Raw genomic sequence first — 144179 nt, 5'->3', positions numbered from 1 at the left:
CTTCCTTATTTGTGCCCAGGTCTCTAGCTGCACTATCTTCCCCTCCTATAAAATGAATACCCTCCCCCCCAATCCCTAGTTTAAACACTCCTCCAACCTTCTAACCATTTTCTCCCCCAGCACAGCTGCACCTTCCCCATTGAGGTGCAGCCCGTCCCTAGCGTAGAGCCTGTAGCCAACTGAGAAGTCGGCCCAGTTCTGCAGGAACCCAAACCCCTCCTTCCTACACCAATTCTTGAGCCACTTATTAACCTCCCTAATCTCCCGTTGCCTCTCTGGCGTGGCACGTGGTACAGGCAGTATTTCGGAAAATACCACGTTGGAGGTCCTTGCTTTCAGCTTGCAGCCTAATTCCCTGAAATCATCTTTAAGGACCTTCCACCTACCTCTAACTTTGTCATTTGTGCCAATGTGCACCATGACCGCTGGATCCTCACCAGCCCCTCCCAGTAATCTGTCCACCCGATCAGCGATGTGTCGGACTCGAGCACCAGGTAGGCAGCACACCGTTCGACGATCCCTGTCTTTGTGACAGATTGCCCTATCTGTTCCCCTAATAATTGAGTCCCCCACTACCAGCACCTGTCTGGCCTGCCCTGCTCTCCTATTTCCCTCCTTACTGGAGCAGTCACTCCTCCGGCTTTCAGAGCACATGCCTGGCTGCAGCAGTGCTACCCCTGTACTGGCACCCCCCTCATCTGCCAACTTAGCGAACTTATTGGGGTGAGCCAGATCAGGACTAGCCTCCCTGGTACTCTTCCCTCTACCTCGCTTCCTAACTGTCACCCAGCTAACTGCCTTACTGTCCTGCAGCTCCATCCTACCATCCCCCCCCCATCTGTCCCATTGAGCGTCTGCTCTGTGAGCAGAAGACTCCTCTCCATATTGTCTATGGATCTCAGTGTTGCCAGCTGCACATTTAGATCCAGAATCTGGGATTCCAAATGCACAACGTGCTCACATCTCGCACAGCAGTATGCACCCTCGACCGGCTGACCAAGGACTGCATACATGAGGCAAGATGTGCACTGGATGGCATTAACAATAGTGGAGCACATTTCCTAATGGGGAGTGCACCACAGAAACGTTATATAAAAAATAAATACAAAGTATTAATTAAAAACAGACAGCAATTCCTCCCTTGGAAACTACCTGATTCCAAAGTCACTGAATCACAAGTCACACTTACCGCCGTCCACACTTACGCTCAGGTCACACTCAGCTCGCTCACACTCGCTATGCTGAAGATTTATAGATTTTTTTTTTCTCTTTTTCCCTTCAACAAGCCACCTTTCTGTTCAAATGCACTTCCAAAAAGGAGATATATCTGTCACTCCAGAGAATCCAGCAAGACTGAGAAAATACTGACACAATCTAAGCTGGACAAGAAAACACAAAGAATAGCACTGAATTGTGAAGCACACAGCATGTGTGCCACAGGAAAAAAAAAGCAGACACTTATCTTTGCTGATTTGGCAGAAAGACAGGAGGAACCAGGCAGAGGTCCAACACCTCCCAACAACAATTTGCAACTGGCAAGGACTAATGAATCCTGCACACCTAAATACCCCAGTCAGAACTGCAATCAGCAGACACACCTGACCAGGACTGCAACCCAGGGACAAGTGCATTACCACCTACTACCACCGGAGGGAACCCAAAAGCAGAATTCACAACAGTACCCTCCCCTTGAGGAGGGGTCACCGAACCCTCACCAGCGCCCCCAGGCCGATCAGGACGAGCCAGATGAAAGGCACGGGCCAGATCAGCAGCATGGACATCAGAAGCAAAAACCCAAGAATTATCCTCCTGGCCATAACCCTTCCATTTGACAAGGTACTGAAGCCTCTGCCTCGAAAAACGAGAATCCAAAATCTTCTCAACCACATACTCCAACTCCCCATCAACCAAAACAGGGGCTGGAGGATCAACAGAGGGAACAACGGGCACCACATATTTCCGCAATAAAGATCTATGAAAGACATTATGGATAGCAAAAGAGGCCGGAAGCACCAATCGAAAAGACACCGGATTAATAATCTCAGAAATCCTATAAGGACCAATAAACCGAGGCTTAAACTTAGGGGAAGAGACCTTCATAGGAACATGACGGGAAGACAACCAGACCAAATCCCCAACCCGAAGCCGGGAACCAACACACCGACGACGGTTAGCAAAACGTTGAGCCTCCTCCTGAGACAATACCAAATTGTCCACCACATGAGCCCAAATCTGCTGCAACCTGTCAACCACAGAATCCACACCAGGACAGTCAGAAGGCTCAACCTGCCCAGAAGAAAAACGAGGATGAAAACCAAAATTACAAAAAAAAGGTGAAACCAAAGTAGCCGAACTAGCCCGATTATTAAGGGCAAACTCGGCCAATGGCAAAAAGGCCACCCAATCATCCTGATCGGCAGACACAAAGCATCTCAAATAAGTCTCCAAAGTCTGATTAGTTCGCTCGGTCTGGCCATTTGTCTGAGGATGAAATGCAGAAGAAAAAGACAAATCAATGCCCAGCCTTGCACAAAAGGCCCGCCAAAACCTAGAAACAAACTGGGAACCTCTGTCGGACACAATATTCTCCGGAATACCATACAAATGAACCACATGCTGAAAAAACAACGGAACCAACTCTGAAGAGGAAGGCAATTTAGGCAAAGGCACCAAATTTACCATCTTAGAAAACCAGTCACAAACAACCCAGATAACCGACATCCTCTGGGAAACCGGAAGATCAGAAATAAAATTCATAGAAATATGCGTCCAGGGCCTCTCAGGGACCGGCAATGGCAAAAGTAACCCACTAGCACAGGAACAACAAGGCTTGGCCTGCACACAAGTCCCACAGGACTGCACAAAAGAACGCACATCACGTGACAACGAAGGCCACCAAAAGGACCTACCAACCAAATCTCTGGTACCAAAAATACCAGGATGACCAGCCAACACAGAACAGTGAACCTCAGAAATCACTCTACTAGTCCATCTGTCAGGAACAAACAGTTTCCCCACAGGACAGCGGTCAGGTCTATCAGCCTGAAATTCCTGAAGAACCTGCCATAAATCAGGGGAAATGGCAGAAAGGACCACCCCTTCTTTCAGAATGCCGACCGGTTCAAGGACCTCAGGAGAATCAGGCAAAAAACTCCTAGAAAGGGCATCAGCCTTAATATTCTTAGAACCCGGAAGATACGAAACCACTAAATCAAAACGGGAAAAAAACAAGGACCATCGAGCCTGTCTAGGACTCAGCCGTTTGGCAGACTCGAGGTAAATCAGATTCTTATGATCGGTCAGGACCACAATACGGTGCTTAGCTCCCTCAAGCCAATGTCGCCACTCCTCAAACGCCCACTTCATAGCCAACAACTCCCGATTGCCGACATCATAATTGAGTTCAGCAGGCAAAAACTTGCGGGAGAAGAAGGCACACGGTTTCATCAAAGAACCAACAGATTCCCTCTGAGACAAATCTTCCAATCATCGGAAAAAATCAAAATATCGTCCAAATATACAATCAAGAATTTATCAATATAAGTCCGGAAGATATCATGCATGAAGGATTGAAAAACAGATGGAGTGTTAGTGAGCCCGAATGGCATCACAAGGTATTCAAAATGGCCTTCGGGCATATTAAACGCAGTTTTCCATTCATCACCCTGCTTAATACGAACAAGATTATATGCCCCCCGAAGGTCAACCTTCGTAAACCAACTAGCCCCCTTAATCCTAGCAAACAAATCGGAAAGCAAAGGTAAAGGGTATTGAAACTTGACCGTGATCTTATTCAAGAGGCGATAATCAATACAAGGTCTCAAGGAGCCATCCTTCTTAGCAACAAAAAAAAACCTGCTCCCAACGGTGAAGAAGATGGCCGAATATGCCCTTTCTCCAAAGACTCCTTAACATAACTCTGCATGGCGGTATGTTCAGGCACAGACAGGTTGAAAAGTCGGCCCTTAGGAAACTTACAGCCTGGAATCAAGTAAATCGCACAATCACAGTCCCTGTGCGGTGGAATGGAACTGGACTTGGGCTCATCAAATACATCCTGAAAATCAGACAAAAACTCTGGAATTTCAGAAGAGGAAGAAGAGGAGATTGACATCAAAGGAACATCATTATGAACCCCCTGACAACCCCAACTAGTCACAGACATAGATTTCCAATCCAACACAGGATTATGTACCTGCAACCACGGGAAACCCAGCACGATAACATCATGCAAAATATGCAACACCAGAAAACGACAATCTTCCTGATGGGCTGGCGCCATGCACATGGTCACCTGTGTCCAAAACTGTGGCTTATTTTTAGCCAAAGGTGTAGCATCAATCCCCCTTAAAGGAATAGGGTTCTGCAAAGGCTGCAAGGGAAAACCACAACGCCTGGCAAACTCAAAATCCATTAAGTTCAAGGCGACGTCTGAAACCACAAACGCCATGACAGAAAATGATGACAATGAGCAGATCAAGGTCACAGATAACAGAAATTTAGGTTGTACAGTACTGATAGTAAATGAATTAGCGATCCTTTTTGTCCGCTTAGGGCAGACTGAAATGACATGAGAAGCGTCGCCACAATAATAACACAACCTATTCTGACGTCTGAATCCTTGTTGTTCCATTGTAGACAAAATCCTATCACACTGCCTGGGCTCAGGACTTTGCTCTAAGGATGACGCCACAGCGCGCACAGTTTGACGCTCCCGCAAACGCCGATCAATCTGAATGGCCAGAGACATAGAATCACTCAGACCGGAAGGTGTGGGAAACCCCACCATAACATCTTTAACGGATTCAGAAAGACCCTTTCTGAAAATTGCCGCCAAAGCATCATCATTCCATTTAGTCAACACAGACCATTTTCTAAATTTCTGACAATACAATTCTGCCGCCTCTTGACCCTGAGACAGGGCCAACAAGGTTTTCTCCGCTTGATCCACAGAATTTGGTTCATCATTTAATAATCCTAAAGCCTGAAAAAAGGAATCTACATTAAGCAAGGCCGGATTCCCAGATTCCAGGGAAAATGCCCAATCCTGTGGATCGCCACGCAGCAGGGAGATGACAATTTTAACCTGCTGAATGGAATCACCGGAGGATCGCGGTATCAGAGCAAAAAACAGTTTACAATTGTTTTTAAAACACCAAAATTTGGACCTATCACCAAAAAACAAATCAGGAGTAGGAATCTTCGGCTCTAAAGCAGGAGTCTGAACAATATAATCAGAAATATCCTGTACCCTAGCAGCAAGCTGGTCTACACGAGAAGCTAATTCCTGAACATCCATGCTGGCACAAGACTCCTCAGCCACCCATAAATAAAGAGGGAAGAGAAGACAAAACAGACTGCAGAAAAAACAATGGCTCAACACCTTTCTTCCCTTCTTCTGAGATGCATTTAACTCATTATTGGCCAGTTGTACTGTTATGATCCGGTGACCTTGGAGCCGCATGAAAACTTTCTCTGGAGTCGGTGGAACCTGTACTGACCGCAAATCCTGAACTAACACCGCAACTAGAAATAGCCTTGGGGTGTGCCTAACAAACCCTAGACACCTCGACACAGCCGGAGGACTAAATACCCCTATAGATGGAAATAGGAATGCTATCTTGCCTCAGAGCAGACCCCCAAAGGATAGGCAGCCCCCCACGAATAATGACTGTGAGTAGGAGAAGAATAGACACACGCAGATAGAAAACAGGATTTAGCAAAAGAGGCCACTCTAGCTAAATAGGAAAGGATAGGACAGATTACTAGGTGGTCAGTATTAAAACCCTTCCAAAAATATCCACAACAGATAATACAAAAAGTTCCACAATCTAACTAAAGACATGGAATGTATATCTGCCACTCCAGAGAATCCAGCAAGACTGAGAAAATACTGACACAATCTAAGCTGGACAAGAAAACACAAAGAATAGCACTGAATTGTGAAGCACACAGCATGTGTGCCACAGGAAAAAAAAACAGACACTTATGTTTCTGATTTGGCAGAAAGACAGGAGGAACCAGGCAGAGGTCCAACACCTCCCAACAACAATTGACAACTGGCAAGGACTAATGAATCCTGCACACCTAAATACCCCAGTCAGAACTGCAATCAACAGACACACCTGACCAGGACTGCAACCCAGGGACAACTGCATTACCACCTACTACCACCGGAGGAACCCAAAAGCAGAATTCACAACAGTCCTCCATGTTATTCTCTCCCTCACAGACTGTCCTCCATGTTATTCTCTCCCTCACAGACTGTCCTCCATGTTGTTCTCTCCCTCACAGACTGTCCTCCATGTTATTTCTCAATTACACACTGTCCTCCATGTTATTCTCTCCCTCACAGACTGTCCTCCATGTTATTGTCTCCCTCACAGACTGTCCTCCATGTTATTCTCTCCCTCACAGACTGTCCTCCATGTTATTCTCTCCCTCACAGACTGTCCTCCATGTTGTTCTCTCCCTCACAGACTGTCCTCCATGTTATTTCTCCCTCACACACTGTCCTCCATATTATTCTCTCCCTCACACACTGTCCTACATGTTATTCCCTCCCTCACACACTGTCCTCCATGTTATTCTCTCCCTCACAGACTGTTCTCCATGTTATTCTCTCCCTCACAGACTGTCCTCCATGTTATTCTCTCCCTCGCAGACTGTCCTCCATGTTGTTCTCTCCCTCACAGACTGTCCTCCATGTTATTTCTCCCTTACACACTGTCCTCCATGTTATTCTCTCCCTCACACACTGTCCTCCATGTTATTGTCTCCCTCACACACTGTCCTCCATGTTATTCTCTCCCTCACATACTGTTCTCCATGTTATTCTCTCTCACAGACTGTCCTCCATGTTATTCTCTCCCTCACAGACTGTCCTCCATGTTATTCTCTCCCTCACAGACTGTCCTTCATGTTATTCTCTCTCTCACAGACTGTCCTCCATGTTATTCTCTCCCTCACGCACTGTCCTCCATGTTATTCTCTCTCTCACAGACTGTCCTCCATGTTATTCTCTCCCTCACACACTGTCCTCCATGTTATTCTCTCCCTCACAGACTGTCCATGTTATTCTCTCCCTCACAGACTGTTCTCCATGTTATTCTCTCCCTCACAGACTGTCCTCCATGTTATTCTCTCTCTCACAGACTGTCCTCCATGTTATTCTCTCCCTCACAGACTGTCCTCCATGTTATTCTCTCCCTCATAGACTGTCCTTCATGTTATTCTCATTCTAGTATATGTATGTAGTTTATTTATGAACGCTGATTGGTAGAGGCCGGCCGGGCATGACCAATCAGCAACACAAAATTTCGGTTACAGACAAACAGACCCTTAGACAATTATATATATAGATGATATTATGACCTTGAAGTATACTACTATATCTCACTATATTAATGGTGCCATTTCTCTTGCTGAGCCATTTTTACAGGTCTTAATTATGTTTCAGGGGTTGGGGAAGCCCCCTCATAGAATATAATGTAGCCCTATCATAGAATATAATGTAGCCCCTCATAGAATATAAAGTAGCCATCTCATGTAGTATAATGTAGCCCCCTCATAGAATATAATGTAGCCCCATTATAGAATATAATGTAGCCCCTCATGGTATATAAAGTAGCCATCTCATGTAGTATAATGTAGCCCCCTCATAGAATATAATGCAGCACTCATATAGTATAATGCAGCCCCCCTCATAAAATATAATGTAGCCCCCTCATAGAATATAATGTAGCTAACCATAGAATATTATGCAGCCCCCCATAGAATATAATGTAGCCCCCTCATATGGTATAATGCAGCCCTCTCATATAGTATAATGCAGCCCCTTCATAGAATATAATGTAGCCCCCATAGAACATAATGTAGCCCCATTATAGAATATAATGTAGCCCCTCATGGAATATAAAGTAGCCATCTCATGTAGTTTAATGTAGCCCCCTCATAGAATATAATGCAGCACTCATATAGTATAATGCAGCCCCCCTCATAAAATATAATGTAGCCCCCTCATAGAATATAATGTAGCTACCCATAGAATATTATGCAGCCCCCCATAGAATATAATGTAGCCCCCTCATATGGTATAATGCAGCCCTCTCATATAGTATAATGCAGCCCCTTCATAGAATATAATGTAGCCCCCATAGAACATAATGCAGCCCCCACCAGAATATATTGCAGCCCCCCCGAATATAATGTAGCCCCCTCAGGGTATAATGCAACCCCCTCATAAGGTATAATGCAGCCCCCATAGAATATAATACAGCCCCCTTTCAGAGTATAATTCAGCCTCCTCATAGGGTATAATATAGCCCCCCTTATAGGGTATAAAGCAGCCCCCTCATAGGGTATAATGCAGCTTCCCCCCACACACACAGAATATAATGCAGCCTCCCATCATATGGTATGATGCAGCCTCACCCCCACAGAATATAATGCAGCTTACCCTCATAGGGTATAATGCAGTTCCCCCCATAGGATATAATGCAGCCTCCCCTCACAGAATATAATGCAGCCTCCCCTCATAGGGTATAATGCAGCCTCCCCCTACAGAATATAATGCAGCCTCCCTTCATAGGGTACAATGCTGCCACCCCCACATAATACAATGCAGCCTTCCATCATAAGGTATAATGCAGCCTCCCCGCGCAGAATATAATGCAGCCAGCACACATTGATATACAGTGGGTACGGAAAGAATTCAGACCCCTTTAAATTTTGTACTCTTTGTTTCATTTCAGCCATTTGGTAAATTCAAAAAAGTTAATTTTTTTCTCCTTAACCCCTTTACCCCCATGGGTGGTTTGCATGTTAAAGGGAACCTGTCACCCCCCCAGGCATTTTTAACTAAAAGAGCCACCTGTGCGGCCGCCCTGCCTGTGAATCCCAGCCCCGCAATGTGAATAAGTCAGAAGACACTGCGGGGCTGGGATTCACAGGCAGGGCGGCCGCACAGGCGCAGTCAGCTGGACTGCATGTGAGGAAAGACGGGCAGCGCACACTGCGCCTGCCCAAGGCAGGAGAAAAGAGCGCAGGCGCCGGCTCATTTCAAAACAGCGCTGAGGAGGCGGCACCAAGAAGATTTGAGTGACGGCTGTGTGGCGTCTGAAGCAGGGGGGAAAGGCCGGCCTCCAGGACTGAAGAAAGGTATTTAGGACTAATTACAAAACGGATTATTTCTGCAGTTACAGCACCCAGAACTAAAAGAGCCACCTTGTCAGAATGCAGCATTACTACTGCACAAGGTGGCTCTTTTAGTTAAAAACGCCTGGGGGGGGGGGGGTGACAGGTTCCCTTTAATGACCAGGCCAAGTTTTACAATTCAACCACCGTCCCTTTATGAGGTTATAACTTTGGAACACTTCAACGGATCCCAGTGATTCTGACATTATTTTCTCATGACATATTGTACTTCATGATAGTGGTCAAATTTATTTGATGTTACCTGCGTTTATTTGTGAAAAAAATGGAAATTTGGCAAAAAGTCTGAAAATTTTGCAATTTTCCAACTTTGAAATTTTATGCCCTTAAATCACAGATATGTCACACAAAATACTTACAGTAGGTCTAAGGGGTATCGTTTCTCCTTATGGAGAGTGACATACCATCTCTGGCTTGTCAAGGTAAAGAGGCTTATTTGCCGTACAATGCTCCTCTGGGAAATTAAATATGCAAATTGTCTCTTCTGAGAAAAAGAGGACTTAACTCTATAGTTAATAACAGGTGGCGCTATAGAGTTAAGTCCTCTTTTTCTCAGAAGAGGCAATTTGCATATTTAATTTCTCAGAGGAGCATTGTACGGCAAATAAGCCTCCTTACCTTGACAAGCCAGCCGGTATGTCACTCTCCATAAGGAGAAACGTTACCCCTTAGACCCCAGTCCAGAGCCTCTCACCTAGCCAAATCAGTTCTCATGCTTCGCACTGACGAGGGCCAACAGCCCGAAACACCGTGTCTGCAAATTGAGATACTGATTTGGCTTTTATCCTAAGTCATATTGCACGACTCGTTACAGGGTTGATTGTGACTTGTAGGATCGCTACTTCCAACAGGTGGCGCTATAGAGTTAAGTCCTCTTTTTCTCAGAAGAGGCAATTTGCATACAAAATACTTAATAAGTAACATTTCCCACATGTCTACTTTACATCAGCCCAATTTTGGAACCAAATTTTTTTTGTCAGGGAGTTATAAGGGTTAAAAGTTGACCAGCAATTTCTCATTTTTACAACACCATTTTTTTTAAAGACCACATCACATTTGAAGTCATTTTGAGGGGTCTATATGATGGAAAATACCCGAGTGTGACACCATTCTAAAAACTGCACCCCCTCAAGGTGTTCAAAACCACATTCAAGAAGTTTATTAACCCTTCAGGTGCTTCACAGGAATTTTTGGAATGTTTTAAAAAAAGGTGAACATTTAACTTTTTTTACGCATTTTTTGGGCGCATGGCAGAGCTCGGAAGGGAAGGAGCGTCGTTTGACTTTTCAATGCAAAATTGGCTGGAATTGAGATCAGATGCCATGTCATGTTTGGAGAGCCACTAATGTGCCTAAACAGTGGAAACCCCCAACAAGTGACACCATTTTAGAAAATAGACCCCCTAAGGAACTTATCTAGATGTGTGGTGAGGACTTTGAACCCCCAAGTGCTTCACAGAAGTTTATAATATACAGTATATAGACGTAAAAAAAATAAAAAATCATATTTTTTTCACAAAAATTGCCTTTTCCCCCCAATTTTTTATTTTCCCAAGAGTAACAGGAGAAATTGGACCCCAAAAGATGTTGGGCAATTTGTCCTTAGTATGCTAATACCTCATATGTGGGGGTAAAACACTGTTTGGACGCATGGCAGAGCTCAGAAGGGAAAGAGCGGTGTTTGACTTTTCAATGCAAAATTGGCTGGAACTGAGATCGAATGCCATGTCGCATTTGGAGAACTCCAGATGTGCTTAAACAGTGGAAACCCCCCACAATTGACACCATTTTGGAATGTAGACCCCCTAAGGAATTTATTTAGATGTGTTATGAGCACTTTGAACCCCCAATTGTTTCACAGAAGTATATAATGTAGAGCCCTGAAAATAAAAACATCATTTTTTTTCCACAAAAATTATCTTTTAGCGCAGTTTTTTATTTTCCCAAGGGTATCCGGAGAAATTGGACCCCAAAAGTTGTTGAGCAATTTGCCCTGAGTATGCTGATACCCCATATGTGGGGAGGAACCACCATTTGGGCGCATGGCAGAGCTCGGAAGGGAAATAGTGTCGTTTGGAATGCAGACTTTGATGGAATGGTCTGCGGGCGTCATGCTGCATTTGCAGAGCCCCTACATTTATAATGCGCAGATCCGTGAAAATAAAAAGCCCAAATTTTTGTATTTTCACAAGGGTAACAGGAGAATTTGGACCCCAAAAGTTGTTCTGCAATTTGTCCTGAGTATGCTGTGTTACGATCCGGTGGTAGGATCACCAAACTGACCTGATAGGTAAACCTGAATAGTAGGACAAGCTCCGGGGATGTGGGAACTATACCGACCGCAATCCTGATCCTATCCATACACACTAAAGGCAGCCGTGGAGCGTTACCTAAAAACCTAGACGCCTCTTCACAGCCTGAGAAACTGGCTACCCCTAGAGAGAAAGCAAAGCCTCACTTGCCTCAGAGAAATAACCCCAAAGTTTAGACAGCCCCCCACAAATAATAACGGTGAGTTAAGGGGAAAATACAAACGTAGGAATGAAAAACAGGTTTAAGGAAATGAGGCCCGCTAACACTAAATAGACAGAAGAGAGCAAGGGATCTGTGCGGTCGGTACAAAAACTATCAAAAACTATCCACGCAGAAAGTACAAGAACCCCCACACCGACTCACGATGTGAGGGGCGCACTCTGCACCCCAGAGCTACCAGCAAGCGAAAAATCACATATAAGCAAGCTGGACTGAACACATCATATACTGAGAAACATTTTCAAGGAAACAATGAGCAAAAAGAACTAGCAAAACTTAGCTTCTCAGAAAGAAACAGGTCACCAGGGAAATCCAGGAGAGGTCAGAACCAGTACTTAATACAACGACAGCAGGCAACAAGTAAAGGTCCAGGTGGAGTTAAATAGGAACCAGCATAGCAGGAAATGAGGCAGCTGAGCCCAGATCCAGACCCGCAGTATCGCTAAAGGCCACCAGAGGGAGCCCAGACGGAATTCACAACAGTACCCCCCCCTTGAGGAGAGGTCACCGAACCCTCACCAGAGCCCCCAGGCTGATCAGGACGAGCCGAATGAAAGGCACGAACCAAATCGGCCACATGGACATCAGAGGCGACAACCCAGGAATTATCCTCCTGACCATAGCCCTTCCATTTAACTAAGTACTGAAGCTTCCGTCTCGAAACACGAGAGTCCAAGATCTTCTCCACCACATACTCCAATTCTCCCTCGACCAAGACCGGAGCAGGAGGATCAACAGAAGGAACCACAGGCACCACATATCTCCGCAACAATGACCTATGGAACACATTGTGAATGGCAAATGATGCTGGGAGGTCCAAACGAAATGACACAGGGTTGAGGATTTCCAAAATCTTATAAGGACCGATGAAACGAGGCTTGAACTTAGGAGAGGAAACCTTCATCGGAACATAACGAGAAGACAACCATACCAATTCCCCCACACGAAGTCGGGGACCCACACAGCGACGGCGGTTAGCAAAGCGCTGAGCCTTCTCTTGTGACAACGTCAAATTGTCCACCACGTGGTTCCAAATCTGCTGCAACCTATCCACCACAGAATCCACCCCAGGACAGTCAGAAGGCTCAACCTGACCTGAGGAAAAACGAGGATGAAAACCAGAATTGCAAAAAAAGGCGAAACCAAAGTAGCAGAAGTAGCCCGATTATTGAGGGCGAACTCAGCCAATGGCAAAAAAGTCACCCAATCATCCTGATCAGCAGAAACAAAACACCTCAGATAAGTCTCCAAGGTCTGATTAGTTCGTTCGGTTTGGCCATTCGTCTGAGGATGGAAGGCCGATGAAAAAGATAATTCAATGCCCATCTTAGCACAAAAGGACCGCCAAAATCTGGACACAAACTGGGATCCTCTGTCAGACACAATATTCTCAGGAATACCATGCAAACGAACCACATTCTGAAAAAACAGTGGAACCAAATCGGAGGAGGAAGGCAGCTTAGGCAAGGGCACCAAATGGACCATTTTAGAAAAACGATCACAAACCACCCAGATAACAGACATCTTCTGAGAGACTGGAAGATCCAAAATAAAGTCCTTGGAAATATGCGTCCAGGGCCTCTTCGGGACAGGCAAAGGCAAAAGCAACCCACTGGCACGACAACAGCAAGGCTTGGCCCGAGTACAAATCCCACAGGACTGCACAAAGGAACGCACATCCCGCGACAAGGAAGGCCACCAAAAGGACCTAGCCACCAATTCCCTGGTACCAAAAATCCCAGGATGACCCACCAACACTGAAGAATGAACCTCGGAAATGACTCTACTGGTCCATCTATCCGGGACAAACAGTCTCTCCGGTGGACAACGGTCAGGTCTATTGGCCTGAAATTCCTGCAGTACCCGTCGTAAATCAGGGGAGATGGCAGACAAAATCACCCCCTCTCTGAGGACACCAGCCGGTTTAGAAACTCCCGGAGAGTCAGGCACAAAGCTCCTAGAAAGAGCATCAGCCTTCACGTTCTTCGAACCCGGAAGGTATGAAACCACGAAATCGAAATGGGAGAAAAACAGCGACCATCGAGCCTGTCTAGGATTTAGCCGTTTAGCAGACTCGAGATAAGTCAAATTCTTGTGATCAGTCAAGACCACCACACGATGTTTGGCTCCCTCAAGCCAATGTCGCCACTCCTCAAATGCCCACTTCATTGCCAACAACTCCCGATTACCAACATCATAATTCCGCTCGGCAGACGAAAACTTTCTTGAAAAGAAAGCACATGGCCTCATCACAGAGCCATCAGAGCTTCTCTGAGACAAGACAGCCCCTGCTCCAATCTCAGAAGCATCAACCTCGACCTGGAAGGGCAGAGAGACATCCGGCTGACGCAAGACAGGAGCCGAAGAGAACCGACGTTTGAGCTCCTGAAAGGCCTCCACGGCCGCAGGAGACCAATTCGTCACATCAGAACCCTTCTTGGTCAAATCCGTCAAAGGCTTGACCTCACTGGAAAAATTAGTGATGAAGCGACGGTAAAAATTAGCAAAACCCAAGAACTTCTGAAGACTCTTTACCGATGTAGGTTGAGTCCAGTCATGAATAGCCTGGACCTTGACTGGATCCATCTCAATGGTAGAAGGAGAAAAAATAAAGCCCAAAAAGGAAACCTTCTGGACTCCGAAGAGACATTTAGAGCCCTTCACAAACAAGGCATTGGCTCGCAGGACCTGAAATACCATCCTGACCTGCTTCACATGAGATTCCCAATCATCAGAAAAGACCAAAATATCATCCAGGTATACAATCATAAACCTATCCAGATACTCTCGGAAGATGTCGTGCATGAAGGACTGGAACACAGAAGGGGCATTAGAAAGCCCAAAAGGCATCACCAAGTACTCAAAATGGCCTTCGGGCGTATTAAATGCTGTTTTCCATTCATCGCCCTGCTTTATACACACAAGATTATACGCTCCACGAAGATCTATCTTGGTGTACCAACTGGCCCCCCTAATCCGAGCAAACAGATCGGACAACAGTGGCAAAGGATACTGAAATTTGACCGTGATGTTATTTAGAAGGCGATAATCTATACAGGGTCTCAGAGAACCATCCTTCTTGGCCACAAAAAAGAACCCCGCACCCAAAGGGGACGAGGACGGGCGAATATGCCCCTTCTCCAAAGACTCCTTGATATAACTCCGCATAGCGGCATGTTCTGGTACAGACAAATTAAAAAGTCGTCCCTTAGGGAACTTGCTACCAGGAATCAAATTTATGGCGCAATCACAATCCCTATGAGGAGGTAGGGCACTGGACTTAGGCTCATCAAATACACTCACCGGCCACTTTATTAGGTACACCTGTCCAACTTCTTGTTAACACTTAATTTCTAATCAGCCAATCACATGGCGGCAACTCAGTGCATTTAGGCATGTAGACATGGTCAAGACAATCTCCTGCAGTTCAAACTGAGCATCAGTATGGGGAAGAAAGGTGATTTGAGTGCCTTTGAACGTGGCATGGTTGTTGGTGCCAGAAGGGCTGGTCTGAGTATTTCAGAAACTGCTGATCTACTGGGATTTTCACGCACAACCATCTCTAGGGTTTACAGAGAATGGTCTGAAAAAGAAAAAAAATCCAGTGAGCGGCAGTTCTGTGGGCGGAAATGCCTTGTTGATGCCAGAGGTCAGAGGAGAATGGGCAGACTGGTTCGAGCTGATAGAAAGGCAACAGTGACTCAAATCGCCACCCGTTACAACCAAGGTAGGCCTAAGAGCATCTCTGAACGCACAGTGCGTCGAACTTTGAGGCAGATAGGCTACAGCAGCAGAAGACCACACCGGGTACCACTCCTTTCAGCTAAGAACAGGAAACTGAGGCTACAATTTGTACAAGCTCATCGAAATTGGACAGTAGAAGATTGGAAAAACGTTGCTTGGTCTGATGAGTCTCGATTTCTGCTGCGACATTCGGATGGTAGGGTCAGAATTTGGCGTAAACAACATGAAAGCATGGATCCATCCTGCCTTGTCTGGAGCATCTTTGGGATGTGCAGCCGACAAATCTGCGGCAACTGTGTGATGCCATCATGTCAATATGGACCAAAATCTCTGAGGAATGCTTCCAGCACCTTGTTGAATCTATGCCACGAAGAATTGAGGCAGTTCTGACGGCAAAAGGGGGTCCAACCCGTTACTAGCATGGTGTACCTAATAAAGTGGCCGGTGAGTGTACATCCTGGTAGTCCGACAAAAATTCAGGGACTTCAGAAGGAGTAGAAGAAGCAATTGACACCAAAGGAGCATCGCCATGAATCCCCTGGCAACCCCAACTTGACACAGACATTGCTTTCCAATCCAGTACTGGATTATGAGCCTGCAGCCATGGCAGACCTAACACGACAACATCATGCAAATTATGTAACACAAGAAAGCGAATCACCTCCTGATGTGCAGGAGTCATGCACATGGTCACTTGAACCCAGTACTGAGGTTTATTCTTGGCCAATGGCGTGGCATCAATTCCCTTTAGTGGAATAGGGAATTGCAAAGGCTCCAAGATAAAACCACAGCGCCTGGCAAAAGACAAATCCATCAAATTCAGGGCAGCACCTGAATCCACAAAAACCATAACTGAGTAGGACGACAGAGAGCAAATCAAAGTAACAGACAAAATGAATTTAGGCTGTACAGTACCAATGGTGACAGACTTAGCGAAGTTTTTTATGCGCTTAGAACAATCTGAGATAACATGAGCAGAATCACCACAGTAAAAGCACAACCCATTCTGACTTCTGTGATTTTGCCGTTCAATTCTGGTCAGAATCCTGTCACATTGCATAGACTCAGGCTTCTGCTCAGAAAATACAGCCAGATGGTGCACTGGTTTGCGCTCCCGCAAACGCCGATCAATCTGAATGGCCAAAGACATTGACTCATTCAGACCCGCAGGCGTGGGGAACCCCACCATAACATCCTTAATGGCCTCAGAAAGACCCTTTCTGAAAATCGGTGCCAGGGCACACTCATTCCATTGAGTGAGAACAGACCATATCCTAAATTTCTGACAGTAAACCTCTGCTTCATCCTGACCCTGGGAGAGAGCCAGCAAAACCTTTTCTGCTTGGTCTACCAGATTAGGTTCCTCATAAAGCACTCCAAGCGCCAGAAAAAATGCATCCACATTTTGCAATGCAGGATCTCCTGGCACCAGAGAGAATGCCCAATCTTGAGGGTCACCACGCAACAAAGAAATAATAATTTTAACTTGCTGAACCGGATCACCAGAGGAACGAGGTCTCAGAGAAAGGAATAATTTGCAATTATTTTTAAAGTTCAAAAACCTAGATCTGTCTCCGGAGAACAGCTCAGGAATAGGTATCTTAGGCTCTGACATAGGACTGTGGACTACATAATCCTGAATGCCTTGTACCCTAGCAGTGAGATGATCCACACTAAAAGACAGACTCAGAAGGTCCATAGCTGCAGCTGAATTCTGAACCACCCAGAGATTAAGGGGAGGAGAGAGGCTAGACACACTGCAGAGGAAAAAAAAATAAATAAAATGAACTCAGGATTTCTCTTATCCCTCTTTTGCGATGCATTAACTCTTTACTGGCCTGCTGTACTGTTATGATCCGGTGGTAGGATCACCAAACTGACCTGATAGATAAACCTGAATAGTAGGACAAGCTCCGGGGATGTGGGAACTATACCGACCGCAATCCTGATCCTATCCACACACACTAAAGGCAGCCATGGAGCGTTACCTAAAAACCTAGACGCCTCTTCACAGCCTGAGAAACTAGCTACCCCTAGAGAGAAAGCAAAGCCTCACTTGCCTCAGAGAAATAACTCCAAAGTTTAGACAGCCCCCCACAAATAATAACGGTGAGTTAAGGGGAAAATACAAAAGTAGGAATGAAAAACAGGTTTAAGCAAATGAGGCCCGCTAACACTAAATAGACAGAAGATAGCAGGGACCTGTGCGGTCGGTACAAAAACTATCAAAAACTATCCACGCAGAAAGTACAAGAACCCCCACACCGACTCACGATGTGAGGGGCGCACTCTGCACCCCAGAGCTACCAGCAAGCGAAAAATCACATATAAGCAAGCTGGACTGAACACATCATATACTGAGAAACATTTTCAAGGAAACAATGAGCAAAAAGAACTAGCAAAACTTAGCTTCTCAGAAAGAAACAGGTCACCAGGGAAATCCAGGAGAGGTCAGAACCAGTACTGAATACAACGACAGCAGGCAACAAGTAAAGGTCCAGGTGGAGTTAAATAGGAACCAGCATAGCAGGAAATGAGGCAGCTGAGCCCAGCTCCAGACCCGCAGTATCGCTAAAGGCCACCAGAGGGAGCCCAGACGGAATTCACAACAGTACCCCCCCTTGAGGAGAGGTCACCGAACCCTCACCAGAGCCCCCAGGCCAATCAGGACGAGCCGAATGAAAGGCACGAACCAAATCGGCCACATGGACATCAGAGGCGACAACCCAGGAATTATCCTCCTGACCATAGCCCTTCCATTTAACTAAGTACTGAAGCTTCCGTCTCGAAACACGAGAATCCAAGATCTTCTCCACCACATACTCTAATTCTCCCTCGACCAAGATCGGAGCAGGAGGGTCAACAGAAGGAACCACAGGCACCACATATCTCTGCAACAATGACCTATGGAACACATTGTGAATGGCAAATGATGCTGGGAGGTCCAAACGAAATGACACAGGGTTGAGGATTTCCAAAATCTTATAAGGACCGATGAAACGAGGCTTGAACTTAGGAGAGGAAACCTTCATCGGAACATAACGAGAAGACAACCATACCAAATCCCCCACACGAAGTTGGGGACCCACACAGCGACGGCGGTTAGCAAAGCGCTGAGCCTTCTCTTGAGACAATGTCAAATTGTCCACCACGTGGTTCCAAATCTGCTGCAACCTATCCACCACAGAATCCACCCCAGGACAGTCAGAAGGCTCAACCTGACCTGAGGAAAAATGAGGATGAAAACCAGAATTGCAATAAAAAGGCGAAACCAAAGTAGCAGAAGTAGCCCGATTATTGAGGGCGAACTCAGCCAATGGCAAAAAAGTCACCCAATCATCCTGATCCGCAAAAACAAAACATCTCAGATAAGTCTCCAAGGTCTGATTAGTTCGTTCGGTTTGGCCATTCGTCTGAGGATGGAAGGCCGATGAAAAAGATAATTCAATGCCCATCTTAGCACAAAAGGACCGCCAAAATCTGGACACAAACTGGGATCCTCTGTCAGACACAGTATTCTCAGGAATACCATGCAAACGAACCACATTCTGAAAAAACAGTGGAACCAAATCGGAGGAGGAAGGCAGCTTAGGCAAGGGCACCAAATGGACCATTTTAGAAAAACTATCACAAACCACCCAGATAACAGACATCTTCTGAGAGTCCGGAAGATCTGAAATAAAATCCATGGAAATATGCGTCCAGGGCCTCTTTGGGACAGGTAAAGGCAAAAGCAATCCACTGGCACGAGAACAGCAAGGCTTGGCCCGAGCACAAATCCCACAGGACTGCACAAAGGAACGCACATCCCGCGACAAGGAAGGCCACCAAAAGGACCTAGCCACCAAATCCCTGGTACCAAAAATCCCAGGATGACCCGCCAACACTGAAGAATGAACCTCGGAAATGACTCTACTGGTCCATCTATCCGGGACAAACAGTCTCTCCGGTGGACAACGGTCAGGTCTATTGGCCTGAAATTCCTGCAGTACCCGTCGTAAATCAGGGGAGATGGCAGACAAAATCACCCCCTCTCTGAGGACACCAGCCGGTTCAGAAACTCCCGGAGAGTCAGGCACAAAGCTCCTAGAAAGAGCATCAGCCTTCACGTTCTTCGAACCCGGAAGGTATGAAACCACGAAATCGAAATGGGAGAAAAACAGCGACCATCGAGCCTGTCTAGGATTTAGCCGTTTAGCAGACTCGAGATAAGTCAAATTCTTGTGATCAGTCAAGACCACCACACGATGTTTGGCTCCCTCAAGCCAATGTCGCCACTCCTCAAATGCCCATTTCATTGCCAACAACTCCCGATTACCAACATCATAATTCTGCTCGGCAGGCGAAAACTTTCTTGAAAAGAAAGCACATGGCCTCATCACAGAGCCATCAGAGCTTCTCTGTGACAAGACAGCCCCAGCTCCAATCTCAGAAGCATCAACCTCGACCTGGAAGGGCAGAGAGAGATATCCGGCTGACGCAAGACAGGAGCCGAACAGAACCGACGTTTGAGCTCCTGAAAGGCCTCCACGGCCGCAGGAGACCAATTCGTCACATCAGAACCCTTCTTGGTCAAATCCATCAAAGGCTTAACCACACTGGAAAAATTAGTGATGAAGCGACGGTAAAAATTAGCAAAACCCAAGAACTTCTGAAGACTCTTTACCGATGTAGGTTGAGTCCAGTCATAAATAGCCTGGACCTTGACTGGATCCATCTCAATGGTAGAAGGAGAAAAAATAAAGCCCAAAAAGGAAACCTTCTGGACTCCGAAGAGACATTTAGAGCCCTTCACAAACAAGGCATTGGCTCGCAGGACCTGAAATACCATCCTGACCTGCTTCACATGAGATTCCCAATCATCAGAAAAGACCAAAATATCATCCAGGTACACAATCATAAACCTATCCAGATATTCTCGGAAGATGTCGTGCATGAAGGACTGGAACACAGAAGGGGCATTAGAAAGCCCAAAAGGCATCACCACGTACTCAAAATGGCCTTCGGGCGTATTGAATGCTGTTTTCCATTCATCGCCCTGCTTTATACGCACAAGATTATACGCTCCACGAAGATCTATCTTGGTGAACCAACTGGCCCCCCTAATCCGAGCAAACAGATCGGACAACAGTGGCAAAGGATACTGAAATTTGACCGTGATGTTATTTAGAAGGCGATAATCTATACAGGGTCTCAGAGAACCATCCTTCTTGGCCACAAAAAAGAACCCCGCACCCAAAGGGGACGAGGACGGGCGAATATGCCCCTTCTCCAAAGACTCCTTGATATAACTCCGCATAGCGGCATGTTCTGGTACAGACAAATTAAAAAGTCGTCCCTTAGGGAACTTACTACCACTACCAGGAATCAAATTTATGGCGCAATCACAATCCCTATGAGGAGGTAGGGCACTGGACTTGGGCTCATCAAATGCATCCTGGTAGTCCGACAAAAATTCAGGGACCTCAGAAGGAGTAGAAGAAGCAATAGACACCAAAGGAGCATCGCCATGAATCCCCTGGCAACCCCAACTTGACACAGACATTGCTTTCCAATCCAGGACTGGATTATGAGCCTGCAGCCATGGCAGACCTAACACGACAACATCATGCAAATTATGTAACACAAGAAAGCAAATCACCTCCTGATGTGCAGGAGTCATGCACATGGTCACTTGAGCCCAGTACTGAGGTTTATTCTTGGCCAATGGCGTGGCATCAATTCCCTTTAGTGGAATAGGGAATTGCAAAGGCTCCAAGATAAAACCACAGCGCCTGGCAAAAGACAAATCCATCAAATTCAGGGCAGCACCTGAATCCACAAAAGCCATAACTAAGTAGGATGACAGAGAGCAAATCAAAGTAACAGACAAAATGAATTTAGGCTGTACAGTACCAATGGTGACAGACTTAGGCTGGTTTCACACTTGCGTTTTTGTCTGCATGCGTTTTTAAAAAAAAACGCATGTGTGAAAAACGCATGTAAACGCGGTAAAACGCATGCGTTTTTTAGACGCATGCGTTTTTATAGAAAAACACAAGAAAACACAAGAAAACACAAGAAAAAACAAGAAAACCCTAACCCTACCCCTACCCCTAACCCTAACCCTAAACGTGACTGAAATACGTGGCACTGAAATACGTGCAACTGAAATACGTGGTACTTAAATACGTGGCACTCAAATACGTGGCACGTGGCACTTAAATACGTGGCATGTGGCACTTAAATATGTGCCACGTGGCACTTAAATACGTGGCACGTGGCACTTAAATACGTGGCACGTGACACTTAAATACGTGGCACGTGGCACTTAAATACGTGGCACGTGGCACTTTAATACGTGGCACGTGGCACTTAAATATGTGGCACGTGGCACTTAAATACGGGGCACGTGGCATACGTGGCACTGAAATACGTGATACGTGGCACTTAAATATGTGGCATGTGCCACTTAAATACGTGGCACGTGGCATACGTGGCACTGAAATACGTGGCACATGGCACTTAAATACGTGGCACGTGGCACTTAAATATGTGCCACGTGGCACTTAAATACGTGGCACGTGGCACTTAAATACGTGGCACGTGGCACTTAAATACGTGGCACATGGCATACGTGGCACTGAAATACGTGATACGTGGCACTTAAATACGTGGCAATATGACTGTCAGAAAATGTTCATCAAACGGTTAGGGGTGAGGTTAGGGGTAGAGTTAGGGTTAGGGTTTGGATCCCTTTATCACCTTGATGGTGGTGGGTGGCTTTTCAGTGTGTTTTCTGGTTTTTTTCTATAAAAACGCATGCGTTTTTAGCGCAAACAAACGCATGTGCTTAAAAACGCATGCGTTTACATAGACAGCAATGCATTTTTTTGCCGCGAAAAAACGCATGCGTTTTTTCGCGGCAAAAAACCGCGCAAGAAAATACTGCAGGTAGCATTTTTGAAAATGAACGCATGCAGACAAAAAACGCATGCGTTTGAAAACGCGACCAAACGCATGTGCAAAAAAACGCATGCGTTTTCAATGTTAAATATAGGGAAAAAAAACGCATGCGTTTTTTGTGCAAAAAACGCTGCAGACAAAAACGCAAGTGTGAAACCAGCCTTAGCGAAGTTTTTTATGCGCTTAGAACAATCTGAGATAACATGAGCAGAATCACCACAGTAAAAGCACAACCCATTCTGACGTCTGTGATTTTGCATTTCAATTCTGGTCAGAATCCTGTCACATTGCATAGACTCAGGCTTCTGCTCAGAAAATACAGCCAGATGGTGCACTGGTTTGCGCTCCCGTAAGCGCCGATCAATCTGAATGGCCAAAGACATTGACTCATTCAGACCCGCAGGCGTGGGGAACCCCACCATAACATCCTTAATGGCTTCAGAAAGACCCTTTCTGAAAATCGTTGCCAGGGCACACTCATTCCATTGAGTGAGCACAGACCATTTCCTAAACTTCTGACAGAAAACCTCTGCTTCATCCTGACCCTGGGAGAGAGCCAGCAAAACCTTTTCTGCTTGGTCTACCAGATTAGGTTCCTCATAAAGCACTCCAAGCGCCAGAAAAAAACGCATCCACATTTTGCAATGCAGGATCTCCCGGCGCCAGAGAGAATGCCCAATCTTGAGGGTCACCACGCAACAAAGAAATAATAATTTTAACTTGCTGAACCGGATCACGAGAGGAACGAGGTCTCAGAGAAAGGAATAATTTGCAATTATTTTTAAAGTTCAAAAACCTAGATCTGTCTCCGGAGAACAGCTCAGGAATAGGTATCTTAGGCTCTGACATAGGACTGCGGACTACATAATCCTGAATGCCTTGTACCCTAGCATTGAGATGATCCACACTAGAAGACAGACTCTGAAGGTCCATAGCTGCAGCTGAATTCTGAACCACCCAGAGATTAAGGGGAGGAGAGAGGCTAGACACACTGCAGAGGAAAAAAAAAAATGAACTCAGGATTTCTCTTATCCCTCTTTTGCGATGCATTAACTCTTTACTGGCCTGCTGTACTGTTATGATCCGGTGGTAGGATCACCAAACTGACCTGATAGGTAAACCTGAATAGTAGGACAAGCTCTGGGGATGTGGGAACTATACCGACCGCAATCCTGATCCTATCCACACACACTAAAGGCAGCCGTGGAGCGTTACCTAAAAACCTAGACGCCTCTTCACAGCCTGAGAAACTAGCTACCCCTAGAGAGAAAGCAAAGCCTCACTTGCCTCAGAGAAATAACCCCAAAGTTTAGACAGCCCCCCACAAATAATAACAGTGAGTTAAGGGGAAAATACAAACGTAGGAATGAAAAACAGGTTTAAGCAAATGAGGCCCGCTAACACTAAATAGACAGAAGATAGCAGGGATCTGTGCGGTCGGTACAAAAACTATCCACACAGAAAGTACAAGAACCCCCACACCGACTCACGATGTGAGGGGCGCACTCTGCTCCCCAGACCTACCAGCAAGCGAAAAATCACATATAAGCAAACTGGACTGAACACATCATATACTGAGAAACATTTTCAAGGAAACAATGAGCAAAAAGAACAAGCAAGACTTAGCTTCTCAGAAATAGACAGGTCACCAGGAAAATCCAGGAGAGGTCAGAACCAGTACTGAATACAACGACAGCAGGCAACAAGTAAAGGTCCAGGTGGAGTTAAATAGGAACCAGCATAGCAGGAAATGAGGCAGCTGAGCCCAGCTCCAGACCCGCAGTATCGGTAAAGGCCACCAGAGGGAGCCCAGACGGAATTCACAACACCCCTAACCCTAATCCCAACCCTAACCCTAATCCCAACCGCACACGTAATCCTAATCCTAATCCAAACTCTAACCCTAACTTTAGCTCCAATCCTAACCCTAACTTTACCCCAACCCTAACCCTAACTTAACCTTAACCTTAACCCTAATGGGGAAATGGAAATAAATATATATTTTTTATTTTATTATTTTTCCCTAACTAAGGGGGTGATAAAGGGGGGTTTGATTTACCATTTATAGCTCCAAACCTAACCCTAACTTTAGCCCCAACCCCCAACCCTAACATAAGCCCCAACAATAACCCTATTTATTTTTTTATTTTATTATTTTTCCCTACCTAAGGGGGTGATAAAGGGGTGTTTGATTTACCATTTATAGCTGGTTTTTATATCAGGATTTTTATTTTTGGCAGCTGTCACACGCTAAAAGATCGCTTTTTATTGCAAAAAATAGTTTTTCATCACCACATTTTGAGAGCTATAATTTTTCATATTTTGGCCCACAGAGTCATGTGAGGTCTTGTTTTTTGTGGGACAAGTTGACATTTTTATTGGTACCATTTTCGGGCACATGACTTTTTTTATCGCTTTTTTTCTGATTTTTGGGAGGCACAATGAACAAAAACCAGCAATTCATGAATTTCTTTTGGGTGGGGTGTTTATACCGTTCCGCGTGTGGTAAAATTGATAAGGCAGTTTTATTCCTCGGGTCAGTACGATGACAGCGATACCTCATTTTTTTTTAATGTTTTGGCGCTTTTATACAATAAAAACTATTTTATATAAAAAATAATTGTTTTTCCACACTTTATTCTGAGAGCTATAACTTAATTTTTTTGTTGATGATGCTGCATCACGGCACGTTTTTTGAGGGACAAGATGACGTTTTGAGCGGTGCCATGTTTATTTATATCTGTCTTTTTGATCGCGGGTTATTCCACTTTTTGTTTGGCAGTATGATAATTGTTATGATCCTGGTGGTTAGAACACATGAACTGACCTGATAAGAAAGCCAAAAATAAGGACAAGCTCTGGGAATGTGGGAACTCTACTGACCGCAATCACGATCCCATCAACACACACTATAGGCAGCCGTGGAGCATTCCTAACTCGGCCTAGACGCCTCGTTCACAGCCTGAGAAACTAGCTACCCCTAGAGAGAAACAAAGCCTCACTTGCCTCAGAGAAATTTTCCCCAAAGTGTAGGCAGCCCCCCACAAATAATAACGGTGAGTAAAGGGGAAAACACAAACATAGAAATGAAAACAGATTTTAGCAAATGAGGCCCGCTAATAACTAAATAGTCAGAAGATAGCAAGGAATCTGTGCGGTCAGTATAAAATACTACAAAAGTTATCCACGCAGAGAATACAAAAAGACCCCCACACCGACTCACGATGTGAGGGGCGCAACTTCGCACCCCAGAGCTTCCAGCTAGCAATCAAATAGCATATAAGCAAGCTGGACTGAACTCATCATATACTGAGAAACATTTTCAAATAGCAATGAGAAAAAATGGACTAGCATGAACTTAGCTTCTCCACGAGGAGACAGGTCACAAGGGAAGTCCCAGAGAGATCTGAACCAGTACTGAATACAACGACAGCAGGCAACAAGTAAAGGTCCAGATGGAGTTAAATAGGCAGCAAGCCTAGCAGGAAACGAGGCAGCTGGAGTCCAGCCGTAACACTCAAAGCCACCAGAGGGAGCCCATGAACAGAACTCACAAAGTACCACTCATGACCACAGGAGGGAGCCCGAGAACGGAATTCACAACAGTACCCCCCCCTTGAGGAGGGGTCACCGAACCCTCACCAGAGCCCCCAGGCCGATCAGGACGAGCCAAATGAAAGGCACGAACCAAATCGGCAGCATGGACATCAGAGGCAGCAACCCAGGAATTATCCTCCTGACCATAGCCCTTCCATTTAACCAAGTACTGAAGCTTCCGTCTCGAAATACGAGAATCCAAGATCTTCTCCACCACATACTCCAATTCTCCCTCGACCAACACCGGGGCAGGAGGATCAACAGAAGGAACCACAGGCGCCACATATCTCCGCAACAATGACCTATGGAACACATTATGAATGGTAAAAGATGCTGGGAGGTCCAAACGAAATGACACAGGATTGAGGATTTCTGAAATCTTATATGGACCGATGAAACGAGGTTTGAACTTAGGAGAGGAAACCTTCATCGGAACATAACGAGATGACAACCAAACCAGATCCCCCACACGAAGTCGGGGACCCACACAGCGACGGCGATTAGCAAAGCGCTGAGCCTTCTCCTGTGACAATGTCAAATTGTCCACCACGTGGTTCCAAATCTGCTGCAACCTGTCCACCACAGAATCCACCCCAGGACAGTCAGAAGGCTCAACCTGACCTGAGGAAAAACGAGGATGAAAACCAGAATTACAAAAAAAAGGCGAAACCAAATTAGCGGAACTAGCCCGATTATTGAGGGCGAACTCAGCCAATGGCAAAAAAGTCACCCAATCATCCTGATCAGCAGAAACAAAACATCTCAGATAAGTTTCCAAGGTCTGATTAGTACGTTCGGTTTGGCCATTCGTCTGAGGATGGAAGGCCGAAGAAAAGACAAATCAATGCCCATCTTAGCACAAAAGGACCGCCAAAATCTGGACACAAACTGGGACCCTCTGTCAGACACAATGTTCTCCGGAATACCATGCAAACAAACCACATTCTGAAAAAACAGCGGAACCAAATCAGAGGAGGAGGGCAACTTAGGCAAGGGCACCAAATGGACCATTTTAGAAAAACGATCACAAACCACCCAGGTGACAGACATCCTCTGAGAGACTGGAATATCCGAAATAAAATCCATGGAAATATGCGTCCAAGGCCTCTTTGGGACAGGCAAAGGCAAAAGCAATCCACTGGCACGAGAACAGCAAGGCTTGGCCCGAGCACAAATCCCCCAGGACTGCACAAAGGAACGCACATCCCGCGACAAAGAAGGCCACCAAAAGGACCTAGCCACCAAATCCCTGGTACCAAAAATCCCAGGATGACCCGCTAACACTGATGAATGAACCTCGGAAATAACTCTACTGGTCCATCTATCCGGGACAAACAGTCTCTCCGGTGGACAACGGTCAGGTCTATCGGCCTGAAATTCCTGCAACACCCGCCGCAAATCAGGGGAGATGGCAGACAAGATCACCCCCTCTCTGAGGATACCAGCCGGTTGAGAAACCCCCGGAGAGTCAGGCACAAAACTCCTAGAAAGGGCATCAGCCTTCACATTCTTTGAGCCCGGAAAGTACGAAACCACGAAATCAAAATGGGAGAAAAACAGCGACCATCGAGCCTGTCTAGGATTTAACCGCTTGGCAGACTCGAGATAAATCAAATTCTTGTGATCCGTCAAGACCACCCGCGATGCTTGGCTCCCTCAAGCCAATGTCGCCACTCCTCGAATGCCCACTTCTGTCATGGTTCCCAATAGCAAGGGAACGTAAGAAACATATAAGTAACGAACGAGCTCTCGGGTGATGGAAACTCGAGTTGACCGTGAGCTAAATCTACCACACAACTAACAGTAGCCAGGGAGCATACCTAGGGCTTCCTATATGCCACGCGCCAGCCGGAGGACTAACTACGCCTGGTAGAGGAAGAAACAGACCTGGCTTACCTCTAGGGAAATACTCCAAAAGATGATAGCAGCCCCCCACATGTAATAACGGTGAATTAAGAGGAAAAGACATACACAGTATGAAAGTAGATTTAGCAAAGAGAGGTCCACTTACTAGATAGCAGAAGGATACAAAAGAGGACTTCACGGTCAACTGAAAACCCTTTCAAAAACCATCCTGAAATTACTTTAAGACTCCTTTGTCAACTCATGACACAGGAGTGGCAATTTCAGCCCGCAAGAGCTTCCAGCTACAGAGAATTACAAAAACTGCAAACTGGACAAAAGGTACAAAACAAAAGGACAAAGTCCACTTAGCTGATCAGCAGACTAGTAGCAGGAACATGCAACCGAAGGCTCTGGTTACAATGATGACCGGCAAGGAAATGACTGGAGAGCAAGGCTAAATAGGAAACTCCCAAACACTGATGGAAGCAGGTGAACAGAAGAAGCAAAGTGCAAACAAGTCACCAGTACCACCAGCAACCACCAGGGGAGCCCAAAAAGTGGATAAACAACAGTACCCTCCCCTTAAGGAGGGGGCACCGAACCCTCACAAGAACCGCCAGGGCGATCTGGATGAGCCCTATGAAAGGCACGAACCAAATCCGAAGCATGAACATCAGAGGCAGTTACCCAAGAATTATCTTCCTGACCATAGCCTTTCCATTTAACCAGATATTGAAGTCTCCGTCTGGAAATACGGGAGTCCAAGATCTTCTCTACGACGTACTCCAATTCACCCTCCACCAGCACAGGAGCAGGAGGTTCAGTAGAAGGAACCACCGGTACCTCATATCTCCGCAACAACGACCGATGGAACACATTATGGATAGCGAAAGATGCCGGGAGGTCCAAACGAAAGGAAACAGGGTTAAGAATCTCCAAAATCCTATAAGGACCGATGAACCGAGGCTTAAATTTGGGAGAAGAAACCCTCATAGGGACAAAACGGGAAGACAACCACACCAAGTCCCCAACGCGAAGGTGGGGACCTGTCATGAATCCCAATGGCTAGGGATAGCACAGGACAAGCAAAGTACAAATATATTACGGACGAGCTCTAGGGTGATGGAACCTGGGCTGACCGCTGCCCTACGCCTGACAAACGCAACTAGAGATAGCCAGGGAGCGTGCCTACGTTGGTTCTAGACGCCACGCACCAGCCTAAGAGCTAACTAGCACTGCAGAGAAAATAAAGACCTCACTTGCCTCCAGCGGAATGAACCCCAAAAGATATAGTTGCCCCCCACATGTATTGACGGTGAAATGAGAGGAAGGCACACACATAGAGATGATATATATAGTTTTAGCAAATTGAGGCCCGCTGTAAACTAGAAAGCAGAACGATACAAAAGGGGACTGAGCGGTCAGCAAAAAACCCTAATCAAAAAAACCATCCTGAGATTACAAGAACCCATGTGCCAACTCATGGCACATGGGGAGAACCTCAGTCCACTAGAGCTACCAGCTAGCATAGAGACATAATAAGCAAGCTGGACAAAAAAACCAAACAACTGAAAATCAGCACTTAGCTTATCCTGAAAGATCTGGGAGCAGGTAGGCAGGAACCAAACAGAGCACATCTGAATACATTGATAGCCGGCAAGGGAAATGACAGAAAGGCCAGGTAAAATAGGAAACACCCAGCCACTGATGGACAGGTGGAAACCAAAGGCCGCAACCCACCAAAGTCACCCAGTACCAGCAGTAACCACCAGAGGGAGCCCACAAACAGAATCCACAACAGTACCCCCCCCTTGAGGAGGGGTCACCGAACCCTCACGAGAACCCCCAGGGCGATCAGGGTGAGCTCTATGGAAGGCGCGGACCAAATCAGTCGCATGAACATCGGAGGCGACCACCCAGGAATTATTCTCCTGACCATAACCCTTCCACTTAACCAAATACTGGAGTTTGCGTCTGGAAACACGAGAATCCAAGATCTTCTCAACAACATACTCCAATTCTCCCTCCACCAGCACCGGAGCAGGAGGCTCAACCGAAGGAACAACGGGCACCTCATACCTCCGCAACAACGACCGATGGAACACATTATGAATAGCAAACGATGCTGGGAGATCCAAACGAAAAGATACAGGGTTAAGAATCTCCGAGATCCTATAAGGACCGATGAACCGAGGCTTGAACTTAGGAGAAGAGACCTTCATAGGGACAAAACGAGAAGACAACCACACCAAATCCCCAACAAGAAGTCGGGGACCCACGCGGCGACGGCGATTAGCAAACTGCTGAGTCTTCTCCTGAGATAACTTCAAATTGTCCACCACCTGATTCCAAATCTGATGTAGCCTGTCCACCACCACGTCCACTCCAGGACAATCCGAAGGCTCCACCTGACCAGAGGAAAAACGAGGATGAAACCCCGAATTACAAAAAAAAGGAGAGACCAACGTGGCCGAACTAGCCCGATTATTAAGAGCAAATTCGGCCAGTGGCAAAAAAGCAACCCAGTCATCTTGATCAGCAGAAACAAAACACCTCAAATAAGTTTCCAAGGTCTGATTAGTTCGCTCCGTCTGGCCATTCGTCTGAGGATGAAATGCAGACGAGAAAGACAAATCAATGCCCATCTTGGCACAAAACGTCCGCCAAAATCTAGACACAAACTGGGATCCCCTGTCAGAAACGATATTCTCCGGAATCCCATGCAAACGAACCACGTTCTGAAAAAATAAAGGGACCAACTCAGAGGAGGAAGGCAACTTAGGCAAGGGCACCAAATGAACCATCTTAGAAAAGCGGTCACACACAACCCAGATAACGGACATTTTCTGTGAAACCGGGAGATCAGAAATAAAATCCATGGAAATGTGCGTCCAAGGCCTCTTCGGGATGGGCAAGGATAACAACAACCCACTGGCCCGAGAACAGCAAGGCTTAGCTCGAGCACACACTTCACAAGACTGCACAAAGGTACGCACATCCCTAGACAAGGAAGGCCACCAAAAAGACCTGGCCACCAAGTCCAGTACCAAATATTCCAGGATGACCAGCCAACACAGAAGAATGGACCTCGGAGATGACTCTACTGGTCCAATCATCCGGAACAAACAGTCTTTCTGGTGGACAACGATCCGGTTTATCCACCTGAAACTCCTGCAATGCACGTCGCAAGTCTGGGGATACGGCGGACAATATTACCCCATCCCTAAGGATACCAGTAGGCCCAGAGTCTCCAGGAGAGTCAGGCACAAAACTCCTGGAAAGAGCATCTGCCTTCACATTCTTTGAACCTGGCAGGTATGAAACCACGAAATTGAAACGAGAAAAAAACAACGACCAACGAGCCTGTCTAGGATTCAAACGCCTGGCAGACTCAAGGTAAATGAGATTCTTGTGATCAGTCAAGACCACCACACGATGTTTAGCACCCTCAAGCCAATGACGCCACTCCTCAAATGCCCACTTCATGGCCAAAAGCTCCCGATTACCCACATCATAATTGCGCTCGGCGGGCGAGAATTTTCTAGAGAAGAAAGCACATGGCTTCATCACCGAGCCATTAGAACTTCTCTGTGACAAAACCGCCCCCGCTCCAATCTCGGAAGCATCAACCTCAACCTGAAAAGGAAGTGAAACATCTGGTTGACACAACACAGGAGCAGAAGAAAACCGGCGCTTAAGTTCCTGAAAGGCCTCCACGGCCGCAGGAGACCAATCAGCAACATCAGCACCCTTTTTAGTCAAATCAGTCAAAGGTTTAACAATACTGGAAAAATTAGCAATGAACCGACGATAAAAATTAGCAAACCCCAAGAACTTCTGAAGGCTCTTAACAGATGTAGGTTGTGTCCAGTCACAAATCGCCTGAACCTTGACGGGATCCATCTCAATAGTAGAAGGAGAAAAAATGTACCCCAAAAAAGAAATCTTCTGGACTCCGAAGAGACACTTTGAGCCCTTCACAAACAGAGAATTGGCCCGCAGAACCTGAAACACCTTCCTGACCTGTAGAACATGAGACTCCCAGTCATCAGAAAACACCAAAATATCATCCAAATACACAATCATAAACTTATCCAGATATTCACGGAAAATATTGTGCATAAAGGACTGAAAGACTGACGGAGCATTGGAGAGTCCAAAAGGCATTACCAAATACTCAAAATGGCCCTCAGGCGTATTAAATGCGGTTTTCCACTCATCACCCTGTTTTATCCGCACCAGATTATACGCACCGCGAAGATCTATCTTAGTGAACCACCTAGCCCCCTTAATGCGAGCAAACAAATCAGTCAATAATGGCAATGGATACTGATACTTGACTGTAATCTTATTCAGAAGGCGATAATCTATACAAGGCCTCAGGGAACCATCTTTTTTTGCCACAAAAAAAAAACCTGCTCCCAGAGGGGACGAAGATGGACGAATATGTCCCTTTTCCAAGGACTCCTTAATATAATTCCGCATAGCAGTATGCTCTGGCAGTGACAGATTAAATAAACGACCCTTAGGGAACTTACTGCCAGGAATCAATTCTATAGCACAGTCACAATCTCTATGCGGAGGGAGCGAATTGAGCTTAGGCTCCTCAAAAACATCCCTATAATCCGACAAAAACGCAGGGATCTCCGAAGGAGTAGATGAAGCGATAGAAATCGGAGGTGCATCATCATGAACCCCCTGACATCCCCAGCTTAACACAGACATTGTTTTCCAGTCCAGGACAGGATTATGAGTTTGTAACCATGGCAGACCAAGCACTAGTACATGTAAATTATAAAGTACAAGGAAGCGACTCACCTCCTGATGAACGGGAGTCATGCGCATGGTCACTTGTGTCCAGGGGCGTAACAACAGTCCTGCGGGCCCCGGTGCGAACTTTTGAATGGGGCCCCCCCCCCCCCAAAAAAAAAAAAAAAAAAAATGATATACAGACACACGCATACAATGTTAAACTAAGAAGTAAATATCTATTGCAAAAAAAACACCCCCCCCCTAGCTGACCAATAGCACTATGCAGGGCACCCCCCCCCAGCTAAACGATAATGGCACCGGCTCCTGCCGCCCGGACATACCTGGGCCCGGCGATCGGCATCGCCAGGCAGCCCGGGACCTGGGAAGAGCATGGCGCACCCACATGTCGCACCCCCCACATGTCCCACATGTTGCTGCACGTACCTTCACCGCTCGAAGTCCCCCAGGCAGCGCGCGCGCGCCTGGCAGCCCCGCGAAAAGGAGGAGGAGGAGCCGAGGAACGTGACGCCGCACGGCCTGCCCCCACAGTCAGGGCCGTATTTAGAGTTTCTGCTGCCCTAGTCCATACTGTATAATGACCGCACATGATGCTCCATACACTGTATAATGACCGCACATGATGCTCCACACTGTATAATGACCGCACATGATGCTCCATACTGTATAATGACCGCACATGATGCTCCATACTGTATAATGACCGCACATGATGCTCCATACTGTATAATGACCGCACATGATGCTCCACACTGTATAATGACCGCACATGATGCTCCATACTGTATAATGACCGCACATGATGCTCCACACTGTATAATGACCGCACATGATGCTCCATACTGTATAATGACCGCACATGATGCTCCATACTGTATAATGACCGCACATGATGCTCCATACTGTATATTGGCCACAAATGATGCTCCATACTGTATAATGACCCCATATGATGCTCAATAGTGTATAATGACCCCCTCCCATCTTGTATGCATGGCTCATATCCCCCCGCGTATGCATGGCTCATAATTCCCCCCCCCCCGTATGCATGGCTCATATCCCCATATGCATGGCTCATTTCCCCCCCACCTCCTGTATGCATGGCTCATAATTCCCCCCCTGTATGCATGGCTCATATCCACCCCCCCCCACCCCCCACGCCCCCTGTATGCATGGCTCATATCCCCCCACCTCTTGTATGCATGACTCATATTCCCCCTATGCATGGCTCATCACTCCCCACTACCCCCCCCATGCATGGCTCATCACTCTCCCCCCCATGCATGGCTCATCACTCCACCACCCCCCTCCGCTCCCCGCTCCTTCTCCCATGGCACGGGCGGCTTACCGTCCTCCTTCAATCCCCCCTGTCCTCTGTCCCTCATACTCACCTGTCAGCTGACAGTCTCACACCAAGCGGGCGCGCCGACGGCGACATCCCTCCGGCTCTCTGTCCCGACTCCCGGCGCACAGGCGCAGGCTCGCAGCTCCTGCTTCCTGCGTGAGCGGTCACGTGATACCGCTCTCATTAAGGCTCATGAATATGCGCATATTCATGAGCCTTAATGAGCGGTACCACATGACCGCTCACTCAGGACGCGCTACAGCTGAGCTAAGCTGAGCTTAGCTGAGACCAGGCATGAGTGACCGGCCGCTCAGCCTGCAATTCATCCTGGCGGCGGCCCGGTAAGCTGCGCCCACGGCGGACTACCGAGGTCGCAGAGGTCGCGGCGGCACCGGGCCCTCTTTTGGGCCCGGGCCCTGGTGCAGCCGCGACCTCTGCGACCCCGGTAGTTCCGCCCCTGCTTGTGTCCAATACTGCGGTTTATTCATAGCCAATGGTGTAGAGTCAATTCCCTTCAGAGGAATAGGAACTTCCAGAGGTTCCAGACTAAAACCGCAGCGTTTAGCAAATGACCAATCCATAAGACTCAGGGCAGCGCCCGAATCCACATAGGCATCGACGGAAATGGAAGACAGTGAAAAAATCAGAGTCACAGACAAAATGAACTTAGGCTGCAGAGTACCAATGGCAAAAGATTTATCAACCCTTTTTGTGCGTTTAGAGCATGCTGATATAACATGAGCTGAATCACCACAATAGAAACACAATCCATTTGTCCGCCTATAATTTTGCCGTTCACTTCTGGACTTAATTCTATCACATTGCATAGTCTCAGGTGCCTGTTCAGAAGACACCGCCAACTGGTGCACGGGTTTGCGCTCCCGTAAACGCCGATCAATCTGAATGGCCATAGCCATAGACTCATTCAGACCTGTAGGCGTAGGGAACCCCACCATAATATCCTTAATGGCCTCAGAAAGACCATTTCTGAAGTTTGCAGCCAGGGCGCACTCATTCCACTGAGTAAGCACCGACCATTTCCGAAACTTCTGACAATATATCTCCGCTTCATCATGCCCCTGAGAGAGGGCTAATAAAGCCTTTTCAGCCTGAATTTCCAGGTTAGGTTCCTCATAGAGCAATCCCAATGCCAGAAAAAACGCATCCACACTGAGCAATGCAGGATCCCCTGGTGCCAATGCAAATGCCCAATTCTGAGGGTCGCCCCGCAGGAAAGATATTACAATCTTGACCTGTTGAGCAGGGTCTCCAGAGGAGCGAGTTTTTAAAGAAAGAAACAATTTACAATTGTTCCTGAAATTCAGGAAGGTAGATCTATCTCCAGAAAAGAACTCTGGAATAGGAATTCTAGGTTCAGACATGGGAGTGTGAACAACAAAATCCTGTATGTTTTGAACTTTTGCCGCGAGATTACTCAGGCTGGAAGCCAAACTCTGGACATCCATGTTAAACAGCTAAGATCAGAGCCATTCAAGGGTTAAGAGGAGGTAAGAAGCAGCTAGACAGCAATTAAGGGCTAGGCAGCAAAACTCTGAAGGGAAAAAAAAAAAAAAAAAATTTCCCTTAAACACATCTATTTCTCCTGCTTCAGCCCAAACAATTAACACTTTGTGGGCCGGCTATACTGTCATGAATCCCAATGGCTAGGGATAGCACAGGACAAGCAAAGTACAAATATATTACGGACGAGCTCTAGGGTGATGGAACCTGGGCTGACCGCTGCCCTACGCCTGACAAACGCAACTAGAGATAGCCAGGGAGCGTGCCTACGTTGGTTCTAGACGCCACGCACCAGCCTAAGAGCTAACTAGCACTGCAGAGAAAATAAAGACCTCACTTGCCTCCAGCGGAATGAACCCCAAAAGATATAGTTGCCCCCCACATGTATTGACGGTGAAATGAGAGGAAGGCACACACATAGAGATGATATATATAGTTTTAGCAAATTGAGGCCCGCTGTAAACTAGAAAGCAGAACGATACAAAAGGGGACTGAGCGGTCAGCAAAAAACCCTAATCAAAAAAACCATCCTGAGATTACAAGAACCCATGTGCCAACTCATGGCACATGGGGAGAACCTCAGTCCACTAGAGCTACCAGCTAGCATAGAGACATAATAAGCAAGCTGGACAAAAAACCAAACAACTGAAAATCAGCACTTAGCTTATCCTGAAAGATCTGGGAGCAGGTAGGCAGGAACCAAACAGAGCACATCTGAATACATTGATAGCCGGCAAGGGAAATGACAGAAAGGCCAGGTAAAATAGGAAACACCCAGCCACTGATGGACAGGTGGAAACCAAAGGCCGCAACCCACCAAAGTCACCCAGTACCAGCAGTAACCACCAGAGGGAGCCCACAAACAGAATCCACAACAGGGACCAACACGACGACGACGGTTAGCAAACTGCTGAGTCCTCTCCTGGGACAATTCCAAATTATCCACCACTTGTCCCCAAATCCGATGCAACCGATCCACCACCGCATCCACTCCAGGACAATCCGAAGATTCAACCTGACCAGATGAAAAACGCGGATGAAACCCTGAATTGCAAAAGAAAGGAGAAACCAAAGTGGCAGAACTAGCCCGATTATTAAGAGCAAACTCCGCCAACGGCAGAAAGGCAACCCAATCATCCTGATCCGCAGACACAAAACACCTCAAATAAGTCTCCAAAGTTTGATTAGTTCGCTCCGTCTGGCCATTGGTCTGAGGATGGAATGCAGACGAAAAGGACAAATCAATGCCCAACCTGGCACAGACTGCCCGCCAAAATCTAGACACGAACTGGGTACCCCTGTCAGAAACGATGTTTTCCGGAATACCATGCAAGCGAACCACATTTTGAAAAAACAGAGGGACCAACTCAGATGAGGAAGGCAACTTAGGCAATGGCACCAAATGAACCATTTTAGAAAACCGGTCACACACCACCCAGATGACAGACATCTTCTGAGAAACAGGGAGATCCGAGATAAAGTCCATAGAGATGTGCGTCCAAGGCCTCTTCGGAATAGGCAAGGGCAACAACAACCCACTAGCCCTAGAACAACAAGGCTTGGCCCGAGCACACACATCGCAAGACTGCACAAAAACACGCACATCTCGAGACAGGGAAGGCCACCAGAAGGATCTAGCCACCAAATCTCTGGTGCCAAAAATTCCCGGATGACCTGCCAGAGTAGAAGAATGAACTTCCGAGATGACTCTAGTGGTCCACTCGTCAGGAACAAACAGTCTACCAGACGGACAACGATCAGGTCTATCCGCCTGAAATTCTTGCAAAGCACGTCGCAAATCTGGAGAGACAGCAGACAAAACCACTCCATCCTTAAGGACACCAGCAGGTTCAGAATTCCCAGGAGAGTCAGGCTCAAAACTCCTAGAAAGAGCATCTGCTTTCACATTCCTAGAACCCGGTAAGTACGAGACCACAAAATTAAACCGGGAAAAGAACAACGACCAACGTGCCTGTCTAGGATTCAGGCGCCTGGCAGACTCCAAATAAATTAAATTCTTGTGATCAGTCAAAACTACCACCTGATGTCTGGCACCCTCAAGCCAATGACGCCACTCCTCAAATGCCCACTTCATGGCCAAAAGCTCCCGATTGCCAACATCATAGTTTCGCTCGGCGGCCGAAAATTTTCGCGAAAAGAACGCACAAGGTCTCATCACTGAGCAGTCGGAACTTTTCTGCGACAAAACCGCCCCCGCTCCGATCTCGGAAGCATCGACCTCAACCTGAAAGGGAAGAGAAACATCAGGCTGGCGCAACACAGGGGCAGACAAAAAGCGGCGCTTAAGCTCCCGAAAGGCCTCCACGGCAGCAGGGGACCAATTGGCAACATCAGCACCCTTTTTAGTCAAATCCGTCAGAGGTTTAGCAACGCCAGAAAAATCAGCTATAAATCGACGATAAAAATTAGCAAAGCCCAAGAATTTCTGGAGACTCTTCAGAGAAGTAGGCTGCGTCCAGTCGTAAATAGCCCGAACCTTGACAGGGTCCATCTCAATAGAAGAAGGGGAAAAAATATACCCCAAAAATGAAATTTTTTGAACCCCAAAAACACACTTTGAACCCTTTACACACAAAGAATTCTCCCGCAAAACCTGAAAAACCCTCCTGACCTGCTGAACATGAGACTCCCAGTCATCAGAAAAAATCAAAATATCATCCAAGTACACAATCATAAATTTATCCAAATATTCACGGAAAATATCATGCATTAAAGGACTGAAAGACAGAAGGTGCATTAGAAAGGCCGAAAGGCATTACCAAATACTCAAAATGGCCCTCAGGCGTATTAAATGCGGTCTTCCACTCATCCCCCTGCTTAATTCGCACCAAATTATACGCCCCACGAAGATCAATCTTAGAGAACCACTTAGCCCCCCTTATGCGAGCAAACAAATCAGTCAACAAAGGCAACGGATACTGATATTTGACTGTAATTTTATTCAGGAGACGATAATCAATACAAGGCCTCAGAGAGCCATCCTTTTTAGAGACAAAGAAAAAACCGGCTCCTAAAGGTGATGAAGAAGGACGAATATGTCCCTTTTCCAGGGACTCCTTAATATACTCGCGCATAGCAGCATGTTCAGGTACGGATAGGTTAAACAAATGACCCTTTGGAAATTTACTGCCAGGAATCAGATCTATGGCGCAATCACAATCCCTGTGAGGAGGGAGTGAACCAATCTTAGGCTCTTCAAAAATATCACGATAATCAGACAAAAATGCCGGAATCTCAGATGGAATAGATGACGAAATGGACACCATAGGAGTGTCCCCATGAGCCCCCCGACATCCCCAGCTTAACACAGACATAGCCTTCCAGTCAAGGACTGGGTTATGAGACTGTAACCATGGTAATCCAAGCACCAAAACATCATGTAAATTGTACAACACAAGGAAGCGAATCACCTCCTGATGGTCTGGAGTCATACGCATAGTCACTTGCGTCCAGAACTGTGGTTTATTACAAGCCAAAGGTGTAGAATCAATACCCTTCAGAGGTATAGGGACTTCCAGAGGCTCTAAATCAAACCCACAGCGCCTGGCAAAGGACCAGTCCATAAGACTCAGAGCGGCGCCAGAGTCCACATAGGCATCCACGGTAATAACTGATAATGAACAAATCAAGGTTACAGACAAAATAAATTTGGACTGTAAAGTGCCAATTGAAATGGACTTGTCAACCTTCCTAGTATGCTTAGAGCATGCCGATATAACATGAGCAGAATCACCACAATAGAAGCATAACCCATTTTTACGCCTATAATTCTGCCGCTCGCTTCTGGACATAACTCTGTCACATTGCATTTTCTCTGGCGTCTCTTCAGAAGATACCGCCAAATGGTGCACGGGTTTGCGCTCCCGCAAACGCCGATCAATCTGAATTGCCATTGTCATGGACTCATTCAGACCTGTAGGCGCAGGGAACCCGATCATAACATCTTTAACGGCATCAGAAAGGCCCTCTCTGAAATTTGCCGCTAAGGCGCACTCATTCCACTGAGTAAGCACAGACCACCTACGAAATTTTTGGCAGTATATCTCCGCTTCATCTTGCCCTTGAGATAGGGCTATCAAAGCTTTTTCAGCTTGAATCTCCAAATTAGGTTCCTCATAAAGCAACCCTAACGCCAGGAAAAACGCATCCACATTGAGCAACGCGGGATCCCCTGGTGCCAATGAAAATGCCCAATTTTGAGGGTCACCTCGCAGCAAAGAGATTACAATCTTAACCTGCTGGACAGGATCTCCTGAGGAGTGAGGTCTGAGAGAAAGGAATAATTTACAATTATATTTGAAATTCAAAAACCGAGATCTATCTCCGGAAAACACCTCTGGTGTAGGGATTTTAGGTTCAGAAATAGGAGCATGTATAACAAAATCTTGTAAATTTTGAACCTTCGTAGCAAGATTATTTAAACCTGCAGCCAAACTCTGAGGATCCATCTTTAAACAGGTGAGCTCAGAGCCATTCAAGGATTATAAGGAGAGAAAGGCAAAGGCTGTAATTAAAGCTGAAATACAACAGATCCAACTATGGAGCAAGCATAGAGAAAAAAGGGGAAAAAAAAAAAAAAATTACAGACTTCTTTTTTCTCTCCTTTCTTCTGCCAATAAGTTTAACACATGGCCGGTCATACTGTCATGGTTCCCAATGGCAAGGGAACGTAAGAAACATATAAGTAACGAACAAGCTCTCGGGTGATGGAAACTCGAGTTGACCGTGAGCTAAATCTACCACACAACTAACAGTAGCCAGGGAGCATACCTACGGCTTCCTATATGCCACGCGCCAGCCGGAGGACTAACTACACCTGGTAGAGGAAGAAACAGACCTGGCTTACCTCTAGGGAAATACCCCAAAAGATGATAGCAGCCCCCCACATGTAATAACGGTGAATTAAGAGGAAAAGACATACACAGTATGAAAGTAGATTTAGCAAAGAGAGGTCCACTTACTAGATAGCAGAAGGATACAAAAGAGGACTTCACGGTCAACTGAAAACCCTTTCAAAAACCATCCTGAAATTACTTTAAGACTCCTTTGTCAACTCATGACACAGGAGTGGCAATTTCAGCCCGCAAGAGCTTCCAGCTACAGAGAATTACAAAAACTGCAAACTGGACAAAAGGTACAAAACAAAAGGACAAAGTCCACTTAGCTGATCAGCAGACTAGTAGCAGGAACATGCAACCGAAGGCTCTGGTTACAATGATGACCGGCAAGGAAATGACTGGAGAGCAAGGCTAAATAGGAAACTCCCAAACACTGATGGAAGCAGGTGAACAGAAGAAGCAAAGTGCAAACAAGTCACCAGTACCACCAGCAACCACCAGGGGAGCCCAAAAAGCGGATACACAACACACTTCATTGCCAACAACTCCCGATAACCAACATCATAATTCCGCTCGGCAGGCGAAAACTTTCTAGAAAAGAAAGCACATGGTCTCATCACCGAGCCATCAGAGCTTCTCTGTGACAAGACAGCCCCTGCTCCAATCTCAGAAGCATCAACCTCGACCTGAAAGGGAAGAGAGACATCAGGCTGACTCAAGACAGGAGCCGAAGAAAACCGACGTTTCAGCTCCTGAAAGGCCTCAACAGCCGCAGAAAACCAATTCGTCACATCAGCACCCTTTCTAGTCAAATCCGTCAAAGGCTTAACCACACTAGAAAAATTAGTGATGAAGCGACGGTAAAAATTAGCAAAGCCCAAGAACTTCTGAAGACTCTTCACCGATGTAGGTTGAGTCCAGTCATAGATGGCCTGGACTTTAACTGGATCCATCTCGATAGTAGAAGGGGAAAAAATAAAGCCCAAAAAGGAAACCTTCTGGACTCCAAAGAGACATTTAGAGCCCTTCACAAACAAGGCATTGGCACGCAGGACCTGAAACACCATCCTGACCTGCTTCACATGAGACTCCCAATCATCAGAAAAGACCAAAATATCATCCAGGTACACAATCATAAATCTATCCAGATACTCTCGGAAGATGTCGTGCATGAAGGACTGAAACACGGAAGGGGCATTAGAAAGCCCAAAAGGCATCACCAAGTACTCAAAATGACCTTCGGGCGTATTAAATGCTGTTTTCCATTCATCACCCTGCTTTATACGCACAAGATTATAAGCTCCTCGAAGATCTATCTTGGTGAACCAACTAGCCCCCCTAATCCGAGCAAACAGATCGGACAGCAGAGGCAAAGGGTACTGAAATTTGACTGTGATTTTATTTAGAAGGCGATAATCTATACAGGGTCTTAGAGAACCATCCTTCTTGGCCACAAAAAAGAACCCCGCACCCAAAGGGGACGAGGACGGGCGAATATGTCCCTTCTCCAAAGACTCCTTGATATAACTCCGCATAGCGGCATGCTCTGGTACAGACAAATTAAAAAGTCGACCCTTAGGGAACTTACTACCAGGAATCAAATTTATGGCACAATCACAATCCCTAGGAGGAGGTAGGGCACTGGATCTGGGCTCATAAAATACATCCTGGTAATCCGACAAAAATTCAGGGACTTCAGAAGGAGTAGAAGAAGCAATTGACACCAAAGGAACATCGCCATGTACCCCTTGACAACCCCAACTTGACACAGACATTGCTTTCCAATCCAGGACTGGATTATGAACCTGCAGCCATGGCAGACCCAACACGACAACATCATGCAAATTATGTTACACCAGAAAGCGAATAACCTCCTGATGTGCAGGAGTCATGCACATAGTCACTTGAGTCCAGTACTGAGGCTTATTCTTGGCCAATGGCGTAGCATCAATTCCCTTTAGTTGAATAGGGAATTGCAATGGCTCCAAGATAAAACCACAGCGCCTGGCAAATGACAAATCCATCAAATTCAGGGCAGCGCCTGAATCCACAAAAGCCATAACAGAGTAGGATGACAGAGAGCAAATCAAAGTAACAGGCAAAATGAATTTAGGCTGTACAGTGCCAATGGTGACAGACCTAGCGAACCTCTCTGTGCGCTTAGAACAATCAGAGATAACATGAGTGGAGTCACCACAGTAAAAGCACAACCCATTCTGACGTCTGTGATTTTGCCGTTCAATTCTGGTCAGAATCCTGTCACATTGCATAGACTCAGGCTTCTGTTCAGAAAACACAGATGGTGCACAGGTTTGCGCTCCCGCAAACGCCGATCAATCTGAATGGCCAAAGACATTGACTCATTCAGACCCGCAGGCGTGGGGAACCCCACCATAACATCCTTAAGGGCTTCAGAAAGACCCTTTCTGAAAATCGCTGCCAGGGCACACTCATTCCATTGAGTGAGCACAGACCACTTCCTAAACTTCTGACAGTAAACCTCTGCTTCATCCTGACCCTGAGAGAGAGCCAGCAAAATCTTTTCTGCCTGGTCTACTAGATTAGGTTCCTCATAAAGCAATCCAAGCGCCAGAAAAAACGCATCCACATTTAGCAATACAGGATCTCCTGGCGCCAGGGAGAATGCCCAATCTTGAGGGTCACCACGTAACAAAGAAATAATAATTTTAACTTGCTGAGCAGGGTCACCAGAGGAATGAGGTCTCAGAGAAAGAAACAATTTGCAATTATTTTTGAAATTCAAAAACCTAGATCTATCTCCAGAGAACAGCTCAGGAATTGGTATTTTAGGTTCTGACATAGGACTGCGAACTACATAATCCTGAATGCTTTGTATCCTTGTAGCGAGCTGATCCACACAAGAGGACAGACCTTGAATGTCCATATCTGCAGCTGAGTCCTGAACCACTCAGAGATTAAGGGGAGGAGAGAGGCTAAACACACTGCAGAGGAAAAAAAAAAAACCTCAGAGCTTCTCTTATCCCTCTTTTGCGATGCATTAACACTTTACGGGCCTGCTGTACTGTTATGATCCTGGTGGTTAGAACACATGAACTGACCTGATAAGAAAGCCAAAAATAAGGACAAGCTCTGGGAATGTAGGAACTCTACTGACCGCAATCCCGATCCCATCAACACACACTATAGGCAGCAGTGGAGCGTTCCTAACTCGGCCTAGACGCCTCGTTCACAGCCTGAGAAACTAGCTACCCCTAGAGAGAAACAAAGCCTCACTTGCCTCAGAGAAATTTTCCCCAAAGTGTAGGCAGCCCCCCACAAATAATAACGGTGAGTAAAGGGGAAAACACAAACATAGAAATGAAAACAGGTTTTAGCAAATGAGGCCCGCTAATAACTAAATAGTCAGAAGATAGCAAGGAATCTGTGCGGTCAGTATAAAATACTACAAAAGTTATCCACGCAGAGAATACAAAAAGACCCCCACACCGACTCACGATGTGAGGGGCGCAACTCCGCACCCCAGAGCTTCCAGCTAGCAATCAAATAGCATATAAGCAAGCTGGACTGAACTCATCATATACTGAGAAACATTTTCAAATAGCAATGAGAAAAAATGGACTAGCATGAACTTAGCTTCTCCACGAGGAGACAGGTCACAAGGGAAGTCCCAGAGAGATCTGAACCAGTACTGAATACAACGACAGCAGGCAACAAGTAAAGGTCCAGATGGAGTTAAATAGGCAGCAAGCCTAGCAGGAAACGAGGCAGCTGGAGTCCAGCTACAGACCAGCCGTAACACTCAAAGCCACCAGAGGGAGCCCATGAACAGAACTCACAAAGTGCCACTCATGACCACTGGAGGGAGCCCGAGAACGGAATTCACAACAGATAATAAAGTGTTGTTTTGTGCCTCGTTTTTTATTTTATCTTTTTACGGTGTTCACTGAAGGGGTTAACTAGTGGGACAGTTTTATAGGCTGGGTCACGGCGATACTAAATATGTGTACTTTTATTGTTTTTAATTTACATAAATAAATGTATTTATTGGAACAAAAAACAGTATAATATTTTTTTTAACTTTTTTACATTGTCCTAGGGTGGGAAATCACTGTATAAAGTCAGATCACTGATCTGACACTTTGCACAGCACTGTGCCAGATCAGCGATCTGACAGGCAGTGAAGGAGGCTTGCCGATGCCTGCTCTCAGCAGGCAGTGAGAAGCCACCTCCCTGCAGGACCCGGGAGGACACCCGCAGCTGTCTTGGATCCGGAGGTCTGCAGGCAAGGAGAACCTCAGAACAATGCGATCACATCGCATTGTTCTGAGGGTCTGAGGAAAGCACGCAGGGAGCCCCTCCCTGCGCGATGCTTCTCTATGCCACTTGAACGCTGCAATCTTGTTTGATCGCAGTGTTCCGGGGGTTAAAATGCCGGAAGTCCTTGACTGCTCCTGGCACTTAGTGCAGGGTGTCAGCTGTGAGAATCAGTGGCCGATCGGCTTCGAGGTACTATCCCGTCCATTGTCATATGGGCCCATCTCACATGGATGGGATAGTACATCGGATGTCAGAAAGGGGTTAATGAACACTCTGCACCCCATCTTGGCTGAAAAAAAACTGAAATGTAGAAATTTTTGCATATTTATTAAAAAAGAGAAACTGAAATATCACATGATCATAAGTAGTGTTGAGCATTCCGATGCTGCAAGTATCGGGTATCGGCCGATACTTGCTGTATCGGAATTCCGATACCGGGATTCCGATACTCTTGTGGTATCGGGTATCGGGTATCGGAACAACATTAATGTTAAAATGTGTAAAATAGAGAATTAAAATAAAAAATATCGCTATACTCACCTGTCCGACGCAGCCGGGACCTCAGCGCAGGAACCGGCAGCGTTGTTTGTTTAAAATTCCCGCTTTTACATGGTTACGCGAAGTCCCGGCTTGTGATTGGTCAGGGCGGCCATGTTGCCGGGCCGCGGACCAATCACAGCAAGCCGTGACGAAAATACGTCACGGCTTGCTGTGATTGGTCCGCGTCCCGGCAACATGGCCGCCATTAACCAATCACAAGCCGTGACGTCACGGGAGGCTGGAAACGCGCTCATTTTAAAAAGGGCGCGTGTCCAGCCTCCCGTGACGTCACGGCTTGTGATTGGTTGCGTCGCGGTCAACCAATCACAAGCCGGGAGGCTGGACACGCGCCCATTTCAAAATGAGCGCGTCCAGCCTCCCGGCTTGTGATTGGTTGATCGCGGCGCAACCAATCACAAGCCGTGACGTCACGGGAGGCTGGACACGCGCCCATTTCAAAATGAGCGCGTCCAGCCTCCCGGCTTGTGATTGGTTGATCGCGGCGCAACCAATCACAAGCCGTGACGTCACGGGAGGCTGGACACGCGCCCATTTTAAAATGAGCGCGTGTCCAGCCTCCCGTGACGTCCCGGCTTGTGATTGGTCAGGGCGGCCATATTGCCGGGACGCGGACCAATCACAGCAAGCCGTGACGTAATTTCGTCACGGCTTGCTGTGATTGGTCCGCGTCCCGGCAACATGGCCGACCTGACCAATCACAAGCCGGGAATTCACGTAACCAAGTAATAGCGCGATTTTTAAACAAACAACGCTGCCGGTTCCCTCGCTGAAGTCCCGGCTGCGTCGGACAGGTGAGTATAGCGATATTTTTTATTTTAATTCTTTCTTTTACACATTTATATGGTTCCCAGGGCCTGAAGGAGAGTTTCCTCTCCTTCAGACCCTGGGAACCATCAGGAATACCGTCCGATACATGAGTCCCATTGACTTGTATTGGTATCGGGTATCAGTATCGGATTGGATTCCGATACTGTGACGGTATCGGCCGATACTTTCCGATACCGATACTTTCAAGTATCGGACGGTATCGCTCAACACTAATCATAAGTCTTCAGCCCCTTTGCGCAGACACTCATATATAAGTCACATGCTGTCCATTTCCTTGTTATCCTCCTTGAGATGGTTCTACTCCTTCATCGGAGGCCAGCTGTGTGTAATTAAACTAATCGGACTTGATTTGGAAAGGCGCACACCTGTCTATATAAGACCTCACAGCTCACAGTGCATGTCAGACCAAATGAGAATCATGAGGTCAAAGAAACTGTCCAAGGAGCTCAGAGACAGAATTGTGACAAGGTGAAGAAATGGCCCGGGGACCACCACGGTGCAGGAAGACTACCGTACACAAGATGAGGTGCAAACAACAAAGGGTAGATTTATTGGAAGGCAAGGAATGAAGTGGATGAGGAACATGCAAACAGGGGTATACAATGGCAAAAGATAATTTACAAGAGTGATATTCTTTAGCGTGTCCGTAAAATAGCACGGTGCTCCAATCTGTTACAGACTCAATATATGTCACACAAGCAAATGCAAACAATAAACAAAGAATAATGCTACTCTACGTATAACCTCCCTGGCCTTTACTAAGCAGGCCTCACGGCTGCCGTGTTCTGACTATTGAAGCCTACACTAGGCCCTGACATGTGCACAAAACAGGAACAAACTCACGGTGATGTTGGGGACTCAGATCCAGTCACCGGGGACCCCCAACAGTTTAGTATGGTGGTGTGCACGACTTTCTGACAGCTCCGTGAAACGTGGTCTTCTCCTTGCTTCGGGGTCCTGGAGGTGCTCCTGGAAACTGTAAATCCTTTTCTCGGTATCTTCGTGGCTTCTCAAACTCACACAGGACAGCCACTCTTGCTGCACCCGGAAAAGTCTGTCAAATTTCACAAGTCCACTCCGTTACAGGCTGTGGGACATTTCTTGCAGCAAACAGCACAAAGTTCTCTCTGCAGTAACTTCAGTTCTCACATGCTGTTCAGGCTCCACCCCCACCCTCTGCTCAGTCCAGTTCATTCACACAGTCTATTGCAGGGGAGAAGCAGAACATTCCATCATGCCAGACAAGGGGGTGCAGTCTCTTAAAGTGACAGCATGTTCCTTACTGTCCAAAGCAGCACCACCCTCTTACAAAGGCACAGATCTGGCCAAGGTTACAACAGAATTTCTGCACTACTCAAGGTTTCTGAGAGCCCAGTGGCCTCCAGTATCCTTAAATGGAAGAAGTTTGGGACCACCAGAAGTCTTCCTAGACCTTGCCGTCCAGCCAAACTGAGCAATCATGGGAGAAGAGCCTTGGTGAGAGAGGTAAAGAAGAACCCCAAGATCACTGTGGGTGAGCTCCAGAGATGCAGAAGGGAGATGGGAGAAAGTTCCACAAAGTCAACTATCACTGCAGCCCTCCACCAGCCAGGCCTTTATGGCAGAGTGGCCCGATGGAAGCCTCTCCTCAGTGCAAGACATATGAAAGCCCACATAGAGTTTGCTAAAAAACACATGAAGGACTCCCAGACTATGAGAAATAAGATTCTCTAGTCTGATGAGATGAAGATAGACCTTTTTGGTGATAATTCTAAGCGGTATGTGTGGAGAAAACCAGGCACTGCTCATCACCTGCCCAATACAATACCAACAGTGAAACATGGTGGTGTTTTACAGCTGCAGGGACAGGACGACTGGATGCCATTGAAGGATACATGAATGTGGCCAAGTACAGAGATATTCTGGATGGAAACCTGTTCCAGAGTGCTCTGGACCTCAGACTTGGCCGAAGGTTCACCTTCCAACGAGACAATGTGTTATGATCTGGTGACCTTGGAGCCGCATGAAACTTTCTCTGGAGTCAGTGGAACCTGTACTGACCGCAAATCCTGAACTCACACCGCAACTAGAAGTAGCCGTGGGGTGTGCCTAACATACCCTAGACACCTCGACACAGCCGGAGGACTTAATACCCCTATAGATGGAAATAGGATTGCTACCTTGCCTCAGAGCAGACCCCCAAAGGATAGGCAGCCCCCCCACGAATAATGACTGTGAGTAGGAGAAGAATAGACACACGCAGATAGAAAACAGGATTTAGCAAAAGAAGCCACTCTAGCTAAATAGGAAAGGATAGGACAGATTACTAGGCAGTCAGTATTAAAACCCTTCCAAAAATATCCACAGCAGATAATACAAAAAGTTCCACAATCTAACTAAAGACATGGAATGTATATCTGCCACTCCAGAGAATCCAACAAGACTGAGAAAATACTGAGACAATCTAAGCTGGACAAGAAAACACAAAGAATAGCACTGAATTGTGAAGCACATAGCATGTGTGCCACAGGAAAAAAAAACCAGACACTTATCTTTGCTGATTTGGCAGAAAGGCAGGAGGAACCAAGCAGAGGTCCAACACCTCCCAACAACAATTGACAACTGGCAAGGACTAATGAATCCTGCACGCCTAAATACCCCAGTCAGAACTGCAATCAGCAGATACACCTGACCAGGACTGCAACTCAGGGGCAACTGCATTACCACCTACAACCACCGGAGGGAGCCCAAAAGCAGAATTCACAACAACAATGACCCTAAGCACACAGCTAACATAACAAAGGAGTGGCTTCAGAGCAACTCTGTGAACATTCTTGACTGGCCAAGCCAGAACGCTGACCTAAACCCAATTGAGCATCACTGAAGAGACCTGAAAATGGCTGTCAACCAGCGTTCAACATCCAACATGAGAGAACTGGAGAGGATCTGCAAGGAAGAATGGCAGAGAATCCCAAATCCAGGTGTGAAAAACTTGTTGCATCATTCCCAAGAAGACTCAAGGCTGTACTAGCTCAAAAGGGTGCTGTCATGAACCAAGGGTGTTGGTTGCCCCAGTTCTTCGTCAGGGATTTATTTTTATCCCACTTCCCGGTTCTGGTTTGGGAACTGCAGCTAGGATAATTAGTCACCAGAATCGCTGCCTGTTATGTGCTGGCTATTGGGCATACACTGCAATGAGGGGGATATAATTACTCCCGCTCAGGCAGGAATTATAATTATCAAACGCCATCCGTTGCTGCCAGTTTCCCCCAAAAGCTCAGGATGCTCCGCTGCCACCAGCCCCCATTCCTATGATTAATAGCGGATCAGGAGCCAACCCAATCAGTAGCGTGATTTACTTCAGAGGACACTGGGGGTACGTTTTAGAGCAAGGAAAATGAAGCTAGTAGATATAACTTTTACTCCAAAAAAATAGGCAGTGTTTACAAAAGTATATAAAAAGATATTGCCAAAATGAGACAATTATAGTATGTACAGATCGATTACAAAATAAAAGGGATTAAAGAAGAAAATACACTTACAGTTCTCTCATATCATGGCTGACCATGCGGCATGGGGGAGGAGTGACATCAAAATGCATAAAAGAGCATCTCTTAGCTGGCTCCCTGGGCAAAGACGTGTGCAAAATGAGGTCCCACTATCTTATACCCCCCTGGTCGTGACATCACTGAGTGGGCTGCACCATAGACTTCACTCCCCTTTCCAAAGAGACTCAGAAATTTATTAAAACTCATAACCGTCATAGCGTACTGTCACGGTTCACACCATGCTGCCAAAAATATGTCACGGATCCCAACAATATATCAGGGATCCCGTGAAGGATATCTTTATCATCCCCACTAATCACACCAATTTGTCACAAACCGGGGTGGTTTGGTTGCCCCTGGTTCCTTCTGAAGGGAATTTATCTACAGTATATCCCACTTCCCAGTTCCGGTTTGGAACTTGCAGCTCTCTGGTGCCCCCTTTACCCTCAGGTCAGATTAAGTACTGCACCTAGGGTAATTAGTCGCCAGAAGGCTGCCTGCTTTTGGGCACGCTACAGCGACGGTGATTTAACTACTCCCACTCAGGCGGGAACAATAATTAACAATGCCGCCGTCACTGCAAAGCTTCCCAATCCCACCGAACAAAGTATGCTGCCACGAGCTTCAATTTTCACAAGGATTAACGGGTCCAGAACCAACCCAAATCAGTAGCGCAATTCACCTCAGAGGAGGCGACAGTTTGTTCATAGAGTAGGAAGAGATAGCTAGTAAATTTTATAGTTTACTCCCAAAAGGTAGGCAGTGTTTACAAAAGGTATAAAAAGATTTTACACTATGAGACAATCAAAATATGTACAAAGGGATTACAAATAAAAAGGAGGATTAAAACAGAAATGAACACTCACATATTGCTTAGATCATTCCAGGCTAATCATGCTGGTGGAAGGAGCCAGATGTCACAATGCATTGAGGGTCTTCTTGCAGCGGGCTTCCCAGGTAAGAAGGAAGGCTGGGCTTACAGTAAGTTATACTTCTGGGCTTGTGACATCACTAAAGGGGTTGGTTTACCTGCACCCTCCCTTAGCTGCCAGGGTGCACATTTTGGTAAAAAAAACATATAATAATCATAACTGGGCTTGAGAACCTAGCAGAATAACCGTACACACATCACTCATCTCATATTGAAATTAGCTTTCTAAGGATTCCAAACTCAGACTAGCTATTCCACTCGGTTCAGGAGAAATCCATTTCTCGGGTACTTTTGGTGCTAGAATTTAGCAAAAGGCACAGTAGCGAAGCTCTATCAAAGCACGTTCCAAATATGTGTCTGTCATATTTCTATCATACCCTGGCTTCGCATTATGGCTTCTTTAATATCTCCCCCACAAACAGCAAGCACATGGGTTTTTAGACAAAGACATACTACACACTCCTGCCTTTGAGAAGGAGGAGGGGGACAGAGTCCCACACTGAAGTTTCAAGTTACACAGTGTATCTGCCATAGGGCTTTGTTGTATTCAGGGGGGAGGGAGATGCCTGCAGGGTTTCTTTGCTCAGCTTTAAGGGACATAGCAGAGCTCAGCGTGCATGATCATTGAGAGCCAAATACCTCATGTTCCTGACATGTATGCTGTAAACCTCGTAGAGTGATGATGACAGTATTACATGTCTTCTCACGAGGTTAGCTTCCATTTAAGTCTACACATGGCTTGGCTATGTGACTCGGGTAAGCAGTAATGCGTTTCTCACATCATGCCAGGCACTGAGCTTTGAAAAGCCAGTGTGTGATGGCACCATTAATCCTCATTTCAAATATGTAACTTTCACACCTATGTCACTACTTGGGGTCGAGTTATTTCATCCTGAATAACTAAATCCTACAACAAAGAGAGCACATGGCTAGTATAACTGCTTTCAATCAGTTTCTCAGCTGCACAGGAGGGAGGGGGAATGAGTGGTTTAGAATTACAGAGGCAGACTGAGGGGGCTATGCAGCTGTGCGTTTGGACCAGCAAACCTAAAAGATGTAGCAGAGCTCTGTATGAGTCAAGGCACAATGAGGCTTACGTCATATTTCATGACACCGTTCAATACATGTAACTGTCACCATTCCCCTCTCGTGTCCCCCTCTATTTATTACATTGATGGACGGACAATACAGTACTTGTAACTGTCACCATCCCCCCTCATGTCCCCCCTATTTATTACATTGATGTTCGTACCGTACAGTACATGTAACCGTCACATCACCCTCTCGTGTCCCCTCTATTTATTACATTGATGGATGGACCGTACAGTACATATAACTGTCACCATTCCCTGTGTTCCCTCTGTTTATTACATTGAAAGACGGACCATACAGTACAAGTAACTGTCACCATCCCCCTCTCGTTTCCCCTTCATTTATTACATTGATGTCCGTTCAGTACATGTAACTGTCACCATCCCCCTCTCGTGTCCTCTCTATTTACTACATTGATGGCCAGACCGTACAGTACATGTAACTGTCACCATCCCCCCTCGTTTTCCCCCCTATTTATTACATTGATGGACGGACCGTACAGTACATGTATCTGTCACCATCCCCTCCCTTGTGTCCCCCCTATTTATTACATTGATGGTCGGACCGTTCAGTGTCATGATCTCAATGGCAAGAGAACATAGCATAAGCATATATAGGAACTAGCTCTTGGAAGATGGGAACTGAGCTGACCATGAACTAAACCTAACGCACAACTAGCAGTGGCCGGGTAGCATGCCTACGTTGATTCTAGATGCCCAGCCCAGCCGGAGGACTAAATAAAGCTAGCAGAGGAAAATATTAGTCCTAGCTCACCTCTAGAGAAATACCCCGAAAGGAGACAGAGGCCCCCCACATGTATTGGCGGTGAGTTGAGATGAAATAACAAACGTAGTATGAAAATAGGTTTAGCAAATTTGAGGTCCACTTACTACATAGCAGAAGACAGAAAGGACACTTTCATGGTCAGCTGAAAACCCTATCAAAAAACACCATCCAGAAATTACTTTAAAACTCTGGCATTAACTCATAACACCAGAGTGGCAATTCCCGTTCACAAGAGCTTTCCAGACACAGTAACGAAACTACAGCTGTGAACTGGAACAAAATGCAAAAACAAACATGGACAAGAGTCCAACTTATCTAGTAGTTGTCTAGGAGCAGGAACAAGCACAGAGAGGCTTCTGATAACATTGTTGACCGGCAAGCAACTAACAGAGCAGCAAGGTTATATAGCGACTCCCACATCTTGATGGGAACAGGTGAACAGAGAAGATGAAGACACCAGTTCAATTCCACCAGTAGCCACCGGGGGAGCCCAGAATCCAAATTCACAACAGTACCCCCCCCTCAAGGAGGGGGCACCGAACCCTCACCAGAACCACCAGGGCGATCAGGATGGGCCCTATGAAAGGCACGAACCAGATCGGAGGCATGAACATCAGATGCATTCACCCAAGAATTATCCTCCTGGCCGTATCCCTTCCACTTGACCAGATACTGGAGTCTCCGTCTGGAAACACGAGAGTCCAAGATTTTCTCCACAACGTACTCCAACTCACCCTCAACCAACACCGGAGCAGGAGGCTCAACGGAAGGCACAACCGGTACCTCATACCTGCGCAATAATGACCGATGAAAAACGTTATGAATAGAAAAGGATGCAGGGAGGTCCAAACGGAAGGAAACAGGGTTAAGAATCTCCAATATCTTATACGGGCCGATAAACCGAGGCTTAAACTTAGGAGAAGAGACCCTCATAGGGACAAAACGAGAAGACAACCACACCAAATCCCCAACAGAAAGCCGAGGACCAACACGACGGTGGCGGTTGGCAAAAAGCTGAGTCTTCTCCTGGGACAACCTCAAATTGTCCACCACCTGCCCCCAGATCTGATGCAATCTCTCCACCACAGCATCCACTCCAGGACAATCCGAAGATTCCACCTGACCAGAGGAAAATCGAGGATGAAACCCCGAATTACAGAAAAACGGAGACACCAAAGTGGCAGAGCTGGCCCGATTATTGAGAGCGAACTCCGCCAATGGCAAAAAAGCAACCCAATCATCCTGGTCAGCAGACACAAAACACCTCAGATATGTCTCCAGGGTCTGATTAATCCGCTCGGTCTGGCCATTCGTCTGAGGATGGAAAGCGGACGAAAAAGATAAATCTATGCCCATCCTAGCACAGAATGCCCGCCAAAATCTAGACACGAATTGGGTCCCTCTGTCAGAAACGATATTCTCAGGAATACCATGCAAACGAACAACATTTTGAAAAAACAGAGGAACCAACTCGGAAGAAGAAGGTAACTTGGGCAGAGGAACCAAATGGACCATCTTAGAAAAACGGTCACACACCACCCAGATGACAGACATCTTCTGAGAAACAGGCAGATCTGAAATAAAATCCATCGAGATGTGCGTCCAAGGCCTCTTAGGAATAGGCAAGGGCAACAATAATCCACTAGCCCGAGAACAACAAGGCTTGGCCCGAGCACAAACGTCACAAGACTGCACAAAGCCTCGCACATCTCGTGACAGGGAAGGCCACCAGAAGGACCTTGCCACCAAATCCCTGGTACCAAAAATGCCAGGATGACCTGCCAACGCAGAAGAATGAACCTCAGAGATGACTCTACTGGTCCAATCATCAGGAACAAACAGTTTATCAGGTGGGCAACGATCAGGTCTCTCCGCCTGAAACTCCTGCAAGGCCCGCCGCAGGTCTGGAGAAACGGCTGACAATACCACTCCATCCTTAAGGATACCTGTGGGCTCAGAGTTACCAGGCGAGTCAGGCTCAAAACTCCTAGAAAGGGCATCCGCCTTAACATTCTTAGAACCCGGTAGGTATGACACCACAAAATTAAACCGAGAGAAAAATAATGACCAGCGCGCCTGTCTAGGATTCAGGCGCCTGGCGGTCTCAAGATAAATCAAATTTTTGTGGTCAGTCAATACCACCACCTGATGTCTGGCCCCCTCAAGCCAATGGCGCCACTCCTCAAAAGCCCACTTCATGGCCAAAAGCTCCCGATTCCCAACATCATAATTCCGCTCAGCGGGCGAAAATTTACGGGAAAAGAAGGCACAAGGCCTCATCACGGAGCAGTCAGAACTTTTCTGCGACAACACTGCCCCAGCTCCGATCTCAGAAGCGTCGACCTCAACCTGAAAAGGTAGAGCAACATCAGGCTGACGCAACACAGGGGCAGAGGAAAAACGGCGCTTAAGCTCCCGAAAGGCCTCCACAGCATCAGGGGACCAATCAGCAACATCAGCACCCTTCTTAGTCAAATCGGTCAATGGCTTAGCAATATCCGAAAAACCAGCAATAAATCGACGATAAAAGTTAGCAAAGCCCAAAAATTTCTGAAGACTCTTAAGAGAAGAGGGCTGCGTCCAATCACAAATAGCTTGAACCTTGACAGGATCCATTTCAATGGAAGAGGGGGAAAAAATATATCCCAAAAAGGAAATCCTCTGTACCCCAAAAACACACTTAGAACCCTTCACACACAAAGAATTAGACCGCAAAACCTGAAAAACCCTCCTGACTTGCTGGACATGAGAGTCCCAGTCATCCGAAAAAATCAGAATATCATCCAGATACACAATCATAAATTTATCCAAATAATCGCGAAAAATATCATGCATAAAGGACTGGAAAACTGACGGAGCATTTGAAAGACCAAAAGGCATCACTAAATACTCAAAGTGGCCCTCGGGCGTATTAAATGCGGTTTTCCACTCATCCCCCTGCCTGATTCGCACCAAATTATACGCCCCACGAAGGTCAATCTTGGAGAACCACTTGGCCCCCTTTATGCGAGCAAACAAATCAGTCAGCAACGGCAATGGGTATTGATATTTAACAGTGATTTTATTCAAAAGCCGATAATCAATACATGGTCTCAAAGAGCCGTCTTTTTTTGACACAAAGAAAAAACCGGCTCCTAAGGGAGATGACGATGGACGAATATGTCCCTTTTCCAAGGACTCCTTTATATATTCTCGCATAGCAGCATGTTCAGGCACAGACAGATTAAATAAACGACCCTTTGGGTATTTACTACCCGGGATTAAATCTATGGCACAATCGCACTCTCGGTGCGGAGGTAACGAACCAAGCTTGGATTCTTCAAAGACGTCACGATAGTCAGACAGGAACTCAGGAATTTCAGAGGGAATGGATGATGAAATGGAAACCACAGGTACATCCCCATGAGCCCCCTTACATCCCCAGCTCAACACAGACATAGCTCTCCAGTCAAGGACTGGGTTGTGAGATTGCAGCCAAGGCAATCCTAGCACCAAATCATCATGTAGATTATACAGCACCAGAAAGCGAATAATCTCCTGGTGATCCGGATTAATACGCATAGTTACTTGTGTCCAGTATTGTGGTTTATTATTAGCCAATGGGGTGGAGTCAATCCCCTTCAGAGGAATAGAAGTCTCCAAAGGCTCTAAATCATACCCACAGCGTTTGGCAAAGGACCAATCCATAAGACTCAAAGCGGCGCCAGAGTCGACATAGGCGTCCGTGGTAATAGATGACAAAGAGCAAATCAGGGTCACAGATAGAATAAATTTAGACGGTAAGGTGCAAATGGAAACAGATTTACCAAGCTTTTTAGTGCGCTTAGAGCACGCTGATATAACATGAGTAGAATCACCACAATAGAAACACAACCCATTTTTCCGTCTAAAATTCTGCCGCTCGCTTCGGGACAGAATTCTATCACACTGCATACTCTCTGGCGACTTCTCAGTGGACACCGCCAGATGGTGCACTGGTTTGCGCTCCCGCAAACGCCTATCGATCTGAATAGCCATTGTCATGGACTCATTCAGACCCGCAGGCACAGGGAACCCCACCATAACATCCTTAATGGCATCAGAGAGACCCTCTCTGAAAGTCGCCGCCAGGGCGCACTCATTCCACTGAGTAAGCACAGACCATTTACGGAATCTTTGGCAGTAAATTTCCGCTTCATCTTGCCCCTGAGATAGGGACATCAAAGTTTTTTCTGCCTGAAGCTCCAAATGAGGTTCGTCATAAAGCAACCCCAAGGCCAGAAAAAACGCATCCACATTGAGCAACGCAGGATCCCCTGGTGTCAATGAAAAAGCCCAGTCTTGAGGGTCGCCCCGGAGCAAGGAAATCACAATCCTGACCTGCTGTGCAGGGTCTCCGGCAGAGCGAGATTTCAGAGAAAAAAATAATTTGCAATTATTTCGAAAATTCTGAAACCCGGATCTATTCCCCGAGAAAAATTCCGGCAAAGGAATTCTCGGCTCAGATACAGGTGCATGACAAACAAAATCTTGCAAATTTTGTACCTTCGTGGCGAGATTATTCAAACCTGCAGTTACACTCTGAAGATCCATTAAAAACAGGTGGACACAGAGCCATTCAAGGGTTAAGAGGAGGTAAGAAGCAGCTAGACAGCAATTAAGGGCTAGGCAGCAAAACTCTGAGGGGAAAAAAAAAAAAATTTCCCTTCAACACTTCTTTTTCTCCTGCTTCAGCCCAAACAATTAACACTTTGCGGGCCGGTCAAACTGTCATGATCTCAATGGCAAGAGAACATAGCATAAGCATATATAGGAACTAGCTCTTGGAAGATGGGAACTGAGCTGACCATGAACTAAACCTAACGCACAACTAGCAGTGGCCGGGTAGCATGCCTACGTTGATTCTAGATGCCCAGCCCAGCCGGAGGACTAAATAAAGCTAGCAGAGGAAAATATTAGTCCTAGCTCACCTCTAGAGAAATACCCCGAAAGGAGACAGAGGCCCCCCACATGTATTGGCGGTGAGTTGAGATGAAATAACAAACGTAGTATGAAAATAGGTTTAGCAAATTTGAGGTCCACTTACTACATAGCAGAAGACAGAAAGGACACTTTCATGGTCAGCTGAAAACCCTATCAAAAAACACCATCCAGAAATTACTTTAAAACTCTGGCATTAACTCATAACACCAGAGTGGCAATTCCCGTTCACAAGAGCTTTCCAGACACAGTAACGAAACTACAGCTGTGAACTGGAACAAAATGCAAAAACAAACATGGACAAGAGTCCAACTTATCTAGTAGTTGTCTAGGAGCAGGAACAAGCACAGAGAGGCTTCTGATAACATTGTTGACCGGCAAGCAACTAACAGAGCAGCAAGGTTATATAGCGACTCCCACATCTTGATGGGAACAGGTGAACAGAGAAGATGAAGACACCAGTTCAATTCCACCAGTAGCCACCGGGGGAGCCCAGAATCCAAATTCACAACAGTTCAGTACATGTAATTGTCACTATCCCCTCTCGTGTCCCCCCTATTTATTGCATTGATGGTCGGACTGTAAAATGCATGTAACTGTCACCATCCCCCCTCGTGTTCCCTCTATTTATTACATTGATGGTCGGACCGTACAGTACGTGTAACTGCCACCATCCCCCCTCGTGTCCCCCCTATTTATTACATTGATGGTCGGACCGTACAGTACGTATAACTGTCACCATCCTCCGTGTCTCCTCTATTTATTACATTGATGGTCGGACCGTACAGTACATGTAACTGTCACCATCCCCCCTCGTGTCCCCTCTATTTATTACATTGATGGTCGAACCGTACAGTACATGTATCTGTTACCATCCCCCCTCGTGTCCCCCCTATTTATTACATTGATGGACGGACCGTACAGTACATGTAACTGTCACCATCCCCCTTTGTGTCCCCTCTATTTATTGCATTTATGTTCGGACCGTACAGTATATGTAACTGTCACCATCCCCCCCTCATGTCCCCCCTATTTATTACATTGATGGACGGACCGTACAGTACATGTAACTGTCACCATCCCCCCTTCGCGTCCCCTCTATTTATTGCAATTATGGGCGGACCATACAGTACATGTAACTGTCACCATCCCCCTTCTTGTCCCCTCTATTTATTACATTGATGGGCGGACTGTACAGTACATGTAACTGTCACCATCCCCCTCTCGTGTCCCCTCTATTTATTACATTGATGGTTGCACCGTACAGTACATGTAGCTGTCACCATCCCCCCCTCGTGTCCCTTCTATTTATTACATTGATGGTCAGACCGTACAGTACATGTAACGGTCACCATCCCCCCTCGTGTCCCCTCTATTTATTACATTGATGGTCAGACCGTACAGTACATGTAGCTGTCACCATCCCCCCCTTGTGTCCCCTCTATTTATTACATTGATGGTCGGACCATACAGTACATGTAACTGTCACCATCCCCCCCTTGTGTCCCCTCTATTTATTACATTGATGGTCGGACCATACAGTACATGTAACTGTCACCATCCCCCCCTCGTGTCCCCTCTATTTATTACATTGATGGTCGGACCGTACAGTATATGTAACTGTCACCATCCCCCCTCGTGTCCCCCCTATTTATTACATTGATGGTCGGACCATACAGTACATGTAACTGTCACAATCCCCCCCTCGTGTCCCCTCTATTTATTACATTGATGGTCGGACCATACAGTACATGTAACTGTAAGCTTCCCCCCCTCATGTCCCCTCTATTTATTACATTGATGGTCGGACCATACAGTACATGTAACTGTCGCCATCCCCCCCTCGTGTCCCCTCTATTTATTACACTGATGGTCGGACCGTACAGTACATGTAACTGTCAGCTTCCCCCCTCGTGTCCCCTCTATTCATTACATTGATGGTCGGACCATACAGTACATGTAACTGTCACCATCCCCCCCTCGTGTCGCCTCTATTTATTACATTGATGGTCGGACCATACAGTACATGTAACTGTCACCATCCCCCCTCGTGTCCCCTCTATTTATTACATTGATGGTGAGACCGTACAGTACATGTAACTGTCACCATCCCCCCCTCGTGTCCCCTCTATTTATTACATTGATGGTCGGACCATACAGTACATGTAACTGTCACCATCCCCCCCTCGTGTCCCCTCTATTTATTACATTGATGGTCGGACCGTACACTACATGTAACTGTCACCATCCCCCCCTCGTGTCCCCTCTATTTATTACATTGATGGTCGGACCATACAGTACATGTAACTGTCACCATCCCCCCCTCGTGTCCCCTCTATTTATTACATTGATGGTCGGACCATACAGTACATGTAACTGTCAGCTTCCCCCCCTCGTGTCCCATCTATTTATTACATTGATGGTCGGACCATACAGTACATGTAACTGTCACCATCCCCCCCCTCGTGTCGCCTCTATTTATTACATTGATGGTCGGACCATACAGTACATGTAACTGTCACCATCCCCCCCTTGTGTCCCCTCTATTTATTACATTGATGGTCGGACCGTACATTACATGTAACTGTTACCATCCCCCCTCGTGTCCCCTCTATTTATTACATTGATGGTGAGACCGTACAGTACATGTAACTGTCACCATCCCCCCTCGTGTCCCCTCTATTTATTACATTGATGGTCAGACCATACAGTACATGTAACTGTCACCATCCCCCCCTTGTGTCCCCTCTATTTATTACATTGATGGTCGGACCGTACATTACATGTAACTGTCACCATCCCCCCCCTCGTGTCCCCTCTATTTATTACATTGATGGTCGGAGCGTACAGTACATGTAACTGTCACCATCCCCCCCTCGTGTCCCTTCTATTTATTACATTGATGGTCGGACCATACAGTACATGTAACTGTCACCATCCCCCCCCTCGTGTCGCCTCTATTTATTACATTGATGGTCGGACCATACAGTACATGTAACTGTCACCATCCCCCCTCGTGTCCCCTCTATTTATTACATTGATGGTGAGACCGTACAGTACATGTAACTGTCACCATCCCCCCTCGTGTCCCCTCTATTTATTACATTGATGGTCGGACCGTACATTACATGTAACTGTCACCATCCCCCCCCTCGTGTCCCCTCTATTTATTACATTGATGGTCGGACCATACAGTACATGTAACTGTCACCATCCCCCCCTCGTGTCCCTTCTATTTATTACATTGATGGTCGGACGGTACAGTACATGTAACTGTCACCATCCCCCCGTCGTGTCCCCTCTACTTATTACATTGATGGTCAGACCGTACAGTACATGTAACTGTCAACATCCCCCCTCGTGTCCGCTCTATTTATTACATTGATGGTCGGACCGTACATTACATGTAACTGTTACCATCCCCCTCTCGTGTCCCCTCTATTTATTTCATTGATGGTTGCACCGTTCAGTACATGTAACTGTCACCATCCCCCCTCATGTCCCCTCTATTTATTACATTGATGGTCGGACCGTACATTACATGTAACTGTCACCATCCCCCTCTCGTGTCCCCCCTATTTATTTCATTGATGGTTACACCGTTCAGTACATGTAACTGTCACCATCCCCCCTCATGTCCCCTCTATTAATTACATTGATGGTCGGACCGTACATTACATGTAACTGTCACCATCCCCCTCTCGTGTCCCCCCTATTTATTTCATTGATGGTTGCACCGTTCAGTACATGTAACTGTCACCATCCCCCCTCGTGTCCCCTCTATTTATTACATTGATGGTCGGACCGTACAGTACATGTAACTGTCACCATCCCCCTCTCGTGTCCCCCCTATTTATTTCATTGATGGTCGGACCACACAGTACATGTAACTGTCACCATCCCCCCCTCATGTCCCCGCTATTTATTACATTGATGGTCGGACCATACAGTACATGTAACTGTCACCATCCCCTCTCGTGTCCCCTCTATTTATTACATTGATGGTCGGACCATACAGTACATGTAACTGTCACCATCCCCCCTCGTATCCCCTCTATTTATTACATTGATGGTCGGACCATACAGTACATGTAACTGTCACCATCCCCCCTCGTGTCCCCTCTATTTATTACATTGATGGTCGGACCATACAGTACATGTAACTGTCACCATCCCCTCTCGTGTCCCCTCTATTTATTACATTGAAGGTCGGACCGTACAGTACATGTAACTGTCACCATCCCCCCTCGTATCCCCTCTATTTATTACATTGATGGTCGGACCATACAGTACATGTAACTGTCACCATCCCCCCTCGTGTCCCCTCTAATTATTACATTGACGGTCGGACCGTACAGTACATGTAACTGTCACCATCCCCCCCTCGTGTCCCCTCTATTTATTACATTGATGGTCGGACCATACAGTACATGTAACTGTCACCATCCCCTCTCGTGTCCCCTCTATTTATTACATTGATGGTCGGACCGTACAGTACATGTAACTGTCACCATACCCTCTCGTGTCCCCTCTATTTATTACATTGATGGTCGGACCGTAGAGTACATGTAACTGTCACCATCCCCCCTCATGTCCCCTCTATTTATTATGCGGCGCCCCAGTGTCCTGGTCGTCGCAGTGATGTCATTATCCTTTCAGGGGAAAAGTGATGTCATGCCTGAAGGCAATGAAAGATAACCACATTCAGGTATTACACACATGCAACATGTTCACACTCCAGACCAGAAGGGGGAGCTCTAAGCCTGTTTAGGGTGAACTCCCCTATTTAAATCCTGATTTGGAGAAAAAGAGTTCAGTTCCTGTCAGGCAGAGAGACGGAGAGGAGCTCTGCTGGCATGACGTGCTGCAACTCCTGGGAAAAGACACTAAAAGGTGAATATACTGCAGAGAGTGTGCAGGAAAGCGGAGCATAGGAGAGAAATACCAGAGGGAGAACAGCTAGGAACAAGCTGCTCCTTTCTGAGGCGCAGAAGCCGGTTGCCAGAAACACCGAGGGAGTAACTGTCTCCAAGCCTTGCTCCAGAGACCGGCAGGACAGTCAATTCCAAGTTGGCTGCCCGACCTTAATACCTAAGAAGACACGGAGGCAAATTGTGGGAGAAGGGCATCTCTAGGGTCCCTATAAATAAGCTCCAGGCCTACCCAGTCATATGGGTTGTCCTATCCATACCATCTGGGGGACAGAGAGAGAACATCAGAAACATCCACGAAAGTTGTGAGGACTATCCCGTGGTGCTCAGCGGGGAGGTACTACAACACACAGGCACTAGTAGGAAGGCTACTGATTTCCACCTGGACAAGGGGACTCTGGAATTGCCTTCAGACTGACCGGACTCTGCCTGCCCTGTCATCTGGCGCTCCGGGCTGAGGATACCATCTGAAGTCTTCAGTAAACAAAGTAAAAGACTGCAAACCTGTCTCCTTGTTCTTTATTGCACCTTGCCCATATATAAACTTTGTTACTGGACACCCCTGAGGGCCATGGACTGGGTCAGCTACCGTGACATTCCCCGAACCGCAGGACCCGGTGCCGAGTACCCCATTGCCCTACACTGGGGGTGATCCATTTTGGCGTCACTAACAGGATCTACTTAAGCCTGGAAAAATCGGGTCATGTGCGCCTAAGAACTGTGCCAAAACTGTATGTGAACTATGATTTGCTTAAAGACTGTGTGTTGCAAATTGCCACCAAAATCCGCCATTGCCACGCCGTGTGGAGCGCGAGGGGAGGAGCCATAGCTTCGTGGGCAGCTCCAGCCGATAAGAGCGCGAAGCAAGAAGACCGGTGCCCTGCTGCTGCCTGGGAAAGCCGGAAGTGGAGATGCCGTGCAGCAGAGCCGCCAGAAGAGACGCTGCAAAGTGCCGATTCCAGAGAGGAGCCCCGACTTCCACCAGGTTAGCAGAGGGGAGGAACGGCCATGTCCGATCCGGGAAGGGAAGTAGCGGCGGTCGCAGCCGCAGACCTGGAAGTGCCTCCAGGCCCCGCAATAGGCGCAGCCGCAGGTCTTGTAACACCGCTGGGTTCCGCAGAGCTTGCCGCTTCCCTCAGCCAGTCGGGCACCACCACGGCTACAGCGGCCATAATGCCCTTCTCCATGCCATACATACCTGGAGCAGCCTGGCTCCCACGATACTCTGGAGAATTGCATACATTAACTGACTTTAAGGAAGGGATCTGCAGCCTGCTTGAGTTTTATCCCCTGACAGAGCCTCAGAAAGTTCACATGGTAACGGGCCAACTGTTTGGAGCGGCTCTGAGAGAAGTGAAGTCCTGGCCCGCTGCGGATAAGAGAACTGCGCAGCAGGTCTTTGCAAAGCTTAAAGCCACCTTTGACACCCACACCGCCACAGAGATTAAATTGACGTTCTATGGGTGCAAGCAGAGGCCGCAGGATAGCTTACGGGACTATGCCCTTAATCTCCAGGAGGCACTGCGGGCAATCAAGCAGGATGATCCAAACAGCATGCAAGATGAGGATAAACTCTTAAAGGAGCGGTTCATCGAGGGTCTCCTGTGCAGTCACCAAAGGGCCCAAGTGCACCTCCTGGCCATGCAGAATCCTGACCTGACCTTTGCGCAATTTAAGGACAAGGCCATCCAAGTGCTACAGGAGTGACAGCCCAGCCGTGCAGTACTTCCCAGGCGTCAAGCCCTCATGTACCACCAGGAGGTGGCGCCAGATGCTCAAGTTTCTGCCGAGGCCGATGCCCAGATCCTGGAAGACGACTCCACTGCAGGACTACGCCTCCAGATGCAGGAGCTGACCAAGAGCGTTGCTGCCTTAGCTCGGACCGTGCAGTCCCTACAGGAGGCCCCCAAGGAGAAGATCAAGCTGGCTTCCAGACTGGGGGATGTTCCCTGGCGACGACAGAAGAGGATCCCGCCGACCAGAGGCAGAGACGACGATCGCTTTCATCAGGACAGTGACCCGCGGTCTGTCGGGTGAAAGAGCTCCTGACGCAAGCAGGTTCGCACCCTGGTCCAGAGGATCCACAAGAGACGCAACAGCTGTGGAAGGGGAGAGGCAAGCTGTTTATCTACGATGGTAAGCTGTGCTTAAGAAGCATCGACCCACGCACCCATGAGGTGGTATGGCAGATAGTAGTCCCAAAGCAAGATGCGTCAATGGTTCTGGAAGTGTACCACTATGGAGCAGGACACTTCAGATGGAGGAAGTTGGAGAGTCTGCTTCGTGGAAGTTTCTACTGGATTGGCATGAAGAAAGCCATTGAAAAGTGGTGCCAAGAGTGTGGCCCATGTAGCCTACGCAGGAAGGACCATGACAGCCAAAGGGCTCCACTCCAGCCCATTATCACCAAACGACCGCTCGAACTGGTCGCGCTAGATCAAGTGAAGCTAACACCCAGCCAGTCAGGCTATGTCTACACCCTAACCATCGTAGATCACTACTCTAGATTCCTGGTAGTTGTGCCTGTCAAAGATCTGACAGCAAGGACAGCAGCCAAAGTCTTCCAGCAGTACTTCTGTAGACCACACGGGTACCTGGAAAAGGTACTGACTGATCAAGGACCAGCCTTTGAAGCGGAAGTGTTCCAGGAATTCTGCAACTTATACGGGTGTAAAAAGATCAGGATGACACCGTATCACCCCCAAAGATGAAAAGATGTGAAAAGATGAACCAAGTGGTAATTGACTTACTGAAGACTTTGCCTGTGGAAGAACGAAACTTATGGCCAGCAAAGTTGCCCGACTTGGTAGACATATGCAACCACATCCCAGTGAATTCCACCAAATGTACCCCAGCATACCTGATGAGAGGAAGATCCAGCAAGTTACCTGTTGATCTAGACATGGGGGTCTTAACCCCAGAAGATACCTCCCGAGATGCAGATTGGGATAAAGAAAGGCAGCAAAGGTACTGCAAAGTACAGGAATGTGTGGAAAGAAGTCTAGCTCAAGCCAGACAAAAACAAGAAAGGGACTACAACCAGCATGCTCCTGCAATTCCCTTGTCGCCAGGTGAACAAGTACTCAAATGGAAGAGGAGACTACACAAACTTGACGACCAGTGGGAAGCGGAACCATATACCATCCTGCCATCCGACTTTGACAATACAAAGGTCTGTCTCATCAGCAAAGATGGAGGAGAAACTTCGACAGCAATATCCAGGGACCACCTCAAAGTATGCCCTGACAAGCTGAGAGATAGAGAAACAGATCCAAGAACATCGCCACCTGTGGAAGAGGAGAAGGTGATACACACTGTTCTTGGGGACTTTCCCCAGTCTTGGACTCAAATAAATCAGGCCATCGTGGTACCTGTTTTGACGTTTCATCAGCCGAAACCGCCGGAACCAAATGTGATACCAGATCATCTGGAGCCAAGCGAGACTCTGCACCAACAGTTTCCAACAGCCGACGCGATCCCAGCCATAACTCACCAACAGCAGACTCCAACAGAGAACGCCATGCCATCAGTTGAATCGGCAAGTCCACCCTCTGCTGTCTGTGAATCTGCCATGCCTACAAGTAGTAGAAGCAGTCCTGAGAGCTCCAGCATACCAGTGCTACCTAGACTCACTAGAAGTGTAGCCAAAAGACAGTGCACTACACCAGCGATAGCAAGCACAGTGGACCCTGTTAGGTCACTAGCAACCCCTGCATTGTGGAGGTCTACACGTAGCACTAAAAATCAGACCCCAATTCGCTACAAAACTTGGAAATATTAACGGTTGCTGCTGTTTGGTTGAAAATGTTTGTATATATATCTTTGTTGCAGATTTAAAATGGACAATGGAGTAATGGACAGTGAATTGCTCCAAAATTTTCATTATACTTTTAAAAGGGATACCTTTGTTTACCCGGGATCCCTGCTGTTTCAAGTTTGCACTCACTGAACTGGGAGTCATGAACTGTGCATGACCGAGACTTTCGCAACGTTCAAGTGTCCTCACCTCCCACAAAGGGAAGCACTGTTAAATTAATTTGTTTTAAAGCATTTGAAAATTTTGTATGTCTTTTTGCTAATGTATTGTTGTTCTTCTGTTCCCAGTCCTGGAGTACTGGATTTAACAGGGGGGAGTGCGGTGCCCCAGTGTCCTGGTCATCGCAGTGATGTCATTATCCTTTCAGGGGAGAAGTGATGTTATGTCTGAAGGCAATGAAAGACAACCACATTCAGGTATTACACACATGCAACATGTTCACACTCCAGACCAGAAGGGGGAGCTCTAAGCCTGTTTAGGGTGAACTCCCCTATTTACATCCTGATTTGGAGAAAAAGAGTTCAGTTCCTGTCAGGCAGAGAGAAGGAGAGGAGCTCTGCTGGCATGACGTGCTGCAACTCCTGGGAAAAGACACTAAAAGGTGAATATACTGCAGAGAGTGTGCAGGAAAGCGGAGCATAGGAGAGAAATACCAGAGGGAGAACAGCTAGGAACAAGCTGCTCCTTTCTGGGGCGCAGAAGCCGGTAGCCAGAAACACCGAGGGAGTAACTTTCTCCAAGCCTTGCTCCAGAGACCGGCAGGACAGTCAATTCCAAGTTGGCTGCCCGACCTTAATACCTAAGAAGACACGGAGGCAAATTATGGGAGAGGGGCATCTCTAGGGTCCCTATAAATAAGCTCCAGGCCTACCCAGTCATACGGGTTGTCCTATCCATACCATCTGGGGGACAGAGAGAGAGGGAACATCAGAAACATCCATGAAAGTTGTGAGGACTATCCCGTGGTGCTCAGCGGGGAGGTACTACAACACACAGGCGCTAGTAGGAAGGCTACTGATTTCCACCTGGATAAGGGAACTCTGGAATTGCCTTCAGACCGACTGGACCCTGCCTGCCCTGCGCTCTGGGCTGAGGATACCATCTGAAGTCTTCAGTAAACAAAGTAAAAAACTGCAAACCTGTCTCCTCGTTCTTTGTTGCACCTTGCCCATATATAAACTCTTTTACTGGACACCCCTGAGGGCCACGGACCGGGTCAGCCACCAGGACATTCCCCGAACCGCAGGACCCGGTGCCGAGTACCCCATTGCTTTACATTGGGGGTGATCCATTTACATTGATGGTCGGAACGTACAGTACATGTAACTGTCACCTTCCCCCGTCGTGTCCCCTCTATTTATTCCATTTATGGTCGGACCATACAGTACATGTAACTGTCACCTTCCCCCCTCGTGTCCCCTCTATTTATTCCATTGATGGTCGGACCATACAGTACATGTAACTGTCACCATCCCCCCCTCGTGCCCCCTCTATTTATTACATTGGACGGACCGTACAGTACATGTAACTGTCACCTTCCCCCCTCGTGTCCCCTCTATTTATTCCACTGATGGTCGGACCATACAGTACATGTAACTGTCACCATCCCCCTCTCGTGTCCCCTCTATTTATTACATTAATGGACGGACCGTACAGTACATGTAACTGTCACCATCCCCCCCTCGTGTCCCCTCTATTTATTACATTGATGTTCGGACCGTACAGTACATGTAACTGTCACCATCCCCCCTCATGTCCCCTCTATTTATTACATTGATGGACGGACCGTACAGTACATGTAACTGTCACCATCCCCCACTCGTGTCCCCTCTATTTATTACATTGCTGTTTGGACCGTACAGTACATGTAACTGTCACCTTCCCCCCTCGTGTCCCCTCTATTTATTCCATTTATGGTCGGACCATACAGTACATGTAACTGTTACCATCCCCCCTCGTGTCCCCTCTATTTATTACATTGATGGTCGGACCGTACAGTACATGTAACTGTCACCATCCCCCCTCATGTCCCCTCTATTTATTACATTGATGGTCGGACCGTACAGTACATGTAACTGTCACCATCCCCCCTCATGTCCCCTCTATTTATTACATTTATGGTCGGACCATACAGTACATGTAACTGTCACCATCCCCCTCTCATGTCCCTGCTATTTATTACATTGATGGTTGGACCATACAGTACATGTAACTGTCACGATCCCCCCTCGTGTCCCCTCTATTTATTACATTGATGGTCGGACCATACAGTACATGTAACTGTCACGATCCCCCCTCGTGTCCCCTCTATTTATTACATTGATGGTCGGACCATACAGTACATGTAACTGTCACCATCCCCCTCTCATGTCCCTGCTATTTATTACATTGATGGTCGGACCATACAGTACATGTAACTGTCACGATCCCCCCCTCGTGTCCCCTCTATTTATTACATTGATGGTCGGACTATACAGTCCATGTGCAGTGCCCCAGAGTCCTGGTCGTTGCAGTATTGTCGCTCTTCCACCAGGGGGAGTGATGGTACGTCTGATGGTACTAAAAGAGTTCACCTGACCAGGTATCACAGTCACACATTACACTTCACACTCCGGCCACTAGGGGGAGCAAAAGGTCCTATCTATTAGGCCACTCTTCACAGTCGGGTAAAACTGGGGATTGGATAGGAAGTTAGAGGAAAAGCTGCCTGGGTGAGACCCAGAGAAGACCTGTCAGGCAGACAGGGGGAGAAGGAGGAACATCTGAGCTGCAGACAGAGGTCTGTTATGATCTGGTGACCTTGGAGCCGCATGAGAGACTTTCTCAGGAGTAGGTGGTACCTGTACTGACCGCAAACCCTAATCTAACACCGCAACTAGAAGTAGCCGTGGGATGTACCTAACACGTCCTAGACATCTCGACACAGCCGGAGGACTAAATACCCCTATAGATGGAAATGGGAATTCTATCTTGCCTCAGAGCAGAACCCCAAAGGATAGGCAGCCCCCCACAAATATTGACTGTGAGTATAAGAGGAAAGACACACACAGGCAGAAAAACAGGATTTAGCAAAAGAGGCACTTCTAGCTAAATAGAAAAGGATAGGACAGAATTCTAAGCGGTCAGTATTGAAATCCTAAAAACATCCACAGCAGATAATACAAATATTCCACATCTAACTAAAGACATAGAAAGTATATCTGCATCTCCTGAGAATCCAGCATGACAAAAAAATCCAAACAATGTCTAAGCTGTACAAAAACACAATAAATTGCACTGAATTGCAAAGCACACTGCATGTGTGCACAGAGACAAAAAAACAGACACTTATCTTAGCTGAATTTGCAGCAGGGCATGAGGAGCCAGAGAGAGATGCAATCCCTCCAAGTACAATGGACAACTGGCACAGACTCATGGATCCTGCACACCTAAATACCTAATAGAGCTGCAATCAGCAGAAACACCTGCCCGGATTACAACCCCAAGACAACTGAACTACCACCAACAACCACCGGAGGGAGCCCAAGAGCAGAATTCACAACAGTACCCCCCCTTGAAGAGGGGTCACCGAACCCTCACCAGAGCCCCCAGGCCGATCAGGACGAGCCAGATGAAAGGCACGGACCAAATCAGCAGCATGGACATCAGAGGCAAAAACCCAAGAATTATCCTCCTGGCCATAACCCTTCCATTTGACAAGGTACTGAAGCCTCCGCCTCGAAAAGCGAGAATCCAAAATCTTCTCAACCACATACTCCAACTCCCCATCAACCAACACAGGAGCAGGAGGATCAACAGTGGGAACAACGGGCACCACATATTTCCGCAATAAAGATCTATGGAAAACATCATGGATGGCAAAAGAGGCCGGAAGGGCCAAACGAAAAGACACCGGATTGATAATCTCAGAAATCCTATAAGGACCAATAAACTGAGGCTTAAACTTAGGGGAAGAAACCTTCATAGGAACATGACGGGAAGACAACCAGACCAAATTCCCAACCCGAAGCCAGGAACCAACACACCGACGACGGTTAGCAAAACGCTGAGCCTCCTCCTGAGACAACACCAAATTGTCCACCACATGAGCCCAAATCTGCTGCAACCTGTCAACCACAGAATCCACACCAGGACAATCAGAAGGCTCAACTTGCCCCGAAGAAAAACGAGGATGAAAACCAAAATTACAAAAGAAGGGCGAAACCAAGGTAGCCGAACTAGCCCGATTATTAAGGGCAAACTCGGCCAATGGCAAGAAAGCCACCCAATCATACTGATCAGCAGACACAAAGCATCTCAAATAAGTTTCCAAAGTCTGATTAGTTCGCTCGGTCTGGCCATTTGTCTGAGGATGAAATGCGGAAGAAAAAGACAAATCAATGCCCAGCCTAGCACAAAAGGCCTGCCAAAATCTAGAAACAAACTGGGGACCTCTGTCAGACACAATATTCTCCGGAATACCATGCAAACGAACCACATGCTGAAAAAACAACGGAACCAAATCAGAAGAGGAAGGCAATTTAGGCAAAGGCACCAAATGAACCATCTTAGAAAACCGGTCACAAACCACCCAGATAACCGACATCCTCTGGGAAACCGGAAGATCTGAAATAAAATCCATAGAAATATGCGTCCAGGGCCTCTCAGGGACCGGCAAAGGCAAAAGCAACCCACTAGCATGGGAACAACAAGGCTTGGCCCGCGCACAAGTCCCACAGGACTGCACAAAAGAACGCACATCACGAGACAAAGAAGGCCACCAAAAGGACCTACCAACCAAATCTCTGGTACCAAAAATACCAGGATGGCCAGCCAACACAGAACAATGAACCTCAGAAATGACTCTACTAGTCCATCTATCGGGAACAAACAGTTTCCCCACTGGACAGCGGTCAGGTTTGTCAGCCTGAAATTCCTGCAGAACCCGTTGCAAATCAGGGGAAATGGCAGAAAGGACCACCCCTTCCTTCAGAATGCCGACCGGCTCAAGTACCTCAAGAGAATCAGGCAAAAAACTCCTAGAGAGGGCATCAGCCTTAAAATTCTTAGAACCCGGAAGATACGAAACCACAAAATCAAAACGGGAGAAAAACAGGGACCATCGAGCCTGTCTAGGATTCAGCCGTTTGGCAGATTCGAGGTAAATCAGATTTTTATGATCGGTCAAGACCACAATACGGTGCTTGGCTCCCTCAAGCCAATGTCGCCATTCCTCAAACGCCCACTTCATAGCCAACAACTCCCGATTGCCGACATCATAATTGCGTTCAGCAGGCGAAAACTTACGGGAAAAGAAGGCACACGGTCTCATCAAGGAACCATCAGAATTCCTCTGAGACAAAACGGCCCCTGTCATGGTTCTCAATGGCAAGAGAACGTAGTAAAGCATACAAAAAGGACTAGCTCTTGGAAGATGGGAACTCGAGCTGACTGTGAGCTAAACCTACCGCACAACTAACAGTGGCCGGGTAGCGTGCCTACGTTTTATCCCTAGACGCCCAGCGCCAGCCGGAGAACTGACTGACCCTAGCAGAGGAAAATACAGACCTGGCTTACCTCTAGAGAAATTTTCCCCAAAAGGCAGACAGTAGCCCCCACATATATTGTCGGTGATTTCAGAGGAAATTGACATACGAAGTATGAAGATAGGTTTAGCAAATTGAGGTCCGCTTACTAGATAGTAGGAAGACAGAAAAGGGAACTTCACAGTCAGCTGAAAACCCTTTCAAAACACCATCCTGGAATTACTTTAAGACTCTAATATCATCTCATGACACCAGAGTGGCAATTCCAGCTCACAAGAGCTTCCAGCCTCAGAAATAAACAATCACAGAGAACTGGAACAAAAATGCAAAACAAACTTAGGACTACAAGTCCAACTTAGCTGATAGTAGTCTAGGAGCAGGAACATGCAACAGAAAGGCTTCTGGTAACATTGTTGGCCGGCATAGAAATGACTGAGGAGCAAGGCTAAATAGACAACTCCCACATCCTGATGGAAACAGGTGAACAGAGGCGATGAAGCACACAAGTTCAGTACCACCAGTGACCACCGGGGGAGCCCAGAAACCAAATTCACAACAGTACCCCCCCCTCAAGGAGGGGGCACCGAACCCTCACCAGAACCACCAGGGCGATCAGGATGAGCCCTATGAAAGGCACGGACCAAATCGGAGGCATGAACATCAGAGGCTGTCACCCAAGAATTATCCTCCTGACCGTAGCCCTTCCACTTGACCAGATACTGAAGTCTCCGTCTGGAAACACGGGAGTCCAAGATCTTCTCGACAACGTACTCCAACTCACCCTCAACCAACACCGGAGCAGGAGGCTCAACGGAAGGCACAACCGGTACCTCATACCTGCGCAACAATGACCGATGGAAGACATTATGAATAGAAAAAGATGCAGGGAGGTCCAAACGAAAGGACACAGGGTTAAGAATCTCCAATATCTTGTACGGGCCGATGAACCGAGGCTTAAACTTAGGAGAAGAAACCTTCATAGGGACAAAACGAGAAGACAACCACACCAAGTCCCCAACACAAAGACGAGGACCAACACAACGACGGCGGTTGGCAAAATGCTGAGTCTTCTCCTGGGACAACTTCAAATTGTCCACCACATGCCCCCAAATCTGATGCAACCTCTCCACCACAGCATCCACTCCAGGACAATCCGAAGACTCCACCTGACCGGAAGAGAAACGAGGATGAAACCCCGAATTACAGAAGAAAGGAGAAACCAAGGTGGCAGAACTAGCCCGATTATTGAGGGCAAACTCCGCCAAGGGCAAAAAGGCAACCCAATCATCCTGATCCGCAGACACAAAACACCTCAAATAAGTCTCCAAGGTCTGATTAGTTCGCTCGGTCTGGCCATTAGTCTGAGGATGGAAAGCAGACGAAAAAGACAAATCAATGCCCATCCTAGCACAGAACGCTCGCCAAAATCTAGACACGAATTGGGTTCCCCTGTCAGACACGATATTCTCCGGAATACCATGCAAGCGAACCACATTTTGAAAAAACAGAGGAACCAACTCGGATGAGGAAGGCAATTTAGGCAAGGGAACCAAATGGACCATCTTAGAGAAACGGTCACACACCACCCAGATGACAGACATCTTCTGAGAAACAGGGAGATCAGAAATAAAATCCATGGAGATGTGAGTCCAAGGCCTCTTCGGAATAGGCAAAGATAACAACAATCCACTAGCCCGAGAACAACAAGGCTTGGCCCGAGCACAAACATCACAAGACTGCACAAAACCTCGCACATCTCGCGACAGGGAAGGCCACCAGAAGGACCTAGCCACCAAATCCCTGGTACCAAAGATTCCAGGATGACCAGCTAACGCAGAAGAATGGACCTCCGATATGACTCTACTGGTCCAATCATCAGGAACAAACATTCTACCAGGCGGGCAACGATCAGGTCTATCCGCCTGAAACTCCTGCAAGACCCGACGCAAGTCTGGGGAAACAGCAGACAATATCACTCCATCCTTAAGGATACCTGTAGGTTCAGAATTACCAGGGGAATCAGGCTCAAAACTCCTAGAAAGGGCATCCGCCTTCACATTTTTAGAACCCGGTAGGTAAGAAACCACAAAATTAAACCGAGAGAAAAATAACGACCAGCGCGCCTGTCTAGGATTCAGGCGCCTGGCAGACTCAAGATAAATCAAATTCTTGTGGTCAGTCAATACCACCACCTGATGTCTAGCCCCCTCAAGCCAATGACGCCACTCCTCAAAAGCCCACTTCATAGCCAAGAGCTCCCGATTACCAATATCATAATTTCGCTCAGCGGGCGAAAATTTACGAGAAAAGAACGCGCAAGGTCTCATCACGGAGCAGTCGGAACTTTTCTGCGACAAAACCGCCCCAGCTCCGATTTCTGAAGCGTCGACCTCAACCTGAAAAGGAAGAGTAACATCAGGCTGACGCAATACAGGGGCGGAAGAAAAGCGGCGCTTAAGCTCCCGAAAGGCCTCCACAGCAGCAGGGGACCAATCAGCAACATCAGCACCCTTCTTAGTCAAATCTGTTGTGAAATTGGATTTTGGGCTCCCTCGGTGGCCACTGGTGGAATTGAACTGGTGTGCATCATCCCCTCTGTTCACCTGTTTCCATCAGGATGTGGGAGTCGCTATTTAACCTTGCTCCTCTGTCACTTCCATGCCGGTCAACATTGTAATCAGAAGCCTTTCTGTGCATGTTCCTGCTGCTAGACAACTCCCAGCTAAGTTGGACTTTAGTCCTCGTTTGTTTTTGCATTTTGTTCCAGTTCACAGCTGTAGTTTCGTTTCTGTGTCTGGAAAGCTCTTGTGATCTGAAATTGCCACTCTGATGTTATGAGTTAATACTAGAGTCTTAAAGTAATTTCAGGATGGTATTTTGATAGGGTTTTCAGCTGACCATGAAAGTGCCCTTTCTGTCTTCCTGCTATCTAGTAAGCGGACCTCAATTTTGCTAAACCTATTTTCATACTACGTTTGTCATTTCATCTAAAATCACCGCCAATATATGTGGGGGCCTCTGTCTGCCTATCGGGGAAATTTCTCTAGAGGTGAGCCAGGACTATATTTTCCTCTGCCAGGATTAGTTAGTCCTCCGGCCGGCGCTGGGCGTCTAGGGATAAAAAACGTAGGCAACGCTACCCGGCTACTGTTAGTTGTGCGGCAGGTTTAGTTCATGGTCAGTTTAGTTTCCATCCTTCCAAGAGCTAGTACTTATGTTTGCTGGGCTATGTTCTCTTGCCATTGAGAACCATAACAGTTTGACCGGCCAAAAAGGGTTAAATTAATTGACAGAGAAAGGAGAGAAAAGAGAAGTCTGCTGAAGATTTTTTTTTTTTTTTTTCCCCTTCCCTTCAGTTCTGAGTGTGCTTGTAATTGAATCTCTTGCAAGTCTGCCTATATTGCAGCCTTTCTCTCTCTCTCTCTCCTTCTAATCCTGGAATGGCTCTGTGTTCACCTGTTTAAAATGGATATTCAGAGTTTAGCTGGAGGTTTGAATAATCTCACCACGAAAGTTCAAAATTTACAAGATTTTGTTGTTCATGTTCCTATATCTGAACCTAGAATTCCTTTGCCTGAATTTTTCTCGGGGAATAGATCTTGCTTTCAAAATTTTAAAAATAATTGCAAGTTGTTTTTGTCCCTGAAATCTCGCTCTGCTGGAGATCCTGCTCAGCAGGTCAGGATTGTGATTTCCTTGCTCCGGGGCGACCCTCAGGATTGGGCTTTTGCATTGGCTCCAGGGGATCCTGCGTTGCTCAATGTGGATGCGTTTTTTCTGGCCTTGGGGTTGCTTTATGAGGAACCTCAGTTAGAGCTTCAGGCGGAAAAGGCCTTGATGTCCCTATCTCAGGGGCAAGACGAAGCTGAAATATACTGCCAGAAATTCCGTAAATGGGCTGTGCTTACTCAGTGGAATGAGTGCGCCCTGGTGGCGAATTTCAGAGAGGGTCTCTCTGATGCCATTAAGGATGTTATGGTGGGGTTCCCTGTGCCTGCGGGTCTGAATGAGTCCATGACAATGGCTATCCAGATCGATAGGCGTCTGCGGGAGCGCAAACCTGTGCACCATTTGGCGGTGTCTACTGAGAAGATGCCAGAGAATATGCAATGTGATAGAATTCTGTCCAGAAGTGAACGGCAGAATTTAAGACGAAAAAATGGGTTGTGCTTCTATTGCGGTGATTCAACTCATGTTATATCAGCATGCTCTAAGCGTACTAAGAAGCTTGATAAGTCTGTTTCAATTGGCACTTTACAGTCTAAGTTTATTCTATCTGTGACCCTGATTTGTTCTTTATCATCTATTACCGCGGATGCCTATGTCGACTCTGGCGCCGCTTTGATTCTTACGGATTGGTCCTTTGCCAAACGCTGTGGGTATGATTTGGAGCCTCTTGAAACTCCTATACCCCTGAAGGGGATTGACTCCACCCCATTGGCTAGTAATAAACCACAATACTGGACACAAGTAACTATGCGGATTAATCCGGATCATCAGGAGATTATTCGCTTTCTTGTGCTGTATAACCTACATGATGTGTTGGTGCTTGGATTGCCATGGCTGCAATCTCATAACCCAGTCCTTGACTGGAAAGCTATGTCTGTGTTAAGCTGGGGATGTAAGGGGACGCATGGGGACGTACCTGTGGTTTCCATTTCATCATCTATTCCCTCTGAGATTCCTGAATTCTTGACTGAATTTCGTGACGTTTTTGAAGAACCTAAGCTTGGTTCATTACCTCCGCACCGGGAGTGCGATTGTGCCATAGATTTGATTCCGGGTAGTAAATACCCTAAGGGTCGTTTATTTAATCTGTCTGTGCCTGAACATGCTGCTATGCGAGAATATATAAAGGAGTCCTTGGAAAAGGGACATATTCGTCCTTCGTCATCTCCCTTAGGAGCCGGTTTTTTCTTTGTGGCTAAGAAAGATGGCTCTTTGAGACCGTGTATTGATTATCGGCTTTTGAATAAAATCACGGTTAAATATCAATATCCGTTGCCACTGCTGACTGATTTGTTTGCTCGCATAAAGGGGGCCAAGTGGTTCTCTAAGATAGATCTCCGTGGGGCGTATAATTTGGTGCGAATTAAGCAGGGGGATGAGTGGAAGACCGCATTTAATACGCCCGAGGGCCACTTTGAGTATTTGGTGATGCCTTTTGGTCTTTCAAATGCCCCTTCAGTCTTTCAGTCCTTTATGCATGACATTTTCCGTGATTATTTGGATAAATTTATGATTGTGTATCTAGATGATATTTTGATTTTTTCGGATGACTGGGACTCTCATGTCCAGCAGGTCAGGAGGGTTTTTCAGGTTTTGCGGTCTAATTCCTTGTGTGTGAAGGGTTCTAAGTGCGTTTTTGGGGTTCAAAAGATTTCCTTTTTGGGATATATTTTTTCCCCCTCTTCCATCGAGATGGATCCTGTCAAGGTTCAGGCTATTTGTGATTGGACGCAACCCTCTTCTCTTAAGAGTCTTCAGAAATTTTTGGGCTTTGCTAACTTTTATCGTCGATTTATTGCTGGTTTTTCTGATGTTGTTAAACCATTGACTGATTTGACTAAGAAGGGTGCTGATGTTGCTGATTGGTCCCCTGCTGCTGTGGAGGCCTTTCGGGAGCTTAAGCGCCGCTTTTCTTCCGCCCCTGTGTTGCGTCAGCCTGATGTTGCTCTTCCTTTTCAGGTTGAGGTCGACGCTTCTGAAATCGGAGCTGGGGCAGTTTTGTCGCAGAGAAGTTCCGATTGTTCCGTGATGAGACCTTGTGCCTTTTTCTCGCGTAAATTTTCGCCCGCCGAGCGGAATTATGATGTTGGGAATCGGGAGCTTTTGGCCATGAAGTGGGCTTTTGAGGAGTGGCGTCATTGGCTTGAGGGGGCTAGACATCAGGTGGTGGTATTGACTGACCACAAAAATCTAATTTATCTTGAGTCCGCCAGACGCCTGAATCCTAGACAGGCGCGCTGGTCGTTGTTTTTCTCTCGGTTTAATTTTGTGGTGTCCTACCTGCCGGGTTCTAAGAATGTTAAGGCGGATGCCCTTTCTAGGAGTTTTGAGCCTGACTCCCCTGGTAACTCTGAACCTACAGGTATCCTTAAGGATGGAGTGATATTGTCTGCCGTTTCTCCAGACCTGCGGCGGGCCTTGCAGGAGTTTCAGGCGGATAGACCTGATCGTTGCCCACCTGGTAGACTGTTTGTTCCTGATGATTGGACCAGTAAAGTCATTTCTGAGGTTCATTCTTCTGCGTTGACAGGTCATCCTGGAATCTTTGGTACCAGGGATTTGGTGGCAAGGTCCTTCTGGTGGCCTTCCCTGTCTCGAGATGTGAGAGGCTTTGTGCAGTCTTGTGACGTTTGTGCTCGGGCCAAGCCTTGTTGTTCTCGGGCTAGTGGATTGTTGTTGCCCTTGCCTATCCCGAAGAGGCCCTGGACGCACATCTCGATGGATTTTATTTCGGATCTTCCTGTTTCTCAGAAGATGTCTGTCATCTGGGTGGTGTGTGACCGTTTCTCTAAGATGGTCCATTTGGTTCCCCTGCCTAAGTTGCCTTCTTCTTCCGAGTTGGTTCCTCTGTTTTTTCAAAATGTGGTCCGTTTGCATGGTATTCCGGAGAATATCGTTTCTGACAGAGGAACCCAGTTCGTGTCTAGATTTTGGCGAGCATTCTGTGCTAGGATGGGCATAGATTTGTCTTTCTCGTCTGCTTTCCATCCTCAGACTAATGGCCAGACCGAGCGGACGAATCAGACCTTGGAGACATATTTGAGGTGTTTTGTGTCTGCAGATCAGGATGATTGGGTTGCTTTTTTGCCTTTAGCGGAGTTTGCCCTCAATAATCGGGCCAGCTCTGCCACCTTGGTGTCTCCTTTTTTCTGTAATTCGGGGTTTCATCCTCGATTTTCTTCTGGTCAGGTGGAATCTTCGGATTGTCCTGGAGTGGATGCTGTGGTGGAGAGGTTGCATCAGATTTGGGGGCAGGTAGTGGACAATTTGAAGTTGTCCCAGGAGAAGACTCAGCTTTTTGCCAACCGCCGGCGTCGGGTTGGTCCTCGGCTTTGTGTTGGGGACTTGGTGTGGTTGTCTTCTCGTTTTGTCCCTATGAGGGTTTCTTCTCCTAAGTTTAAGCCTCGGTTCATCGGCCCGTACAAGATATTGGAGATTCTTAACCCTGTGTCCTTCCGTTTGGACCTCCCTGCATCTTTTTCTATTCATAATGTTTTTCATCGGTCATTGTTGCGCAGGTATGAGGTACCGGTTGTGCCTTCCGTTGAGCCTCCTGCTCCGGTGTTGGTTGAGGGCGAGTTGGAGTACGTTGTGGAAAAAATCTTGGACTCCCGTGTTTCCAGACAGAAACTCCAGTATCTGGTCAAATGGAAGGGATACGGTCAGGAGGATAATTCTTGGGTGACTGCCTCTGATGTTCATGCCTCCGATCTGGTCCGTGCCTTTCATAGGGCTCATCCTGATCGCCCTGGTGGTTCTGGTGAGGGTTCGGTGCCCCCTCCTTGAGGGGGGGGTACTGTTGTGAAATTGGATTTTGGGCTCCCCCGGTGGCCACTGGTGGAATTGAACTGGTGTGCATCATCCCCTCTGTTCACCTGTTTCCATCAGGATGTGGGAGTCGCTATTTAACCTTGCTCCTCTGTCACTTCCATGCCGGTCAACATTGTAATCAGAAGCCTTTCTGTGCATGTTCCTGCTGCTAGACAACTCCCAGCTAAGTTGGACTTTAGTCCTCGTTTGTTTTTGCATTTTGTTCCAGTTCACAGCTGTAGTTTCGTTTCTGTGTCTGGAAAGCTCTTGTGATCTGAAATTGCCACTCTGATGTTGAGTTAATACTAGAGTCTTAAAGTAATTTCAGGATGGTATTTTGATAGGGTTTTCAGCTGACCATGAAAGTGCCCTTTCTGTCTTCCTGCTATCTAGTAAGCGGACCTCAATTTTGCTAAACCTATTTTCATACTACGTTTGTCATTTCATCTAAAATCACCGCCAATATATGTGGGGGCCTCTGTCTGCCTATCGGGGAAATTTCTCTAGAGGTGAGCCAGGACTATATTTTCCTCTGCCAGGATTAGTTAGTCCTCCGGCCGGCGCTGGGCGTCTAGGGATAAAAAACGTAGGCAACGCTACCCGGCTACTGTTAGTTGTGCGGCAGGTTTAGTTCATGGTCAGTTTAGTTTCCATCCTTCCAAGAGCTAGTACTTATGTTTGCTGGGCTATGTTCTCTTGCCATTGAGAACCATAACACAAATCAGTCAACGGTTTAGCAACATCAGAAAAACCAGTTATAAATCGACGATAAAAATTAGCAAAGCCCAAAAACTTCTGAAGGCTCTTAAGAGAAGAGGGCTGCGTCCAATCACAAATAGCCTGAACCTTGACAGGGTCCATCTCAATGGAAGAGGGGGAAAAAATGTACCCCAAAAACGAAATCTTTTGAACCCCAAAAACGCACTTAGAACCCTTTACACACAAGGAATTAGAGCACAAAACCTGAAAAACCCTCCTGACCTGTTGGACATGAGAGTCCCAGTCGTCCGAAAAAATCAAAATATCATCCAGATACACAATCATAAATTTATCCAAATATTCACGGAAAATGTCATGCATAAAAGACTGAAAGACTGAAGGGGCATTTGAAAGACCAAAAGGCATTACTAAATACTCAAAATGGCCCTCAGGCGTATTAAATGCGGTTTTCCACTCATCCCCCTGCTTAATTCGCACTAAATTATACGCCCCACGAAGATCAATCTTAGAGAACCACTTGGCCCCCTTTAATCGAGCAACAAATCAGTAAGCAGTGGCAAAGGATACTGATATTTAACCGTGATTTTATTCAAAAGCCGATAATCAATACACGGCCTCAAAGAGCCATCTTTTTTAGATACAAAGAAAAAAACGGCTCCTAAGGGAGATGACGAAGGACGAATATGTCCCTTTTCCAAGGACTCCTTAATATATTCCCGCATAGCAGCGTGTTCAGGCACAGATAGATTAAATAAACGACCCTTTGGAAACTTACTGCCCGGAATCAGATCTATTGTACAATCGCAATCTCTGTGCGGAGGTAGTGAACCAAGTTTAGGCTCCTCAAAAACGTCACGATAATCAGATAAAAATTCCGGAATCTCAGAGGGAATAGATGACGAAATGGAAACCAAAGGTACGTCCCCATGAGTCCCCTGACATCCCCAGCTTAACACAGACATAGCTTTCCAGTCGAGGACTGGGTTATGAGATTGCAGCCATGGCAATCCAAGCACCAACACATCATGTAGATTATACAACACAAGGAAGCGAATAATCTCCTGGTGATCCGGATTAATACGCATAGTTACTTGTGTCCAGTATTGTGGTTTATTACTAGCCAATGGCGTGGAGTCAATACCCTTCAGAGGTATAGGAACTTCCAGAGGCTCTAAATTAAACCCACAGCGTTTGGCAAAGGACCAATCCATAAGACTCAAAGCGGCGCCAGAGTCGACATAGGCGTCCGCGGTAATAGACGATAAAGAGCAAATCAGGGTCACAGATAGAATAAACTTGGACTGTAAAGTACCAATTGAAACAGACTTATCAACCTTCTTAGTACGTTTAGAGCATGCTGATATAACATGAGTTGAATCGCCACAATAGAAGCATAACCCATTTTTTCGCCTAAAATTCTGTCGTTCGCTTCTGGACAGAATTCTATCACATTGCATAATCTCTGGCGCCCTCTCAGTAGACACCGCCAAATGGTGCACAGGTTTGCGCTCCCGCAAACGCCGATCAATCTGAATAGCCATAGTCATGGACTCATTCAGACCTGCAGGCACAGGGAACCCCACCATAACATCTTTAATGGCATCAGAGAGACCCTCTCTGAAATTCGCCGCCAGGGCGCACTCATTCCACTGAGTAAGCACAGACCACTTACGAAATTTTTGGCAGTATATTTCAGCCTCATCTTGCCCTTGAGACAGGGCCATCAAGGCTTTTTCAGCCTGAATCTCTAAATGAGGTTCCTCATAAAGCAACCCCAAAGCCAGGAAAAACGCATCCACATTGAGCAACGCAGGATCCCCTGGTGCCAAAGCAAATGCCCAATCCTGAGGGTCGCCCCGGAGCAAGGATATTACAATCCTGACCTGCTGTGCAGGATCTCCAGCGGAGCGAGATCTCAGAGACAAAAATAATTTACAATTATGTTTGAAATTCTGGAAGCGAGATCTATCCCCGGAGAAAAATTCAGGCAAAGGTACTCTAGGTTCAGATATAGGAGCATGAATTACAAAATCCTGTAAACTTTGAACCTTCATAGCGAGATTGTTCAGACCTGTAGCTAAACCCTGAGGATTCATTTTCATCAGGTGAAGTCAGAACCATTCAAGGATTAGAAGGAGAGAGAGACGAAGGCTGCAGTAAGCAGAGAAGCAAGTAAATCAACTAATGAGCAAACTCAGAAAAAAAAAAAAAAAAATTCTCTGCAGACTTCTTTTCTCTCCTTTCTTCTGCCAATAATTTTAACCCTTGGCCGGCCAAACTGTCATGGTTCTCAATGGCAAGAGAACGTAGTAAAGCATACAAAAAGGACTAGCTCTTGGAAGATGGGAACTCGAGCTGACTGTGAGCTAAACCTACCGCACAAATAACAGTGGCCGGGTAGCGTGCCTACGTTTTATCCCTAGACGCCCAGCGCCAGCCGGAGAACTGACTGACCCTAGCAGAGGAAAATACAGACCTGGCTTACCTCTAGAGAAATTTTCCCCAAAAGGCAGACAGTAGCCCCCACATATATTGTCGGTGATTTCAGAGGAAATTGACATACGAAGTATGAAGATAGGTTTAGCAAATTGAGGTCCGCTTACTAGATAGTAGGAAGACAGAAAAGGGAACTTCACAGTCAGCTGAAAACCCTTTCAAAACACCATCCTGGAATTACTTTAAGACTCTAATATCAACTCATGACACCAGAGTGGCAATTCCAGCTCACAAGAGCTTCCAGCCTCAGAAATAAACAATCACAGAGAACTGGAACAAAAATGCAAAACAAACTTAGGACTGCAAGTCCAACTTAGCTGATAGTAGTCTAGGAGCAGGAACATGCAACAGAAAGGCTTCTGGTAACATTGTTGGCCGGCATAGAAATGACTGAGGAGCAAGGCTAAATAGACAACTCCCACATCCTGATGGAAACAGGTGAACAGAGGCGATGAAGCACACAAGTTCAGTACCACCAGTGACCACCGGGGGAGCCCAGAAACCAAATTCACAACAGGCCCCTGCCCCAATCTCAGAAGCGTCAACCTCAACCTGAAACGGAAGAGAAACATCTGGCTGATGCAACACCGGGGCAGAAGTAAATCGGCGTTTAAGCTCCTGAAAGGCAGAGACAGCCGCAGAGGACCAATTCGCCATATCAGCGCCTTTCTTCATCAAATCGGTCAGGGGTTTAACCACACTGGAGAAGTTAGCAATGAAACGGCGATAAAAATTAGCAAAGCCGAAAAATTTCTGAAGGCTCTTCACGGATGTGGGCTGAATCCAATCATGAATGGCCTGAACCTTAACCGGATCCATCTCTATAGATGAGGGAGAAAAAATGAAGCCCAAAAAAGAAACCTTCTGCACTCCAAAGAGACATTTAGACCCCTTCACAAACAAAGCATTGTCACGAAGGATCTGAATTACCATCCTGACCTGTTTCACATGAGACTCCCAATCATCGGAAAAAATCAAGATGTCATCCAAATATACAATCATGAATTTATCAAGATAATTCCGGAAGATATCATGCATGAAGGACTGAAAAACAGATGGAGCATTAGAGAGCCCGAATGGCATCACAAGGTATTCAAAATGGCCTTCGGGCATATTAAACGTAGTTTTCCATTCGTCACCCTGCTTAATACGAACAAGATTATATGCCCCCCGAAGGTCAATTTTAGTAAACCAACTAGCCCCCTTAATCCTGGCAAACAAATCGGAAAGCAAAGGTAAAGGGTATTGAAACTTGACCGTGATCTTATTCAAGAGGCGATAATCAAAACAGGGTCTCAAGGGCCATCCTTCTTAGCAACAAAAAAAAATCCCGCTCCCAACGGTGAAGAAGATGGCCGAATATGCCCTTTCTCCAAAGACTCCTTAACATAACTCTGCATGGCGGTATGTTCCGGCACAGACAGGTTGAAAAGTCGGCAATTAGGAAACTTACAGCCTGGAATCAAGTCAATAGCACAATCACAGTCCCTATGCGGTGGAAGGGAACTGGACTTGGGCTCATCGAATACATCCTGAAAATCAGACAAAAACTCTGGAACTTCAGAAGAGGAGGAAGAGGAGATTGACATCACAGGAACGTCATTATGAACCCCCTGACAACCCCAACTAGTCACAGACATAGACTTCCAATCCAACACAGGATTATGTATCTGCAACCATGGAAACCCCAGCACAATAGCATCATGCAAATTATGCAACACCAGAAAACGACAATCTTCCTGATGGGCTGGGGCCATGCACATGGTCACCTGTGTCCAAAACTGGGGTTTATTTTTAGCCAAAGGTGTAGCATCAATGCCCCTTAAAGGAATAGGGTTCTGCAAAGACTGCAAGGGGAAACCACAACGCCTGGCAAATTCAAAGTCCATTAAGTTCAAAGCGGCACCTGAATCCACAAACGCCATGACAGAAAATGACGACAATGAGCAGATCAAGGTCACAGATAACAGAAATTTAGGTTGTACAGTTCCGATGGTAACTGAACTAGCGATTCTCTTTGTACGCTTTGGGCAGACTGAAATGACATGAGAAGCATCGCCACAATAAAAACACAACCTATTCTGACGTCTGAATCCTTGTTGTTCCGTTCTAGACAGAATCCTATCACACTGCATAGGCTCAGGCATCTGCTCTGAGGACAACGCCACAGCACGCACAGTTCTGCGCTCCCGCAAGCGCCGATCGATCTGAATGGCCAGAGACATAGAATCACTCAGACCAACAGGCGTGGGAAACCCCACCATAACATCTTTAACAGATTCAGAAAGACCCTTTCTGAAAATTGCCGCCAAAGCATCCTCATTCCATTTAGTCAGCACAGACCATTTTCTAAATTTCTGACAATACAATTCTGCCGCTTCTTGACCCTGAGACAGGGCCAACAAGGTCTTCTCCGCTTGATCTACAGAATTTGGTTCATCATATAATAATCCTAGAGCCTGAAAAAAGGAATCTACATTAAGCAAGGCCGGATTCCCAGATTCCAGGGAAAATGCCCAATCCTGAGGGTCGCCACGCAGCAGGGAGATGACAATTTTAATCTGCTGAATGGGATCACCAGAGGAGCGAGGCTTCAGAGCAAAAAACAGTTTACAGTTGTTTTTAAAACTCAAAAATTTGGACCTGTCCCCAAAAAACAAATCAGTAGTAGGAATCCTAGGCTCTAAAAGCGGAGTCTGAGCAATATAATCAGAAATAACCTGTACCCTAGCAGCAAGCTGGTCTACACGAGAAACTAATCCCTGAACATCCATGCTAGCACAAGACTCCTCAGTCACCCAGAGGAAAAGAGGGAAGAAAAGACAAAGCAGGCTACAGAAAAAAAAATGGCTCTTTCTTCCCTTCTTCTGAGATGCATTTAACTCATTGTTGGCCAGTTCTACTGTTATGATCTGGTGACCTTGGAGCCGCATGAAAGACTTTCTCAGGAGTAGGTGGTACCTGTACTGACCGCAAACCCTAATCTAACACCGCAACTAGAAGTAGCCGTGGGATGTACCTAACACGTCCTAGACATCTCGACACAGCCGGAGGACTAAATACCCCTATAGATGGAAATGGGAATTCTATCTTGCCTCAGAGCAGAACCCCAAAGGATAGGCAGCCCCCCACAAATATTGACTGTGAGTATAAGAGGAAAGACACACACAGGCAGAAAAACAGGATTTAGCAAAAGAGGCACTTCTAGCTAAATAGAAAAGGATAGGACAGAATTCTAAGCGGTCAGTATTAAAATCCTAAAAACATCCACAGCAGATAATACAAATATTCCACATCTAACTAAAGACACAGAAAGTATATCTGCATCTCCTGAGAATCCAGCATGACTAAAAAATCCAAACAACGTCTAAGCTGGACAAAAACACAATAAATTGCATTGAATTGCAAAGCACACTGCATGTGTGTACAGAGACAAAAAAACAGACACTTATCTTAGCTGAATTTGCAGCAGGGCATGAGGAGCCAGAGAGAGATGCAATCCCTCCAAGTACAATGGACAACTGGCACAGACTCATGGATCCTGCACACCTAAATACCTAATAGAGCTGCAATCAGCAGAAACACCTGCCCGGATTACAACCCCAAGTCAACTGCACTACCACCAACAACCACCAGAGGGAGCCCAAGAGCAGAATTCACAACAGAGGTCCCTGTCAGGGGAGGGATCCAGGCAGAGACTTAGCAAGAGATAGAATGTTACGGAGCTGCGCCTGCACCTCATTGCGGCAGCATCCTAAGAAAGGACAAGAAGCGAAGTATATTGTGGAGAAGTGAGAAACGAGATCACAGCACAAGGAGATAATACCGGGAGGAGTCCTGCCTTAAGATCGGCAACATCCTTTTGAGGCGCATAGCTGGTGGCCGGAACACCGAGGGAGTAATAGGCTCTACGCATTACTTCAAACAACGGCAGGACAGTTAATTCCAAGTTGGCTCCCCAACCTTTAACCTAATGAAGACAACGGAGGCAAATTGTGGGAGAGGGGCGTCTCTAGGGTCCCTATAAAATAGCTCCAGGCCTACCCCATCATACAGGTCGTCCTATCCATATCATCTGGGGGATGTAGAAAGAGAGAATATCAGAAACATACACTACAGTTGTGAGGACTATCCCGTGGTGCTCAGCAGGGAAGTACTACAACACACAGGCGCTAGTAGGAAGGCTACTGATTTCCACCTGTAAAGGGAACTCTGGATGTGCCTTCGGACCGGCCAGATTCAGCCAGCCCTGTGAGCAGTGCTCTCGATTGTGGACGCTGAAGTCTACAGTAAGGTAAAGAGACTGCAACCTTGTGTCCTTGTTATTTACTGCGACCTACACCATCATCATCTACCTTACTGGGAAGCCCTGGGGACATACTTCACCTGTGGGAAGGTACACCATCTAGCTGCCATAACATCACCCCAGCGGACCCCTAGCAGCATCGGTCATCCTGACCGAATACCACAGGTGGCGTCACGAACACTTGACAAACTATTCCTTTAATTGGGCGCCCCTTAGCAGGGCCACGGACCGGGTCGGGCCACCGTGACATCCCCAGAACCGAGACAGAGGGACCCAGTACCGAGTATCCCACTGCCCTGCGCCTGGGCGCAATCCAAATCTTGGCGTCACGAACAGGATCTACTTAAGCCTGAAGAATCAGGTCATGTGTGCCTAAGAACTGTGTCAGAACTGTATTGGAACTGTGATTTGCTTAACCCCTTCATGACCCAGCCTATTTTGGCCTTAATGACCTTGCCGTTTTTTGCAATTCTGACCAGTGTCCCTTTATGAGGTAATAACTCAGAAACGCTTCAACGGATCCTAGCGATTCTGAGATTGTTTTTTCGTGACATATTGGGCTTCATGTTAGTGGTAAATTTAGGTCGATAATTTCTGAGTTTATTTGTGAAATAAACGGAAATTTGGCAAAAAATTTGAAAATTTCGCAATTTTCACATTTTGAATTTTTATTCTGTTAAACCAGAGAGTTATGTGACACAAAATAGTTAATAAATAACGTTTCCCACATGTCTACTTTACATCAACACAATTTTGGAAACTATTTTTTTTTTTGCTAGGAAGTTATAAGGGTTAAAATTTGACCAGTGATTTCTCATTTTTACAACAAAATTTACAAAACCATTTTTTTTAGGGACCACCTCACATTTGAAGTCATTTTGAGGGTTCTATATGGCTGAAAATACCCAAAAGTGACACCATTCTAAAAACTGCACCCCTCAAGGTGCTCAAAACCACATTCAAGAAGTTTATTAACCCTTCAGGTGTTTCACAGCAGCAGAAGCAACATGGAAGTAAAAAATGAACATTTAACTTTTTAGTCACAAAAATGATCTTTTAGCAACAATTTTTTCATTTTCCCAAGGGTAAAAGGAGAAACTGGACCAGGGACGTTGTTGTCCAATTTGTCCTGAGTACGCTGATACCTCATATGTTGGGGTAAACCACTGTTTGGGCGCACGACAGGGCTTGGAAGGGAAGGAGCGCCATTTGACTTTTTGAATGAAAAATGATCTCCATCGTTAGCGGACACCATGCCGCGTTTGGAAAGCCCCTGTGTGCCTAAACATTGGAGCTCCTCCACAAGTGACCCCATGTTGGAAACTAGACCCCCCAAGGAACTCATCTAGAGGCATAGTGAGCACTTTAAACTCCCAGGTGCTTCACAAATTGATCCGCAAAAATGAAAAAGTACTTTTTTTTCACACAAAATTTCTTTTAGCCTCAATTCTTTCATTTTCACATGGGCAACAGGATAAAATGGATCCTAAAATTTGTTGGGCAATTTCTCCTGAGTATGCCGATACCTCATATGTGGGGGTAAACCACTGTTTGGGTGCACGGCAAGGCTCGGAAGGGGAGGCGTGCCATTTGACTTTTTGAATGGAAAATTAGCTCCAATCGTTAGCGGACACCATGTCGCGTTTGGAGAGCCCCTGTGTGCCTAAACATTGGAGCTCCCCTACAAGTGACCCCATTTTGGAAACTAGACCCCCCAAGGAACTTATCTAGATGCATAGTGAGCACTTATAACCCCCAGGTGCTTCACAGAAGTTTATAACGCAGAGCCGTGAAAATAAAAAAATAATTTTTCTTTCCTCAAAAATGATTTTTAGCCCAGAATTTTTTATTTTCCCAAGGGTAATAGGAGAAATTGGACCCCACATGTTGTTGTCCAGTTTGTCCTGAGTACGATGATACCCCATATGTGGGGGTAAACCACTGTTTGAGCGCACGGCAGGGCTCGGAAGGGAAGGCACGCCATTTGGCTTTTTGAATGGAAAATTAGCTCCAATCATTAGCGGACACCATGTCGCGTTTGGAGAGCCCCTGTGTGCCTAAACATTGGAGCTCCCACACAAGTGACCCCATTTTGGAAACTAGACCTCCCAAGGAACTAATCTAGATGTGTGGTGAGCACTTTGAACCCCCAAGTGCTTCACAGAAGTTTATAACGCAGAGCCGTGAAAATAAAAAATGTGTTTCCTTTCCTCAAAAATATTTTTTTAGCCGAGAATTTTTTTATTTTTGCAAGAGTAACAGGAGGAATTAGACCCCAAAAGTTGTTGTCCAGTTTCTCCTGAGTACGCTGATACCCCATATGTGGGGGTAAACCACTGTTTTGGCACACGTCGGGGTTCGGAAGGGAAGTAGTGATGTTTTGAAATGCAGACTTTGATGGAATGCTCTGCGGGCATCAGGTTGCGTTTGCAGAGCCCCTGATGTGCCTAAACAGTAGGAACTCCCCACAAGTGACTCCATTTTGGAAAATAGACCCCCAAGGGAACTTATCTAGATGTGTGGTGAGCACTTTGAACCCCCAAGTGCTTCACAGAAGTTTATAACGCAGAGCCGTGAAAATAATAAATGTGTTTCCTCTCCTCAAAAATATTTTTTTAGCCCAGAATTTTTTATTTTTGCAAGAGTAACAGGAGAAATTGGACCCCAAAAGTTGTTGTCCAGTTTCTCCTGAGTACGCTGATACCCCATATGTTGGGGTAAACCACTGTTTGGGCACATGCCGGGGATCGGAAGGGAAGTAGTGACGTTTTGGAATGCAGACTTTGATGGAATGGTCTGCGGGCATCATGTTACGTTTGCAGAGCCCCTGATATGCCTAAACAGTAGAAACCCCCCACAAGTGACCCCATTTTGGAAACTAGACCCCCCAAGGAACTTATCTAGATGTGTGGTGAGCATGTTCAACCCCCAAGTGCTTCACAGAAGTTTACAACGCAGAGCCGTGAAAATAAAAAATCATTTTTCTTTCCTCAAAAAAGATGTTTTAGCAAGCAATTTTTTATTTTCACAAGGGTAACAGGAGAATTTGGACCCCAATATTTGTTGCCCAGTTTGTTTTGAGTACGCTGATACCCCATATGTGGGGGTAAACCACTGTTTTGGCGCACGTCAGGGCTCGGAAGGGAAGTAGTGACATTTGAAATGCAGACTTTGATGGAATGGTCTGCGGGCGTCACATTGCATTTGCAGAGCCCCTGATGTGCCTAAACAGTAGAAACACCCCACAAGTGACCCCATTTTGGAAACTAGACCACCGAAGGAACTTATCTAGATGTGTGGTGAGCACTTTCAACCCCCAAGTGCTTCACAGAAGTTTATAACGCAGAGCCGTGAAAATAAAAAATAATTGTTCTTTCCTCAAAAATTATGTTTTAGCAAGTAATTTTTTATTTTTGCAAGGGTAACAGGAGAAATTGGACCCCAACAGTTGTTGCCCAGTTTGTCCTGAGTACGCTGGTACCCCAAATGTGGGGGTAAACCACTGTTTGGGCGCACGTCGGGGCTTGGAAGGGCGGGCGCACCATTTGACTTTTTGAACGCAAGATTGGCTGGAATCAATGGTGGCGCCATGTTGCGTTTGGAGACCCCTGATGTGCCTAAACAGTGGAAACCCCTCAATTCTAACTTCAACACTAACCCCAACACACCCTTAATCCTAATCCCAACTGTAGCCATAACCCTAATCACAACCCTAACCCCAACACACCCCTAACCACAACCCTAACCGCAACACACCCGTAACCCTAATTCCAACCCTAATCCTAACCCTAATCCCAACTGTAACCCTAATCCCAACCCTAACCACAACTGTAACCCCAACACACCCCTAACCCTATCCGTAACCCTAACCACAAGCCTAATCTTAACCCTATTTCAAACCCTAGCCCTAATTCCAACCCTAACTCTAATTCCAACCCTAACCCTAAGGCTATGTGCCCACGTTGCGGATTCGTGTGAGATTTTTCCGCACGATTTTTGAAAAATCTGCAGGTAAAAGGCACTGCGTTTTACCTGCGGATTTACAGCAGATTTCCAGTGTTTTTTTGTGCGGATTTCACCTGCAGATTCCTATTGAGGAACAGGTGTAAAACGCTGCGGAATCCGCACAAAGAATTGACATGCTGCGGAAAATACAACGCAGCGTTTCTGCACTGAATTTTCCGCACCATGGGCACAGCGGATTTGGTTTTCCTTATGTGTACATGGTACTGTAAACCTGATGAAAAACTGCTTCGAATTTGCAGCGGCCAATCCGCTGCGGATCCGCGGCCAATCCACTGCGGATCCGCGGCCAATCTGCTGCCAATCCGCTGCGGATCCGCGGCCAATCCGCTGCCAATCCGCTGCGGATCCGCGGCCAATCCGCTGCGGATCCGCTGCCAATCCGCTGCGGATCCGCTGCGGATCCGCGGCCGATCCGCTGCGGATCCGCGGCCAATCCGCTGCGGATCCGCTGCCAATCCGCTGCGGATCCGCGGCCAATCCGCTGCCAATCCGCTGCGGATCCGCGGCCAATCCGCTGCGGATCCGCGGCCAATCCGCTGCGGATCCGCTGCCAATCCGCTGCGGATCCGCGGCCAATCCGCTGCCAATCCGCTGCGGATCCGCGGCCAATCCGCTGCGGATCCGCGGCCAATCCGCTGCGGATCCGCGGCCAATCCGCTGCGGATCCGCTGCCAATCCGCTGCGGATCCGCGGCCAATCCGCTGCGGATCCGCCGCCAATCCGCTGCGGATCCGCGGCCGATCCGCTGCCGATCCGCTGCCGATCCGCTGCCGATCCGCTGCGGATCCGCGGCCGATCCGCTGCCGATCCGCTGCCGATCCGCTGCGGATCCGCGGCCGATCCGCTGCGGATCCGCTGCGTATCCGCTGCGGATCCGCGGCCAATCCGCTGCGGATCCGCTGCCAATCCGCTGCGGATCCGCGGCCAATCCGCTGCGGATCCGCCGCCAATCCGCTGCGGATCCGCGGCGGATCCGCTGCCGATCCGCTGCCGATCCGCTGCCGATCCGCTGCGGATCCGCGGCCGATCCGCTGCCGATCCGCTGCCGATCCGCTGCGGATCCGCGGCCGATCCGCTGCGGATCCGCTGCGTATCCGCTGCGGATCCATGGCCGATCCGCTGCGGATCCGCGGCCGATCCGCTCTGTGTGCACATGCCATAACCCTACCCCTAACCCTACCCCTAACCCTACCCGTAACCCTAACCCTACCCCTAACCCTACCCCTAGTTCTAACCCTAGTTCTAACCCTAACCCTAGTGGAAAAAAAAAAAAAATTTCTTTATTTTATTATTGTCCCTACCTATGGGGGTGATAAAGGGGGGGGGGTTATTTATTATTTTTTTTATTTTGATCGCTGTGATAGAACCTACCACAGCGATCAAAATGTACTTGTAAGGAATCTGCCGAAGATGGAAGATGGCGGCGCCCAGCGAGGAGACGTACGGACACCGGGAGGATCGGTAAGTATGAAGGGGTGGTGGGGGGGTGGATCGGAGCACAGGGGGGGTGATCGGAGCACAGGGGGGGTGGATCTGAACAAGGAGGGAGCGGACAGGAGGACGGGGGAGCCGGCAGGCGGACGGAGGGGACCGGACCCCATAACGGAGGACTGGGGGGGCGATCGGTGGGTGTGGGGGGGGGGCACTTCAGTATTTCCAGCCATGGCCGATGATATTGCAGCATCGGTCATGGCTGGATTGTAATATTTCACCAGTTTTTTAGGTGAAATATTACAAATCGCTCTGATTGGCAGTTTCACTTTCAACAGCCAATCAGAGCGATCGTAGCCTGTTGTGAATCCGCTTTTGGGCTCCCCTGGTGGTTGCTGGTGGTACTGGTGACTTGTGTGTCTTTGCTGTCTCAGTTCACCTGCTCCCATCAGTGTTTGGGAGTTTCCTATTTAGCCTTGCTCTCCAGTCATTTCCTTGCCGGTCATCATTGTAACCAGAGCCTTCGGTTGCATGTTCCTGCTACTAGTCTGCTGATCAGCTGAGTGGACTTTGTCCTTTTGTTTTGTATCTTTTGTCCAGTTTGCAGTTTTGTTATTCTCTGTAGCTGGAGGCTCTTGTGGGCTGAAATTGCCACTCCTGTGTCATGGGTTGACACAGGAGTCTTAAAGTGGTTTCAGGATGGTTTTTTGATAGGGTTTTCAGTTGACCGTGAAGTCCTCTCTTGTATCCTTCTGCTATCTAGTAAGTGGACCTCTCTTTGCTAAATCTACCTTCATACTGTGTATGTCTTTTCCTCTAAACTCACCGTCAGTGCGTGTGGGGGGCTGCTATCATCTTTTGGGGTGTTTCCCTGGAGGTAGGCCGGGTCTGTTCCTTCCTCTGCCAGGGGTGGTTGGTCCTCCGGCTGGCGCGTGGCATCTAGGGTTAATCAGGTGTGCTCCCTGGCTACTATTGGTTGTGTGGTGGATTTGGCTCACGGTCGGCTCGAGATTCCATCACCCAGAGCTCGTCCGTTGTCTTTGTGTTTTGATGTTTCCCTGCCATTGGGAATCATGACAGTATGACCGGCCCGTGTTAAAGTTACTGGCAGAAGAAAGGAGAGAAAAAGAAGTCTGTAGAGTTTTTTTTTTTTTTTTTTTTCTATGTTTGCTCCATAGTTGGATCAGTTGTATTTCAGCTCTAATTACAGCCTCTGCCTTTCTCTCCTTCTAATCCTTGAATGGATAATATTAGAAATCCCCAAATCATAATCTTAGTCTGGGACAACACATGTGTGCTGCATACAACCAGACCCATCAATTTTTTAGCTCCAAATAGCATAAGAAAACAGGAGGAACCGGAGCATGTTTATATAGAAAAAGATATACTTTATTATAACAAAAGACAATAAAAACAGCAATAACACTTAAAAGGTAGGTGGTGAATACCATGATATACAAAAACAAGAAGGCATCCACCCCTTTAAACTCCCCATATATATACTCTAATCCAGGAGGGAAATCCCTTCCATACGATGCAGCCAGGCAAGGTGACTAGCAAGTAGTCAGTAAAAGTGACAAAATACAGCAAAAAAGTATATATTAGCCAAATAAGGCCAAGTCAGCTTACCGGGGTACAGAGAGGGGAGTAGAGGAGTGGAGTCCCACCAGGATAACAGCCCCCCGACACGTGTTTCGCGGCTCAGAAGCGCCGCTTTTTCAAGGAAGTGCACATTTAGTGAAAAGGACCTGTCTTTAACCTGGCTGACCCCCGTCACATGTGAGGATTCATCCAATAACAGCGGCGCCGGCGGCGCATGCGCACGGCGACGGACGGGTCCACCATGGGGGCAGGGCGTCAGGCCGAGCACGCACGCCCCGGGGAGGAGCCCGGAGCGCCCGTGCAGACACAAAGACGCCCGCCCACATGGGGGAGCCGCCCACCGACCGGGCGATGCGCACGGCCGCTGGGTAGGAGTAAATACCAACAGAGGAGCCTGATGTAATGATCTGTCTGCAAGGCATGAAATGGAGCGCTCTATGGGAACTCAATATAAATAGGTTATAAATGCGGCAGTCCATGTGGGTATAATACACAGTGCATGATGAAGGAACATATGGAATAGAAAAGAATGGGGGAATATATATATGTGTGCCCATGATAACAACAACAATAAATGTATATAAAACATAGTTAATAAATATTAACAAGGCGGGTATATGTGGATATACAATATAATAAATAGTGCAGCAGTGTATCAATTTGTATATATACTGATGGTAAAATTAAATATATATCCAGTAAATAACACAATTATCTGTGTATACAACACACAGAAAGAAGACCCATATAGCTGATATATACCATAAATAGCACATGTAATATAATAACTAATTATATGTTCCGCAGCTTGTCCATATCTTGAAACACCAAAAGCTCCGAAATAACGGATCCAAGTGGACGGGGCAAGAAGGAAGCCGAAGCCAAGGAGAAGGCCCACAGGTAAAAGAAATAATTAATGCTGCAAAAACGAAAACAACAAAATTAAAAAATACGAAATAAGATCCTTGAATGGCTCTGATCTCACCTGTTTAAAGATGGATCCTCAGAGCTTGGCTGCAGGTTTAAATAATCTTGCTACTAAGGTTCAAAATTTACAAGAATTTGTTATACATACTCCGATGTCTGAACCTAAGATTCCTACACCAGAGGTGTTTTCCGGAGATAGATCTCGGTTTCTGAATTTCAAATATAATTGTAAATTATTCCTTTCTCTCAGACCTCACTCCTCTGGAGATCCTGTCCAGCAGGTTAAGATTGTGATTTCTTTGCTGCGAGGTGACCCTCAAAACTGGGCATTTTCATTGACACCAGGGGATCCTGCGTTGCTCAATGTGGATGCCTTTTTTCTGGCTTTAGGCTTGCTTTATGAGGAACCTAATTTGGAGATTCAAGCTGAAAAAGCTTTGATAGCCCTATCTCAAGGGCAAGATGAAGCTGAGATATACTGCCAAAAATTTAGTAAATGGTCTGTGCTTACTCAGTGGAATGAGTGCGCCCTAGCGGCAAATTTCAGAGAGGGCCTCTCTGATGCCGTTAAGGATGTTATGGTCGGGTTCCCTGCGCCTACAGGTCTGAATGAGTCCATGACAATGGCTATTCAGATTGATCGGCGTTTGCGGGAGCGCAAGCCTGTGCACCATTTGGCGGTATCTTCTGAAAAGTCGCCAGAGAATATGCAATGTGACAGAACTCTGTCCAGAAGCGAGCGGCAGAATTACAGGCGTAAAAATGGGTTATGTTTCTATTGTGGTGATTCTGCTCATGTTATATCAGCATGCTCTAAACGCACAAAGAAGGCTGACAAGTCTATTTGCACTTTACAGTCTAAATTTATTCTGTCTGTAACCTTGATTTGTTCATTATCAGTTATTATTGTGGATGCCTATGTGGACTCTGGCGCCGCCCTGATTCTTATGGATTGGTCCTTTGCCAGGCGCTGTGGGTTTGATTTAGAGCCACTGGAAGTCCCTATACCTCTGAAGGGTATTGATTCTACCCCTTTGGCTAGTAATAAACCACAATTCTGGACGCAAGTGACTATGCGTATGACTCCAGACCATCAGGAGGTGATTCGCTTCCTTGTGTTGTACAATTTACATGATGTTTTAGTGCTTGGATTACCATGGTTACAATCTCATAACCCAGTCCTTGACTGGAAAACAATGTCTGTGATAAGCTGGGGATGTCGGGGGGCTCATGGGGATGTACCTTTGGTTTCCATTTCGTCATCTACTCCCTCTGAGATTCCAGCATTTTTGTCTGATTATCGTGATGTTTTTGAAGAGCCTAAGATTGGTTCTCTCCCTCCCCACAGAGATTGTGATTGCGCCATAGATCTGATTCCTGGCAGTAAATTTCCAAAGGGTCGTTTGTTTAATTTATCTGTGCCTGAACATGCTGCTATGCGAGAGTATATTAAGGAGTCCCTGGAAAAGGGACATATTCGTCCTTCTTCATCTCCTTTAGGAGCTGTTTTTTTCTTTGTGTCTAAGAAGGATGGCTCTCTGAGGCCTTGTATTGATTATCGACTCCTGAATAAAATTACAGTCAAATATCAGTATCCGTTGCCTTTGTTGACTGATTTGTTTGCTCGCATAAGAGGGGCTAAGTGGTTCTCTAAGATTGATCTTCGTGGGGCGTATAATTTGGTGCGAATTAAGCAGGGGGATGAGTGGAAAACCGCATTTAATACGCCTGAGGGCCATTTTGAGTATTTAGTAATGCCTTTCGGCCTTTCAAATGCACCTTCGGTCTTTCAGTCCTTTATGCATGATATTTTCCGTGAATATTTGGATAAATTTATGATTGTGTATTTGGACGATATTTTGATTTTTTCTGATGACTGGGAGTCTCATGTTCAACAGGTCAGGAGGGTTTTTCAGGTTTTGCGGACTAGTTCTTTGTGTGTAAAGGGTTCAAAGTGTGTTTTTGGGGTTCAAAAGATTTCTTTTTTGGGGTACATTTTTTCCCCTTCTTCTGTTGAGATGGACCCTGTTAAGGTTCGGGCTATTTGTGACTGGACGCAGCCTACTTCTCTTAAGAGTCTTCAGAAATTCTTGGGCTTTGCTAATTTCTATCGTCGATTTATAACTGGGTTTTCTGGCGTTGCTAAACCTTTGACTGATTTGACTAGAAAGGGTGCTGATGTTGCCGATTGGTCCCCTGCTGCTGTGGAGGCCTTTCGGGAGCTTAAGCGCCGCTTTTCGTCTGCTCCTGTGTTGCGCCAGCCTGATGTTTCTCTTCCCTTTCAGGTTGAGGTCGATGCTTCCGAGATCGGAGCAGGGGCGGTTTTGTCGCAGAAAAGTTCCGATTGCTCAGTGATGAGACCTTGTGCGTTCTTTTCTCGTAAATTTTCGGCCGCCGAGCGAAACTATGATGTTGGTAATCGGGAGCTTTTGGCCATGAAGTGGGCGTTTGAGGAGTGGCGTCATTGGCTTGAGGGTGCCAGACATCAGGTGGTGGTTTTGACTGATCACAAGAATCTGATTTATCTGGAGTCTGCCAGGCGCCTGAATCCTAGACAGGCACGCTGGTCGTTGTTTTTTTCTCGGTTTAATTTTGTGGTCTCATACTTACCGGGTTCTAAAAATGTGAAGGCAGATGCTCTTTCTAGGAGTTTTGAGCCTGACTCTCCTGGGGATTCTGAACCTGCTGGTATCCTTAAGGATGGGGTTGTTTTGTCTGCTGTCTCCCCAGACTTGCGACGTGCTTTGCAAGAATTTCAGGCAGATAGACCTGATCGTTGTCCACCTGGTAGACTGTTTGTTCCTGATGATTGGACCAGTAGAGTCATCTCGGAAGTTCATTCTTCTACTCTGGCAGGTCATCCTGGAATTTTTGGTACTAGAGATTTGGTGGCTAGGTCCTTCTGGTGGCCTTCCCTGTCTCGAGATGTGCGTGTTTTTGTGCAGTCTTGTGATGTTTGTGCTCGGGCCAAGCCTTGTTGTTCTAGGGCTAGTGGGTTATTGTTGCCCTTGCCTATTCCGAAGAGGCCTTGGACGCACATCTCTATGGACTTTATTTCTGATCTCCCTGTTTCTCAGAAGATGTCTGTCATCTGGGTGGTGTGTGACCGTTTTTCTAAAATGGTCCATTTGGTGCCATTGCCTAAGTTGCCTTCCTCATCTGAATTGGTCCCTCTGTTTTTTCAAAATGTGGTTCGCCTGCATGGGATTCCGGAAAACATCGTTTCTGACAGGGGAACCCAGTTCGTGTCTAGATTTTGGCGGACATTCTGTTCCAGGTTGGGAATTGATTTGTCTTTTTCGTCTGCATTCCATCCTCAGACTAATGGCCAGACGGAGCGAGCTAATCAAACTTTGGAGACTTATTTGAGGTGTTTTGTGTCTGCGGATCAGGATGACTGGGTTGCCTTTTTGCCGTTGGCAGAGTTTGCTCTTAATAATCGGGCTAGTTCTGCCACTTTGGTTCCCCTTTCTTTTGCAATTCAGGGTTTCACCCTCGTTTTTCATCTGGTCAGGTGGAATCTTCGGATTGTCCGGGAGTTGATGCTGTGGTGGATCGGTTGCATCGCATTTGGGGACAAGTGGTGGACAATTTGAAGTTGTCCCAGGAGAGGACTCAGCAGTTTGCTAACCGCCGGCGTCGTGTTGGTCCTCGCCTTCGTGTTGGGGACTTGGTGTGGTTGTCTTCCCGTTTTGTCCCTATGAGGGTTTCTTCTCCTAAGTTTAAGCCCCGGTTCATCGGTCCTTATAGGATTTTGGAGATTCTTAACCCTGTGTCCTTTCGTTTGGACCTCCCGGCATCTTTCGCTATCCATAATGTATTCCATCGGTCGTTGTTGCGGAGGTATGAGGTACCGGTGGTTCCTTCTACTGAACCTCCTGCTCCTGTGCTGGTAGGGGGTGAATTGGAGTACGTTGTGGAGAAGATCCTGGACTCCCGTATTTCCAGACGGAGACTTCAGTATCTGGTTAAATGGAAGGGCTATGGTCAAGAAGATAATTCTTGGGTAACTGCCTCTGATGTTCATGCCTCGGATTTGGTTCGTGCCTTTCATAGGGCTCATCCAGATCGTCCTGGTGGTTCTCGTGAGGGTTCGGTGCCCCCTCCTTAAGGGGGGGTACTGTTGTGAATCCGCTTTTGGGCTCCCCTGGTGGTTGCTGGTGGTACTGGTGACTTGTGTGTCTTTGCTGTCTCAGTTCACCTGCTCCCATCAGTGTTTGGGAGTTTCCTATTTAGCCTTGCTCTCCAGTCATTTCCTTGCCGGTCATCATTGTAACCAGAGCCTTCGGTTGCATGTTCCTGCTACTAGTCTGCTGATCAGCTGAGTGGACTTTGTCCTTTTGTTTTGTATCTTTTGTCCAGTTTGCAGTTTTGTTATTCTCTGTAGCTGGAGGCTCTTGTGGGCTGAAATTGCCACTCCTGTGTCATGGGTTGACACAGGAGTCTTAAAGTGGTTTCAGGATGGTTTTTTTATAGGGTTTTCAGTTGACCGTGAAGTCCTCTTTTGTATCCTTCTGCTATCTAGTAAGTGGACCTCTCTTTGCTAAATCTACCTTCATACTGTGTATGTCTTTTCCTCTAAACTCACCGTCATTGCGTGTGGGGGGCTGCTATCATCTTTTGGGGTGTTTCCCTGGAGGTAGGCCAGGTCTGTTCCTTCCTCTGCCAGGGGTGGTTGGTCCTCCGGCTGGCGCGTGGCATCTAGGGTTAATCAGGTGTGCTCCCTGGCTACTATTAGTTGTGTGGTGGATTTGGCTCATGGTCGGCTCGAGATTCCATCACCCAGAGCTCGTCCGATGTCTTTGTGTTTTGATGTTTCCCTGCCATTGGGAATCATGACAGTAGCCACGGGGGGGTGAAGCCACCCCCCATGGGCTGAAGTACCACTCCCCCTCTCCCTGCAGATCGGGTAAAATAGGAGTTAACCCCTTCACCCGATCTGCAGGGATGCGATCATTCCATGACGCCACATAGGCGTCATGGGTCGGATTGGCACGGGTTTTCATGACGCCTACGTGGCGTCATGGGTCGGGAAGGGGTTAAAGACTGTGTATTGCCATTTGCCACCAAAATTCCCACCAAAACCACCGCCATTACAGCGCCACGAGGAGCGCAGGAGAAGAAGAAGGGCGTGGAGTTGTGGGCATGAACAAACTGAGAAGCGCGAAGAACAATGGCCGCCCAGTCTAAATATTTCTGTATTCTGAGGACGTGTCCGTCAGCAGCTGAGACCCGCCTCCTGATCCTCTATGGCGGGCGGAGACCGAAGAAACAAAACTATGACTCAGAAGGAATGGAGTTGGCGACCCGAGGGGACCCCCAGGAAAGGATGGCCCCACGCAGACCTCCGTCGCCGGAGGATTACTCCGGCATGCCAGTGCTGGAGAGCCTGGACCCCTTGGAGTTGCCTATGGAGAATCCGCTGCCTGCGTGACCACCGGCCCTGGCACTTTCCTCGGAGGAGTGGAGGGGCGTCGAGAGAGTCGCCACGAGCGCAGGTACCCGGTGCTGTGGCGTCTCGAGAGTCCTCATCCATTCCTCACCTGCCTCGTTCACCGCCGAGACCGCTGGAGCCCCGGCGTCCTCACCGCCTGACCCCAGACCACCGGGGGGACCTGACCTCGGACGCTTCCCCTGGGGAGAGTACCGGAACCACCTGATTGCTGAGTATCAACGGGAAGTGGAGCGGGAGGCTCGAGGCGAGTTGCTGGATGGCTCTTTGCCAAAGTGGGGTGTCATGATCATCTACCAGCCCCAGAGAGGAAAAGGTTTTGTCCAAGAGATCGGGTCGTCGGTGAGGGTCCACATCACCCGGGAGGAAGCCTGAGTGGAGACGATGCGGATCCCATCCTGAAACCCGGAAATGCCATCACCTACCGCCGGTACCAAAAAGGGAACGGTTGGTGGGCCCGGGATATACAAAAGTGCACAGCCGTTTTGGCGGTCTCCAGAACCATCGGAGAAGAACTTATCGCTGACGCGGCTGCAGCAGCCTCTGCTGTTGTGAATTAGACTTTTTGGCTCCCTCTTGTGGTTACTAGTGATATGACTCTGGGATTGTCTTTCCTCAGTTTGGCACCCACCTGGGTCGTTAGTCCAGGGGTGTTGCTATATAAACTTCCTGGATCCTTAGTCCAGTGCCTGGCATCGTTGTAATCAGATCCTTTCTGTTTGCTCCTGTCTGCTGGTCCTGGTTCGTGCAAAATTAAGCTAAGTCCTGCTTCTTTGTTTTTTGGTTATTTGCTTTGCTCTTATTTTTGTCCAGCTTGTACTAAATGTGATTCCTGACTTTGCTGGAAGCTCTAGGGGGCTAGTGTTCTCCCCCCGGGCCGTTAGACGGTTCGGGGGTTCTTGAATATCCAGCGTGGATATTTTGATAGGGTTTTTGCTGACCATATAAGTCATCTTACTATATTCTGCTATTAGCTAGTGGGCCTCTCTTTGCTAAATACCTAGCTCATTCTTACGTTTGTCTTTTCCTCTTACCTCACCGTTATTATTTGTTGGGGGCTTGTATCCTACTTTTTGGGGTCTTTTCTCTGGAGGGAAGAAAGGTCTTTCTTTTCCCTTCTAGGGTTAGTTAGTTCTCCGGCTGGCGCGAGACGTCTAGAACCAACGTAGGCACGTTCCCCGGCTGCTGCTATTTGTGGTGCTAGGATTAGATATATGGTCAGCTCAGTTACCACTGCCCTATGAGCTGGTTTTTTGTGTTTGCAGACTTAGTAATTATTTCTGAGACCCTCTGCCATTGGGGTCATAACAGTATGCCAGGCCTACATTGAATGTTTAATGCATTGCAGAAGTTGGATAATAAGAAAGGAAATTCTGAGGTTTTTTTTTTTTTTTCCTCTCTTCCTCCCCTTTACCTCTGAGTGGCTTGTGCTTGCTGCAGACATGAATGTCCAGACCTTGATTACAAGTGTAGACCAGCTTGCTGCTCGTGTGCAGGGCATACAAGATTTTGTTACCAGTAGTCCAATGTCTGAACCTAAAATACCTATTCCTGAACTGTTTTCTGGAGACCGATTTAAGTTTAGGAATTTCAGGAATAATTGTAAATTGTTTCTATCTCTGAGACCCCGTTCATCTGGAGATTCAGCTCAGCAAGTTAAAATTGTTATCTCTTTTTTACGGGGCGACCCTCAGGATTGGGCTTTCTCGCTAGCGCCAGGAGATCCGGCATTGGCAAATATTGATGCGTTTTTTCTGGCGCTCGGATTGCTTTACGAGGAACCCAATCTTGAAGTTCAGGCAGAAAAAGCCTTGCTGGCTATTTCTCAGGGCCAGGATGAAGCTGAAGTGTATTGTCAAAAATTTCGGAAATGGTCCGTGCTTACTCAGTGGAATGAGTGTGCTCTGGCCGCAAATTTCAGAAATGGCCTTTCTGAAGCCATTAAGAATGTGATGGTGGGTTTCCCCATTCCTACAAGTCTGAATGATTCCATGGCGCTGGCTATTCAAATTGACCGGCGTTTGCGGGAGCGCAAAACCGCTAATCCTCTGGTGGTGTTGTCTGAACAAACACCTGATTTAATGCAATGTGATAGAATTCAGACTAGAAATGAGCGGAAAAATCATAGACGTCAGAATGGGTTGTGTTTTTACTGTGGTGATTCTACACATGTTATATCAGCATGCTCTAAACGCCTAACAAGGGTTGTTAGTCCTGTCGCCATTGGTAATTTGCAACCTAAATTTATTTTGTCTGTGACTTTAATTTGCTCATTGTCTTCTTACCCTGTTATGGCGTTTGTGGATTCAGGTGCTGCCCTGAGTCTTATGGATCTGTCATTTGCCAAGCGCTGTGGTTTTGTTCTTGAACCGTTGGTAAATCCTATTCCTCTTAGAGGTATTGATGCTACGCCATTGGCGGAAAATAAACCGCAGTTTTGGACGCAGGTAACCATGTGCATGACTCCTGAACATCGGGAGGTGATTCGTTTTCTTGTTCTGCATAAAATGCATGATTTGGTTGTTTTGGGTCTGCCATGGTTACAGACCCACAATCCAGTCTTGGATTGGAAGGAAATGTCTGTGTCAAGTTGGGGCTGTCAGGGAATTCATGCTGATTCCCCGCCGGTGTCTATTGCTTCCTCTACTCCTTCGGAAGTTCCTGAGTATTTGTCTGATTATCAGGATGTATTCAGTGAGTCCAGGTCCAGTGCTCTGCCTCCTCATAGGGACTGTGACTGCGCCATAGATTTGATTCCAGGTAGTAAATTTCCTAAGGGAAGACTATTTAATCTGTCTGTACCTGAGCATGCCGCAATGCGTTCGTATATCAAGGAGTCTCTGGAGAAGGGGCATATCCGTCCATCCTCTTCCCCTCTTGGTGCGGGATTCTTTTTTGTGGCCAAGAAGGACGGATCTTTGAGACCTTGTATTGACTATCGGCTTCTGAATAAAATCACTGTTAAATTTCAGTATCCTTTGCCTCTGTTGTCGGACTTGTTTGCCCGGATTAAAAGTGCCAAGTGGTTCACCAAGATAGATCTTCGTGGTGCGTACAACCTTGTGCGCATTAAGCAAGGAGATGAATGGAAGACAGCATTTAATACGCCCGAAGGTCATTTTGAGTACTTGGTGATGCCTTTTGGGCTCTCTAATGCTCCCTCAGTGTTTCAGTCCTTTATGCATGATATTTTCCGGAAGTATCTGGATAAATTTATGATTGTTTATCTGGATGATATTCTGGTTTTCTCTGAAGATTGGGACTCACATGTGGAGCAGGTCAGGATGGTGTTTCAGGTTTTGCGTGAGAATGCTTTGTTTGTTAAGGGCTCAAAATGTCTCTTTGGAGTACAGAAGGTTCCCTTTTTGGGGTTTATTTTTTCCCCTTCTGCTGTGGAGATGGACCCAGTCAAGGTCCGAGCTATTCATGATTGGACTCAACCCACGTCAGTTAAGAGTCTTCAGAAGTTCTTGGGTTTTGCTAACTTCTACCGTCGTTTTATCGCTAATTTTTCTAGCGTTGTTAAACCTTTGACGGATATGACCAAGAAAGGTTCTGATGTTGCTAACTGGGCTCCTGCAGCCGTGGAGGCGTTCCAAGAGTTGAAGCGCCGGTTTACTTCGGCGCCTGTTTTGTGCCAGCCTGATGTCTCACTTCCCTTTCAGGTCGAAGTGGATGCTTCTGAGATTGGGGCAGGGGCCGTTTTGTCGCAGAGAGGCCCTGGTTGCTCGGTAATGAGACCATGTGCTTTCTTCTCTAGGAAGTTTTCGCCTGCTGAGCGGAATTATGATGTGGGCAATCGGGAGTTGCTGGCCATGAAGTGGGCATTTGAGGAGTGGCGTCATTGGCTCGAGGGTGCTAAGCATCGTGTGGTGGTCTTGACTGATCACAAAAATCTGATGTATCTCGAGTCTGCTAAGCGCCTGAATCCTAGACAGGCCCGCTGGTCATTGTTTTTCTCCCGTTTTGACTTTGTGGTCTCGTATTTACCAGGTTCAAAGAATGTGAAGGCTGATGCTCTTTCAAGGAGCTTTGTGCCTGACTCTCCTGGAGTCGCAGAACCAGTTGGTATTCTTAAAGAGGGATTTATCTTGTCGGCCATTTCTCCTGATTTGCGACGTGTGTTGCAGAGATTTCAGGCTGGTAGACCTGACTCTTGTCCACCTGACAGACTGTTTGTTCCTGATAAGTGGACCAGCAGAGTCATTTCCGAGGTTCATTCCTCGGTGTTGGCAGGGCATCCGGGAATTTTTGGCACCAGAGATCTGGTGGCTAGGTCCTTTTGGTGGCCTTCCTTGTCACGGGATGTGCGGTCATTTGTGCAGTCCTGTGGGACTTGTGCTCGAGCTAAGCCTTGCTGTTCTCGTGCCAGCGGGTTGCTCTTGCCCTTGCCTGTCCCGAAGAGGCCTTGGACACACATTTCCATGGATTTCATTTCAGATCTCCCGGTGTCTCAGGGCATGTCTGTCATCTGGGTGGTATGTGATCGCTTTTCTAAAATGGTCCATTTGGTGCCTTTGCCTAAGCTGCCTTCCTCTTCCGATCTGGTTCCTGTGTTCTTTCAGAATGTGGTTCGTTTACACGGCATTCCTGAGAATATTGTGTCTGACAGAGGATCCCAGTTTGTTTCCAGGTTCTGGCGATCCTTTTGTGCTAAGATGGGCATTGATTTGTCGTTTTCGTCTGCCTTTCATCCTCAGACTAATGGACAAACGGAGCGAACTAATCAGACTCTGGAGGCTTATTTGAGGTGTTTTGTTTCGGCAGATCAGGATGATTGGGTGACCTTCTTGCCGTTGGCTGAGTTTGCCCTTAATAATCGGGCTAGTTCCGCTACTTTGGTTTCGCCATTTTTCTGCAACTCTGGTTTCCATCCTCGTTTTTCCTCGGGACATGTGGAGCCTTCTGACTGTCCTGGGGTAGATTCTGTGGTGGATAGGTTGCAGCAGATCTGGAATCATGTGGTGGACAACTTAAAGTTGTCACAGGAGAAGGCTCAGCGTTTTGCCAACCGCCGCCGCGGTGTGGGTCCCCAACTTCGTGTTGGGGATTTGGTATGGCTGTCTTCTCGATTTGTTCCTATGAAGGTCTCCTCTCCTAAATTTAAGCCTCGCTTCATCGGTCCTTACAAGATATTGGAAATCCTTAATCCTGTGTCCTTTCGCTTGGATCTTCCGGTGTCGTTTGCCATTCACAACGTGTTCCATAGGTCTTTGTTGCGGCGGTACGTTGTACCTGTGGTTCCTTCTGTTGAGCCTCCTGCTCCGGTGTTGGTTGAGGGCGAGTTGGAGTACGTGATGGAGAAGATCTTGGATTCTCGTCTCTCCAGACGGAGGCTTCAGTATCTGGTCAAGTGGAAGGGCTATGGTCAGGAGGATAATTCCTGGGTGGTTGCTTCTGATGTGCATGCGGCCGATTTAGTTCGTGCCTTTCACTCTGCTCATCCTGATCGCCCTGGTGGTCTTGGTGAGGGTTCGGTGACCCCTCCTTAAGGGGGGGGTACTGTTGTGAATTAGACTTTTTGGCTCCCTCTTGTGGTTACTAGTGATATGACTCTGGGATTGTCTTTCCTCAGTTTGGCACCCACCTGGGTCGTTAGTCCAGGGGTGTTGCTATATAAACTTCCTGGATCCTTAGTCCAGTGCCTGGCATCGTTGTAATCAGATCCTTTCTGTTTGCTCCTGTCTGCTGGTCCTGGTTCGTGCAAAATTAAGCTAAGTCCTGCTTCTTTGTTTTTTGGTTATTTGCTTTGCTCTTATTTTTGTCCAGCATGTACTAAATGTGATTCCTGACTTTGCTGGAAGCTCTAGGGGGCTGGTGTTCTCCCCCCGGGCCGTTAGACGGTTCGGGGGTTCTTGAATATCCAGCGTGGATATTTTGATAGGGTTTTTGCTGACCATATAAGTCATCTTACTATATTCTGCTATTAGCTAGTGGGCCTCTCTTTGCTAAATACCTAGCTCATTCTTACGTTTGTCTTTTCCTCTTACCTCACCGTTATTATTTGTTGGGGGCTTGTATCCTACTTTTTGGGGTCTTTTCTCTGGAGGCAAGAAAGGTCTTTCTTTTCCCTTCTAGGGTTAGTTAGTTCTCCGGCTGGCGCGAGATGTCTAGAACCAACGTAGGCACGTTCCCCGGCTGCTGCTATTTGTGGTGCTAGGATTAGATATATGGTCAGCTCAGTTACCACTGCCCTATGAGCTGGTTTTTTGTGTTTGCCGACTTAGTAATTATTTCTGAGACCCTCTGCCATTGGGGTCATAACACTCTGCCGCCGCTGGCATCATCCATCGGACCACCCAAACCTTTATTGCCGCGTACGACCTGGTCGTGCAGAAAGAACAGACTCACGGAGTGCACCAGGCGCTGGGAGTGGACTTGGAATCAAGTCTTCCCAAACCACAGAGGGCTACCTGTCAGGTGAGGCCCTGGTGGAGGCCTCCGGATTTACAAGGATGAACCTCGGAAGCCTGAGTATGTACATAGTTATTTTAAAACTTTTCCTTATAACAACTGATACCGCGCTTGGGAACAGATTAGGAGGGAGAGGGGGGGGGGGGGGGGAAAAAGGGAACTACCCCTAAATGTGAAAATGTAGCCAGACTAAGAAAATGTACAACAAAAAACGAAACTATCCACTGTAATTTGTCACAAGTCGAATAGATAACTACTCATAATGTCAAACTGCTTGCTTACTCACAAAAAATACATATGCACCGGTATGTATCCACACTCCCACAGGAGTAACCACAAGTGTCCGCACACTAATAGGTTAATGACCACAATGACTACAAGCGATAATGGTTCTTACCATATGGAGGTGTAGTTGTGGGATGATGGCTGTATTATCAGGCTTTCACCTCGCTGTTCGTATTGAATACCGAAAATGGTGTGCGGCGCCTCACCGCTGCACGCGGTAGGTGTATAGGTAGGATACCCTGTGGGTGGCACCTTGAGAGTAGGTGCACGGCTGTTCGTGCCGCCTGGATAGATGCCAGGTGCAATTGTTCAGTGCAGAGCCAGGGAACGTCCCGGCCGAAGACGTCCCTGGTTGTACTGAAAGAAAATGGTAACCCTGATGAAGAAGGGCGTTTTCCCTTCGAAACGCGTCGGTCAGCTTTTTTGGTCCTAGTGAGGCTCCGTTGGTCAGTGACGTCACACGCTGCTTGTCAGCGGCGGCCATTTTCTTTCAGTACAACCAGGGACGTCTTCGGCCGGGACGTTCCCTGGCTCTGCACTGAACAATTGCACCTGGCATCTATCCAGGCGGCACGAACAGCCGTGCACCTACTCTCAAGGTGCCACCCACAGGGTATCCTACCTATACACCTACCGCGTGCAGCGGTGAGGCGCCGCACACCATTTTCGGTATTCAATACGAACAGCGAGGTGAAAGCCTGATAATACAGCCATCATCCCACAACTACACCTCCATATGGTAAGAACCATTATCGCTTGTAGTCATTGTGGTCATTAACCTATTAGTGTGCGGACACTTGTGGTTACTCCTGTGGGAGTGTGGATACATACCGGTGCATATGTATTTTTTGTGAGTAAGCAAGCAGTTTGACATTATGAGTAGTTATCTATTCGACTTGTGACAAATTACAGTGGATAGTTTCGTTTTTTGTTGTACATTTTCTTAGTCTGGCTACATTTTCACATTTAGGGGTAGTTCCCTTTTTTCCCCCCCCCCCCCCTCTCCCTCCTAATCTGTTCCCAAGCGCGGTATCAGTTGTTATATGTTTTAGTTATCTTACAGAAGGGGCGCCATTTCTGTGGATACCAGCAGCTGGGAGTTTCCTTGGTCCATTTCGATTTGTTCGGTGGACATAAGTGGTGAGCGCCAGTGATTTTTGTTTATTTAAAACTTTTCCTGTTGTTTTGCTGCTAAACCCGTCTAGGGTTACTTCTTAAAGGGATCCATTTGTTGACCCGGGATCCCTATTGTTTCTAGTTTTGCACCAAGTTCATCACTGTTTTGCCAAAGAACATTGGAATCATGAACTGCGCATGATTACAAACTGCCTGTACATAGTTTGCACCTTCTTAAAGGTGCTCCCTACTGGTTTTACAAAAAGAAGAGCTTTTTGAAGAGACTGTCACGGATTGGGGTGACTTTAGGCCAACAGACGGCTATCACATGTGCAGGGGGCTTATCTTAGTTATCTCTCCACTGCCACAATGTGATAAAAAAAAACACACACAAGGCTATTGACCTCTTAGTTTACAGCAGGGGCTTATTCTAGGTATCCCACTGCTCTTCAATATACCATGAACTGCAGGGATTTGTGTATATCCCGCTTACAGTTCCACTTAAACCTTGCAGCTCTCTGGCGCCCCCTTACTGTCAGGTCAGATTAGGTACTGCACCTAGGGTAATTAGTCGCCAGAAAGGCTGCCTGCTATCTACTGGCTATTGGGCATGCTGCAGCGACGCAATGAACTACTCCCACTCAGGCAGGAACAATAATTATCAATGCCGCAGTCACTGCAATGTCACCCAAAGGCCTGCACATGGTAGTGCCGCCACCAGTTTCGATTAAACGGGTCCGAAGCTAACCCAAAACAGTAGCATAAATTCCCTTCAGAGACTTAGGGTACGTTTTAGAACAGGAAGAACGAATCTGGTATATTAAATATTATACCCCATAAATTATTTTTCAGGCAGTGTTTATAAAAGGTATATTTTACAAAGATGTTACAAATGAAACAATTGCAAATATGTACAAAGTAATTCTGAAAATAAAAGGACTAAATGAGAAAAGGTACAACTCACATGTTCTCAGTTCATATCAGGCAAACACCATACTGGTGGGCGGAGCTCCCAAAAATCCCAATGCATGAGGTACAGCTCTTCAGATCAGACTCCCATGTTCTTCCAGCAACAGAATGACTGCTGGAGTCCGGCCAAAACAGTTATAGCTCAGCTTGGTGACATCACCAAAAAGGGCTGGCTATCCCAGACCCTCCTACCTTTTCCATCTGACTAAGTGTAAGCTAAATTTTCTAAGACTTGTAATTCCTCTACCGAACATGTCATAGTCCTAACAAAACCAGCATTCATCTCGTATTATTGCTAGCATTCTAGGGAGATCAAATATGTCCTATTTGGGATTTATATTTACAGAGAAATCCCTACTTCTTTACCAGATGGAGTTAGAAACTCATCTTTAGAGTGATGGATAGCTCCACCGAGGGGAAGTAAGAATATATATTTTTGTGTTCCCATCTTAAATGATTTGCCTAATATCTTACAAAAACTAAACAAAGAACTTTCATGGATTCTAGAAGTTTCTAGTCCAGTTATAGCTGGACAAGAGCTTACACGGCAGGAAATGCCGGTCGTAAATACCTTGGCTCTCATAAAACCCCCACACTCTCTGAGAAGGAAAGCTAAATCCTGAAGTAATGGGAAGGGGGGGTTTTGAGCCCAGTGTCTGCCATGTGTTCTTGGGGACCATGGTCAGAAGTGCAAAAATCCCTCAGCTGGTGCTAACAGGCAGGGAAGCTAAACTTATATTTCATACCATATCGTGACACCTCCCCCTTTTGGAGTGCGCTAGGGAGGTAGAACCCCACGGTATGCCTCCATGCACATCTCAGTAGGTTCACCCTGGCGGGACAGTCCATCTGCATTCCCATGCTCCCTGCCCGCTTTGTGTTCAATGGTGAAGTCAAATTGCTGAAGGGCAAGGCTCCAGCGGAGCAACCTGCCGTTGGTTCCACACATGGTGCTTAGCCAGCGCAGAGGGTCGTGGTCGGTCACCACGGTGAAGGTGCGAACGTACAAGTAGGGCTGCAAGCGCTGCAGGGCCCTGACTATGGCCAGGCACTCCTTCTCAATGGTGGAGTAGGCCACTTCCCTCGGCAAAAGTTTCTGGCTCAGGTACAACACGGGGTGCTCTTGGTCCTCCGAGTCAACCTGGCTGAGCACATCACCAAGGCCAAACTCGCTGGCGTCAGTCTGTACCAAGAACGGTCGACTGCTTTCAACACAGGGGCGTTGCACAGTGCGGTTTTCAACGCCTGGAAGGCCACCTCACAGCCATCTGTCCAGTTGACGATGTGGGGTAGCTTCTTCCTGGTGAGGTCCGTCAAAGGTTTTGCCAGGCTACTATAGTGCTGCACAAAGCGCCTATAGTACCCTGCAGTGCCCAGGAAGGACATCACCTGTTTCTTGGTCCCAGGAGTGGGCCAGTTCACGATCGCGCCCACTTTGTCAGGCTCTGGTATTAGGGTGCCTCCGCCTACCGGTGCCCCAGGTAGTGGACCTCCCTCATGCCCATCTGGCACATTCCCGGCTTGATAGTCAGTCCTGCTCGGTGAATTCGCCTGAGCACCTCCTCGAGATGCTGCAGGTGTTCATCCCAGGAGGAACTGAAGATGGCAATGTCATCCAAGTACGCCACTGCGTACTTCTCCAGTCCATGAAGCAGGAGGTTGACCATCCGCTGGAAAGTGGCAGGGGCATTCTTCATGCCAAAGGGCATGACCGTGGACTTGTACAGTCCAAAGGGTGTGATAAAGGCGGACTTCTCCTGTGCCTCGCGGCTCAGGGGAATCTGCCAGTATCCGCGACTGAGATCCATTATTGTCAGGTATTTTGCGCCACCTAACTTCTCAAGCAGCTCCTCGATGCGCGGCATTGGGTGCGCGTCAGAGGCTGTAATGGCGTTGAGCCCCCTGTAGTCCACCCAGAACCGGGTGGTCCGGTCCTTTTTTGGCACGAGCACTACAGGTGAGGCCCGCGCTCTTTGACCGTCGAATCACCCCCAGCTGTAACATCTCATCGATCTCCTGGCGCATAATCTGCTGCACCTGGTCAGAGATTCGATAGGGTGTTCGCCGTAGTGGGGCGTGATTCCCGGTGTCCACCTCGTGGATGGCTAACTCAGTCCTTCCAGGCCGGTTGGAGAACATGACCCGGAAGGGTTCCAGTGTGGTTTGCAACTGCAACCGCTGTGGTTCATCTAGCGAGGTGCTTACCTCCACGTCCTCGATGGACCCACTGGCCTTGGCTTGGGCCAGCATGTCCAGGAGGGCGTCTTCCTCCCCGTCTTCGGGCAAGCTGCAGACCGGTAGGACGAAAGGTTCACGTTCGTGATGAGCCTTCATCATGTTGACGTGAAAGGCCTTTCGCCTACCCTGAGCATGGTCAAGCGTGACCACGTAGGTTACCGGGTTGAGCTGTTGGTGGACGATGTACGGGCCCTCCCAGGCTGCCTGAAGCTTATCCGTTGGTACGGGGACCAGCACCCACACCTTTTGACCCACGTGGTAGATCCGCTCCCGGGTGTTCTGGTCGTACCAGTGCTTCTGATCAGCCTGAGCCTGCGTCATGTTGTCATGCACCAACTGCGTCAAGGTCTGCATCTTGTCACGGAAGCGCATGACATACTCCAGTAGGGACACTTCAGAAGGGTTCGACTCCTCTTCCCAGGATTCTCTTAGCAACCCAAGGGGTCCCCGGACTCGCCTGCCATACAGGAGCTCGAAGGGAGAGAACCCCGTCGAGGCCTGCGGAACCTCTCGGTAAGCGAACAGCAGGTGTGGGAGGTACCGCTCCCAGTCGCGCCCTTGAGTCTCAACCAGCATGCGCAGCATCTGTTTGAGGGTACCATTGAAGCGTTCACACAAGCCATTGGTCTGTGGGTGATACGCACTCGATACCAGGTGCTTCACCTGCATTTTCTTACAGAGAGCCTCCATTAGGCGAGACATAAATTGGGTCCATTGATCAGTAAGCATTTCCCTGGGAAATCCTACACGTGAAAAGATGGCCAACAGGGCATCCGCCACCTTATCTGCCCTAGTTGAAGACAGAGCTACTGCCTCTGGGTACCGGGTAGCGTAGTCTACCACAGTGAGAATATATCGCTTTCCAGAGCTGCTGGGGACGGCCAGCGGGCCCACAATGTCCACCGCGATCCTCTGGAAAGGCTCCTCTATCACTGGCAAAGGGATCAGGGGAGCCTTAAGAGCAGGCCCCGCCTTCCCCACTCTTTGACAGGTGACACAGGAGCGGCAGAAGTTTGACACATCTGTCCCCATCTTAGGCCAATAGAAGTGTTGAGACAGCCGGGCCTTTGTTTTGCTGATCCCCAAGTGTCCAGCTAGCGGGATCTCATGGGCAATCCAAAACTAAGAGAAATGGCGGGCACCACACAATAATAATAAGTCAGGGATCAACCACGTGCATATAACAACGTATAGGAGCTAAGCAAGAGACAAAGATATGCACAAAAGTGGGATCAACCATCAATATAAACTTTTATTTGACATTATATTACAAAGGACAACAACTAGGACACATAATATAAAAACATTTAAAAACCAAGACCAACCCAGGTCCCCCCCAACAGAAAAAAGATGTAATATATAGCAAAACACCAGATCAGTATAGGTATATACAAAGTAGGTACATATATGTACAAACAGTACAAAGACATCAAATAATTAACAGCCTATACTGCCAGCCAACCTCAGCTTTAAGCTACCAATCTGCATAGATAATAATTGATAACCAACATTAATATCAATAACAGACCTTATGACCAAGAGTAAATAAGCGGGGAAGAAAAAATATATCCTAAACCCAATGATGTATCTCAAGTCTGCCCCAACCCTAATACGGGTAAAAGCTTGTGCTGATTGCCCTAAGCCTGGTGCAGATAGGTATGGCCAGGAAAATATCCGGGGCTGAGGTACAAATAATGATTACCAAAAAAGAAGTCCATAGAGGGGGGGACCAAGGCCCCACGCGTATCGACGCTGCTAGAGCGTCTTCATCAGGGGAAGGTTGTAAAGAATCTGTCCGAAGTACGCCCCTTATATATACATATAGAGAGAAAAATGTAAGTCACCTGTGAGGAGGCCGTGGCGTGTACAATCAGTCCACCATACGTCAGGTCGTGTGGACTTCCGGGTATGTGCTGAGGTCATTACACAGTGCGCAGCCGCGCACAGTGATCCCTAACAAAGTAGCGGTGAAGAGGTGCGCAAGCGCAAGGGTCACCACTAAAACATAGGCGCCTGATGGTTTGTGGCACACCAATCGCGCATGCGCGCTGATTTACTATGAAAACATAGACATCCGGCGGAAAGAATACACAGCAGTACGCCGCACGAGAGTTACCATGGAGATATAGACGCCTGATGATTTGAGACGCATAAAGGCACCAAATAAGTCCACTGCAAATTAGTGCACAAGCAAGGAGTTTTATAAAAGGGCATGAACGCCCCATATTTAAGAAGTGCACTGATCACGTATACACTTAAGGGGGCGGTACTAGTAAGCCGATCACCCTGCGTAGAGTAAGGGGGCACTTGGTGTGACCATAAGCCAGAGGAACAATATTACCCCAGCAGAAGAACGATAATGGGAGATAATGACACAAAACATATGCCTAAACAGACAAATCTGCTGAATAGAGTAACCGCCAATATCTGTGAAAAACATGACAAGGTTACCACAGAAACATGAGCGCCAGATGTACCAAGTACGCATGTGTGCCAATTTGCTATCAGGACCTGAGCATCTAAAAGGTCCACAGTGTGTAAGTACGTTGCGCGAAAAATACCAAGAGGCATAAGCGCCCGAAAAATCGGAACACACAAAGGCACCACGCGGGTACAACATGAATTAGTAATCATTACCACACAAAGATAAGAGCGGTCACGCATGCGTACAGCTAATAGGCTAGTTGCCCTCCATATTACGGATATAATATCAAGATAAAAGGGCAAATATTATGTCCCTAAGTCCAGGGAATAAAAGGGAGAGAGAGATAAATGCTGAAACATGGCGGCGCAGACGCATGCGTACAGCTAATAGGCTAGTTGCCCTCTATATTACGGATATGATATCAAGATAAAAGGGCAAATATTATGTCCCTAAGTCCAGGGAATAAAAGGGAGAGAGAGATAAATGCTGAAACATGGCGGCGCAGAGTATGAATTCTTACAGTCAAATAAGTTGAGTATGATAAGTATCACCATTAATTTAGCAAAAAGAAATGGCAAAGCCATTCAAATTGCCAAAAAACATCAAGCTATCACACTCTTTACCATATTTAGAGGCTGTGCTGAAGGGATAAATGAATATATCCACAATGATCACATGCCGCTTATTACAAATCACATAGGGAGGGATTGCAATGCATACTATGTTTTATTAAGAATAAGGTGATCAAAATATATATATACAGTGCCTACAAGTAGTATTCAACCCCCTGCAGATTTAGCAGGTTTAATAAGATGCAAATAAGTTAGAGCCTTCAAACTTCAAACAAGAGCAGGATTTATTAACAGATGCATAAATCTTACAAACCAAAAAGTTTTGTTGCTCAGTTAAATTTTTATAAATTTTAAACATAAAAGTGTGGATCAATTATTATTCAACCCCTAGGTTTAATATTTTGTGGAATAACCTTTGTTTGCAATTACAGCTAATAATCGTCTTTCATAAGACCTGATCAGGCCGGCACAGGTCTCTGGAGTTATCTTGGCCCACTCCTCCATGCAGATCTTCTCCAAGTTATCTAGGTTCGTTGGGTGTCTCATGTGGACTTTAATCTTGAGCTCCTTCCACAAGTTTTCAATTGGGTTAAGGTCAGGAGACTGACTAGGCCACTGCAACACCTTGATTTTTTGCCTCTTGAACCAGGCCTTGGTTTTCTTGGCTGTGTGCTTTGGGTCGTTGTCTTGTTGGAAGATGAAATGACGACCCATCTTAAGATCCTTGATGGGGGAGCGGAGGTTCTTGGCCAAAATCTCCAGGTAGGCCGTGCTATCCATCTTCCCATGGATGCGGACCAGATGGCCAGGCCCCTTGGCTGAGAAACAGCCCCACAGCATGATGCTGCCACCACCATGCTTGACTGTAGGGATGGTATTCTTGGGGTCGTATGCAGTGCCATCTAGTCTCCAAACGTCACGTGTGTGGTTGGCACCAAAGATCTCGATCTTGGTCTCATCAGACCAGAGAACCTTGAACCAGTCAGTCTCAGAGTCCTCCAAGTGATCATGAGCAAACTGTAGACGAGCCTTGACATGACGCTTTGAAAGTAAAGGTACCATACAGGCTCGTCTGGAACGGAGACCATTGCGGTGGAGTACGTTACTTATGGTATTGACTGAAACCAATGTCCCCACTGCCATGAGATCTTCCCGGAGCTCCTTCCTTGTTGTCCTTGGGTTAGCCTTGACTTTTCGGACAAGCCTGGCCTCGGCACGTAAGGAAACTTTCAAAGGCTGTCCAGGCCGTGGAAGGCTAACAGTAGTTCCATAAGCCTTCCACTTCCGGATGATGCTCCCAACAGTGGAGACAGGTAGGCCCAACTCCTTGGAAAGGGTTTTGTACCCCTTGCCAGCCTTGTGACCCTCCACGATCTTGTCTCTGATGGCCTTGGAATGCTCCTTTGTCTTTCCCATGTTGACCATGTTTGAGTGCTGTTCACAAGTTTGGGGAGGGTCTTAAATAGTCAGAAAAGGCTGGAAAAAGAGATAATTAATCCAAACATGTGAAGCTCATTGTTCTTTGTGCCTGAACTACTTCTTAATACTTTAGGGGAACCAAACAGAATTCTGGTGGGTTGAGGGGTTGAATAATAAATGACCCTCTGAAAAAACTTTTCCCAATTTAAAAAAAAAAAATAAACAAAGAAATAACATTATTTTTTGCTGCAGTGCATTTCACACTTCCAGGCTGATCTACAGTCCAAATGTCACAATGCCAAGTTAATTCCAAATGTGTAAACCTGCTAAATCTGCAGGGGGTTGAATACTACTTGTAGGCACTGTATAAGCAGCCAAGTAGAGGATGCAATTCTCTGTGGATCATCTTGCCATTAGAAGTTCTAAGTTATTCGACAACACCTAAGTTTTTGGATGACAATAAAAAGGGGATATGGGGTATCAGACCAAACACATGAGTCACAAAAAAGGAGATTATAGATACAAGTTGGAAAGGCAGATATAATTGCCAAGCTGATACAATCCCCCCCAAAAACCATCCCCATAGTATCAAACTACCCAATAGATAGCGTACAGATAAAGCAGTCAACATTGAGCTCATTTAGGGAGAGGCTGGGTGAAGCTGGCAGTAAGGTGAAATTCGACGGAGACAAAGGGATAATTCATGTCCATCCATTAGTCTACGACGTCCTTGTATCCATCCAACTGTGATTGCACGTGATGAAGAATCGGCCCATCAAATGTAGAACACCTATAAAGACAAATACTGTAAACGCCATTATTACACAACAAGGACAACCCCTATGTCTGTTTATAGAACCCTGTAAAGAGGAGTTCCTCGTTGATACCCACAGGAGCTCGACTATTCAGATTATAGATCCACTTTGATTCCCTCCTTAATAGATCTAAGGTGATATTGCCACCCCTAATATCAGGTTTCACCCCTTCTAAGCCCATAACTTTAATGCCCTCCATGGAGCCACCATGCATTTGCAAGAAGTGTGCTGCTACTGACAAGAGTTTCTTACCCTTTTCACAATCTTTTTGTGCCGTCCTGATATTAGAGAGGTGCTGCTGTACCCGACGTCTTAATTCTTGTGTGGTGTATCCCACATACAGTTTCGGGCAGCCACAGATCAAAGCATACACAAGGTTCTTTGTGCGACAATTGAAATATGCAGCTGGCAGGATCCTTCTTGATAACTGTGGAAGAGAACATCCTTGTTCCGAAAGCATGTAACCACAAACATTACAACCACCACAAGGGTAAGTGCCAACAATACGACAACAGGTATTACTATTGGTCGTTGCACGTCTGAAATGGCTGGAGACCAATACATCCTTTAGATTACGTGATCTCCTAGCTATCATCCCAGGGGTAACCGACAACAAAGGCCGGAGTTTGGGTTCTGTTAGAAGGATATCCCAGTTTTTCTTAAGAATGTTATGCACATCCCCCCATTGGTTGTGATACATGGTGATCAAATCCACCGTCCGTGCAAAGCTCTTTACCCTGGGCTTTAGAATATCTTCCCGCTTACATTGCCGGGAGTGTTGAAATGCCTGTGATATAACCCCACGTGGGTACCCCCTGTCTTGGAATCTATCTGTTAGCCTTCTGGATTCGGCACGAAAATCCTCATACGTTGAACAATTTCTCCGTGCTCGCAAAAATTGACCCTTTGGTATACTGTTGCGTAGATGGGCTGGGTGCGCACTACCATAGTGGAGTAAACTGTTGGTGGCAGTCTCTTTCCTATACAGGTTAGTGATGACACCATTGCCCCTCAGGGTGATCCTTAAATCCAAAAATTCTACCACTGTGGAGGATATTTTAGATGTTAACTTAATATTCCAAGGGTTCTCATTCAAAAGGTCAATAAAGGCATTGCATTCCTCCAAGGTACCAGTCCAAAAAAACAAAATATCGTCTATAAACCTGTACCATTCTAGTACATGTTCACAAAAGGATGACAGACCGTATACATGGGTCTCCTCCCACCACCCCATGTACAAATTTGCATACGATGGTGCGCACCTGGCACCCATGGCAGTGCCAGATGCTTGTCTATAGAAGACACGGTCAAAAATAAAATAGTTCTTTTCAAGAACTATTTTCAAAAGGTCCAAAATGAAGGAATCATGCTCCCTATGTCCATTAGATTTTTTATCCAAAAAGTAAGTGATTGCTTGGAGTCCAAGCCCATGTTCAATGTTGGTGTAGAGGGCTTCTACGTCAAGCGTCACAATAAGTGTGTCTTTCGGTATCTCAAGTTTGCTGGTCCGTTCAATCCGCAACAACTCACCCCGGAATTGCTGCGGGACGACCAGCTGTCTTTCCCTCAACCACTCCTTTTGTGATTCTCCGGGTACTGTCTCCCGGTACATCCTTCCTCCTTCCCAGAACACCTTCTCCTTATCAGTCTCGGAGAATGACGTCCCGGCGAGTTGTCTCAAACTCTGTAGGCTCGCATCTGTGTGCAGAGCAGCCTGAAACTCCTGGCTAGGGGAAGCCAGAAGCGACGTCAGGGTCCCTTCCCCACGGGAGCCCTCTGGGACCTGCACTGGGTCCACCTCTGGTTCAGTCATACTGATGACTGAGGAGGGTCCGGGAGGCAGACAGTTATCTGCGTTCCGGGCACTCTGACTGCGGGTGACAGCAGCTACGTAGGCTGTCTCCCCGGGGGTTTCTACCGACCCATCAGCCGACGCTGCTATGGGCTCTACCTCCCCATCCACCCCCATTACCTCAGGAGCATTGCTACTTATGGGCCAGTTACCTTCCTTGGTGGCACTGGTCAATTGCATGGCATCACCTTCCTCACGGTTCCCATGTGTCTCCCCATTTCTTGTAGCACCGACACTTGCCCCTGCTAGGGGTTCCTCAGCTGTCTCACTCCGCAGAGCGACGTGGCTGAGCACTCCTGTACCTACGGACACATCAACTTTCACAGAAACATCATTATCAGGTACAGTTGGCACAGGTACAACATTTTCACCATCAATCCTAGGGAAAAAATGGTTATCAGATGCATCAGTGCAGCGCCCCAGAGTCCTGGTCGTTGCAGTAATGTCGCTCTGCCACTAAGGGGAGTGATGTTACGTCTGATTGCACTAAAGGAGTTTCTCTGACCAGGTAACACTCACACTACACTTCACACTCCGGCCACCAGGGGGGGTGGTTCTATCTAGTAGGCCACTCCTCACACTCTGGTAAAAGTGGGGATTGGACAGGAAGACAGAGAGAGAAGTAACTGGGAAGAGCTAGTGAGAGGACCTGTCAGGGATGGGATCCTGGCAGACTCCTAAGAGCAGAACTAACAGTGAACAACGGGAATACAGTAAAGAGGAATTAGGACCAGAAGGAGTCATGCTGTTAGACCGAGGCAACATCCTTCTGAGGCGCAAACAGTCGGTGGCCGGAACGCCGAGCAAGTAAGAGACTCTAAGTACTACTGCAAACCACGGCCGGACAGCCAATTATAGGTTGGCTGTCTCACACAAATCACCTAAGCAGACAACGGAGGCAGCTGTGGGAGAGGGGCGACTCTAGGGTCCCGGAAGAACTCCAGGCCTACCCCGTCATACGGGTGCGTCCTACCATATCACCTGGGGGACGGAGAGAACGAACATCAGAGACAGGCAGAATCAGTTGTGAGGACTATCCCGGGAGCTCAGCAGGGAAGAACTACAACACCCAGCGCTAGAAGGTAGACACTGATTCCCACCTGTAAAGGGAACTCCTGATGTGCCTTTGGACCGGCTGGTCTCTGACAGCCCTGTTGACAGCACTCTGGACTGAGGACTCTAAAACCTTCAGTAAAGAGGTAAAGAGACTGCAACCTGGTGTCCTCGTTATTTACTACGACCTACACTGCACCGCAACATCACCACCACCTTACATTGGATGCCCCTCAGCAGGGTCACTGTCCGGGTCTAGCCACCGTGACAACCCCAGAGCAGAGACTCAGAGGCCCGGTACCGGGTACCCCTCGGCCCTGCGGCAGTGGGGGCGCTCCATTTTGGCATCACGAACAGGATCTACTTAAGCCTGAAGAATCAGGTCATGTGTGCCTTGGAACTGTGATTTATTGTGCTTGGACTGTAACTTATTGCAAAGAGTGTGCGTCGACAATTGCCACCAAGAGTTCCCGCCACGATTCGACATCGCAGTGTGCGGAGGGAGGAGCCACAGCTTCGTGGGCGGAACCGGCCAAAAGAAGCGCGGAACGAGAAAGCGCGGTAACGTGCCGATCCCGGAAGAGGAACCCCAATCTCTAGCAGGTTAGTGGAGGAAGGGCCAGCCATGTTCGAGTCGGGAGGAGCGGAGGAGGAGTCCGCAACCGGGGACGCAGGGGCACCTCCGGGCCCCACAGCGGGCGAAGCCGCGGCCCTAATACCACCACCGGCTGCCGCAGAACCCGCTGCCCCCAGCAGTCAGTCGGACACTGCCGCTACCACAAAGGCCATAATGCCCTTCTCTATGCCGTACCTGCCCGGAGCGGCCTGGCTCCCGCGATACTCCGGGGAGTCGCATACATTCACTGACTTTAAGGAAGGGCTCTGCAGCCTGCTCGAGTTCTATCCCCTGACAGAGCCTCAGAAGGTTCATATGATAACCGGCCAACTCTTTCGGGCGGCTCTGAGAGAATTGAAGTCCTGGCCCGCCGAGGATAAGGGAACTGCACAGCAGATTTTCGCAAAGCTTAAAGCCACCTTCGATACTCGCACTGCTACAGAAATTAAACTGACTTTCTATGGATGCAAACAGAGACCGCAGGATAGCTTACGGGACTATGCCCTTAATCTCCAGGAGGCGATGCGGGCCATTAAGCAGAGTGACCCCGGCAGCATGCAGGATGAGGATAAACTCCTGAAGGAGCGGTTCATTGAGGGGCTCCTGTGCAGTCACCAGCGGGGCCAATTGCACTTCTTGGCCATGCAAAATCCAGACTTGACTTTTGCGCAATTCAAAGATAAAGCTATCCAGGCATTGCATGAGCGACAGCCCAGCCGTCCAGCACCTCCCCGGCGCCCCGCGCTCACATACCACCAGGAGGTGGCGTCGGATGCCCCAGTCGCCGCCGAGACCGATGTCCAGAGCCTAGAGGACGACTCCCCTGCAGGACTTCGCCTCCAGATGCAGGAGCTAACCAAGAGCGTTGCTGCCCTGGCCCGGACGGTGCAGTCCCTACAGGAGGCCCCCAAGGAGAAGATCCAGTTGGCCTCCAGACCAGAGGATGTCCCTTGGATGCGACAGAGGAGGACTCCGCCGACCAGAGGCCGGAACGACGATCGCTTCCACCAGGACGGACGACCCATCTGCCGCCGCTGTCACCAGGTGGGCCACCTTGCAAGGTACTGTCCTTTAAATGAGCAACCCCTGGGGCAAAGGGCCAACCCCCAGGAGTAGGACGGTCAGGCCCGCAGCATTGGAGAACCAAGTACATTGGAGGACGACCAGTTCTCCCTGTGGTGGTTGATGGAATCCCCTTGAACGCTTTGCTGGACACCGGTTCTCAGGTGACGACTATACCTTACGTGCTTTATAGACGGTATTGGGAGGACACCGATATTACTCGTGGCCCTGACGATGATTTCACCATAATAGCCAGTAATGGTCAGCCGTTGCCACAAGTGGGGTATAAGGAGGTCACCATCAAGGTGGGGCGGGTGGAATTGAAAGCCCAAGGGATTGTGATTGTTGATATTGACCGTCGAGAATGTAATCCCATGATGACTCTTGGTACCAATGTTATAGAAAATTGTCTTGCAGAGGTTATTGTTTTATTGCAGCAGGTGGCAGAAACCGCTGGCCACAGTGAGCAACGTGCCCTGCAGAAGGAAATCAGAGCTCTGATGCAGAGACAGCAGGTAGAGCTGACTGGTGGTGAGATTGGTCGTGTCACTGTGAGTGATTCAAAACCCATCGCGATACCCCCCAGGAGTGAAATGTTAATATGGTGTCGGGCAGCCATAGGCCTCAGGGGAAAGGACTACCAGGCCTTGGTAGAACCCGTATACTCAGACAATAGGCCTACTATTCTGACAGCCCGGGGGGTGGTCGACGTTCGCCAGGGGAGAGTGCCCGTACGTGTCCTCAATTGTGGGGAGGAAGAGGTTCACCTCACCAAGTATGCCACGCTTGCCAAATTGTACACTGTTAATAATAGTGTGATACAGACACCTGAACCCTTGGTCCCGTCAAACGTGGCGGAGAACAAAGGTTCTGCAGAACACTCGAAAGACTGGTGTCGGGAATTGCATGTGGGCACTGACTCTACCCCATCCCATCAAAAACAGGGGGCCTACAGGGTGGTACACGAGTACGAGCAGGTATTCAGCAAACTCCCCTTAGATTTTGGGCAGGTGAAAGGGATCCAACACCATATCCCCACGGGAGATCACCGACCCATAAAAGAGAGATATCGCCCTGTACCCCCAGCTCATTACCAGTGTGCCAAGGACATGTTGCGAAAAATGAAGGAGGCTGGGGTGGTGAGAGACAGTTGTGGCCCCTGGGCAGCTCCGTTAGTCCTTGTTAAAAAGAAAGATGGTACAATGAGAATGTGTGTTGATTACAGGCAGTTGAATCGCATTACACATAAGGACGCATACCCACTGCCCAGGATAGAGGAGTCTCTGGCTGCCTTAAAATCTGCTAACTACTTCTCTACCTTAGATCTCACCAGTGGGTACTGGCAGGTTCCTGTAGCGGAGGCGGACAAAGAGAAGACGGCCTTCACGACACCAATGGGTCTCTGCGAATTCAATTACATGCCCTTCGGATTGTGCAATGCTCCCGGGACATTCCAGAGGATGATGGAGTGCTGCCTGGGACACATGAACTTCGAAACCGTGCTGCTGTATTTGGATGATGTCATTGTCTTCTCTAAGACCTACGAAGACCATCTGAAGCACCTGGCCGAGGTGTTTGAAGCCCTGTCCAACTTTGGCTTAAAGGTGAAACCGTCCAAGTGTCACCTGCTGAAACCTAAAGTGCAGTACCTGGGCCATGTGGTGAGCGCTGAAGGAGTGGCCCCAGACCCCGACAAGGTCACGTGATCAAGGACTGGCCAAAGCCCAGTGACCTTCATGAAGTCCGGCAGTTCCTCGGGCTGGTAGGCTATTACCGGAGGTTCATTAAGGACTTTACCAAGAAGGCCGCACCCTTGCAAAACCTGTTGGTGGGCCAACCAAAGAGGACCAAGGGGAGGAACACCCCCTTTGATTGGAACGAGGAGCTGGAGGGATCCTTCACTTGTTTGAAGTCGGCACTGACGGGAGAAGAGGTACTGGCTTACCCCGAATACGACCAACCGTTTGTGCTGTACACAGATGCCAGCAATGTGGGATTAGGAGCCGTACTGTCCCAGGTCCAGAAAGGCAAAGGAAGGGTGATCGCTTACGCCAGCAGGAAACTCCGTCCCACGGAAAGAAACCCTGATAACTACAGTTCCTTTAAGCTGAAATTCCTTGCCATCGTCTGGGCAGTGACAGAGAGGTTCAAACACTACCTGGCCTCCGCGAAATTCACCGTCTTCACGGATAACAATCCGCTAACGCATCTGGATACTGCCAAACTCGGGGCCTTGGAACAGCGGTGGATGGCCCGGCTGTCCAACTACGATTTCACCATCAAGTACCGGGTAGGACACAAGAATGCCAATGCCGATGCCTTGTCCCGAATGCCCAATTTGCCAGAAATGGGAGAAGACCCGGAGGCACTTGAAGAGGTGGAGCTGCCTGCATTCCATCGCCCCAAAGCCACTCAGAACTCTCATCATGTGAAGAACAGGCACAGGAACCAACCGGATGCCACGCTGAATCCCCTGCCCCATCACGGATGGGCGGAAACTCAGGATGGTGACCCCGCGGTCCATCGGGTGAAAGAGCTCTTGACGCAGGCAGGGTTGCATCCCGGCCCAGATGATCCACAAGAAACCCAACAGCTGTGGAAGGGGAGAAGCAAACTGTTTATCCATGATGGCAAGCTGTGCAGGAGGAGCATCGACCCACATACTCATGAATTGGTGTGGCAGATAGTGGTGCCAAGGCGAGATGCGCCCATGGTTCTGGGAGCCTACCACGATGGAGCCGGACACTTCGGATGGAGGAAGCTAGAGAGGCTACTCCGAGGGAGGTTCTATTGGATTGGTATGAAGAGAGCCATTGAGAAGTGGTGTCGGGAGTGCGGTCCATGTAGCCTGCGCAGGAAGGACCGTGGCAGCCAACGGGCTCCTCTGCAGCCTATTATCACCAAACGGCCGCTCGAACTGGTCGCGCTGGATCATGTGAAGTTGACACCTAGCCGGTCCGGCTATATCTACGCTCTTACCATCGTAGATCACTACTCCAGATTTCTGGGGGTTGTACCTGTCAAAGATCTAACGGCCAGGACTGCCGCCAAGGCCTTCCAGCAGTACTTTTGTAGGCCCCATGGCTACCCGGAGAAGGTACTGACTGATCAGGGACCAGCATTCGAAGCAGAAGTGTTCCAAGAGTTCTGCCAACTGTACGGGTGTAAGAAGATCCGAACCACGCCGTACCATCCTCAAACCAATGGGATGTGCGAAAAGATGAACCAGGTGGTGATCGACTTATTGAAGACCTTGCCCGTAGAGGAACGGAACCTGTGGCCGACAAAGTTGCCTGACTTGGTGGATATCTACAATCACATCCCAGTAAATTCCACCAACTATACTCCAGTGTACCTAATGAGGGGAAGGCCTAGCCAGCTACCCGTTGATCTGGACATGGGGGTCCTAGTCCCCGAAGATACCTCGCCGGATGCAGATTGGGATGCAGAAAGGCAGCCAAGGTACCGCAAAGTACAGGAGTGCGTGGAAAGAAGTCTCGCCCAGGCTAGGCAAAAACAAGAAAGGGACTACAACCAGCACGCTCCTGCGATTCCCCTGTCACCTGGTGAGCAAGTACTTAAACGAAAGAGGAGACTACACAAGCTCGATGACCAATGGGAAGCAGAACCGTATACCATCCTGCCATCCGATTTCGACAACACGAAGGTCTGTCTCATCAGCAAGGACAGAGGGGAGACCTCGACAGCGGTATCCAGGGATCACCTTAAGGTCTGCCCCGATAAGTTGAGAGAGAGGGACACGGCCCCAGGAATCTCCCCGCTGGTGGAAAAGGAGAAGATGATCCATACCGTCCTTGGTGACTTTCCCCAGTCCTGGAATCAGATAAATCAGGCCATCGTGGTACCTGTTCTAACGTTTCAACAGCCGGACCCACCAGAAACAATGGTGGTACCAGATCATCCGGCCCCGCAACCTCAACAAGCCCTACCTGAGGATGCCATGCCAACCGTTGAACCGGTAAATCCTCCCTCTGCTATCGGTGAGCCTGCCGTACCTACTGTTGCCAGCAGCAGCAGCCCTGAGAGCTTCAGCCTGCCAGTGCTACCCAGACTCACTGAAAGTGTAGCTAGAAGGCAGTACACTACACCAGGGGTAGCAAGTATAGTGGGCCCTGTTAGGCCAGTAGCAACCCCTGTGCTGCGAAGGTCCACACGCAGCACTCAGAATCAAATTCCCCTCCGCTACAAAACTTAGAGATACTAATAAGGGCTGTTATTTAGTTGAAAATGTTTGTGTATATATCTTTTGTTACAGGTTTTAAAATGGACAATAGAGTAATGGACGGTGAATTGCTCCAAAAAACTTCTAAATGGGGACCCCTTTGTTTACCCGGGGTCCCCGCTGTTTCAACCACTGAACTGAAAGTCATAAACTGTGCATGACCTAACTTTCGCAACGTTCAAGAGTCCTCACCTCCCATAAAGGGAAGCACTGCTATGTTTAATTGTTTAAGATATTTCAAAAATTTTGTGTGTTTTCTGTTAACATGTAATGTTGTTCTTGTTTTCCCAGTCCGGGAGTACTGGATTTAACCGGGGGGGGGGGGGGGAGTGCAGCGCCCCAGAGTCCTGGTTGTTGCAGTAATGTCGCTCTGCCACTAAGGGGAGTGATGTTACGTCTGATTGCACTAAAGGAGTTTCTCTGACCAGGTAACACTCACACTACACTTCACACTCCGGCCACCAGGGGGGGTGGTTCTATCTAGTAGGCCACTCCTCACACTCTGGTAAAACTAGGGGTTGGACAGGAAGACAGAGAGAGAAGTAACTGGGAAGAGCTAGTGAGAGGACCTGTCAGGGATGGGATCCTGGCAGACTCCTAAAAGCAGAACTAACCAGTGAACAACAGGAATACAGTAAAGAGGAATTAGGACCAGAAGGAGTCGTGCTGTTAGACCGAGGCAACATCCTTCTGAGGCGCAAACAGTCGGTGGCCGGAACGCCGAGCAAGTAAGAGACTCTAAGTACTACTGCAAACCACGGCCGGACAGCCTATTATAGGTTGGCTGTCTCACACAAATCACCTAAGCAGACAACGGAGGCAGCTGTGGGAGAGGGGCGACTCTAGGGTCCCGGAAGAACTCCAGGCCTACCCCGTCATACGGGTGCATCCTACCATATCACCTGGGGGACAGAGAGAACGAACATCAGAGACAGGCAGAATCAGTTGTGAGGACTATCCCGGGAGCTCAGCAGGGAAGAACTACAACACCCAGCGCTAGAAGGTAGACACTGATTCCCACCTATAAAGGGAACTCCTGATGTGCCTTTGGACCGGCCGGTCTCTGACAGCCCTGTTGACAGCACTCTGGACTGAGGACTCTAAAACCTTCAGTAAAGAGGTAAAGAGACTGCAACCTGGTGTCCTCGTTATTTACTACGACCTACACTGCACCGCAACATCACCACCACCTTTCATTGGATTCCCCTCAGCAGGGTCACGGACTGGGTCTAGCCACCGTGACAACCCCAGAGCAGAGACTCAGAGGCCCGGTACCGGGTACCCCTCGGCCCTGCGGCAGTGGGGGCGCTCCATCATTACTAGATAAAGCATGGTCAGGTAACACATGCGATCTCCCATCATCATCATCATCAACATCGGGGTTAACGTTACCATTATTAGCAGATTGAGGAGGGGTGTCAGTGACGTAGTATGCAACCAACCTCCCCAAATCAGTCCCCAACAACACATCAGTGGGCAAATTATCAGACAGCCCAACTTCCTTCACCCCGCTCCCAGCACCCCAATCAATATAAACCCGGGCCATTGGCTAGGGAAAGCTGATGCCCCCAATCCCAGTGACAGTTAGGGTTTTCCCCGGAATGATTTCTTCAGGGGCCGCCAGTTCGGGTCGGATGAGGGTTCGTTCAGCCCTGGTGTCCTTGAGGCCTGTAGCAACATGGCCTCCCACAGTGACGTGCTGTACGTTGTCACACACCCTCCCAACCACACCATCCACCAAAAGAACTGCTGCATTAGGCCCTGGTGCCTTGGCTGGGAGGTTCTTCTGCTTGTTTGGACAGAAGGTACTGATATGACCAGGCTGCCGGCAGTGGTAACACTGGCGAAGTTCGGTGGTAGGTCTGGTGCTGTTGGCCACGGGGACAGGACCTCTGGTGTGTTGGCTGGCAGGGGTACTGGCGTTGGTTGCAGGCTTACCCCCTCTCCAGCTGGTGGTGACTGGCTTCCACACTTCCGATCTACGGTTGGCCTCATAGGCATCGGCAATCTGCGCTGCTTTCGTCACGTCTTTGGGTTCTCTGTCCATCACGAACTGTCGCACCTCAGCTGGGCAAAGATGGAAGAACTGGTCTTTGATCATCAGGTCTCGCAGCTGTGCAAAGGTGGTCACTGACAGTCCTTGGGTCCACTGGTCAAAGTGGGTCTCCAGTCCATGCACCACATCGCTGTAACTGTCGTGTGGGCCACGTTGGAGGGTCCGGAACTTCTTACGGTACACCTCGGGTGTAAGCTGGTACTTGGCTATGAGGGCCTGCTTGATAGCCTCATAGTCACCATCTTGTTCTTGAGGGAGTGCAGCAAACGCCTCCAGAGCTTTGTCTCTCAGCCCTGGTGTCAGGTATCGTGCCCATTCTTGTGTAGGCAGCTGGTACTGCCTGCAGGGTTTCTCAAAGGCCTGCAGAAACGTGTCCAAGTCCCCATCCTTTTCCATAACAGGAAAGTGGTCAGGCCGGGGCTTCGGTATCTGAGCGCTGCTGGGCTCACAGCTGGACTGGGACGACCCCTGCATTTGCAGTTGGCCCATCTGCAGCTGGTACTCCCGCTGCGCTTGGGCCTCTCGCTCGGCTCGCTGGGCCTCTCGCTCGGCTCTCTCTGCCTCTCGCTGGGCCTCTCACTCGTCTCTCTCTGCCTCTCGCTGGGCCTCTCGCTCGGCTCGGGCCTCGGCCTCCTGCCGGTATTGCTGAATCAGCTGCCGACGTCCCTCATGGTCATCAGTGGGGAATTCTTTCAAGGCCGCCTGCAGGTGGGGGTCCAATTCGCCCGGATTGCTAACAGGGTCAGCATTCAGTGGTTGGACCTCTGCTGCAGCACCATGTTCGCTGGTGCTGGCTTCTGCGGCCTCTGGGCTCTGTGAGTGGTCTAGAGCGGCTTCCCATTGCATCAGGACTGCGACCAGTTGGCTTTTGTTTTTGCTTGCATAGTCAAGGTGCTGTGACTTGCATAAGGCAACAAGGGTGTCTCTGGTCTGCTGTTCATAAAAGGCTTCTCCCAGCCCAACCATGGTTGCCAAATAAAAGATAGGATAGAAAAACGAAGAGAAAGGGAGGGGATAATTACCCGTACACAATTGTCTCCCAACTAATAAACACTGAGTTCGTTCTCCAAACCTATTTGCGCAGAGTCCTCGCAAGAACTTTCTGCCAGTTTTTAGTGAGAGGAATGATTGCTCAAACCAAATCACTAATGCTCTAATATCCCACCGCCTTGCCACCAATTGTCACAGATTGGGGTGACTTTAGGCCAACAGACGGCTATCACATGTGTCATGTTCCCAATGGCAGGGAATTAAACACATAACACGGGCAAAAACAGGATGAGCTCTAGGGTGATGGAACCTGAGCTGACCGCGATCCTGAACCTCAACACTCAACTAACAGCAGCCGGGGAACGTTCCTGGGGGGACTCTAGACGTCTCGCGCCAGCCGGAGATCTAGCTACCCCTATCAGAAGAATCACAGACCTATCTTGCCTCCAGAGAAATATTCCCACAGAAATAGCAGCCCCCCACATATAATGACGGTGAAATGAGAGGAAGGCACAAACGTAGTTATGAAAACAGATTCAGCAAAATGAGGCCCGCTTAAGCTAGATAGCAGAGGATACAAAAGGTGAACTGTGCGGTCAGCTTAAAACCCTTCAAAATACCATCCTGAAATTACTTGAACTCATGTTCCAACTCATGGTACATGAGTGGTAATTTCAGCCCACTAGAGCAACCAGCAGCAGAGAATTACATATCTGCAAGCTGGACTAAAAACATGAAAGCAAACATGAAACAGGGAAATCCAGACTTAGCTTGTCTTGAAGGCCTAGGAGCAGGTAGCAAAGGTAACAGAGACACACTGATACATTGATAGCCGGCAAGGGAATGACAGGAAAGCCAGGTTAAATAGGAAACACCCAGGCTCTGATGGACAGGTGGAAACCAGAGACCGCAACCCACCAAAGTCACCCAGTACCAGTTGTAACCACCAGAGGGAGCCCAAAAACAGAATCCACAACAGTACCCCCCCCTTGAGGAGGGGTCACCGAACCCTCACGAGAACCCACAGGGCGATAAGGATGAGCTCTATGGAGGGCGCGGACCAAATCAGTCGCATGAACATCAGAGGCGACCACCCAGGAATTATCCTCCTGACCATAACCCTTCCACTTAACCAAATACTGGAGTTTACGTCTGGAAACACGAGAATCCAAGATCTTCTCAACAACATACTCCAATTCTCCCTCCACCAGCACCGGAGCAGGAGGCTCAACTGAAGGAACAACGGGCACCTCATACCTCCGCAATAACGACCGATGGAACACATTATGAATAGCAAACGATGCTGGGAGATCCAAACGAAAAGATACAGGGTTAAGAATCTCCAAGATCTTATAAGGACCGATGAACCGAGGCTTGAACTTAGGAGAAGAGACCTTCATAGGGACAAAATGAGAAGACAACCACACCAAGTCCCCAACAAGAAGTCGGGGACCCACGCGGCGACGGCGATTAGCAAACTGCTGAGCCTTCTCCTGAGACAACTTCAAATTGTCCACCACCTGATTCCAAATCTGATATAGCCTGTCCACCACCACGTCCACTCCAGGACAATCCGAAGGCTCCACCATAATATCCTTAATGGCCTCAGAAAGACCATCTCTGAAGTTTGCAGCCAGGGCGCACTCATTCCACTGAGTAAGCACCGACCATTTCCGAAATTTTTGACAATATACTTCCGCTTCATCATGCCCCTGAGAGAGGGCTAATAAAGCCTTTTCAGCCTGAATCTCCAGGTTAGGTTCCTCATAGAGCAATCCCAGTGCCAGAAAAAACGCATCCACACTGAGCAATGCAGGATCCCCTGGTGCCAATGCAAATGCCCAATTCTGAGGGTCGCCCCGCAGGAAAGATATTACAATCTTGACCTGCTGAGCAGGGTCTCCAGAGGAGCGAGATTTCAAAGAAAGAAACAATTTGCAATTGTTCCTGAAATTCAGGAAGGTAGATCTATCTCCAGAAAAAAACTCTGGAATAGGAATTCTAGGTTCAGACATAGGAGTGTGAACAACAAAATCCTGTATGTTTTGAACTTTTGCAGCAAGATTATTCAGGCTGGAAGCCAAACTCTGGACATCCATGTTAAACAGCTAAGGTCAGAGACATTCAAGGGTTAAGAGGAGGTAAGAAGCAGCTAGACAGCAATTAAGGGCTAGGCAGCAAAACTCTGAGGGAAAAAAAAAAAAAAAAAAAATTCCCTTCAACACTTCTTTTTCTCCTGCTTCAGCCCAAACAATTAACACTTTGTGGGCCGGCTATACTGTCATGTTCCCAATGGCAGGGAATTAAACACATAACACGGGCAAAAACAGGACGAGCTCTAGGGTGATGGAACCTGAGCTGACCGCAATCCTGAACCTCAACACTCAACTAACAGCAGCCGGGGAACGTTCCTGGGGGGACTCTAGACGTCTCACGCCAGCCGGAGATCTAGCTACCCCTATCAGAAGAATCACAGACCTATCTTGCCTCCAGAGAAATATTCCCACAGAAATAGCAGTCCCCCACATATAATGACGGTGAAATGAGAGGAAGGCACAAACGTAGTTATGAAAACAGATTCAGCAAAATGAGGCCCGCTTAAGCTAGATAGCAGAGGATACAAAAGGTGAACTGCGCGGTCAGCTTAAAACCCTTCAAAATACCATCCTGAAATTACTTGAACTCATGTGCCAACTCATGGTACATGAGTGGTAATTTCAGCCCACTAGAGCAACCAGCAGCAGAGAATTACATATCTGCAAGCTGGACTAAAAACATGAAAGCAAACATGAAACAGGGAAATCCAGACTTAGCTTGTCTTGAAGGCCTAGGAGCAGGTAGCAAAGGTAACAGAGACACACTGATACATTGATAGCCGGCAAGGGAATGACAGGAAAGCCAGGTTAAATAGGAAACACCCAGGCTCTGATGGACAGGTGGAAACCAGAGACCGCAACCCACCAAAGTCACCCACTACCAGTTGTAACCACCAGAGGGAGCCCAAAAACAGAATCCACAACACACATGTGCAGGGGGGCTTATCTTAGTTATCCCTCCACTGCCACAATGTGATAAAAAAACACAAAGGCTATTGACCTCTTAGTTTACAGCAGGGGCTTATTCTAGGTATCCCACTGCTCTTCCATATACCATGAACTGCAGGGATTTGTGTATATCCCGCTTACAGTTCCACTTAAACCTTGCAGCTCTCTGGCGCCCCCCTTTCTGTCAGGTCAGATTAGGTACTGCACCTAGGGTAATTAGTCGCCAGAAAGGCTGCCTGCTATGTACTGGCTATTGGGCACGCTGCAGCGACGCGATGAACTACTCCCACTCAGGCAGGAACAATAATTATCAATGCCGCAGTCACTGCAATGTCACCCAAAGGCCTGCACACGGTAGTGCCGCCACCAGTTTCGATTAAACGGGTCCGAAGCTAGCCCAAAACAGTAGCGTAAATTCCCTTCAGAGACTTAGGGTACGTTTTAGAACAGGAAGAACGAATCTGGTATATTAAATATTATACCCCATAAATGATTTTCAGGCAGTGTTTATAAAAGGTATATTTTACAAAGATGTTACAAATGAGACAATTGCAAATATGTACAAAGTAATTATGAAAATAAAAGGATTAAATGAGAAAAGGTACAACTCACATGTTCTCAGTTCATATCAGGCAAACACCATGCTGGTGGGCGGAGCTCCCAAAAATCCCAATGCATGAGGTACAGCTCTTCAGATCAGACTCCCATGTTCTTCCAGCAACAGACTGACTGCTGGAGTCTGGCCAAAACAGTTATAGCTCAGCTTGGTGACATCACCAAAAAGAGCTGGCTATCCCAGACCCTCCTACCTTTTCCATCTGACTAAGTGTAAGCTAAATTTTCTAAGACTTGTAATTCCTCTACCGAACATGTCATAGTCCTAACAAAACCAGCATTCATCTCATGTTATCGCTAGCATTCTAGGGAGATCAAATATGTCCTATTTGGGATGTATATTTACAGAGAAATCCCTACTTCTTTACCAGATGGAGTTAGAAACTCGTCTTTAGAGTGATGGATAGCTCCACCGAGGTGAATTAAGAATATATATTTTTGTGTTCCCATCTTAAATTATTTGCCTAATATCTTACAAAAACCAAACAAATAACTTTCATGGATTCTAGAAGTTTCTAGTCCAGTTATAGCTGGACAAGAGCTTACACGGCAGGAAATGCCGGTCGAAAATACCTTGGCTCTCATAAAACCCCCACACTCTCTGAGAAGGAAAGCTAAATCCTGAAGTAATGGGAAGGGGAGGTTTTGAGCCCAGTGTCTGCCATGTGTTCTTGGGGACCATGGTCAGAAGTGCAAAAATCCCTCAGCTGGTGCTAACAGGCAGGGAAACTAAACTTATATTTCATACCATATCGTGACCCTGTTCCTGATTACAGTGTGAAAGTTATTACTTGGAACTGACTTGCAAATTGATGATTTGCACTACCTCAAAAGAGACTTGGTCCCCCCTAAAGGGAATGTTCATTTGTTGCACTTAGTCTAAAACATGATAATGTTGCCTTAAATAGTTAGATAGTGATAATGTTTTAGTAGTAGTAGTAGTATGTAGTTAGCCAGCTAGTAATAAGAAATGTTTAATAACGTACTTTAGAAATTGAGGACAAGAGAAAGTTGAAAGCCGAATTTCAATAAAGTGAACCTGTAGGGGTTAGTGAGTCCTCCAGAGAGCCATAGATAGATAGTTGATAGACCTTGCACTTAGAGAAATGAAGAAAATGTTGAATTATAATGTAGAGTTTTATAGCATGCTTTTAGTGGGTACACGCCCTTAAAGGAAAAGTTTGCACTTAGTAGATAGTAGATAGCATACCCGTATGGGTAATAACAGTTATTTATAGTTAGTTCATTAATAAGTGTTATTTAAAATCTTAAGCACAATGTAAATATGTTTTTGTTTGTAACGTTCAAGAGTCCTCACCTCCCATAAAGGGAAGCACTGTTATATTTAATTGTTTACAGCATTCCAAAAATTTGTACGTCTTTTGCTAACATGTATTGTTGTTCTTCTTTTCCCAGTCCGGGAGTACTGGATTTAACGGGGGGGGGGGGGGGGGGAGTGCAGCGCCCCGGAGTCCTGGTCGTTGCAGTATTGTCGCTCTTCCACCAGGGGGAGTGATGGTACATCTGATGGTACTAAAAGAGTTCACCTGACCAGGTTTCACAGTCACACACTACACTTCACACTCCGGCCACCAGGGGGATCAAAAGGTCCTATCTATTAGGCCACTCTTCACACTCGGGTAAAACTGGGGGTTGGATAGGAAATTAGAGGAGAAGCTGCCTGGGTGAGACCCAGAGAAGACCTGTCAGGCAGACAGGGGGAGACGGAGGAACATCTGAGCTGCAGACAGAGGTCCATGTCAGGGGTGGAATCCTGGCAGAGACTTAGCAAGAGATAGAACGTTACAGAGCTGCCCCTGCACCTCATTGCGGCAGCATCCTAAGAAAGGACAAGAAGCGAAGTATATTGTGGAGAAGTGAGAAACGAGATCACAGCACAAGGAGATAATACCGGGAGGAGTCCTGCCTTAAGATCGGCAACATCTTTCTGAGGCGCGTAGCCGGTGGCCGGAACACCGAGGGAGTAATAGGCTCTACGCATTACTTCAAACAACGGCAGGACAGTTAATTCCAAGTTGGCTGCCCAACCTTTAACCTAATGAAGACAATGGAGGCAAATTGTGGGAGAGGGGCGTCTCTAGGGCCCTATAAAATAGCTCCAGGCCTACCCCATCATACGGGTCGTCCTATCCATATCATCTGGGGGATGTAGAAAGAGAGAATATCAGAAACATACATGACAGTTGTGAGGACTATACCGTGGTGCTCAGCAGGGAAGTACTACAACACACAGGCGCTAGTAGGAAGACTACTGATTTCCACCTGCAAAGGGAACTCTGGATGTGCCTTCGGACCGGCCAGATTCAGCCAGCCCTGTGAGCAGTGCTCTGGATTGTGGACGCTGAAGTCTACAGTAAAAGGTAAAGAGACTGCAACCCTGTGTCCTCGTTATTTACTGCGACCTACACCATCATCATCTACCTTACTGGGAAGCCCTGGGGACATACTTCACCTGTGGGAAGTTACACCATCTAGCTGCCATAACATCACCCCAGCGGACCCCTAGCAGCGTCGGTCATCCTGACCGAAAACCACAGGTGTCGTCACGAACACTTGACAAACTATTCCTTTAATTGGGTGCCCCTTAGCAGGGCCACGGACCGGGTCGGGCCACCGTGACATCCCCAGAACTGAGACAGAGGGACCCGGTACCGAGTACCCCACTGCCCTGTGCCTGGGGGCGATCCACATGTAACTGTCACCATCCCCCTCTCGTGTCCCCTTTATTTACTACATTGATGGTCTGACCATTCAGTACAGGTAACTGTCTCCATCCCCCTCTCGTGTCCCTGCTATTTATTACATTGATGGTCGGACCGTTCAGTACATGTAACTGTCACCATCCCCCCCTCGTGTCCCCCCTATTTATTACATTGATGGTCGGACCGTACAGTACATGTAACTGTCACCATCCCCCCTCATGTCCCCTCTATTTATTACATTGATGGTCGGACCATACAGTACATGTAACTGTCACCATCCCCCCTCGTGTCCCCTCTATTTATTACATTGATGGTCGGACCGTACAGTACATGTACCTGTCCTCATCCCCCCCCCTCGTGTCCCCTGTATTTATTACATTAATGGTCGGACCATACAGTACGTGTAACTGTCATCATCCCCCCTTGTGTCCCCACTATTTATTATATTGATGGTCGGACCGTACAGTACATGTAACTGTCACCATCCCCCCTCGTGTCCCCTCTATTTATCACATTGATGGTCGGACCGTACAGTACATGTAACTGTCACCATCCCCCCCCTCGTGTCCCCTCTATTTATTACATTGATGGTCGCACCATACAGTACATGTAACTGTCACCATCCCCCCTCATGTCCCCCCTATTTATTACATTGATGGTCGGACCGTACAGTACATGTAACTGTCACCATCCCCCCTCGTGTCCCCCATATTTATTACTTTGATGGTCGGACTGTTCAGTACATGTAACTGTCACCATCCCCCCCTCGTGTCCCCCCTATTCATTACATTGATGGTCGCACCGTACAATACATGTAACTGTCACCATCCCCCCTCGTGTCCCCCCTATTTATTACATTGATGGTCGGACCGTACAGTACATGTAACTGTCATCATCCCCCCTCGTGTCCCCCCTATTTATTACATTAATGGTCGCACCGTACAGTACATGTAACTGTCACCATCCCCCCTCGTGTCCCCCCTATTTATTACATTGATGGTCGCACCATACAGTACATTTAACTGTCACCATCCCCCCTCGTGTCCCCCCTATTTGTTACATTGATGGTCGCACCGTACAGTACATGTAACTGTCACCATCCCCCCCTCGTGTCCCCTCTATTTATTTCATTGATGGTCGGACCATACAGTACATGTAACTGTCACCATCTCCCCCTCGTGTCCCCTCTATTTATTACATTGATGGTCGGATCGTACAGTACATGAAACTGTCACCATCCCCCCCTCATGTCCCCCCTATTTATTTCATTGATGGTCGCACCGTACAGTACATGTAACTGTCACCATCCCCCCCTCGTGTCCCCTCTATTTATTACATTGATGGTCGCACCATACAGTACATGTAACTGTCACCATCCCCACCTCGTGTCCTCTCTATTGATTACATTGAAGGTCGGACCGTACAGTACATGTAACTGTCACCATCCCCCTCGTGTCCCCCCTATTTATTACATTGATGGTCGCACCGTACAGTACATGTAACTGTCACCATCCCCCCCTCGTGTCCCCTCTATTTATTACATTGATGGTCGCAGCATACAGTACATGTAACTGTCACCATCCCCCCTCGTGTCCCCCCTATTTATTACATTGATGGTCACACCGTACAGTACATGTAACTGTCACCATCCCCCCCTCGTGTCTCCTCTATTTATTTCATTGATGGTCGCACCATACAGTACATGTAACAGTCACCATCCTGTTATGATACTTAGTGGCTGAGGATCACGAATAGACCAGCAAGTGAATAAACTAAGGACAAGCTCTAGGGAGATGGTAACTGGACTGATCGCAAATCTGAACCTATCAAACACAACTAGAGGTAGCCGGTGAACGTGCCTAAATTATTCCTAGACGTCTCGAGCCAGCCTGAGGAACTAGCTACCCCTAAAGAGAAAGAAAGACCTCGCTTGCCTCCAGAGAAATAATCCCCAAAGATATAGAAGCCCCCAACAAATATTAACGGTGAAGTAAGAAGAAGGCACATACGTAGGGATGAAATCAGATTCAGCAAAAGAGGCCCACTAGTACTAGAAAGCAGAAAATAGAGCAGGGGTCTATGCGATCAATAAAAAACCCTTACAAAATATCCATCCTGAGATTTCAAGAACCCACGCACCAACTAATGGTGTGTGGGGAGAAACTCAGTCCACTAGAGCATCCAGCAAGCGAGGGAATCACATTTTAGCAAGCTGGACAAGAAAACATGATAAACACTGCTGATCAAAAAATTAGCAAACAAAACTTAGCTTGTCCTGGATGGACTGGGAGCAAGGTAGTCAGAAGGAATCTGAGTAGCACTGATTACATCGACAGCCGGCAACAAGTGAAAGCAAAACAGAGCTATATAGGAACCTCCCAGAGGATAATGAACCAGCTGATAGCCAGAGACCAGCAGGATAACAAACAAAGCCACCAGGGGGAGCCCAAAGCAAACGTCACACCATACCACCAGTGACCAAAAGAGGGAGCCTGAAAACAGAGTTCACAACACCTTCCCCCCTCGTGTCCCCCCTATTTATTACATTGATGGTCGGACCGTACAGTACATGTAACTGTCACCATCCCCCCTCGTGTCCCCCCTATTTATTACATTGATGGTCGGACCGTACAGTACATGTAACTGTCACCATCCCCCCTCGTGTCCCCTCTATTTATTTAATTGATGGTCGGACTGTACAGTACATGTAACTGTCACCATCCCCCCTCGTGTCCCCTTATTTATTACATTGATGGTCGGACCGTACATTACATGTAACTGTCACCATCACCCCTCGTGTCCCCCCTATTTATTACATTGATGGTCGGACCGTACAGTACATGTAACTGTCACCATCCTCCGTCGTGTCCCCCCTATTTATTACATTGATGGTCGGACCGTACATTACATGTAACTGTCACCATCCCCCCCTCATGTCCCCTCTATTTATTACATTGATGGTCGGACCGTACAGTACATGTAACTGTCACCATCCCCCCTCATGTCCCCTCTATTTATTTCATTGATGGTCGGACCGTACAGTACATGTAGCTGTCACCATCCCCCCTCATGTCCCCCCTATTTATTACATTGATGGTCGGACCGTACAGTACATGTAACTGTCACCATCCCCCTCGTGTCCCCCCTATTTATTACATTGATGGTCGCACCGTACAGTACATGTAACTGTCACCATCCCCCCTCGTGTCCCCCTATTTATTACATTGATGGTCGGACCGTACATTACATGTAACTGTCACAATCCCCCCTCGTGTCCCCCCTATTTATTACATTGATGGTCGGACCGTACAGTACATGTAACTGTCACTATCCCCCCTCGTGTCCCCCCTATTTATTACATTGATGGTCGGACCGTACATTACATGTAACTGTCACCATCCCCCTTGTGTCCCCCCTATTTATTACAGTGATGGTCGGACCGTACATTACATGTAACTGTCACCATCCCCCCTCGTGTCCCCCCTATTTATTACATTGATGGTCGGACCATACAGTACATGTAACTGTCACTATCCCCCCTCGTGTCCCCTCTAGCTATCACATTGATGGTCGGACCGCACAGTACATGCAACTGTCACCATCCCCCCCTCGTGTCCCCTCTATTTATTACATTGATGGTCGGACCGTACAGTACATGTAACTGTCACCATCCCCCCTCGTGTCCCCTCTATTTATTACATTGATGGTCGGACCGTACAGTACATATAACTGTCACCATCCCCCCCTCGTGTCCCCTCTATTACATTGATGGTCGGACCATACAGTGCATGTAACTGTCACCATCCCCCCTCATGTCCCACCTATTTATTACATTGATGTTCGGACCGTACAGTACATGTAACTGTCACCATCCCCCCTCGTGTCTTCCCTATTTATTACATTGATGGTCGGACCATACAGTACATGTAACTGTCACCATCCCCCCTCGTGTCCCCCCTATTTATTACATTGATGGTCGGACCGTACAGTACATGTAAATGTCACCATCCCCCCTCGTGTCCCCCCTATTTATTACATTGATGGTCAGGCCATACAGTTAATATAACTGTCACCATCCCCCCTCGTGTCTTCCCTATTTATTACATTGATGGTCGGACCATACAGTACATGTAACTGTCACCATCCCCCCTCGTGTCCCCTCTATTACATTGATGGTCGGACCATACAGTACATGTAGCTGTCACCATCCCCCCTCGTGTCCCCCCTATTTATTACATTGATGGTCGGACCGTACAGTACATGTAACTGTCACCATCCCCCCCTCATGTCCCCTCTATTTATTACATTGATGGTCGGACCATACAGTACATGTAACTGTCACCATCCCCCCTTGTGTCCCCCCTATTTATTACATTGATGGTCGGACCGTACAGTACATGTAAGTGTCACCATCCCCCCTCGTGTCCCCCCTATTTATTACATTGAAGGTCGGACCGTACAGTACATGTAACTCTCACCATCCCCCCTCATGTCCCCTCTATTTATTACATTGAAGGTCGGACCGTACAGTACATGTAACTGTCAACATCCCCCCTCATGTCCCCTCTATTTATTACATTGATGGTCGGACCGTACAGTACATGTAACTGTCAACATCCCCCCCTCGTGTCCCCTCTATTTATTACATTGAAGGTCGGACCGTACAGTACATGTAACTGTCAACATCCCCCCTCATGTCCCCTCTATTTATTACATTGAAGGTCGGACCGTACAGTACATGTAACTGTCAACATCCCCCCTCATGTCCCCTCTATTTATTACATTGATGGTCGGACCGTACAGTACATGTAACTGTCAACATCCCCCCCTCGTGTCCCCTCTATTTATTACATTGAAGGTCGGACCGTACATTACATGTAACTGTCACCATCCCCCCTCATGTCCCCTCTATTTATTACATTGAAGGTCGGACCGTACAGTACATGTAACTGTCAACATCCCCCCTCATGTCCCCTCTATTTATTACATTGATGGTCGGACCGGACATTACATGTAACTGTCACCATCCCCCCTCATGTCCCCTCTATTTATTACATTGATGGTCGGACCGTACAGTACATGTAACTGTCAACATCCCCCCCTCGTGTCCCCTCTATTTATTACATTGAAGGTCGGACTGTACAGTACATGTAACTGTCACCATCCCCCCTCATGTCCCCTCTATTTATTACATTGAAGGTCGGACCGTACAGTACATGTAACTGTCACCATCCCCCCCTCACATCCCCTCTATTACATTGATGGTCGGACTATACAGTACATGTAACTGTCACCATCCCCCCTCATGTCCCCTCTATTTATTACATTGATGGTCGGACCGTACAGTACATGTAACTGTCACCATCCCCTCTCGTGTCCCCTCTATTTATTACATTGATGGTCGGACCATACAGTACATGTAACTGTCACCATCCCCCCTCATGTCCCCTCTATTTATTACATTGATGGTCGGACCGTACAGTACATGTAACTGTCACCATCCCCCCTCGTGTCCCCTCTATTTATTACATTGATGGTCGGACCATACAGTACATGTAACTGTCACCATCCCCCCCTCGTGTCCCCCCTATTTATTACATTGATGGTCGGACTATACAGTACATGTAACTGTCACCATCCCCTCTCGTGTCCCCTCTATTTATTACATTGATGGTCGGACCATACAGTACATGTAACTGTCACCATCCCCCCTCATGTCCCCTCTATTTATTACATTGATGGTCGGACCGTACAGTACATGTAACTGTCACCATCCCCCCTCGTGTCCCCTCTATTTATTACATTGATGGTCGGACCATACAGTACATGTAACTGTCACCATCCCCTCTCGTGTCCCCTCTATTTATTACATTGATGGTCGGACCATACAGTACATGTAACTGTCACCATCCCCCCTCATGTCCCCTCTATTTATTACATTGATGGTCGGACCGTACAGTACATGTAACTGTCACCATCCCCCCTCGTGTCCCCCCTATTTATTACATTGATGGTCGACCGTACAGTACATGTAGCTGTCACCATCCCCCCCTCGTGTCCCCCCTATTACATTGATGGTCGGACCGTACATTACATGTAACTGTCAACATCCCCCCTCACGTCCCCTCTAGTTCCTCATAGACTGTAGCTTGGAGTACCCGGACCCCCGATCCTCCTGTATTTGCTGATTATTGTGATGATTGTTATTCTGTGATGTATTTATTTTGTGTACGAGTCCACTGTAATGTACAGCGCGGCAGAATATGTTGGTGCTATATAAATACAATTGTTATTAATATTAGCTTCGCTTTACAGTGTTTAGCACTGAACTTTAGATGGAGACATTTATTGTGTGACGTCGGGGACACAGCGCGGCTCCTCGGGGGGCACAGCCTGGGTGAGGGTCCTGCAGACGCTGCCCGGCACTGAGGGGTTACTGGATGCTGCTGGATGTCAGATCTCGGCATTACTCCTAATCCCCTGAGATGGAGCCAATAACACTGGGATAAGACGACGCCGACCTCTGACCTTCCGGAAGCTTCTCTGACCCCGATTCCTGAAAACATGATGATTCCTCATATCCACTTTGTAATGACAAACGGAGCGCGGCTAACACCAGTCTATCCCCAAATCCACCGGCCCCACAGCTAAATCCCCGCAGATTGCCGCGCACTGAACGGCTTATTATCGCACACGCCGGGAATTGTGGAGGCGAAAGACAGGAGATTGTGCCCTGATCTCCAACAGGAGCGACATCGTCTGACCAGAGCCGAGAGGTAATCCGACATGGGCCCGAAAATGGGCTACTGCCTAGCCGCCCGCAGTCCTATGTAACACCACAGATAACACAGTGATAACTCTCCGAGTACAGATAATGTAGTAGATGTCACCTGCAGTCCTATGTAACACCACAGATAACACATTGATAACTGACTACAGATAATGTAAGAGATGTCACCTGCAGTCCTATGTAACACCACAGATAACACAGTGATGACTCTCCGAGTACAGATAATGTAGTAGATGTCACCTGCAGTCCTATGTAACACCACAGATAACACATTGATAACTGACTACAGATAATGTAGTAGATGTCACCCGCAGTCCTATGTAACACCACAGATAACACATTGATAACTGACTACAGATAATGTAGTAGATGTCACCTGCAGTCCTATGTAACACCACCGATAACACAGTGATGACTCTCTGAGAACAGATAATGTAGTAGATGTCACCTGCAGTCCCATGTAACACCACAGATAACAGTGATAACTCTCTGAGTACAGATAATGTAGTAGATGTCACCTGCAGTCCTATGTAACACTACAGATAACACAGTGAGTCTTTTATTAAATAAAATACTTTCACATGACACTAACTATGATACACTACAAATAGAACACAACAAAACAAAACATAAGAACAAAGCTCCAATCAGACGGCCACAAAAGACAAAAAAGAAACCTACTAATCAGGGACAAGAAAGAAAATTCCAATTAAATAAAGAAAGCAAAAAGAAAAGACAACAAACAAAATACTCATAACTTACATTAATACCCCTGTAAAAATTATAAATAGTAAATAGTATAAAATCATACAAGACCCCCGGCCCAGCTTCATTCATACTACTATATACAACCCCAACTACATTCACACCGTCCTATATATAATATTATAAACAATATATACACTATAAACACATTATATACAGATTTATACAACGCCGCAAACACAACAAAACCCTACTGGTCCCACTGCCTTACCTTACAGCCACCCGCTTGCACCGCCACATACACCCTACAACAAACCTAAATACAATACACTGTACAAAATTATTATTATTATTATTATTATTTTTTTTTTTTTTTTTTTTTATATATATATACACACACCTACACTAACTATCCCGCCACCCCTGATCCAGCTCTGGCCACAAAGTTCAGGAATTATCCGAGCTAGGATCAGGCCCCAAAGTTTTTCCCCAGGCAGGGCCTGGGCCAGGCCAGATCAGTCTCATATCACCGCTGTTGAAACCCCCCAGTCCCCCACCCAACCTAACTAAGACCCTCTATTATACACACTATATACAATATATACAATACACTATATACAATATATACATAAACCAACTTCACAACCTACATACTCACCACCCAAGGCTCAAGTTCGATGCCTGCAAACCTTCTATTCAGGGAACAGAGATACAAAACAAAAATCTAGGGTGTAAAGATATCAGCCCACCACCAGGATATAGGAGCGCTAACGGACTAAGGCACCCCGAAGGAGAAACCCCTCCAGAGATGGGCCGCCCTCCGGGCACCCAGTCCTTCGCACTCCAGAGAACGCACCTTCACCAGGGCACCTAGGATGCTGCTACAAACTTCATCTACACGGAGGATTTTACTCTGCGTCGAAACTAAAACTCGTGCGTTCCACGTGAAGTACCTGACCACTGCGCTGACTAAGAATAAAGTGGCTCGGTCCCTTCTCCCGAGGTCTCTGAACGCTCCATAGGCCCACTCGGCATAGGACAGAGTGGCCAGCCGCGGCCAACCAATGGAAGCGCCCAGCCTGTTGTACACCTCTGTATTAAAAGGACAATGAAGCAGGAAGTGCTCCATGCTTTCCAGCATGGTAGCGCAAGCCTCACGGGGACAATTCCTGTCCACGGAGCTCCTGTGCTTCAAATTGTCCTTCACATACAACTTACCCTGGAAGCAGCGCCAAGTCAAGTCCCAATACTTCTTGGGGATCCTGCTAGAATTTAGCAAACTTAACCCAACCTCTAGATCCCGACTTGGGCAGTCCTTGAGGACCAATGGTTTCTGAAAATGCGAAAGCAAGACCCGCACGTCGAGGAGTTTCCTCGGGAGGGACCTCACTTCCCACATTCCCAGACCCCACCGGCGCATCATTTTCAGAACCGGGGTAACATAAGCCGGGAGATGCCCGTGCGGTGTGCGGAGATCCTTCAATCTTCCCCCTGTCTCCCATTCCTGGAAGAAAGGCTGAAACCATCCCTTGCAGGAGAATACCCACGGAGGAGCCCTCTCTTTCCAGAGGTTTGCCACGTTAACTTTCAAAAAGGTGTTCACTAGGAACACCACGGGGTTTACCATATTCAACCCCCCTAGTCTCCTCGTGCGGTAAGTGACCTCCCGTTTGACTAGGTTCAGTCTATTCCCCCATAACATCTGGAAGAACAGACTGTAGACCCGTGTCCAGAGAGGCTTTGGTAAGACACAGACGCTGCCCAGGTAGATTAGCAAGGGGAGCAGGAAAGCTTTGCACAGGTCAACCCTTTCCCTCAGGGTCAAAGACCAACCCTTCCATTGGTCCACTCTTTGGGCGACACCTTTGATTCTGCCTTCCCAGTTTTTCGTGGGGTAATCACCCTGGCCAAATTCGATGCCTAGGACTTTGGCATGTTCTTGGGGATCGGGGAGGGTGTCCGGAAGATCAAACGCGGGATCCCCGCCTCCCAGCCAGAGACTCTCACACTTGTCCTGGTTGACCTTGGACCCGGATGACTCCGAGTAGCTCT

The sequence above is a fragment of the Ranitomeya variabilis genome, chromosome 4 (assembly GCF_051348905.1).
Source record: "Ranitomeya variabilis isolate aRanVar5 chromosome 4, aRanVar5.hap1, whole genome shotgun sequence".
NCBI classification, from domain to species: domain Eukaryota; kingdom Metazoa; phylum Chordata; class Amphibia; order Anura; family Dendrobatidae; genus Ranitomeya; species Ranitomeya variabilis.
Note: the sequence above shows the minus strand (reverse complement) of the source record.